The following is a 118,989-nucleotide window of genomic DNA, read 5'->3' as shown; positions in this document are numbered from 1 at the left end:
AGTGCCTGGGAGAAAACTGGATCTGCTTTTTCTACGGTTTCTTTTACTCCTCCCAGTATGCATACTTACCGATAGATATAAGTATAACTATTTAATTAATGTGTGATTTGAATGATGTGATTCTTACATGTAATCCAGTGATGGCCAAGTTATTTTGCTTGCGGTGTAGTAGAAACTAGAAACTAGAAACTGATCCCTCGAGATAGATTTATGCGTGTGAATGATTAGCTTCAACACATATTTATATGCCTTAAGAAAAAATCATGAGCTAACATTTTTAGCTTATGACCCATAAGCGTAGTTCAAAGCCGATCGATTCATACCCAAAAACACTGACACAATTTTTTACCAAAAAAAAAAAAACACTGACACAATTTTTAGCAATGAGTATTATAATGTGGCAAATTTTGAGTAAACCCAGGGACGGAACAGAGCACGTGTTGATTTCAAAATAATAACAAAAGAGGGCCAGTCCTTATTATAACATAGTATTAAAAGGTGTTTCTTCTTTTTGGAAAAAAGATTTAGCTATGAAAATAACCATAAGTGGCTAAACACAACAGAGGCACATTATGTCTTACTGAAGCCCTAATACTCTATCTCTCTATGCATAGTTCACAGTCTCTTTTTCAAGCAAATCCTAAAGTCTTTGTATGCTCTTGATTTGGCAGTGAATCCATTTGCTAACGTAGGTGTTCTGTATACCTCTTAGATTCTAAAGTCCTGGAAGCAATCATTGAATGAGACTGTGGTATAAGTTAACACACATGGGTAGGTAACCTTTGTTGTTAAAAAAATGGGTAGGTAAGCCTTATTCTTTCCAAATCTTAAACTAATTAATTTCTTACAAAATACAGATTTAATAACCAAAATTCGATCATTTCCCTAAATCATCTGAACAAAGATGATTAAACTATTTGGTATTATTTTCATAAGCAAGAGTTCAAACTATATAGTAATCTAACAAACTCCAAACAAGTTAGTAATAGTTTGCTAGAGTTTGTTGATTTGATAGCCAATATACATGTAGAGAAGTAGTAGTTGCCACTTGCAAGGGGTTGACGATAAGTGTAACAGTACTTAGGGTATTTCCAACCATATTCCAAAACCTACTCCAAACTCCATTTTGCAGTAAAATCATCTCTAACCCCACTCCAAAACCCACTCAAAAATGGAGTAATAGATATGATTACTTCAAATATGGAGTAAATCAATTCATTACTCCAAAATGGAGTTAAAATTTTTTATTTATAAAATGGTCTTCCATATTTAAATATTTTCGTTTTTAATAAAATATTATTATAAATAAATATATAAATATTATTTTACTATATATATTATAAAAATTACTGTTAATATTTCTTAATTATATAAATATCCATCTAATGAACTATTTTATGCAACAAAATATATATAATATAAAACATAAAAGACCATACATATAAAAAATAAAAGATAAGCACCATACAAAAGATATATGATATAAAACATAAAAGATCATACATATGAAAATAGACTATTTTTGCAAATAGTATAAATGAAAGATGATATTACTAATTTTTTATTAACATAAAACATAATATATTAAAAATATTCTATTTTCGAGTAGGAAATAGAGTAATACATTGGAGCAAAACTCAACTCCATTTTGGAGTTACTCTATTTTGGAGTAGAAAATAAATTAATACATTGGAGATGTTCTTCGCCGCTAACCACTCTGATAGCGACACGTTACCTTTTTTGAGTTTACCGTTGAAATAATAAAATTACTCACTTGCATCCCTCCAACATGGGGCTCTATAATCCAAGCCGTTCACCCAAAATGGCCAATCCATTTTAATATTTTTCTTTATTTGAACATTGAATGTAGAATGTAACTTGTTGTTGCTAGAAGTATAATATTGATTAATTTATTTTGGTGGAATAAGTAAAAGTTATATATATATATAAGCATTTTTATGATTTAAAATTTGTAGTAGTGTTGTCACCGTCGTGCTAATAGATTCGATCAGTTGCAATGAAATGTTTTTTTTTTTTCAAATTCATGATAAAAAGCTATTCCCTTATACCTAGGGATGTTCAATATGGCAAAACCGAACCGTATCGAACCGAACCAAACCGAAATAGATAATATGGTTTGGATTTGGTATATACCATACAAACCGAATGGATATGATTTTTAAAAAACCGTAGGATTTAGATATGGTTCGGTATATAACCAATAAAACCAAATAAACCGAATAAAACAGATAAAAAAATAGAAACATGTAAATATGTATATATTTTATAACAACGTATGAAAATCATAAGTTAATTTTTTTGCTAATAACTATTACCATATTTTTCATAGTAATAAAATAGTCCTGATTTGTAAAACACTTGAACTATAATTAAATAACAATTCATCGCAAACATGCTTTTTATTTTTTTAGTCTTCTTTTGATATTTTTGCTTTAATTTAGCATTGACTAAATTGAAATAAAGATTATAAATTTGATGATAACAATTAGTGGAAATTCTTCACAATTTTTTTAATCTATAAACGATTAGAGTTTCATGTTTAATAGAAGAAACATGACTTTGATGAACGCTAAATATGAAAGAATATAATAACTTATTTTTTGTGCTTTGTGCTTCTGTTTTATTTTTGTTTTTTATTTTTATTATCAGAATTTTGAGTTTTGATTTTAATTATAGATTTGATTATTTTATTAGATGATAGAAACATTTTTTATTTTTGTTCTTTTATTTTAAACTTATAATATTTTTTAATAATTGAATGTGTTGACAACAAGATTCTAAAATTCATATAATATGATCCCAAAATAAAGAATTATGTTTTTTGGTATAAAACCGAATAAACCGAAAACCGATGGTATATAAACCGAACCGAACCGAAGTAAATATGGATTTAGAATGGTAGTTATATTTTACTACCCGAAATACCGAAAAACCAAAAAAAAACGAACCGAAACCGAACCGATATCTGGATTGAACACCCCTACTTATACCATGCACGTTGGTTAGAACTTACTAATATACCCAGTAAATTAAATATTACCATATTGAAAGAAAAAGCTATTGTAGTAGAACACTAGATTTATTCACTATATATTTACATTTTCTCAGAAGATACACAAGTTTGGTGTACTAGCATTTAGGGAGCCGCAACGTATTTCTATACAATACCAAACACTGAACATGTGAGAAAGATAGACATAATGATAACTGATAGCATAATTAGATCTTGACAAGAAAAAAAAAAACCGTAGAAAAAGCAGATCCAGTTTTCTCCCAGGCACTACATCCGAGATTAGTCAATAACCGCTGGTCCCTTTGTAACCTCTTATGTTGACTTTCTGTTTCGGGCATCTGTTCACCTAAATCCTTCCTGTTTTTTCGAATTTCTTACCCTTCCTGGTAATATCTTTTGGATATTCGAGACTCCTGGTTTTTAACCATCGGGTTCTTCCCCCGACTCGTCGGAGGGACAGCCGGAAACGGCCTTTTCACCGCTGATTTCGCTCCTCTTCACCGACGATCATATGGACAGCTTGCAGAAAGAAGTACAGAAGGATTTGGACCGCTCTTCCTCCCATTTTGAGGATCTCTCCGACCTGTAAACAGCCGGACCTTGCGACAGTTTTACCACTCCGTGTGGTCTCAAATCTCGGCAACAATCAACCACAACAGCACCTCACCTATCTTCTCAACGATCTTCTTGACTTACGTTTACTACAGTGTGTAGTCCTCAAACATTTGTACTGCAGTCTCAAAACTCCGGTCCCAACAACATGTCACACAAATACTCAAGAGCTGAGAAAGGTAAATGGAAGGAGGACAGGCTTCCCCCTAGGAAGCCACTGGTTCGAATCCCAGAAGCAAACGTCACTGACCTCATTGAACGCCATAAGTTTACTCTCATCGGTAGAGTTACAAACCCCTCCATCCAAAAGACTAGGGCTTTGGTAGACTTCTTCCTGCAGCATTGGAATGTAGTTGGTAGGATTACTGGAAGGGAACTGGGACCTCAGCTTTTCCAATTTAGCTTTGAAACTGAGAAGGATCTGCAGGCCATACTATCCAAATCTCCCTTTCACTTCAAGCGTTGGATGATGATCCTCCAACGGTGGGAGCCCATAGTGTCTGATACTTTTCCGGCACGTATCTCCTTCTGGATCCAGGTTCATGGCATTCCCCTCCACTATTGGACGGATGGTGCTATTGAGGCAATTGGGGCAGCTCTGGGTCCGATTGAAAACAGAGAAGTGGACAAAGCAAGATTGAGAGTGCAAATCAATGGTTTAAAACCTCTAATCATGCGCATGGACATAGAACTTCCATCCAAAGAAATCGTAGAGGTGGAACTAGAATATGAGAAACTCGAGAAGCATTGCTTCCGCTGCAAGTCCCTCTCCCATGAGGAAGATGATTGTGTAATTCTGCCCCCCTCTCGAAGATTAGAGGGAGAGAGAAGACATCCCAATATCTCTCAACAAAATACTCTGGACAGAATTGAAGATGGTAAGAGAAGACAAGCGGAAAGGAAATACTCTCGGACGTATCAGAGACCTCAAACTGCTGGCGCCCGTTGGCCAAATTACAGGGGACCTGAGGAGCGGGGTCCTCATGATTCGTCTCGTGGAGTCTCTCCTCGACATAGCTCTGATAAAAGCTCTGGTTTTGAAGAAAATCGACGTCGTTACGATGACAGGAGTATACACAGGTCCCGAACTCCAATTTACTCAAGAAAATCTCCAAGCAATCGCAGCCTCCAGGAGCGGGATACTCCAAGACTATCTGAAAGAGGAGGAGAACCCCATACCAAAAACTCGAAAGAAGATAAGAGCTCGCCGTCCATTGAAGCGAGCTCAAACTCTAAAAGATCTCCACCTAAGGAGTTAGCTCTAGTGCGACGAAGCAGTTTGGCATCTCGATTGTCAGACCCTCTTACCCAGAAATCAACAAGTGGGGAAAGAGTTCCTGCGAAAGAAAGACTATCTGTACACACACAGAGAACAAGCACTCCTGATCTCAGAGACTCGCTCTCTGGATCCAAAAGACGACATGAAGATGGTGAGATACATATGGAGGAAAACGTACTCCCGGTTAACAACATTATCAACATTACTCGACCTTCGAGTTCAACAGTCTTTGAATCAGGTAGACTTGGACCTGGCGATCGCTCCCCCATCAGAACTCTCAGTGAAGACCGTATCCATGTCTCCCTACGGCTAGGATCGCTTGGGTCTGAAACAACAAGTGAAGGAACAGACATATCTGACCTCCCTGACCTATCTAAGGCTGAAGGGAAAAAGAAGCTGACTAAGCCACAAGATAGAAAACGGGTAGCTCGAAGCCCTGTACAGGGAGTAAGTTTGAAGAAAAGAAGAGTCACAAAATCAAAGGAATCACCTCGCAGGAAACTGATGATGGATGCGATAGTTGCGGGAGGCAGGGGTCTATCTGGTGTGTCGCGCTGCTCTCCAGTAACCCGTAGCTCTACATCAACCCGTATTTCTCCAGCAATATCGAAAATCATCCCACCGATGGTGAAGAAGAAGCAGGACAAGGCAAAGAAGGGGACGGATTTTCATCTTCCCCCAACATCTCTTCCTTAGCGTGCGTTAGCTGGAACTGTCAAGGAACTGGGACGCCCTTGACAGTCCAGCGTATAAAGGAGTTCCGCAAACGTCTTTCTCCGGCGGTACTCTTCCTCATGGAAACGAAAAACCAAGACGAAGCTCTCTTCAGGCTATTCCGGAATACGGAACTCACAAATCACTTCACTGTCCCTCCAATTGGTTTAGCAGGGGGGCTCTCTCTTTCTTGGAAAGAAGACATCCAGGTTGACATTCTCTTCTCTTCTGCTAACATTATAGATACTCGTATTGAGGCACATGGAACTTTTAGCTTTGTCTCCTTCATCTATGGAGCTCCGCATTCTGCGGACAGACCTGCCTTCTGGAAAACACTTATGGAGCTAGGCGAAGGAAGAGATGAATCCTGGTTGATCACCGGCGACTTCAATGATCTTCTAGACAACTCCGAGAAAGTCGGAGGCCCGGTACGTTGGGAAGGATCTTTCCTCTCCTTTAGGAACTTCGTTTCCCAAATGGGACTTTGGGATCTCAAACACTCTGGGAATCATTTGTCGTGGAGAGGGACCAGATATACCCACTTCATCCAATCCCGGCTTGATAGAGCAATGGCAAATTGCTCCTGGTTTGAAAAGTTTCCAGCCGGGCGAAGTGAATATCTTCGTTTTGAGGGATCCGATCACAGACCCATTGTGGTCCATTTTGACGTGTCTCGGAAGAGAAGGAAGGGCCTATTCCGTTTTGATCGCCGACTTGTTAACAAACCAGAGATACGTCAACTAGTGGCTGAGCATTGGACGAAGGAGCCTCTGGACTCTGTCCTGACAAAAATCGCAAAGATACGTTACAATATCATCCTCTGGTGCCGTGAACAAAACCGCAACAGCAATATTGCTATCAGGAAGGCGCAAGATGACCTCGAAGAAGCACTCTCTAGCCCCTCTCCCGACCCTGCTGGCATTGTTGCCCTTACTGCCACTTTGGAGTCAGCATACAAAGAAGAAGAACTCTATTGGCGGCAAAGGAGCAGGATCTTGTGGTTACACAGTGGGGATCGTAATACCGGTTTCTTCCACGCCTCCACTAGAGGCCGGCGAGCTTGTAACAAGATCTCGGTTTTGGAGAATAGAGATGGAAAAGCTGTTTATCGAGAAGATGAAATTGTCCAAGAAATCACAGGCTACTACTCCCAAATCTTTGAGGCTAAATTGTCGGACTCATCTTTAGTAGTCCAGGAAGGAATATCTCCTACTGTTACTGCAGAGATGAATCAGACACTTATTGCCCCCCCAACTCGAGAAGAGATCAAGGAAGCTCTCTTCTCCATTCATGCAGATAAAGCTCCCGGGCCTGACGGTTTTTCAGCTGGCTTCTACCAATCCTATTGGGACATTCTAGGAGGAGACGTGACGAAGGATATCCAAAACTTCTTTGAGACAGGAAGTCTGGAGGCCCGTCAAAATGAGACGCATGTCCGGCTTATCCCCAAGATCTTGGGAGCAAGGAGGGTAGCGGAGTATCGCCCTATTGCATTGTGCAACACGCACTATAAAATCATTGCCAAGCTTCTCACCCGTCGACTTCAGCCTCTACTACCTGGTCTGATCTCGGACTACCAGTCTGCGTTTGTCAAAGGACGTTCGATCTCCGACAACGTCCTGATAACACATGAGATTCTTCATTACCTACAACATTCAGGTGCTACGATTCGGTGTAGTATGGCAATCAAAACCGATATGAGCAAGGCGTACGATCGTATTGAATGGAGCTTCTTGCGAAACGTTCTTGAGCGTTTTGGTTTCCACAACATGTGGATTTCTTGGATAATGGAATGCGTCACCTCAGTTTCCTACTCGTACCTGGTCAACGGAGCGGCTCAAGGACGAGTAACCCCATCGCGGGGGATCCGGCAAGGCGACCCTTTGTCACCTTATCTCTTCATATTGTGTACGGAGGTCTTATCGGGATTGTGCATGAAAGCACAACAGAAAGGAGAGATTATTGGCGTTAAAGTATCTCGCAACAGCCCAGCCATTAGCCACCTCCTTTTTGCGGATGACACCATGTTCTTCACCCGAACGGATGCTAGGAGCTGTTCAGCCCTCATTTCGATCCTGCAGAGGTATGAAAAAGCTTCCGGTCAATGTATCAACTTCGACAAATCTTCTATCACCTTCTCCGCCAAGACGCCAGGAGACTCCAAGCGTCGGATCAGAGAGCAATTCCGTATTAGCAACGAAGGTGGACTTGGCAAATATTTGGGTTTACCCGAACACTTCGGGAGGAAGAAAAGGGACATCTTTGCGGCCCTTGTTGATCGAATACGCCAAAAATCCCATAGCTGGACTACCCGGTTTCTCTCGGGCGCTGGGAAAATGGTGTTGCTAAAGTCGGTGTTGGCTGCAATGCCTTCATACTCTATGTCATGTTTTAAACTGCCAAATTCCCTGGTTAAGCAACTGCAATCAATCCTTACAAGGTTCTGGTGGGACTTGTCACCTGGTATTAAGAAGATGTGTTGGGTTGCGTGGGATAAACTGACCTATCCAAAGAGTGCCGGAGGATTAGGTTTCAGGGAGATTGCGCAGTTTAACGATGCTCTGCTCGCAAAGATTTCGTGGAGAGTTCTGAAAAATCCGACGTCCCTACTGGCTCAGATCTTACTTGGAAAATACTGTAATAGGTCTGCTTTCCTGGAGACACCAGGCTCGTCTGGAATGTCACATGGATGGAGGGGGATTCTGATTGGACGAGACCTTCTCCTTAAAGGCTTGGGATGGGCGCTTGGATCAGGAGATTCAGTGGGCATTTGGAACGAACCTTGGTTGTCTACTGCTACACCGATCTCCCCAATTGGTCCTCCAACTTTTGAAAACCAATCCTGGACTGTTAGCAAGCTCATCGACCCTGTTTCAAAGGAATGGAATATTGATATTATCAGAGAAACATTACCTCATTATGAGGAGGAGATCTGCAGCTTGTTTCCAAGTTACTTCCAACTGGATGATGAATTAATGTGGCTGAATTCTGCCTCTGGTACGTATACAACTAAATCGGGTTACGCAGTTGCTAAACTTTGGAATGGAAATGCCAGCAATCAGGAATTTAACTGGCGAAAATGGGTGTGGCAAGTGCAGACAACACCCAAAATCAGACATTTTCTCTGGAAAGCAAATAGCAAGGCACTCCCTGTTGGAACGCTTCTGGAGAGCCGAGGGCTTGCAACCTCCCCTGTCTGTAAGCGGTGTGGAGCTCGTGAGACGGAACTCCATGTTTTGCTTCATTGTCCGTTCGCGGAGCGTGTGTGGGAACTAATGCCATGCCTCCATAAACCATCGGCGTCAACCATCACCTCAGTCGCACAACTTCTCCAGCACTGTGGACGAATGATATCTCTTCCACCTGTTGGACTGGGAAATACACCTCTGTATCCTTGGATCTTATGGATCCTCTGGACGAATAGAAACAAGCTAACCTTCGAGAATAGACTGTTCTCCGAAGAAAACACGATTTTAAAAGCTATCAAGGATGCTCGAGCGTGGAAGGCAGCTCAGACTTGTGTCGAAATGCCTTCTATACCACACTCTGTGGTCCCAAATTTTAGCCCCCCTGTTACTAACTCTTATACTTGGTCTTCCTTCTCGGATGCAGCTTGGACCTCTTCATCGGGTAACTGCGGGCTTGGCTGGTACCTGCGCGATGCGACGAATACGTGTACCGAAAATTCATCTTCTCACCGACGTTACGTTCCCTCAGCTCTAGTAGCAGAGGCGTTGGCGGTTAAAGCTGCATTAACAGCAGCGGTGTCTTCACATGTCAGTTGTCTCAATGTGTTCTCTGACTCGAAGGCGCTCATTCTTCTCTTGAAATCACAGGGAAAGGATGTTATCATGAAGGGGATTCTCCACGATATCAGAATCTTGGCTCTCTCCTTTGAATCTATCTCGTTTTTCTTTATTCCCCGTGTAGCAAACTCTGTCGCTGATTCTTTAGCTAAATCAGCTTTGTACTCTCTGCCTTCTCCTGTACCTGCAACTGAGTAATTTCATCTATGAAAACGTTTATTTCGATCAAAAAAAAAAAAAAATGATAACTGATAATATTCGGATCGCCGAGTGAGAAGGAGCATCATATTATAGGTGGTCACCAAGGTCTTGTCACTTTGACCGAACTATTTTTGTTTGTTTACAATTTTGTTGTTCTGTTTCCATGTATCATATATCAATATAATGAGATTAACTCGATGTGACCTATCGAGACATATATAAGGGTTTTGTATGAATATATATACGAGAACAATATTTTATTAAAAATACGGGAATTTAGAACAGAAATAAACATGGATAATTAAGAACAGAGATAAACATGTTATCATTTTTATGCATTTGATGGACACAGACGTAACTAACGTCTGCGAGATGCGGTTTCTCTCTGAGCGTTGAAGAAGACAGCCGCGACAGGGAGACCAAGATCATTCTCGATCGCAAATTCACGAGTGTTGAACTGATCCCTCGAAATAATATTGCTTGGGAACTTAACACGTCTTTGCTTCTGCCTGAACAGAACAAACACGTACCTGTGTATCCCTATGTTTGGCTTTGGCAGCTCATAGCTCACCACCTCTTTTCCTACAATTTCAGTTCAATTATCTTTAATACTTATTTGGATATATCTTTTATTGTAAGTATTTTAAACCACAAAATTCATGACGAGCCCGTACCAAATGTAGCATCTGTTGTGCCGGGGATGTTCATGACGAGCCTGTTGAAACATTTACATGCAATTATTTAGCTGTGATGGAAGACTATGACCAACTCAACTCAAGTTTATAAAAAAATAATGTAGAGAGGGTTATTAATAATTCAAATGAAATACATATGACCGAAATATGGGCTGAAAATGAAACGACAAGAATCTGAGCGTACCAATGCAGGCGTTCTTTTAGAAAGGGGTCACTAGGATTTGGAACATCAGGGTCTGTCATCACCTGTTTTGCAATTCAGTTACTATTACCATCAATGAAGAAAAGAAAAAAAAATGATAAAAGTACATAACAGCATCATACTATTTTACAAAAAGGTACAATATATAAGATTATATTGATCAGACTCTCTCTCTCTTTTTCTTCATGGAGTCAGAAAATAAATGACTTCTGAGATGAAAAGATACCGAGTGATATGTTTTGGCACAAGATATTAGAACTAAACAACCAGCAATCCTATCATTATTGATAATTTTAAAATAATTTAAACATATGTTTACATACCAGGGTGAAGAAAGATCTGAGATCACCATCATGGATCTCAACCCTAGGCTTGGAGGAGACAGCTAAAGGGAAAAGCTCATGGCCATTGGAGACTTGCTTCTTGTTGTAACTCACGTTCATTTTAATTGTTGGAGTGAAATTATCAAGAACATCTCCGACCACTCTTCCCACTATTAATGGCTCTATCACTCTAGTTCCCATATTCTCCATTTTTATTTTGTAAAGGTTTCTTTCTCTTTCTAAACACCTGTGGGTTTTAAAGTGAGCTTAGGGAAAGAGAGATATTTGTAGTGGTGTTGGATACCAAAGGCAACCAAGACATCTATTTATAGGGCTTTTGTAAGTTGGAGAGAGATCGATGTTAGGGGCCAAGCTTTCTCTATCTATCGTGGTTGTAAGATTCGGACAAATCTAAAGAACCAATAGTCATCTACTGCCAATTATGTATCTTTCATAGTAGGAAAATAAATCAGTGAGAACTAATGAGTCATTGATTTTAAGGTTTATTTTATGGTAAAAAATTTACTAAAATAAATATGATGGTCATAATCGGAACCATTTAAAGAAATATGACCATCATATTTGTTGACTGTGTTTTTAGTTTGGACTACAGGATTGACCTCACATAGTCCAAGTTTTTTTTTTTAAATGTAATATCAATAGATTTCAATAGCAATATATCTAATGTAGTTTTAAAACTTTCTAATTGGATTAATTAATATGATTTATTAGAATGATTGACAATATGGTCCAATTTACAATAAAACGAAACGAGTATTACAGGTTAACTAATGTGACTTATTTCACTAATGTCTTAGTTATCATACTCATATTTATATCATAGTGCTGAAATGGGTTATATAATGTCTAGACACCTAAATTTAACTAAAGTTTTCAGTGTATAAATATATCAGAAATATATAATAAAAGTGTTTTTAAAGTACATATTTGATCCCTTTTCCCAATCATTGTCCTTTTTCTTTCTCATTTCACGTGCTGAATGTATATAGAGATTTTTTTTTTTGAAAGATATCTTATATATATAGAGATTTCAAATAGTTTATTTTTAGATTTCAGTACGTAGACTTAAAATTTTCTGCAGTTAGCGACTCTTATTACATATACAAATTCGAACATGTCTTGATGTGTTCATTAGTGTAGAACGTAGCTTAAAAATACAATACGTCTTTTTTAGAGTTTTTTCATGGCCGGGCCTGAACGTAGCTTAAGTCATACACACACGCATTTTAAGATCGAAAGATAAAAAATGATACAACGTGCAGAAAAGATTTTGTCAATCAAAGCATATATCTTTTTTTTTTTTTTTGATAAAAGGTTTTCAAAAAGCATATATCTTTCATATGAGAAAGCAAATCGGAAACACAAAGCGATTCAACCAATACGGTGTTACCATCTAACTTATAGTGAAAGCGTATTTGTCTTTTTCTGCTGTTCTTATACGTACTTATAACTATCATCTTTTACCATTCTTTTCTTCTACCGTTAACAAACTCATGCGGTTTCATGTGACCAGTGAGATTCATTCTTAATTTTTTTTTTCTTTTTTTTCTTCCGGTAAACCTCATTCTTATGTTTTGTTTGTCAGCATATATCATTCTCATGTTAACTTCATGATTTCAAGTCAACCCATATGAACGAGACCTTTTATATATCAATAAACTCGCAAAATCGGTGTCCATTAACTTACAGGATTCTAAAAACCTTTAGTGACATCAAGAACAAAAATATCCAAGACTTTATATATCTCGCTGAATAATTAACTCGATCTCCTTTTACACGTCCATGATTTCGAAAAAAATCACTATAATATTTAAGTGGCAAAGATTAAGAAATTGTTATATTAACATTCTTATGGTACTTGATTCTTTTACAACTACGGATAAAATTATTGCCCAGAGGTCATTTCACTGTCGTAAGATGGGATTTTTTGTCATTTTGTATTAAGAATAAACCTAATTAAAACAAAAATGGTAACTTCTATGAATTTAAATACCGTTTATCATAGATCGTACAAAAGGCATATTAAAAGTAACAACCCAAAGGTTAATGAAAAATATCGATCGCAGAATTTGGAACTCCTCACTCGTGGAACGACAACGCATCGATTCTTCAAAAGAAACATCAATGGAAAACTTATTTATCGAAAATCATTTGAAGAGCCGATTCTTATAGTGTAGACTGTATTGTATGATATCTACATCACTACATGTGTAATGTACAGTATGATGATGTAATTCTATAACCTTACAAAAGTTCCACGCACATATTTGTCAATCATAAGATTCATAACCATATCATATATACAAGTCTTGTGGAATCTACAAAATCTGTAGAATGCATTATTAAAAGCTTATTAAAAAAGAAAATTTGGTATATAATTTAACATTTACACCCAAAAAAAAAAGCTTATTAAAAACATATATAAAGGCCTTATGTAATATAATTGTGCTATTATGAGCGACTTTTTAGCAGAGATTCTAAACGTTTATATATTTTTCTTAAACAGGCAAATCTTGATTGAGAATTTAACTCAGTTTGGGTAATTGAGACAAGAATAAAGGCACAAAGCAGAATGGATGACTTATTACATACGCTTGTTTATATAATCACATATGCGATTTAAAAAAATCAAATAATTCAAATCAAAACATCAATAAGACAAGTAGACAAGGTAACAGTTAGCTTAGCAAGCTAAACAAATGAGTTATGACCCCAAAACTACCAACCGAATCTTCTCAATCTCCAGGCTCTTGCCACTAACCCCTGCATGATATTTTCTGGCATTGCATTTGAACATGAACAAAAGACATTTCTGGATTCTTCGCATTGAATGATGAGAACTAGAAAATGGAATACACAAAGAGTGACAAGTAGTGATGTTACGATCAGCCACAAACCCTTGGACCTGTAGGGTATTTTTCTGCATGGAAAGTTAAAGGCCAGTACAAACTAACCCGTTTCATGTCTATGTCTAACCCCTTCCCCTGTAAGGTCTAGCTAGACGAAGTCCACCTAGCCAAAAGATTGTGATTAGGTATGATACGTTTCAGTTCAAAAGCTAGTTGAAAGCAGAGAAGAACTCGGGGAGTCGGGCAACATTTGTGTTATGGATTACAAGTAAAATGGCTTGTAGCTGTCTGTACCGGTTTTGGTTGATGAATGAATATCCGAGAGGTTTATTAAACTCGGTTAAGCAGGCCAGGGGACCAGCAGAGTGTGGATGGCATCACAGTGCCATGACATAAAACAAGTTAAAGGGGGTTATTGGAACATGAATTTATGTGGAATTTAATGATTTTAATAGTTGAGATAAGGATTTTACAAGTTAACTAGATTTAACAAATTTTATCAAATACTTTTACATAGATTTTCATTACTTGTGTATAGAATTCTATTGATTGTTATTAACTTTTAAAGTAAGAAATTAATGGTGGTAGAAAAAAAGAAAGAAAATCATTTCAATTAAGGCAATTCTTAAACAATTTTTTTTAAAAAATTTGTCACAAAAAAGATCTCAAGAAATAAAATGACCAAAAAATTAATTTCTACTTCTTACTTTATAGATATATAAATAATAAAAAAAGTTTATATAATTTCGAAATATATGTTTTAAATTTGAATTTTTGTAAGAAAAATTTGAATTATTATTTTTGAAATGTTTAATTAAAAAATACGAAAGTGCTTTTTAAAACTATTTTTACAATTTTTATTTTAAATTTTTAATATTTTTTTTCTATTTTTTTTAAGTTGTGAATTGTATTATGTTAAAATTGTGATTTGTATATTATTTCATTCTTCAATTTGAGTTTTTGTATGTGAGTGTATTTTATTACATTGATTTCAAAAATCTTATGGGTATAGATGATATTCTCAAAGTTGAGTACTATGAGTAAAAACAAAGAAAAATTATATCCCAATAACAATAGATTTTAATAGAATCTTAAAATCAATGAAAACTAAAATTTTCCAACAACAAAAGATTTTGAGTGGAATTTAAAAATCATCACTCCAATAACAATGTATTCTATTTAGATTTTAAAAATTCACGAACCAATAAGAATGGAATCTCAAAATTTAATAACTCTTCTAGAATTCTTTGCCCAATAACCTTCTAAGAACATAACCAAAGAAAACGTTTGAAACAAACAGATAAGAAGAGGCTTTGAATACCAAATAAACCATATCACTCCAGGAACTGTCTTAAAGCAACAAACCAAAGCATAATAACTAAACCGCTCACAGAAACCAAAAAGACAAATAAGTAGACATTGTTCTGTTTTCTTGTTTCCAACTTGTAGAAAAATAAAAAAAAAGGCGAATCAACGAAGTCTCCTGGCTTCTCTCTCGGACTCGAGCAAGGTGAGGATATCGCCTTCTCTCACGGGTCCCTTAACGTTTCTCATAATGTAACGATCAGAGTCTGTGAACTTCACTCGAACCTGCGTCACCTGACCCCTTGACCCAGTGCGTCCCATCACTTTCACCACCACGGCGTGCTTAATCTGAGAATCCATCCTGCCTGACTATACAAAACAACAAGTAATCAATTGGAGTATTAATCAAATTCACATTCATAAATCATTAATAATTTTGCCAATATTTTAAATAAGAAACAGTTACATAACTAGATTCCCCACTGCTGATTACGAACTGAAACAAAGCAGATTAAGAAGCGAATCTACAGTTTCATTTTACCTAACGAACATAGCAGAATTTTAATTACAGATTCAAGATAATTTAGCCGACAAATCTACTCTAAGATATTGCAATCAATACAAGCAGAAGAAGGTTGTGCATACGATGGTTCACGGAGGCGAGAGAGGTTAGCGGCGATAAGCGAAGAGTCAAAAACCCTAAAAGTTTCCAGAGAAGAGAGCACAATGTGTTATCTTCATATTTTTATAGTGTGACTTGGTTAACAAACCTCGACTCCGTCCGCATCGGTTCACTATTATGGTTCATTAATTTAAGCCGGTTCTTTGAACTAAACCAAAGTTTTACTTTTAGCCATGCTTGTTGGTCAGATTTTCTAAACCTCATGCTATTTTTGGATGTACAATTGACTCAATAGTGGCATTAGTTGATAAAATAGCATTTATTTTTTTGAGTGTAGAAGTATATTTTAGTCAATGGTATGTGTATCTATATAAAGAAGTGTTTGCTTCTTTCTAAGGCTATCCACGTAGGAATCCAGCTCAGAAAGTTGCGCATCCTCCAGCCGCCACGTGTCCGTTTTTGCTAAACGCGCCGTTTCATTAAGTCTTCAGCGTAGTGGGTTTTGTTCGGGCGTTTTTTATCTGGGCTTTGGACTGCTGAGTTTGTTCTTTATCCAGCCGGAAATAACATAAGTCATCTCTAACCTTAATGTTCTTCGAACAAGAAACAAAATTCGCATTCCCCCATCCTTCGACAGCGAGTCGATGTCGTTTCCGCTTTCGCTCACCATATGAAACGCTCCGAGTTAAGAGTTCGTGTTTAATCCCATCAATTCGTTCATCCACTACGTCGTCTTCAATGCTCTATTTTGATCTGAAAAGCGGTGATTTTACAGTATAAATATGTGTGAGATTTCTCCCTTTCAACCCATCCTACACAAGCAGTGGAGCTTCTCCATTTCACTGATTTATTGTCGTCGTATTTTCAAGCACTGGTCGTTACCGGAGTCGGTCTAGATATCTCTCCACCGCCGCTTCACTCTTAGGGGGCATTGAATCTTCCTTCTAATTCAGCCTTCTCGGAGCGAGCAGCTTGCTTATGTGATTGTTGATGAGCAGAAGTAAGGCGGAAACGTCTCCGGTGAGACTACTACTACGTGATTGGTACCTTCTAACTCCAACTCTAATCTGGAAAATGTAAAACCGAGCATGGTGAGACAGATTCATCTCAGCGTATTTCCTCCATGACTTCCAAACGAGGCTACAAGCTAAGTATCCTTATTTTCTCTCAGAAAGTTTCTTCATTTCCAAGTGTCTTTTGTTTTGATTTTGATTTTATTTTTTGTATCAGATATATATCAATGACCGAAACTTTCGAGCTCTATCATTTTTTTAACTACTCAATTAGATTTGATGTTGGTTCAAATGAACTTAATTATAGTTCTAGGTCGCTACTTTTTTCCTTATATGAACAGGGTCTTCAGTCTGCTTCACTAGATTTGGGCCGGGTTTATATAGTGAATGGAATCACTCTGTTCTAAAGTATATAGTACAAGTAGAATCTATCTGGGTTTGAGAGCCATGAGATTCTTAGTGTTCTATATTTCTCTGATTCTAGGTGGAAAACATTGTTTTGGCTCTAAAAATTCAGATTCGTGTGTCAAATTTTCATGGTACTTGACAAAATTATAACTTTTCTTACCATGAAAAGACGGAAACTTTATAACTTGTATTGTTGTTGCTTGCTTTTATGTTAATTGTATATGCTTTGTGAGCTTATAGTAGTTATACATTTACAGGTTTTTGATCTTAAAGATGTGAAACACCATGATTTTGTACGTTAAGGTTTGGCGTTTTTGAGACCTTTGCAGCGAAAGGCGATGATTGCGCAAGAGAATGCAGAGAAAAGATGCAGATCATGGTGTGTAATAATTATACATCTTTAACATTTACCAATGGGAATTGAATTAGTTGAGTTTGTAGCAATTATGATGATGATAGGTAGCAGGTGGTGATGGTACAGGTGCTCGGGTTCGCCCATCTCTCCTCCCTATTTCTCCAAATTTATATTCATAAGTAGGTGGTGATGCCAATATACTGTTGACGGAAGTTTTCAGCTGGCATAGCTCCATGTATAGTAGTGACATTCTTCCCCTCTCAAGTGTTTAATGAAAGTCTTCCACCATTGAGTTTTCTTTATAAATAAGTTTTTGATGTTGGTTATGTCTGAAAGTGATAAGGACCCAATAAGTACTCTAAGTAAGTAGGTGTATTCATATAATAGGAGAATAAACAGCATGTCATTGTTGGTTTGTTTCAAAGACGAGAATAAAAAAAGAAGTTTATAAGAAGTTTTCTTCCATGTAAAAAAAAGAATGTTATAAGAAGGAATGTCTGTAAAAAAAAATCATCCTTATTATCATCAATCACCACAAACATAATAACAAGCAACACTTCCAACAATTGTATACATGTCTTGGACAGCAGTAAAAAAGCAAATGGCATGACGTACTTCTTTAAAAGAGCAACATTTGAGTTTAGTTCCTTGACCTACACAAACAAAACAATAGTTGACATAATAAAACTCAGATTTCAGATGAAAAGGTGCAGGTATATAAATGGAATCACAGATTGTATATCTGTCGTTGAGCATCCGGTTAGTGTTGGCATTATTTCTAAGAACAAGGAGTCATAGCTTGATGCTCAACAATGACACGTATGACCAAGAACAAGTCTTATAGAATGTCCTAAGGCGCTCATGGTTACGTGAGAAATATAACACATCCCAACACCAAAATGATCTAGGACATTCAAAATCTAATTTTCTAACTGTCTAGCTACTTATAGTTTATACATATTATGATATTTATATACTAAATAAACATTAAAATATATAATCAAAACTAAATTTAAACAAAAAATCCGGGTGTAGCCCGAGCCAACGCTAGTATAATATATTTTGAGCTTGAAAATTAATTATTCACCAAAATAGCTGAAAAATTCAAAGTTATTAATTATGAACACCCTCACAATTTAGTTGCTTAGCATAATTCGTACATTGACTAATAGGTTTTTTGACCTTCTGTTTTAATTTTTTTTAAACGCTTTTCAGAATTTAGTGTTAATTTTTGGTGTTATTACAAAATTCATTTTATTAGAATTTCTATTGCAACATAAGATTAAGTGTTTTTTTTCATCAACATAAGATTAATAATGGTTTATCTTTAGGGGTTTATAGACATTTGATTCTTTTTACAAATAATACAAACAAAAAGGATATTAGAGCAATAACCTTTAGTATTCTGATATATTTTTAAGAAACACTGATTCTGATACACATATTCATAGTACGTATATATATGCATGTACAGATACTTTATTAGGCATATTTTCTGTATTCAGTCGTAAAAAAAAAAAAAAACATTGTTATGATTTTTGGATAATCAATTGTAAGTATAGTAAATTATTCTTTTCCAAATTATTTTATAGATTTAGCAGAAACATAGATATAACTGAAATACATTATTATAAAATAAAACAAAACCAACTTTTTTTTTTTTTTTTTGCTAAAACCAACTTGATAACAATAAACCAGAAACAACAAGAAAATAAAAGTTTTGCAGAGCTATCTTTGTCAAATGCTTGACTCAAATAAAATCTATGCGTTGTTTGGGAGGTTCAATCCAAACACACTGATATTTGGGATGTCTATCCCAAAACGGAATGTCTGAATCATTTGTGAGATACTTTTCTCCATCAGAAAAATAAGTTTTGATCATCGGGTGAGGTGCATTGGATAAGAGTAGCTTGTTTCTCAAACTGGTTGGAAGGTCTGATCTACATACAGATCCGCAAGAAGCCCCGAAGATTGTTGACGCTTCATCGATTTTGTCCTTCTCTTCCCAACTCCAACCTTTATTATTTCGATTTAATCTGAAAAATCGTAGCTTCTCACCACCTGTTTTTACGAAGAAGATATCTCCTTTTATCTCTACAAAGTACGTTCCAGCTGAAAGTTCGAGGCTCCTATCATATTCTGCCATGTGGTTGACCAAGGTTCGTTTGGATGGATCAAAAACCGGAATCCAATCTAACCAACCAAAACAGTGAAAGAGACCTTCCAAGAAAATAATATTGATTTTAGAAGTGAAAGGACCTCCAAAACTCTTAAAATGAGTAGTCTCCCATTTGGTTTCTCCAATCTTAAGAGTGTTGATTTCAACAACGTTGTTGTCTCTGTCGATCTTTGTCATACCAAAAACCAAACAACCTTCTGACGTGGGTGCACATGTGAAAGCCGCAGATTCGTTATAATGTTCGCAACTAGGCAGATTTATAAGCTTTCGAGTAAATGGGTTGAAGAAGAATGACTCGGATGAACCATCTTTGTGCATAAGCAACCAACCATCTTTTGCGTGATAAACCGACATGCCTATTATTTCTGGGATATATGTGAGGTATGTCATCCTCTGCATGGGATCATACCACTCACAAGGCCCTCTATGTGATGTTAAAGAGTATTTCATAAACCACGGACGACGGTTATTCATCAGAAAAGACACACTAGATTCATACCATGCCTTACAGACTGTGGATGCACGTATGGTATCTTTCACAAGGAGACGAAACATTACCAATCTCAAAAGTTCAGGAAGAAGATTCGACCAATCTTTCCTCACCCTAATGAAAGACATTAACACAAAGAAAAATGATTTGTCATTTTATGTATTATTCACAATGTCATATTTATGTTTATTTTGAAATATATGACATTAACTAAATAAAATAATGATGTAATTTTTTCACATATTTACATATGAAAAACTTAGATTTCATAACAAAATTAAAGTATAAATTACTAAATTTTAACCATGAGCATAATTTTTTTAACAATATATATATATACATTCTGTTATTTGATTTATCAAATAAAAATAAAAAACAAACCGCTTTTAATTTTAAGAGAAAATAATAAAATTTGACAGATTTTCTTATTAATATTGTAGAATAAGAAATAGAAAAACAAAAAATCATAAAAACTTACATATCTCGATTAGGTCTTTTATCTGCCATAGTGAAACAAGAAGAAGATGAAAACAAATATTTTAACTTTTATTATTTAGGAAGTGAAGTTTTTAAAACAAGGTATAGATATCTGTCATATAACAAACAGCTAACGAGTCTTATATACACATTAAGAATTCCCACATGAACTTAAGACTCGCACGCTTTCGCAGAAAAGTCAATAACTTTTTTTTGGAAATACAATAAAATTCAACATAATAATTAGTATGATAATGCAAACATAGAAATACATTAAATTTCAAATGTTATTGTATTTTGAATATTAATTATTTTTTTGCCAAATGTTAAATGGTCAACTTTTGCTTGAATTGGGTTCTTTTTTTTCGTGTGTTATTCAATCATGTATTTATTAGAATTTAAATTTAAGTAAAATTCATTGTTATTCAAATTGATGATTCTAAATTCTATTTTAAAATCTAGTGTTATTGGATATGATATTTATAAATCTAATTTAAAATATGGTGTTATTCAACGAATAATTTAAATCCAGTTTTTTAAATCTAGTGTTATTCAACTTCAAAAGATTTAGAAAATTTTTGTATTTAAAATTGATTTCAAATCATTTATAGTGGATTCTCGTGAATAAATAATTGAAATCAAAATCCAAACTACACCGTAGAGATTTTAGAATTCATTGACTAAAAACTATATTTAAATTTGAAATTTTATTTGATTAGAAAACTTGACGATTGATTTTAAATCACCTATCGAAGGTATCTATTGAAAGCTTTTGTTTGACTTAATTTTGTTAGTTGTTTTTTTCTTTTGCAATTCAAGATGCGCATATTTGAAGACTACAACAGTATTTTTATAGACCCTAAATCTAATTATTTTTTTATCAACATGACACTAACTACGTGGAAATGGATAATCAAACCAGGGAAATTGAATTAACGTAAGCCACAAGCCCACCACTGAAACTAGACTCCGATCACCACATGCAAAGCTTGTCTGGCATTTTAGGCATAAATTGGCACCTAACCAAGTTATTCTCATTACACTCCAAACGTTCTTTATGTAATCTTGATGATTTTCAAAGAAAAAAAACCCATCTTAGTCTCTAATTTTACTGAGGGAAGTTTTTTTTTTTTTTTTGTGTGGGAGACGTGATTAGAAGCAGTTAACTAACATTGATCCGTCTTCATAGCAAGCAACAATGTTGCTGCACCTTGTAATCATAAACTAGAACTCGGACCCGGACCACTTCTTCACCATCTCCCTCATTCAAACTATTTCCTTCCATCGCATGATTATGTCACAATCTGTTTGGTTTATATAAAAGTACATTTCCTGATCTTTAAACCCCTACAACTTTGCAAATAACAAAGTTGAGTTTATATTGCAACAGAAAGCAGCTAAATTAAGCAGCATAAGTTTGTTTATACATACATACACTCATTCACATTTATGTCTATATTTGCTCTAACAGTAAAGAAGATAAACTTAAGCGGCATAAGTTTGCTTCAGATACTCTATGATCTCTGCACTCTCAAACATATTTACTCCAGTGTTTGGATCTTCCAAGTAAGGCACCTGTTTTTACATAGAAAAAACAAACACATCTCAACCTCCTCTCTCTCAATGTATATATATATGTATGTATTCTCTAACCCACCTGAAAGTGACCTGCTTTCTGGAGCAATTCATGCCGTTTGGGGCTACCACGAGCACAACTGATGAAGACAACACAAAAAGACGTTACAACTTTGGTTCTGAACAAATATACAGGAACAGTAGATGGTGGGGTATCCTAAGAGTTTCTGTTGTTACCATACCTGCGTTGAATGTGTGGTAACTCCAGTTCTACGAGAACTTCGCGTACAATCTTGCAAAATGGAGAGCCCTGCAGGGCCAATTCAAAGAGAGAGATTGTTTGTTTTAATAAGATGTTGGTTTCTGAAGATGGAAGAGAAGAGAATAAGATTCAAACCTCGTATGCCCAGAATACGAGTGGCTTAGGTGGTAGTTTTGCTGGTGTGTACATGTTACCCTGCATTGGTTAAAAACTCGAGCATTTTTGTGACAAAACCGTTGCTTATACTGATACCTATACTGCATAGTATCCTTAGTAGAACTTCTTCTTACCTTTCCCATACGACCAATCATTGCAAATCCAGCTGTTATAGCCTGCAACATCGAAGTAGTCAGTATTTAATTTCTACTCTTGAATTTTGAAGCAAGGGAAAATAGTCGTCAACATGTGCAAAGAAACTAACCGTTAACGGACCAAGTGTCAGGCTTAAAGGAACTGTTCCATCTCCTAAACAAGTTTAACCAAACATAAAGATAAGAAAATACTAAAGAAAATGCAAAAGATGATATTGTCAAAAGCCATTGAGGAATGACCATATTTCTCGGACAGATACTTGATGATTCCATCTGATTCATACATGGACACTCCAGTATTTGGATCAACCTAACAATTAAAAGAAGAAGAAAAAAACTTTATTTTCTTACTGAATAAAGATGTGGCAAGACAAGAGACATGGGTTTTAAATAGAAAAATCATTTAGGTTCAGAAAAGACAAACCATGTAGGGAAACTGTTGTTTGCCACCCATCTGATTAACCTTGGGGCGAAAATTAGGACTCCCTCTGGGACAAGGATAGTATAGAATATCAAGATCCAACACTCCGACCATTTCCCTGACCTGCAAGTTGTTGCAATACAATGAAGAATAGTTCATAAAACACAGAGACACACATTTAACTAAAGAAGAAGACTCAGACCAAAGAGGAAAAGCTAAAATGAATATAAATAGAAGGAAATATACAGAAACTTGGCTAATAGTGAAACATATAAAGACAATGAAATAGAGTTTACCTTGCGACAGAAGGGGCAGCTATATTTATTCACATACCGGAAATGAAGAAAAAGTAAAAATTAAATGAAAATGGATTAAACACACACATTTTGACAATAGAGCGTAATACATTACCCTTCAAACTCGTAAATCTCAATGGGTTTCTCGGGACGAGGCCCAAGCTTTGAGCTTTCCTTTAAAGTGATCCCTGCACATAGCATCATCAAATCATTAGCCTTTTGAAAAAGAAAAAAAAAAAAAAAAAAAAGTCCAAAGCTTTTCATTAACGAGCTTAAAGTTTGTTACAACTAAACTAACTAATATGTACTCTAACAAACTATTAAACCGAAAATGCAAACCAGCTTAACATCATAATTAGATCAATAAACCGGACAATTCCAGTTCCAGAGCCCTTAAACCGGCTAATAGAAAGCAACTGTTAAAATGATTTTACCGCCAAGACGAAACGCGTACTGGTCAGGCGGAACCTCGTCCTCGGAGACGAAGGAAGCAGAGTACCCTGAGACGAAGACGCCGGTGCCGAAGCGGAAGAGCAGTCCGATTGACGCGCCGAGGATGTCGAAGAGCTTTCCGGGTTTAACGGCGAAGCGTTGCGGCTCCGGAGGCTTGAAATTGGGTGGAGCGGTGAATGCTACAGGCTCGCTGGATTTGGTGGAGACTGAGGCTGATGAATCGGAAGGTTTGGAGGAAGCTTTGACCATGACTAGGGTTCTTCGGATTGATCTGCTTCGAGATGATGAAACGGGAAGGTGAATCGGAGGCTGAGGAGGGAGGATAGTGTTCGCGAGTATCCCCGCCATCGAATTTTTTTTTTTTTTTTTTTGTTGGTTAGTTTATTTTTGTGTGTCACTCATCTCACTACGAGTTCTGATTTTGGGTAATAGATGAGATCTACATGGGCCTACTTTTGGGCCCATATCTACTTTGATCCCTAAATTATTATATTTTTTTAATATCCAAAAATTATTATATTAAATTATATAGTTAGGTCTACTTTGATCCATATATAGTTTCAATGGCATCAAACATCTCTACCTCAAATATCCAAAATTATTATATTTTTTAATGAATATAATAATTATATTCAATAAAAAAACTGTGTTTTTGTTTAAACATACACCAGCTGGTCAATGAAATAATTAAAAATATTCCCAATCTACATGGTGGATTTGGGATATGTCTCGTTCCAAACAAAGTGTGTAACCCCCTCTCCACATATGTGTGACCCTTTGCTTCGACTGCAAGCAGATGAAGCCGTATGGTTTTATCCACAAATTTGCTCAGAATACCAGCATTTTTGGTTGTTCTTCATGTTGGCTCGAGTTGTGTTCCCTCCATATACTATGAACCGCTGCTTGAAGTGAATATTTGATGAGAAACATTTCCGAAACTCCAATAGGAGGATAACTCGAAGCAGAGACCATGGTCATTATATCACTCTAATATGTAGCGAAGTCTTCCTTTAAAAGCCTTTTTACCAAAGATTATTATACTTTAAGATAATTGTATAATATTTTATTATACTTATTTATAGTTTTCTGTTTTGATATATTTGAGATGGAGATGATATTTTAAAAAATTGATGAATTTCCGAAAATTTTAGATTTCTATGTTTACATTTTCAAAAATTATGAAATTTTAATTTTGTTTATAGCTTTTGAAACTTTATAAAGATTCTTACAGTAAGATGTTTTTTTTTTTGCTAAAATTTGGAAAATACAATAAGATGTTTTAATGAAAAAAGTTTCGTCCTAAACAAAACTTTGATTTCCTGCTGCATTTCTTGCTTGCATGTATACAAGAAACTTGTTTTAGAGTAATCTAAGCGTGTTTAGGGGAACAAACGTAACTGGAATGTTCCGAGTCTTGAAGGACGAACTCGTTTAAAGAATTGAAGAAGAAAGAAAATAGTAAAAGCTTTGCTAGAAGCAAAAGCAATAAACACAATTCAAAAAGAGGTCTTTGGACGGTGCCTACCAACACAAGACCAAAACGTGCCGTAACTAGATTCGCTGGAGCGTAGCACGTGAGCCGACCAAAAGCATGCGAACTTAAGCCGAGAAATCTAAATTCCTTTTGCCTTCGTCACTTGGTGCTTTTGTCCACAGGATCACAAAAAGTGTCCTGTACTTTCCAAAAGAGAATGAAAAAGGAATCCCATCCTTCCTTCCTTCGTGAAATGTCTTTTTATTCACTAACTTCTAGTAATATTTCGTATACAACTTACCAGAACTATTCACATTGTTTTTTTTTTTGAACAAAAGGCTCACTATCACATTGTTATCTTATACGTTAAATAGCATACTGAAGTTATGTGTAAATAACTTTAATATTATGTATAATTAACTTTCATTTGCGTTAAACTATTTTCCCTTTACTTGTCTTAGCATACGATTCATAGATTGTATTTCTACTGAAAATCAGTTCTGCATGATTTATATAGAATATATGCCTAACTTCTACAACAATTACTTGACGACCTACAATAGTTACTTTGTTAGGGAAAATATTTGGTGTTAGTTTATTGCAAGGGCACCGGCTTATGGTAGATGTATCTTGTATAACTGATGTCACATGAATCAGCTAAATGTGATTAATTTAACATTTTCTATAACCGAAAATATGAAAATAATATAAGATTTCTATTTACAAGCCAAACACCCTAAATATTAATAATACAAGATCTGTAAAAAGAGTGTTGAATAGTCAAAAATGAATCAAAGCAAATCATCTGTTGATTTGGCCACTGAATGTGGACCGCTTGTGCTCTTTGAAGAAATTTTCCCAGGACATAAGCGTGGTAGCCAATTAGAGACAGTGACACCCATAGACACGCACTATTTTCTAAGTCTATGATCACTGCCTGAAAAACTAGTGCATTGCACTGAACATATGTATATATTGTCTTACATTTATTTCTCTATAACATTTAAACCTTCTCCTTGCATACGGTTTGGAAAAAAAATTCCGCATGCTGATATAACTTCTTTGCTGTTGTCCATGTTTGCTAGACATACATATACTGGAACTACTCTGTCGTTGACCTTGAAACAATACATAAATGAAAGTGAAACCACTGTGGCACAAACATTTGATTGGAACCACATATAGTTCTTATATACCCACCCATTAATTACTAATCATTTAATGGTTAACTTGTGTTGACTATTTACTTATTTACTTATCATCTTCTAGTTGCACCTTTACTTCTCAATGAGTCATTTCTACCGTACACGCACACATACAAATTATCACTTGACATCCTTTAACTATTCTGTGTTAAAAAAACAAAAAAAACTTTTAACTATTCTATATATGATGCATAGGTCATAGGTCATGGTGAAAAACAAAAAAAAAAACAATATCTAATACATAGGTCATGGTGAAAAACAAAAGTAACACCTTGCAAGACAACAATTGATCAAACAGTATAACTTGGGATCACATTGCTAAACATACTACATCAGCTGTCCTATAAAGTACCATGGTCTTGTACTCTTGAACCACTAACTCAATCTTATATTTCATAATAAAAAGAAAAAAGAAAAATCATATAGAGGAGGATACATAGAACAATGAACAAAATGCACCACCCCGACCACACCACTCCACCCACCATTTAAAAATTAAAAAGGACAAGAGGAAAGAATCAAATCAGGACCCACATGATATGGCACTAAACGTAACTTTAACGAAAATCCAAACACTCTTATATATATACAAATCTCCAAGCAAACAACAGAAAAAACAAAAGAAACAAACTAAAAGCAATAAAGAAGAAGAAGAACAAGAAGATGGGGAACTGTTTAGTAATGGAGAAGAAAGTGATAAAGATAGTGAGAAACGATGGGAAGGTACTTGAATATAGAGAACCCACAACTGTTCGTCACATCCTTACGCAATTCTCTGGTCACTCTCTCTTTGACAACAACAGTACTTGTCATCTTCTTCCCGATGCTAAGCTTTTCTGTGGTCGTGTCTACTATCTTGTCCCTACAACAATGAAAAAGAAAAAGACCAAAAAAGTAACGTTTGCGGATCCTGAGGTGGAAGAAGATGCAAGAGTACTAAGAGAAGAAGTTTTTGACACTTGTGAAAGCAACATCGATGGTGGTGACAATAAAAACGTGAGTGTTATGAGAATGAAGATCGTTGTGAGTAAGCAAGAGCTGGAGAAGCTGCTCCAAGGAGGGTCGGTTCACGAAATGGTGTACCAGACTCTTGAGAAGCAAACTTTGCTTTCTGATGATGATAATCTTGAATGTAATACAGGTTGGAGACCTATGTTAGATGGCATACCTGAAATCTGAATACTCCCACAAGAATAGAACAGATAGATCATAGATAATATATACAAAACAGTCTTGAGTTTGTTCAAGGACAGTTGTTTTTGAGGTTTTGTTGTATATAACCTTTGAAGCTATGTTATCAATAACCAATATTATATTAATGATGACAAGTTTTTTTTCTTTGTATGCACTTTGCATTTCTGTTTTAGATATCTTTGTAGCAAGAACACAAGAAGTAATCAGCAGCTAACACATACATAGAGTAAGAAAACTATTGATCTTAGACTTGTCTTATATTACGTAGATAGAGTCTGAAAGTCACCGTTTACCAGTGAAACTATAACAAATGAACAGTAAATTATTTTTAAATATAAGTACCACAAAATTCACAAAAATTTGAATAACACACGTATTTAATAGAACTAGGAGCATAGTCCCCGCGCAAGCGCGGGACCGAGTGCATTGTTATTGTGTTAAGTAGTTTGGTGTAGGGGATATTGTCGGGTGAATAAATGGTTAATGTATTGTGTAGTTTAGTGTAGGGGATGTTGTTGTTCGTTTTTTAAACATTTGTATTTTTGGCTTAACTTAGTGGTGATGAACGGAACATTCGATGTTACACAACTTCATTAGATTGATATAAGAATGAGCGGTGAATTCATATGTGTTGATACAGTTTTTTATAACGATTTTATCTATAATTAGTAGTATTAGCATATCCATGTTCAAAAGATGGTGTCATGGGATGGGTCAGGGTGAAATGAGTGAGTTGTTAGTATATTTTTGTTAAATGGTGTAAGGGAAATAATATAAAATTTGGTATTAAGAATTATGCAATTTAAAAGGGATTTTTTTTCTGGATACATGACCCGAAAAGGATATGTGTTAATCTTTTGCTTGTTGTTTTGTGTTTGCTATTTTGTTGCTAATTAATAATTTTGGTTTTGATGTATTATTTTTAAATCATGTTGATTTGAATGTAGTGGCAGCCAGTGTTATCCAGCTCCTTCATAATATATTTTTATCAATTTTTAAAATGGTTTGGCTATCCAACATGTTGGAATGTTTTTAGTTCTATTAAGTAATGAATATTTCATGAAGTTGATATACGTTTTCGTTGCTTTTGAACACCATTTAGCTTTCTTTCTAGTACGTTCTTCTTCTAATTTCCGCACAGTTACGTAACTATTCATAATGATTTATGGCTCATCTTATTGTACTGCATTAACTTTGCTTGCAACTAAACCTATTTATAGTATAAGGTCTAGGGTGCTTATGTGGTCAGTGGAGTACTAAATCTTTTGTAGGTAGTGGAAAATTATATCTAGTTTTACATAAACTTTTAACTGAGGAAGTTTGTATTTGATTGACCGGTCTTGCAAAAAGTTTTGTGAATCCGCTCAGTTGTACCATCCAGAGCCTCCGTAGGACTGTAGATAGACCCCAAGCACAAAGACGCCTTCATCTGCCATGATCATAAATTTTCGTCTAAATTCTTTATTTGAACCAATTTTTAATGTTCTTTCTAACTTTTGGTTCATTATGATTCAAATAAAAAAAACAAAATATCATGGCCAAAAACAAACGGATGCATTATGTTGTGTCTCTGATTAGAGCTTGATTTTGTTGTAATATTGAATTCATTTTTTTCTATTTTATGTAAAATAAGAAAACGGAACTGCTTGTCTAAACCAATCAAGCAATTAGTCAAATTTTTGTATATAATCTTCTTTTACAATTTTTTTTTAAACATGTGTGGATACTTTTTTACAAAAAAAAAAAAATGTAAAGTGGAGCAAATTTAAATATTGTTGTAGATGACTATACTTTTTGAAAACTAAATAATGTACATTTTAAATCTGTAAAACTAAACAAAATTTTATCCAAACTAAAAGAAAATCAAAATTATGAAATTTATGTTACTTTGAAATTAAATTTGTCGTCTCGGTTGTATATTTGTTAATTTTATGCATACAATGATAAAACCAAATTAAGTAATTCCTAAAGGATAATAAGGACAATTCAAACCAAGTGACAGAATCCGAGACACTTTATCTTACTTGGATGTGTGTGTATAATATGTGTGAATGGACGAATAAATGGGATTCAACTTTTTACCTAGTATGAGATTTGAGATTTATCTGTTATATACATGACTAAAAAAGTGTACATACAAAGATTGGCTCTCACCACTGATTCTAAGGAAGTATAAAATAGAGTAGTGGGAATTTAAAATACATACAAAGTTATTCTCATTCATACAACATGCAATGCATAGAATCCAAAAAGTATGTAGTGGGGATTTAAAATACATAATACTCGCACTCTGTCACTCCTACACATGCATTGCATTAAAAGTTTCCATCGGTTATGAAACATTCCGAAGCAGATTTCTTGATCTTGTGCCACTAAAAAGACATCCTCCTTGAAGAAGCTTGTAGGCACGCTATAAAAAGATATCTTGCAACACTGGATTTACTCCATAAAGTAGAACCAGCCATCCTAGGCACGCTTCTCTTGGTTGCCTCTTGCCACGTTTTCTTTAACTGCATAGTATGCTTCATCTTGTGTCACCCAACATCTTTTTTTCATTATCAGTGTAATCCCACACGAAGAAAGAAATTGATTCAATTCTGTCCGAACGAACAAAAAAAAACTATGATTGTTACGTACCTATTGAGTCACTGTAATTGAATCCAGAACCTCATAGTGCAGACCATTGGTCTGGTTGTAAAAATAGCCGGAAGCACTGTCAAGCATCCAATCTGTCACAACAGTATCAACACTACGTCAAATCATCTATAATTATGAATGAAAAGATTAAGAAAATTGTGAAACAAAAAGGTGAAAGAACCTGAGAGTGACTCAAAAAGAGGAAACCGTTGGGCTCAATGGTGATCATATTCTATAGAGTTTTAGGCATCAAAACTTATAATTCAGAAGTCCTCTGTTAACTGTGTTATACGACAATGGAAGAATCAGTCTCAGATGTTGCTTGGTTCAGCTAAGTTAAACAGCAAAACTTGTTGATGGGAGACATAACTGTAACAGGAGCAATCTTAAGATGATGGTGGAGAAATACTTACTGCGTAAACAATCTCTCTGGTAGCTAGAAGCATGCATTTCATACTGCAAATCAAATGCTTCGACTCGCTTTCGGAGCTCAAATATGTCTTTGTATGTGCATAGAATCTTCACAAACTCCTGGTGCGGCTTGCCATATTTTCTCTGCAACGCACTTGGTAATTGTTATATGAGTTGCCTTCATCAGAAAATCCTCACCATACCAAAATAAGATATATAATACACATCTCTTGGAATGAAAAAAATATGTATAGGCTAGACGATAGAAACCCATTTTAAGAGATGAACCTAAATTTAAGAAATTTTTTAATTTTCCAGGGGAATTTGGCTTGCAAGTACATAGATATGTGGTGGATGGATGTTTTTCTGAATTTTAGGATTAAAATTCATCTATGCCTATAATTTTACTCTGACCAAATCGCTTAAAAGGTATGTAAACTGACCTTGCTCAAACATAAGAAGTCCATTAATCACACATGACCTCTCATTTGATCACGACACATGTACTCTTTTTTTTCTTTTCTCCGTACTACTAAGCTGCACAATCATATAAATGGTGAGAGATCATTATCACAAAGCAGCAATTAAGAAAGAAATTTTCTTGATTAGCAATACCTTACGACAACCAAAATAGTTTTCTGCACAGAAACTATAACAAAACTGCAAGACTGGAGCTCATATACTTCTCAAGAAATACTCAAGTCTGTAAAAACATGAACAGCAAAGCAAAAGGTCATATAGATAACCTCATTAACCATGTGCTTCTTGGAATTAAACTGTGCAACTATGCAAGTAAGAGGATCAATGTGCTGGGTAATCACAGTCATATCAGTAAACTTATATGTATCCAATCTGAGATTCTAATTAACATATATCCCTAAAAGTACTCAATGGCAAACCTTGAGGATTCATCTTAGGCATCTGTTTCGTCCGCTCAAATTCATGATGCATCTTTGAGATGTCGTCATCTTCTGTAGAAAGCAAAACAATTTAATTTAACTGGGTGATAGACATAAAAAAAAAAAATGTGATGGGAGAGCATTCAGAAGAACTCACCATGACAGGAACAGAATAACCATCTCTGCAATGACACAAACAAATCGATCAGAATCTATCGATTATCCCTTATATATTAATTGAGGAACATTTGAAAAATTGTAACCTCAATTTTGTATTAATTAAAAAATAGTCCATCTTAGGTGTCAATCAATTAGGATGTTAGTTAAGGTGACGTGTCAGCTGCATAATCAATTGAGAAATTGGTGAGTCCATGATTAAATGCTAGAGAATGTGACCATATCCATCGATATTTAAAAAAAAGAGCTCATGTAATATAACGAAAGAAACACATAATTTAAAAACGATCAAACACTGTATAAACGAAGCGTTTCATCCCTAATAAAAAAAATTCATACAGTAAAGTTGATACTGTCTCGTGGCCACGTCTATCGAAAGTAATCTGTATGGTTCTGAAGCTTTTATTACTCTGAATAGTTTGCTAAGAAGACGTCATGAACAATAATTAGCGTAGACCATGGAACTGTCGATAGTTGGTTGCCATGGCGTCATGTATCGTGTCTAAGTCAGACGTTGGGATTAAGTGCTCATGTATCTGGTTCTAATTAAAAATACACAATCAAATGAACACGTTGGAAAGAAACCATAGAAGTTATGTCAATAGTGTTCTGTATATAACAGAGTTTTGATCAAGGTATAGCTGGTGGCCGGTTTATAATTTTAAGTAGAACCGAACCATATGTGAAATAAAACAGTCGGTATGAGTATCATTTGAATTCTCGCAAACCGGGATTTTGACATGGTTTATCGTCGAAAGTTGAATAAATTTGGCATGCACACTTCTGAATTATAAGGATATGGAAAAATAAATTGAATATGGTAAAACTTAATCCCCAAGGCTTGATTAAATATAGATTGGAGCACTTACGGAAAACTAAATATGTAATAATAATGGTATGATTTTTATGGCTTTTTTACAAAATAATAATAATAATAATGGTATGCTTTTTACTAGAAAAGATATTTTTACTTGCTAGAGGGTTCTAAAAAAATCTATGACGGCAAGTCCCTAAGTAAAATGGAAAACTTTCTCACCAAGGTAAAACATTCCATTTTTTTTAAGGGAATTTAGTTAATGTTTATTAAGTGCAATATTAGATTTTTTCTTAATCATCGACTCATTTAACCTAAAACATATTACTATAAAAAAAGATCGGTTTTCACCATTGGTTGAGCACATCATATTGCAACACTGCCAATAAGAACAAACAATCGATTCACAAAATATGTCATCTGTTACTTCTATTGTCGATTTGAAACCGTTCAAAACCAGCTGGACGATCAAGGTGAAGGTTATTCGATTGTGGAAACAAACAACTGGTGGTGGTGGTGAGACCATTGATATGGTTCTGTGCGATGTTAAGGTTTGGATGTTTTTTTTAAAAACATTTCCCATGTACTATTATAGGGGATATGCATGCATCTCTTGACATAATTCTTTCTCCGTTTTATACACAGGGAAATAAAATTCATGCTTCAGTGAAGAAGGAGTTGGTGGCTAAATACGATCCCTTCCTGAAAGAAGGACACTCAAACATGTTCATCAATTTCTCTTTGCTGCATTCTGTTGGTTCGTATAGAACAACAACGCATCCTTACCGGATTAGTTTCCTATCCAAAACCTGTGTCTTACCCAGTGAACAACTGCCGGGGGATCTTTGCGGATTCCAACCCGTGAAGTACAACGAAGTGCTTGACGGCAGTCTAAATCCGGATTATTTAATTGGTTAGTGTCTTTTATAAAAACGTACTCTTTATTGCACCACTTATTAGAGCTTACAAAATAAACCGAATCGTATATATGCAGATATAATCGGCCATATTGTTAAGGTTAGTCACATTGAACATGTTAATGTCAATGGACAGGAGACAGAGAAACTCTGTTTGGAATTGCGAAACTCCGAGTAAGTGTTTTCATTTTATTTGATCGAGACCTTCTATTTCGTTAATATAATTGTTTTTTTTTCTAATGTTATTATTTAATATTTTCTTTAATTTCAGTGATGAAAGAATTCCATTGGTGCTGTGGGGAAATGCTGCATGTGATGTTAATTATGCAATCCAGGTGCGCAGCGAGTACACAACCATATGTGTCTTGCGTTTTGGAAAAATCAACGTGTGGAATGGTAATTATAATAATGCGTTTTTGTTTACTATTAATTCATAAATTATTAGGAGCTTAAAATTAACGTATCAATTGATCGTTATAACAGGAGAACTATGTGTCAGCAATGCTTTTAATATCAGTGATATTGTATTGGATCCGGCGATGACTGAGGTTAACAATTTCCTTGCTAAGTATTCACGCTTTTTTTATGCCTCTATCAGTTAATTTATTTTTATGATATGCACATTCGGTAACAAGGAAAGTTTCAATGTCTTGGCTGATATTATATTTGATGGATTTGAATAATTAGTTTGCCAGAGGATGATCTCCCTTTAGCCATTGTGGAGTCACAGTATGAAGCTTTGGTAAACGGTTCCTCAGATGGAGATGCTTCCTTCCGCCCTACACCTAGAAAAACACTTGCGGAGGTTTTACAAACAAAACAGGTTTTTTTATTTTTTCATTACTTTGCAATATACTTTGAAAAATTTAGGCCACTAACAACTGTGTATAATGTAGGTATCGGTTGCATTTGGTTGTGCTTGATAACACAAGCAACACTAAGATTGTGTTGTTTGATAATCATGTTGCTCAACTACTCAATCAACCATTGTTACATGTTGGTGGACCATCCGATAAACTGGAGGTTGTAATCTTACGGTTGCGTCGTACATAATTTTAATGTGGAATCTCCAGTTCTGATCTTTTGTTTGCAATTTTGTAGATTGCTCAAACAGATGTCCTCCTACACGCGCTTAACACTGTAGTTGGTAAAACATACCTCTTCAAGATAGGAATTGAACGAGAGAATCTACTCAACAAACACCAATCGTACCCGGTCTTAAAGCTAATCACAGACAAGAATTTGTTTAACCGGTATCAGGACATTGGTTGTACGAATGTAAGCTAGCTTTTTTTGGTTGGTCTCATATTTTACAAAGGATTTTGTATTATTTTTTTTCATTCTATACGTTCGTTTTCTTCAGGCAGCTAAAGACACCAACATTAATAATATGGACATTCACTCTGATTCAGCAGATATGTCAGATTCTTTTGCTATGAGGCCTGCTAAACGAATAAGGGCCTTGAACAGGGACTTGGGTGAGAGCAATGGTCAGAATTCGGGATCAAACTGTTTCAGTTCCGTCATGATCAAGAAGGAGAAAGTTAGACAAAAGTGGCTAAAATTTGGTTTAGTTTCTAGAGATATTAAGGCTTTCGATTTATATAGCCGAAAATTATTTTGCGTTGTTTCAAAACCTCAATCAAATACATGTCTGGGTTATCTACATCTTACAAGGACAGATTGGAAGCAGGCAATATGAAATTTTCAGAATCAATACTCATTTCAATATCAGATCCGAAAACTATAATAACTAATTTTTTATTGGGAAATAGAGACTAACCTTAGCGCGTTCCATCTTGATCGAAGAAGCGAATTTCCTGATGTATAGATAGTCGGACAGTAAAAAGTCGAACCTTGATCTGCTGCTATCTGAGATGTTAGATAGTCTATGAAGAAATTTTGCGGAGGAATGCGAGAGAAAAAATAAAAAAACCGACAAAATGAGTGAGGAAATGATGCATCGTAGCTGGATTTACTTTAGAGGATATGATTCCGACTTTATTTTTTTGGGCTCCATTTATTAAAAATAGATGCATTTTATTTAGCTCATTATCTCAGAAAAGGCTATTGAGATCCGATCTAATAAACTCACTAAAAGGCCTTTGGCCCATCAGTCCCCTCAGTCAGTTCAATAACCATATCACATAAAAATATGCTTCATCTTGCCCATTATGGTTAAATAAAAATAACCAAGTAGAACCAAAATGTAATCTGTCGATAAAACAAACTATCAAAATATTGAATCATGTCCAGTTTAAAAAATCTCAACTTCATTGCCTGCAGGTCTTATCCTAGTAATAACTACTAAAACACACAGAAGAAAGTTTTAAAACTGACATCATCGTGAGACATAACGTCGATTGGATAAACCGGGCCGGATCCAAAACCGAGGTCGAAACCCATGAACCCAGATCCACTACATAAACCGGAGAGAACTGCCTCGTGATCTTCGAACCCCATAAAGGAAGAGAGTTGGTTAATAAAAAAATATAACCCGGGTGGGTCCCACAATATGCCACGTGGACATGCTTAGAAGAGAGCAAAAACTCTCCTATTATAATATAGATTGAAAAATATTAAATTGAATAATACTATACTTTAATTTTTATAGAAAAAAATTACAAATACTTTGTCTAATAACAATTTTTTTTAAAAAAAATTGATGACTTAGATAATTGAATAACACTAATTTAATGGGAATTTTAATTCTTTCCCATTTCAAGATTCAATTTCCTCACCAAAAAATAGGTAAAAAATAGTCTATGAAACAATAACCGGGAAATTTATAGGAGGTGTACCGACCGGTTTGAATCGGTTATGGGTTCGCTGCTCTACTTCGTGGCCTTGGGGAAAAATCCGAAAGCTAACGATTTTGAACCATACAAACATCTCTCCCATGGCGGAAACTCGAAACTCGTAACTAGAGAAGAGGAAGCTGTAACTAGAGAATGGCTTGTGTCTCGACATGCTTACTCATCTCCCCTAGGCTAACTCAATCGGAGCTCTCACCAAAAAAGCCTCTGATTCGACTCAGATCTCCCTTTCCCGGCGGAAAGCTAACGGAGAGGTCCCCGAGCAGTCGCCGGAAGTTCAACAACCGTCGAATCTCGGTGGTGAGGGCGGCGAGCATAGATAATAAGCTCAGCGGCGGCGCAATCAGACCGGGAGGATTGGTTGAGAGCGACAAGATACCGACGGATGTCCGAAAACGAGCTATGGAAGCTGTGGACGAGTGCGGCCGAAGAGTCACTGTCGGTGACGTGGCTAGCAGAGCTGGTCTGAATGTTACACAAGCTCAGAAAGCGCTTCAAGCTCTCGCCGCGGACACTGATGGGTTTCTCGAGGTACTTGATATATAAAGTTTTGATCTTTATGTGTGTTTATGATGTTTCATTCACATTGAGATAAAGCATTGATCTTTATGTGTTTTATGTTTCATGCGGCATGCCCATTGCGACAAAGCATTGATCTTTATGTGTATCATGTTTCTTCATTTAAGGTCTCAGATGAAGGTGATGTGCTTTATGTATTCCCAAGGGACTATCGGTCTAAGCTAGCTACCAAGTCGTTAAGGGTACAGATTGAACCCTTTCTTGACAAGGCAAAGGTATTGTCTTTTGCTGTAATTCAAATCGATTTGAACTTTGAATTGTTACTTATATCATCTGAGGTCTCTATCAGGGTGCTGCTGACTATCTGACTCGTGTCTCATTTGGCACTGCGCTTATTGCGTCTATTGTTATCGTCTACACAACAATTATAGTCTTGATTTCAAGCAGAAGGTGTGTGTGTGTGTGTGACTTGTTGTATTATCATTATGGACAGTGGCAGTACACTAACCTTTTTTTGGATTTGGTTTTAAAGTGAGGATGATAATCGTCAGAGGAGACGTGGGCGAGGATATGATTCTGGATTCAATTTCTATATCAATCCTATCGATTTATTTTGGTAATTTGATCTAACTCTAACCAATAGAGAGATATAATTTGATATAATGGGAAGCTTCTAGTGATGGTTCTAGTATGTTTTTTTTATGTAAGGTATTGGGATCCCAACTATTACAGAAGGCGGCGAGCTCGAGAAGATGAAGGAAAGGGAATGAATTTCATTGAATCTGTAAGCTTTCATGCTTTTTGCTATATGTTTCTTCCTAAGTTGCTGCTGAGTGTTAGTGACTTTGGATTAATTATTAATGGTTTGTTTTGTAGGTTTTCTCCTTTGTGTTTGGAGATGGAGATCCAAACCAAGGAATTGAAGAAGAGAGGTGGCAGATGGTAATGTGCAGTGCTCTAACCTACTCATGTTCTTTTTCTTCATGTGCTTGAACCTATTCAAGTCTTTAGTTCCCTTCTGTGGAAAACATCTTAGATGATGTTATTATGTTAAAATGAGATTTGAATATGAAAAGATCCATCATTCACATAATGAATTGCTAGTGATGTACTCGCTTCTTTCACCTATTTGCAGATTGGGAGGTATATAACTTCTAGAGGAGGTGTTGTTGCAGCTGACGAGCTTGCTCCATACCTTGATGTGTCATCTTCCAAGAGTGCCACGGTATGTTTTGCTTATTAATTCTTGTTGTATGTGGAGCTAATGAAAACTAACTTTATATGCTGCTAGCTGTCTTTCTGCTAGTCCCTTTGTTCTCGTTTACTTGTCAGCTTCTTAGGTTTTATTTTTAATGTTTACAGAGCGATGAATCCTACATTCTTCCTGTTCTTCTTCGGTTTGATGGTCAACCAGAGTTGGATGACGAGGTATACAAATTTTTTCTTTTTGGTTGCTTTATATATGATGCCAATGTTACTCATATTAAAAAGTATTTTCTGTTGTGTAGGGGAATATTCTGTATCGCTTTCCATCGCTGCAACGCACAGCTTCTGGATCTAGTAGAAGAAAGGAGTACGTGGGGAAATGGTTTGACTTTGTTGCAGATATGGAGAAGTTCTTCAAGGAGAAAAAATGGCAATTTAGGTTCTTATCATTCTCTCCTCCTGAAAAGTGTTTAATTGCTTTTTGTGGTTGGTTCAGTTGGTGATAATGGAATCTTGTTTCTTCACAGTAAAACTAGTTCATCCGAGAGAGCTTTGGTCGTTGGTCTAGGTGCTTTTAATCTCTTTGGTGTCATTGTTCTGAACTCTTTACTAAAGTAAGCCCCTCCTAGATTATACTCTTGTGTGTGTGTGTGTTTGATGCATACACCTCTAATGCAACCTTTTTTTTTTTTTTTGCCTTTGTTTTCAGAGAGATGGCTGTCACACCAAGTGGGTTTCTTACATTTGTTAAGAACATTTATCCACTACTTCAGGTGTAACTTCGTTTCTGTTCATATGGGTACTTCTTTTTATCAAACTGTTTCCAACTTCTATTGACTCTTGTACAAACGACCATGCAGGTATATGCAGGTTCATTCTTTGCCATCCCTTTGATTCGGTGGTTTTCAATCAAGAGAAAGAATGACCAGATAGAGAGTAGAAACAAAGCTCGGCTACAGTTTGCACGAGCACTTGAATCTCCTGATATCGCTCTCCGACGTAAGGTAGGCACTCACTCTCCAGTGGTTATATATATATATATATCTAGGGAGAATGAACTCTGAAATAAATACAGGTAAATGGGAAACTATGTAATAACGCCTTTGAAACTGATGCAATGCAGCTACTAAGTGCAAGGGATATGGCTCAGAACACAGTGATAGGGAAGGAGAGGATAGTGTATACAACAGATAAAGATATGATTGAACAAGACTATGAGGCAGAGGAATGGGAGAGACGATTCCGTGAGGTGGAAAAATCAGATTAAAAAAATGTGGAATCAGGTAATAAAGTGAGAAGAGATACAGCTTCACATTGTCTTTAGCTTGCAACTAGTAATAGTTCTATAATGAATGACGTGCATCTATTAATTTGACTATCTCAATTTTGAATTTTGATTCCAGGGAACTCACACTTGATACGCAACACAGAACTGTCTCAGTAACCCACTTGGACACTGCGGATGAGAGAAGCCATGGTACATACATATATAGACATTGTTGCTCTCTTTGAGACAGAGAAAGTCATTTGGTTTTCATAGGGTCTCTTAAGTTAAAGAACTAACACAACCATACCTGCACGCTTGGTCTTGTACTCTTGTTTATATGTTATATGGCATTCAAGAGAATTATCCCTGCTTGTTCCGGGAGTTACCAAAAAAAATATGCAGTAGAAGATTAATGTACAGTGATATGTATGTATATACAAAATTCCATTTTCTTGCTCATGAGAATATTCATTTCTCTGTCTTTTCTTTCGATGTGATTGCCATTGGAGTGAGGTTTAAGAGGTTTTAATGTATATATAAAGGACGAAATTGGTTATAAAACAAATTAGTGGGGTCGATTTAGAAAAATATTAGAAGTTGTGGGGGCAGTATAGAAACAAATTACGTGGAGGCTCCCAGGAGAAGCGTGGTGACCAAATCCTCCGTCTCTCGCCTCCTCCATCATCATCATTAGGCCTGGGCAAAATAACCGGAACCGAGAAACCGAACCGGAACCGAACCGAAATACCCGAAACCGGAACCGGACCAATACCCTCAAATATCCAAACGGTTCCTATATTTTTATATCCGAAATAACCAAACCGAACTGGAACCGAACCGAGAACCGAACGGATACCCGAATATATAAAAATATTAATTATATATACATATAACATCATTAAATATATATTTTAAATTTAAAATTCTATTAAAAGTATCTGAAAATAGTTTATGATAACTAAATTATTATAAAGTATCTAAACTACCCGAAAGTATCCGGATAGTTTTATCTGAAATATCCAAAGTAATCCAAAATATCCAATATCCAGAGTAATCCAAAATATCCAAAATTTTTATGTAAATCATCTTAATTATTTGATATTTTACCTTAAATAACCGATATTTTATCCAAATTATCCGAACTACCCGAACTATCCGAATTCGAACCGGATCCAAATGAGAACCGAACTTTTTCCGGATATTTTCCGGTTCCTACATTTACTATCCGAACCGAACCGAACCCGAAACTATCCGAACCGAACCGAACCAAAAATAGGTCAAGTACTAAATGGATCCTCTAGCCCCTATCCGAATTACCCGAAACCCAAAATACCCAAACCGAACCGATCCGATACCCGAAATGCCCAGGCCTAATCATCATCATCATCTCCAGAGAGCTTTAAAGATTTGTCTTGTATGGCGAGAAAGCTCTAAATCAGAGAGAGAGATTGTGAAAAGAAGATGTCTAGATCTCTGGTGAAGCGTTTTGTACCCTATGTGTCTGCTCGTATAAGGGAGAATCATCGGATGCTTAATTATTATTGTTCTTCCGCTTCTTCTGCTCTCAAAGAAGCTTCGTCTTCTTCTTCCCAATCTGAATCTCCTTCTCTCGAAGCTGTTCATCTCAGCGAGAATTGTATCCGGGTATGTCATCTTCTCCAATTTAACAAGTTCACAACAAAACTTCCAATGGAAATGGGAAGAAAAAAAAAAAAAGGAATATCTTTTTCGACCTTAATTGCTTGACTTGAAATAATGATATTATGAAACATGGGAGGTTCGGTTCGGTTCGGTTCTGTTCGTATGAAGTTAGATAATTTTCTTTCCAAAGATATACACATTTGGCTATGTGTTGAATTTGTGGTCATGAACATATCTGTCTGTAACGAATTAATGAAATTTCGTTAATCCGTGACTTTCTGGATAAAAACCTTATTCGGACAGACATTTAATTGTGTGTGTGTGTGTGTTTTGTCTTATTTTTTTTTTGTTTTGGTCAGAGAATAAAAGAGTTACAATCGAGTGAACCGGAGAAGAAGCTGCTTCGATTGGGTGTAGAAACTGGAGGCTGTTCTGGTTTCCAGTACGTCTTTGAGCTTGATCATAAAACCAACCCTGATGACAGGTTACTTTCCCTCATTGATTCTCCAGTATTGCACAAGCTTGTTTATTTTTTATAGCTCTTCTTAAACATTCTCAGGGTTTTCGAGAAGGGCGGTGTCAAACTGGTTGTAGATAATGTCTCCTATGACTTTGTCAAAGGCGCTACTGTTGATTACGTTGAGGAGCTCATCCGTTCTGCTTTCGTGGTAAATCCCTTGTCGAGACTTATAATCTATAGATAGCTAGCTACTACCATCTTCGACTCTTTTCTTTTTCATCACTTGCTTTTTTACCGGTAGTGGAATCATTCTTGTATGTTTGGTCTGAGTTAAATGGAGTCCATTAGCCAGTATCATATGTAACATGTCTTCCTTGTGACCTGTGTTTTTCGAACATGGAGAAGATATAATCATGTTTTGTACATATCAAAAGACGTCCATTACCATTTTCAAGATTTTCGTTTGATCTTTGATGCTTGCTCTGTGTTCAGGTAGCTGAGAACCCAGCCGCAGTGGGTGGATGCAGTTGTAAAAGCTCCTTCATGGTGAAACAGTGAATCCATTCTTCTTTTACATGACTAGAAACCATATTTGGTCTTTTGTTTATTTACTTGTACAATGTCTCACAAGTTTTTGTTATGTATCATCATCAAAAAAATATACAAAAAAAACTCTGTAGGCTTCTTCTAGCTCAACAAAATCATATGTTCAATCCTATTTTTTATATAATAATGGAATTGATTTACACAAAGACGAAAGTTGTATCTTCTCTTTATATATACACAACAGTTGATCTCTACCTGCTCTTCATAGATCTTAAATCACAAATCCAGCTGATGAAAGCGAGTCCTTGTGAGTAACTAACAGAGAAGACCGACTTAACTCCTTCAGCTTTCCCTTCTCCAACAAGAACACCCTCTGCGCCATCATCACTGTCTCCAGTCTATGTGCAATCACAATCACCTGTAAATAAATGCAAAACTTCAGAACTCTTAAAATGTTTGTTTAGAAGAGAAGAGCTGGGATGCTTTGTTGTTTACCGTATGGTCTTGCATCACACGTTCCAGAGCTTGTCTGACTAGCAACTCCGACATACTATCCAATGCTGATGTCGCTTCATCCAAAATCAGTATGGATGAGTTCTGATTAAGCGCTCTTGCTATAGCTAGTCTGCACATTTTGCCATTGTTAACAACAACACCACAAGCACCTGGATTACTAAACCCTGAAGAGCAAAAGAAAGAAGCAATCACTGAGTTTTAATCACTTTTTTCAGACCAACCTTTGCCTCTGGCCTCCGCTTAAGCTTGAACCCCTGGGGCCGATTCCTGTGTTGTATCCCTCTGGTAGGTTTCTGATAAACTCATCAGCGTTTGCAGTTTTTGCAGCGAGCTCAACTCTCTTCATGTCAATACCTGTAGTGAGATCTCTGTACCCAATGTTCTCAGCAACTGTCCCTGTAAACAGAGTCTTGTATATGTAGTAGACAAAGATAAAGCAAGTTACTACGATGAACCATTATAAACAACCTCTCAAGGATAGTATTATTGAGGAGTGGAACTTACGATGTCCTGTGAAACCAGACCAACATGCTGCCTCAAACTCTCCAGTTTGATATCCTTGATGTCCTTTTTGTCAATATAGATCGAGCCTACCAAAGTAAAAAAAAAAAACAAGAAACTCAGCTGAGATGACAAAAAAATAATTTATTTCTAAAAGATTGTGACAAGTGAAAGAAACAAGAGTTGTGTGTACCAGAGGAAGGTTCGTAAAGGCGGAGAAGCAATTTGATGAGCGTTGTCTTCCCTCCACCAGATGGACCAACAAGAGCAATAGTCTCTCCTGCTTTGATATGAAGATTCAACCCATCTAAAACAGGAAGCATCTCTTCTCCATACTTAAACGAAACATTGCACAACTCAACCTCGCCTACAACCTTTTCAAGTTGAATGGCTCCAGGTCTCTCTATCACCTAATTTTCAAAACACAACCAAATCACTTTGCATTGTGCTTTGCACATAGACCAAAAAGTACAAACCTCTAAATTGGTAGTACTACCTTCGATTTTAAGGAGGCTAAATCAAACAAACGTTCTATTGCTGGCTCTCCTTGTTTCAATTCATTATATGCTTTTCCAAGATCCTGCATCATTCTTTTAGATTCACAATCCCAATAAGACAGCTCCTTAAAAGTAATAGAAGCTTAAGCAGATGTATACCTGGACAGGCTCGATCAAGAAAGCTAAGGATGTCATAAAGGACACAATCGCCCCGGCGCTTAACGAGGAGCCTGCAAGTGTCACCGCTCCAACACAAAACACGGACAAAGATCCGAGATAGATAACTTGAACGATCTGAGGGATAAGCGACTTCATTTTCTTCTTCTTAAAACGTTCAGATAGATCAGCACTAGCAAACCTCTGGAACCTCACAGTCTCGGAAACCTCTGCGTTATTAGCCTTCACAAACAAAATCGCAGGAAGCACCTGTCGATAAACAAAAGCATCCACTTTAGTTAAGAAAAAAAAACAAACTCAAAGTTGAAGAACAGAGGAATCAGAGACTAATAATAATACTTCATTTAAGTAGGCGGAGAGCGAAGCAGAAGCAATCTGAGCTTTTCTTGATATCTTGCGAAGCCGATCACCAAGAAACGCTATGACTAGCGCAACAGATGGGATCACCTAAGAAAATCAAAACAAAGAAACTTCATAAACGCTTATGAAACAAAAAGACAATACTTAGGTACACAGTTCGAGTGACCGTTGGGATGAAACTAATATTACCTGACCATACTTACAAAACAATTAAACAATACTTACTAGAGGTCATTAGCTCAACTGAAAAGGACCCTGGCCATTGTGTCAAGGTCCTTTTCAGTTAGGGTGACTGCCAAGACGAAACTAATATTACATGTTGTGGTTTCGGAACTTGGGGATTAAAGCTTCGGCCGAACCTACTGGTAATTCAAAAATAAAATAAAATAAAAGACAATAATTTTCACTAACCATTGCAGAGACTAGTGTGAGTAGAGGACTTGCAACAACCATATGTGTAGCCATAGCAGATATCTGGAAAGCACTGGGCACAACTGTCTGCAGTTAAGAGTACTTTATAGTCAGTTAAAAAAAAAAAAGGAACTTTTTAGTAAAGTAATGTTTTTTTATTATTACACACGTTGAGTAGAGCATAGATAGTGTCGGAAACTTCAGAAGCCTCGGCGGTGATACGATACGCGATATCTCCCGACGAGATCCCACTCCCGCCTTCGAAGAACTCCAGCTCCCTCTCCAGCACTCTCCTATACGCGAAAACGCGGATCTTGTAAACGGAGTTGAGAGCAGCCTCCCAGAGATACGCTTGCTGGAGGTAGCCGGCGACGACTCTGGCGAGGAACAGAGCGGCTAGAGCGAGAGCAGAGTTTCTGAGCTTTAAGGGGGACGCGGCGTTGGCGTTGAGGCTGGAGGTGAAGGAGCCGATCCTGGGGATGATCTGAGAGAGGGAGACCACGGAGACGAAGCTGCATAGCCACCCGGCGAGGATGGTTTTGGATTCGGATTGGAGATAGGGTTTAACGTTTTCGAAGGGTTTTAGCGAGTTGATGATGGTTGTGTTGGCGCGAGTAAGGAAAACAGAGGATTTTCTGGAGCTCGGAGATGGTTGGATTGAGAGTTTGTGAAAGAGAGGTGAGCTCCGTCGGTGGCACAGTGGTGGCGGAGGAAGGAGGTAACGCGGCGTCGTTGGGCGGAGGAGAAATGGCATTTTTTTTTTCTTCTCCTACTCGAAACAGAGAGAATTAAACCAAATCAAATAAACGTTAGATTTCAGTTTGGGGTTGACAATTAACCGGGATATGGTTTACTTCGAATTTTGGTTAATTCGGTTAGCAATAGAGGGTTGTAATGGGTTTGAAACAGTATTTTTAAAACCGAACGGACCAGTAGTTAGATCATATTCAATTATGAACCGAAGATTGGATCTAATAACTGGTTCGATCATGAATCAGTTAAGTAATCGGATTGGATCTAAATGCTATTGATATTGAATTTTATAAAAATTATTAAAATTATCGAAAATATATAAACTATGATATATTTTAATTATGTATCATATTTACTAATTTTTCTGTTAAATTTTTGTATTTAAAAAATATTGAATCGTGTTTGGTTCGATCAAACTATATTAAACTGTGATCTAAATAATTATCTGGTTTCGATCCGGTTTTGAAAATATTGGTTTCAAGCCCAAAGATGCTAGCGGGCTGGCCTCTCAAATGATTTTAATAACATTTTTATATATTTTTTGTTATAAAATCCAAAAGAAAATTATGTATATGAGAAATTAATGTCATTTTGCATATTGGTTTGAATTATATTTTTATGCATTAGATATTTGAAATTAATTTAAGTTTCAATATTACAAAATCATTTTAGAGTTTGTACTAAGTGTTCTCAAAAGACTGAAACAGCTTTGTTTTAGTTGCCAAAGCCACGAGGACCAGGATTGCTTGATGCAGACTCTACAAACTTCTTTCTTGAGTCCACCTTTCTCTTCCTCCTCCTCGCGGTTCCAGGTGGAGCCTGATAAAGATTCATTCATTCACAAGAATTCATTAGACTCTGTTCACAATGTGAAAGGTGAAGAAGAAGAAGAAGAAGAAGAAACCTTTTGTTGTGCTTTCAGTGCGTCCTCGAGCGAGCTCAATGCAGGAATGGATCCTCCTTCCATTGCTCCCATCAAGTTCTTCATCTTCACTCTCATTTGGAATATTTGTGCTACAAGTTGGCTCACCTTAACAACAACAACAACCAAACACAATATTGAATCTTCTTCTTTTCTTGTCTGAGATCTGAAACTAGCTTCTGAGTGTGAGAGAGAGAGAGTTAGTTACCTGTTGTTCTGTCTTTCCCGACTCTTTAGCAACTCTTTTCCTTCTCTCTGGGGATTCAGCTAGTAACTCTGGCTTCTCCCTTTCCTCTGCCCAACGCAATCAAACGACAATAAGACAATGTTTTGTATTAAATGAAATGAGAAGAAAGAGAAACAACCAGGTGTCATGGCTTCGATCATTGCTTCCATGATGACAAGACTCTTCTCAGCTTCTCGTATCTGCGCTGGACTCACTTTCCCCATTCCCGGAATCATTCCAAGAACTCGTGTCATCGAACCCATCTTCGCAACAGCACGCGTCTGCTTTAGGAAGTCGTTGAAGTCGAACTTTGCACTCATTATCTTCTTCTGTAGATCTTCCGCATCTTCTTCACGCATCTATTATATATGAAAACACACATCAGCAAGAGCGAAAGAAAGAGAGTTTTGATTGCCTAGTAGTTGTTTTTTTACTCACAACTTCTTGTGCCTTCTCTACAAACGAGAGCACATCTCCCATTCCAAGAACTCGACCAGCCATTCTATTGGGATAGAAGGGTTCAAGATCCTCCATTCTCTCTCCACGTCCTACCAGTTTTATCGGCTTTCCAGATACCTAGTAAAGCAATTTGCACTCAATATATAACATTACAGTAAAAAAATGTATAGTAAGGAGAAGAATGAAACCTCCTTGACACTCAAAGCAGCACCACCTCTTGAATCACCGTCTAGCTTCGTCAAAATGGCTCCTGTGATTCCTATCTCTACATTGAACGTCGTCACCAATGCTGCGGTAAAAAAATACCAAAAAGTTAAAGAGTTTTTTAATACATCAGATCCTAGAAATCAAGAAACTAATACATGCACAAGTGAGTTGAGTACCTGCAGCTTCTTGTCCAGTCATGGCATCAACAACTAGCAACACTTCTGTGGGATTCAAAACTTTCTTCACGTCTTTTAATTCATCCATCATCCCTTTATCTATCTGTCACAGAGGGACAATTTCATGACTAAAGAGCATTGTGATACAGATAACTCCACAAAGAAAGAAAGAAAGATTTACCTGAAGTCTCCCTGCAGTATCCATAATAACAATATCCACATTGTTCTTTTTAGCTTCTTTTAGTCCCTCCTTAGCTATATCTGCAGGTCTTACTTCAGTCCCTGCTGTATAAACCGGCACACTAACCTGACACAAAGAAATCATCAGCAAAAAAAAAAAACATTTGTTTATGAATTTGAATATCATCACATGTTCATACACACTGCACATGGTGATTTAAAAGTTCAAATCTCAATACCTGTTCACCTAAAATGACAAGTTGATCGATGGCAGCAGGTCGGTACACATCTCCAGCAATAAGCATGCAAGTTTTTCCCTATAAAATATGATGCAATTATAATAAATGTCGGTATAATTTGACAGAGAGTAACAATCCCATCAAAATCTTCAAAAAGCATTACCTGCTTCTTTAGGTAACAAGCGAGTTTAGCACAAACGGTTGTCTTCCCAACTCCTTGGAGTCCAGCCAACAAAATTACAGTAGGACCAGACTTAGAAAACTGTAGCTCAGATACTTCTCCACCCATCAGTTTCACTAGCTCATCATGTACAATCTGCAATAAAACTCTAATGGATCACAGATCCGGAGCAAGCTTAAGACAACAGGTTCATTGCTAGTATTTACCTTGACCAACTGCTGGTCTGGTTTGACTCCTCGGATGACACCCATTCCAACGGCTTGGTCACTAACAGACTGAACAAACCTTCTAACAACTGGGAGGCTCACCTGTTAGACAAAGAAAACCGCCGTAAGCAACTAAAAGTTACTACTTTTACACTGCCTTCTCTACCTAGTGAAACAGAACCCAAAAAAAAAAAAAACTACTAACATCTGCTTCAAGTAGAGCTCTTCTGATATCCCTCATTGGCTCAGCTATATTCTCCTTTGTCAAGACCTCTGCAATGTTCATATGATCATCAATCAGCTAGTGGAAATTTTTGTACATTATTTACAACAGTTTTGCTAATATATGAACAAACTGCTTATCTTCACTAATCTTCTCACTCCTTAGCAAAAAAAAATTACATTAAAACAGAAGAAACCGTCGAACCTTCTCCTTTGAGTTTGGTCCAAGCAGCCTCGAGCCCACTAGTCAACTGACCAAACATCTCCGCCCTCACTTGGCTCCTTCTGTAACTTCTTCCATGTCCCACTGTCTTCGATTTCACCCAACTCCATATCTCCCTCTTTAACTCAACATACAAACCAACCAACACTAATTAATAACCACAAAACTGAGGAAAAAAGAAACAAGCTGGAAGACAGCAAGTACCGTGGAGGTGTTCTTAGAAGAGAGAGAAGCTGAATTGGTGATTCCGGTGAATGCTGAACGAAACGTAGCTCTGCTTGTCAGACTCCCCGTGCTAGTCTGAGTATAAGGAACTCTATTGTTCACCGAGAAACGGCTCGAAAATCGCAGAGCCTCCATAAGTAGTGAAGTGATAAGTGATCGAGGAAGCTCAAGAACTTCGTCCCACTCTTAGTTTTATCCTTTTGTTGCAAAGAATCAAACTTTGATTTGCTCCGTTTTATCCTTTCAGTGACGTGTCCGATTAACAGCCCCGTCGATGTTATTCATTTAACAAACAATACGCCGCCGTTTCTAAAACCTTTGTTATTTGATATCTAAGCAACATTGTTGCTTAGAGCAAGATAATTAGAAATTTCAAACTGTTCAGAGCTCTTAAATAAAGTTTCTAACCAGTACATTTTGATGATATAATTTTTTTTTTTTTAAATGTTAAATTTATGGACCAAAACCTAGTTTAAAGATTGCCCACTCTCACCCACGGCGACTTAACACCACCACCTTAAATACTGTTAATGATATATTGGTTTTCTTTGATTTTGGCCTTTGAGGTTGACTGTTTGTGATTTTTCAAACATTTTTTTGTTTTTGTTTTTCTAAAAATCATACTTTTACCGATCGAGATTTTGATAAAATAGATTCCCAAAAAAAAATAAAAAAACTAGATTTTATAAGTAAACTACCAACTTACAACCAAAAATCAAAAACCATGTTTTCTTGGTTTTCTTAAGAATGTACGTGTCTTACATTTTTTTTTAATTTCTTATTAAAATATTTATATATTTATGTATTTATGTATTAATATAATAAAAATTAATAAGAAAAGATTAAAGTGATACAATAAAGCTTTTTTTGAGGTTGACTGTTTGTGATTTTTCAAACAATTTTTGGTTTTTGTTTTTCTAAAAACCATACTTTTACCAATCAAGTTTTTGATAAAATAGATTCTCAAAAAAAATAGGAAAACCAGATTTTATAAGTAAACTACGTACTTACAACCAAAAATCAAAAACCATATTTTCTTGGTTTTCTTAAGAATGTACGTGAGTTTTACATTTTTTTGTATTTCTTATTAAAATATTTATATATTTATGTATTAATATAATAAAAATTAATAAGAAAATATTAAAGTGATAAAATAAAGCTTTTTCTGAGGTTGACTGTTTGTGATTTTTCAAACATTTTTTTGTTTTTTTTTCCTAAAAACCATACTTTTACTAATCAAGATTTTGATAAAATAGATTCCCAAAAAAAAAATAGGAAAACCAGATTTTATAAGTAAACTACGTACTTACAACCAAAAATCAAAAACCATATTTTCTTGGTTTTCTTAAGAATGTACGTGAGTTTTACATTTTTTTGTATTTCTTATTAAAATATTTATATATTTATGTATTAATATAATAAAAATTAATAAGAAAATATTAAAGTGATAAAATAAAGCTTTTTCTGAGGTTGACTGTTTGTGATTTTTCAAACATTTTTTTGTTTTTTTTTCTAAAAACCATACTTTTACCAATCAAGATTTTGATAAAATAGATTCCTAAAAAAAAAAATAGGAAAACCAGATTTTATAAGTAAAATACGTACTTACAACCAAAAATCAAAAACCATATTTTCTTGGTTTTCTTAAGAATGTACGTGAGTTTTACATTTTTTTGTATTTCTTATTAAAATATTTATATATTTATGTATTAATATAATAAAAATTAATAAGAAAATATTAAAGTGATAAAATAAAGCTTTTTCTGAGGTTGACTGTTTGTGATTTTTCAAACATTTTTTTGTTTTTGTTTTTCTAAAAACCATACTTTTATCAATCAAGATTTTGATAAAATAGATTCCCAAAAAAAAATAGGAAAACCAGATTTTATAAGTAAAAACTACGTACTTACAACCAAAAATCAAAAACCATATTTTCTTCTGTTTTTATGTTATAAATAATAGATTAACTCGTGGAATGAGTGTATATATTAGTGAGATATCTATACGAAGTGAACAACAAAACAACACATTACAAACTAGTTTCATTTATTTTGAACATTGCAGAGGTCTTGACAAACGAGAATATTGTTGAGCCAATGAGGGATATCAGAAGAGCTCTCCTTGAAGCAGATGTGAGTTGTGTTTGTTCTGTTTCACTAGGGTGTTTCCTGTAGAGAAGGCGATGTGAAAGTAATTTTTAGTCTAACAGGTGAGCCTCCCAGTTGTTAGAAGGTTTGTTCAATCTGTTAGTGACCAAGCCGTTGGAATGGGTGTCATTCGAGGAGTCAAACCAGACCAGCAGTTGGTCAAGGTAAATACTAGCAATTAACATGAGATACCAAAAGCATGCCTAATAAATAAGAGAAGAAGAAGAAATATAGCATTCTATTGGTTTTTGATCTCTTATTTGAGTTATCTAGTCTCTAATAAACCTAAACTCCCATAGACTGAAGCTAAAACATTGGTTTAGTTAATCTTGAGCTTTCTAGTCTCTCACTCGTTTTTTTCAACTTCTATCTAGTGTTTCCATCAGAAAAGTTTAATTTTGATGCTTCTTTAGTTGGCTATCCTCGAGCTTCATCTTCTAAAGATATCAATCTTTGCTTTTATGAATTGGGCAAAGTTTTCGAAAGGAATGAAGATTGGAGCTTTGCATGATTGTTCTTACGGTTTAGTACAATTTAAGAATAAGTGTTTTGACAAAGGTTGTATCTGAAACGTCAAGATCTTCTTGGTAAAATTCACATCCAGCGAAAAGATTGAAAATTTCAAAGGAAACATCAGTGACCTGAGAGATGAAAAATACAAATGAATGATGCTTTGGTTGCTTTGTTAAATCGGGTTTTTTTGACTCACCGGAAATCTATCAATGGCGGTTCCGGCGAAGAAACAACATGGAAGGAGATGGTTCTCTTCTGTGCAAGTTTTGTTCACTCGCTATATGCTTTTCGTATTAGTTAGTGTGTATGCCTCTAAACACATTGCTACAAGTTTTGTTTACATTAAGGGGTTTTATGGGGTTTTGTTTGTTTGTTTGACCATTGATGAACCTCTCATGGCCAGTGAACTATGGTTTAACTATTGAAAGATTGTGCCTTTGTAATGACAATTAAGTTTTTGCGTTTGCGTTTTTCATTGACTTGGTTTGTGGAAAGATTCTGATCGATTATGAATTACATATGTAACAAGTTTAATCTAACAAATCCTAAATCAATTTGAACTTTGAATTTATAGTCGACATCATGTACATTGGTTCTTAAGTTTCTGGTTGATTCAAATGATTTTGGTCACTAAGCAGAGAGAGAGAGAGAATATCATAAGCTGTGTTGATGGGTCACTAAATGATGATGACTAGGTAAGGTTGTGGAGAATGTCCACATTCTTTGAAATGTAATTACAAATGTGTGCTTCTAATTTAGAAAGAATAAAGATAATATTTATAAATGCCATGTTGTGATTCTAAGAAACAGATCATGCAATCTTAGGTACAGATAATCCTTTATGATCTCATTATTGGTTCATTGATTTTTTAATTTTTTTATTTTCGCTTGCAACCTTTTTCCTTCTTTAATTTGGAAAAGAATTTAGCTTCGCTTTGATGATGATGAGTCTTTCCTCCTTATTCTTTTTTTAGGAACGATAAAAATATTAGGTCCCAAAATATTATGTTGTGAAAGACCATCTTCCGAAATATTTTTTTGAAACAATATTTATTTGTATAGTATAGGCAAACTTCAAGTGAAAATACATTCTGAAATTATATGATCATATTAATAAATACTAACATAGGATTAGACACAACATGATTTTTGTAAGTTTATATGATATATTTGCCTGAGATGATGATTTAACTGATTGATGACAATTTATCTGAGCTGTATGAACTTTTTTAAGAGTTTATATGATATATTTACCTGACATGATAATTTATCTGAATTATATGAATTTTGTAACTATTTTTTCTCATTAAATTGAATGCAAATAAACATTAATGGATTTGATTAATAAGGTGTTAAAAAAGTGGTGGGACTCAGTGTATAACAACTCAAAAGGATTCTTATGCTCAAATGCATTATTTAAAAGCTAGTTGAACCTAGAGCTCACTCTATGTTCATATCACATATGAATCACATCACATGGCTCATCATTGTTTCAATGACGTGATAACTAAAGTTGTAATGATCTACTCAACAACGAGTTTTAGTCTATATGGACCACCATCAGCTTTAATTAATTTTTCATCCGGTAACTAGATTTGTGATAAATTGAGCTAATTATTATGGAATTTTGTAAAGTAATAGATGAAATTCATTCCTACATATTTTCTAAAGTAATAGATGTTCATACACTATATATTATAAAGGAAGAAATGTTTCTTTAAGATATAACCTTAGCAGAAAAATTGAAGTTCAATCATCTGTTCTAGAATACTTTTCTCATAACTAAAACTGGCATTATTATTTTTCTTATAATGTCATTTAGTAGATATAAACATTCATTTTGAAAAATAAACATCCTTTTCGAATTTTCAAAACTTACCCAAGTACAAAGAAATTAAACCCAATAAAATAGTTCCTGATTTAAAGAAAAAAACCCAATATATTTATTTTGCTTTCTATCAATGATTAAACTGTACTATCACTCATTGTTGTCATTATTTTTCTTTTCTCTTGAAGCAACAATATTTCACGAGTTCCATTTTATATATGTTTCATGCGATACCATAACAATAATTACATTAAAATATGATATGATCCAACTTTACATCTTTACATAATTTCTCAAGTTTTTGTAAGTATAGCTACGTTGACAAGCCACATGTTATCACAAGCCAAAAGGGGCAATAGAGAAAGAATTCATGAAAGGAATAGTTTATTTTGTAATGAAGGTGGACCAATGTCAAGTGATTGGTTATGAAGGCAAAAGAAAAAAGGGAGAGTTTGAACGAGTCAGTAATCATAGATAGTGAAAGTGACAGTTGGAAAAGGAGACAAGAGAGGATCCTATATTTAGACATCAATTAGAACTCATCTCTTCACAAGTGTCTGAATCTCCACATCATTACTTCTTTCCTCTCTTCTACAAAATTTGATTCACCAGATTGTGTTCATAGGTAAAAGGGAGATTCTGTCTTTGTGTTTCTCTGCCACATCCTATTAGACAATGCATTGTTACATCATTGTTTATTCTGCTGATGTGAACCATATTTAGGTTTTGTTCTTATGATGTTGAAACATACAATGAAATGAAACAAGATATGGATACTCATTGTGATTCTCTTCATGATCTGTTTCCAGGGAACTTCATTGTAAATGGCAAAGAGAAGGTCATGGTTCGGTTGGATAAAAAGACTATTCATCTGCGAGGCCAAACCAAAATCAGAGAAGGTTTTATTCTTTTTCTCTTGTGATACCATAAAATGTCCATGTTTCTGAATCTAAAATGGTTCTTTGTTGTTAAAAGCCAAGGAGATTGAGATGGGTGTTTAGAAGACTAAAGCTGAGACACCAGATTGCAACTCCAACACAAGAAACAAGGACTTTGAACAAAGCAACAGAGGATCAAAGAAAACACGCCATGTACGTAGCCATTGCCACGGCTGCAGCAGCCGAGGCGGCGGTTGCAGCCGCCAAGGCAGCTGCTGAGGTTGTCCGGATGGCGGAAAACTCCTTCACGTCACAACATTTTGTCAAGAAGAGTAGTGATCCTAATTTGGCAGCTATCAAGATTCAGAGTGTCTTCAGAGCTTATCTGGTTAGACACTCTACTTTGAGATTTACAACATGACTTAGTCTCTTGCAGTGGTTTTTTTTTAATATAGTCCCAACGGTCACTAGAACGGGGGACCTCTAACACAATGGTCAGTGTTTTTTCCAGTGTTTGATTTTTTGTATTGGTTACAAAACAGGCAAGGAAAGCGTTGCGGGCACTGAAGGCGCTTGTAAGGCTTCAAGCAATTGTCCGTGGCCGTGCTGTTAGGCGAAAGGTTTCTTCTAACAAAGCTTCAACATCAAGCCTCATCCAGAGGAAACACTTGTCTAAGAACAAAACTGAGATCAAAGAAGAACTCAAGATACCAAAACGTTCAATGTGTAATGGTCAGAACGGTTGGGACAGTAGCGCACTCACCAAGGAAGACATCAAAGCCATATGGTTGAGGAAGCAAGAAGGTGTAGTCAAGCGTGAGCGTATGTTAAAGTACTCCCGGTCTCATCGAGTAAGCTCTCATTCTCTTGATATAACCGGTTAGTTTCGGTTTAGAGTCTTATCTATAGTTTTATTTGCAGGAGAGAAGAAGTCCACACATGCTTCTGGAGTCATTATACACAAAGGAAATGGGGATGAGAAGCTGCCGGCTTGAACATTGGGGTGAATCCAAGTCAGAAATGGTTGTTGTCCCTACAAAAGTAAAGCTGAGAACGTTGCAGAGACAAGACTCTGGTGATGGACAAGACTCTCCGTTCTCTTTTCCAAGGAGATCATTCAGCCGTCTTGAGCAGAGTCTGTTGGAGGACGAGAGCTGGCTTCAGGGCTCCAATGGTTTCCAGCCTTACATGAGTGTGACAGAGTCTGCAAAGGAAAAGTTTAGATCACTGAGCACACCGAGGCAACGTGCAGGGGTCATGGAGTCATGGTTTGATGACAATAAGAAAGATGGGGATAAAGTATCTCTCTGGTCTTCCTTTGTCAGTGAAGAAAATAGTAAGATGAGCAGCTCTAAGAAGTCGCCTCTTGCCACAAACCAACATTTGTTGTTAAAATATTGAACATTCATGATACTTTCTCTTTTTCTTTTGATGGGTCTCACATCTCATGCTCTTTATAGATTTATATTCTTTAATTTGGGGTTTTGGGTCTGTGCTTATGTTCATTTATGTTCTTGAGGATTTGGAAGCATGTTGTTTTATCAGTGTGATTCTTTTGTTTAATTTTTAATTAAGAAATGAGACATGTTTTTAGCCAGCAGATCTTTCTTTAGGCAAAGGTGGAGCAAGAAATGGCACAGTCACAAGGACATCTCTTTACAACTTAAAAGAACACTGACTATATATGATAATGACATTTAGGTTCAGCTGTTTCTCCTTTGTAGTCTTACATACATGAACGATAGAGCCTCTCTGATCATGCTAGATATAAACAAGACATCTATTCACATTCATCAAAGCCTGAGACGACATGATGCTGATCATATAAAATGAGAAAACGCAACTCTCTCTTAACTCTACCTAGCTTGCAGGCGAACACTTCAAAAATAACAAAGACTAGGTTGAGTGCTCGGTGTGAAATAAATAGTTGATTGTTTTGTATTGATAATAGTTTAAAATTGCCTCATTTAAAAATGATATATTTTGATAAATAAAATAAAATAAAATAAAATAGTTGACACAATGACACTGCATTATTATATACACCGTAAAGTCTACACAACCAATGTTAATTTTTGGTGTTAGCTAAATTGTTTTAATTATGGGAAAAATTTAGTGAAATATGAGCTTATTTTTTATGGAGGTTTGTGCATACTAAACATATACTACAAACATAGTTTTATTTTAACAACTACCCATAAGAATTTTCCCACAACTAACCATATTATTAATTTACAAAACCATAAAGCGATTTAAAGATTGTAAGTATTCAAATAGATTGAAGATGAGCTCTTTCTAGATCTGTGGGACGTTCTTTTCTTTGTGGTTGGTAAATTGGTGTTGTGGATGAGCTCTCGACGGTGGTCGATTGAGGCTCTCAGAAGGATGGAGCTTCCGTCGTGTGTGAAGTTTCGGTCTCTTTGTGATGGGAGGTTTGGTGTTATGGAGGAGATCTCGACGTTGAGTCGATGTTCAGGCGATGAAGACTTTATGCCTGGAAGATGATGGGTTCTTTGATGTGATCTTGTCTCATGCAGAATTCGGTGGAGCGCCGGGTAGTTTCCGGCGAAGATGCTCCAGTCGGTGCAGACGGTGAAGTACTTTCTACACGTGTCTTTTTTTCTTCGTTATGTTAACACGTGGATGAGACTTCCTTTGTTGGGCCTTTGTTTTAGTTTTTGTTGTTGGGTTAGTTTGGGTTTGGGCTGCCCCTTTCGTTTTGGGCCTTTGTACTTCAAAACCTTGTTTATAATAAAAAAACAGACGGCAAAAAAAGATTGAAGAGGATGTAAAAAAATAAAAGATTCATAATTTCATGTTATAAATCTCTTAAAATAATTCTTATAACTAGAAAATCTGATTCTTGCTTAATAGTTTACTAATATTGTCTAGCATCATCATAATATATGAAATCATTACAAACACAACTGATCTAGCTACTTGGTTCAAGAAAGCTCTGTTAATCAAACAAGAACAAGACAAAACTAAAATCAATAACTTTAATTTAAAAAAGAAAGAACAGAACAAGATACAAAGAGAGAAAAAACAGCCTAAACTGGCTTAAGTTGATTTAATCCAAGAGCCAGGTTCTTGTGATGTTTGGTAGTGATCAACTAACCACCAAGCATACTGTTCTTTGGTTTAACCTCAATGGTCATACATGTTATATAGGCAATACTTGAGAACTCCAGCTCGGCCACGCCGTTTCTTCCATCCCCATCGCTTCACTACTCTCCAAACCGGTGGTTTTTTTTTTTTTTTGATCAAACCATATTTGCATTAATCTTAAATATGTTTAAGCTCCAACAGGGAGGAGGATACAAAGGGGCTATTAACAGCCAAGCAAACAACAACAATAACATAAGGGATAAAATGGCGATACAAATCATAAAAAAGAATCATATGAAATCGTATCACAACAATGTCATAAGCTTCTTCAAAAATCGCATCTAGTGTAACCCGTAGGACCACACACACTGCACCATACGCAGAAAGCATTCGATGGGAGGAAGATCCTTGCAATACCAACGAAACATGTTCATCCAATTCACTCCATATAGGAGGAAATATTAGGAAAGAAGACTGATTCAACTGAGGAACAAGCGGGAAACCATAACCCGGCACATCCATATTCCACGGCCTGAAAATGACAATGAACTTCTCTTCCACCTGCCACAAAGAAGAGAGACACATAAGCCCAACACCAACATCCGTCATGGAACCCGTACAAGAACTGCATACTGCAGACGATCGCGCCAAGGCGATATAAATGCTACTAGAGGTCGCAAAGGTAGAACCTAATGAAACTAAATCCATCGGTATATCACCAACTAAAGTCCTATACCTCAGTTCCAATGTCACCCACACAAATAACTGTCTAAAATATTCTAGATTAACAGAGTAAAAGGAGCTAAGATGACCCTGAAAAACCTTACACGAAGGAGTGATAGGGAGGTCGAAACAAGAACTGATTAAAGGCCACTCGACACACCCAAACACAAACCTGTATATCACAGGAGAAAGAAACCCGTAGGTTAATGAAGTGTCACTAGCGGACACAAGGGAACCACCACCACCACCATTCTTTGTCGCCATCCTAGATGGAGGCTTTAGAGTTGAGATATGGGTAAAAGCTTGAGTAGATGGTATGGAGAAGAGACAGCCACATACGGCTGATGAAACCCCAAATAACAAGAAGGGAAGGTCACGGCCTCGAAACGCAGGCGTCAAACTTGGGAAATCCAGATCTGGGTTTTGAGTCATCGCCAGAGGAAAGAGACTGGAAGAGGTGTTGAGGCAGCGAAGAAGAGCAACGACGGCGAATACATCTGGAGGATCTGGTGGTTCCGGCGGAGTAACGAGAGAAAGGGAAGCCAACGGGAGGAACTTGCACGGTGGTGGGTCAGGAGGAGGCCTGAACAGCGGACAGAGAGGAGCAGTCACCATCATCATCACGAGGAAAGGGGGGGAGCTGCTTCACGTGGTAGAGAGCTAGGCGGAGGTGGAGGAGCAGAAGAGATCCATCCAAGCGGCATACATCGGGACTTGGACCTGGGAGGTTTCTTCTAGGGCGAACTCTCTCTACAATAGGTGGGAGACCGGTGGTTTTTTCTCTTCTTCGACCACTGAGAAGATCACTTGTTGTTCTTTAGCTTCTTCCACTATATTATTTCCTTTCTCTTTTTCTTCCAGGTCCGATTGGCGTTAAGGTTTTGAAGGCTTCATGAGATTAGAAATTCTCTAAAGTTTTTTTTACCAATCAAGTTATTTTCAAAAATTAATCATTCTAAAATTTCTAAAGTCATTATAATTCTTCTTTTGTGTTGTTTTTCTTAAAACCAAAAATACGTTACTTTTGCAACTTGTTTTTTCTTCTTTTAATTTTTTCTCAAGAAATATTTTCTTTTTTTCTTCCCTTTGTAACTAAATCATTTACTTAAGTCTGTAACAATTTTATTAAAATTTAAGATTGACATATTAATCATTGAATTTTTTTTGATTGTTCATTTGAGATCCATATTGTACTATTTTTATAAACATATATATATTTTTAATAGTAGTATAATTTTACTTTTTAAATAAAATATATTAAATATTATTCAAAATTTCTACAATTTTTACTACCAATTTGATTTTAATAAAACTTAAACTAACATCCAAAGTTTTAATAACCAAATTCTCTACCACCATCATTCTAAAGCCAAAGCTTAAAGCGAAAGTCATTACCAATCAGACGCCTAGTATTCTTATCTCAACATTTATTTGTTATTATATATACAAACGAGGTGTTTTCTTGCACCATGTGCAGTATTAAAAAATTTAAATTTAAATTATATTTACAAACAAAATTTTATTATTATTTTACAATAGTTAGCGTTCACAATGTATAAAACAAGAAACTTATATTTTTTTAAAAAAATTTATTTTGAAATAAAAAGAAATTACTATTACATATATAAGTTAAAGAACCAAAATGAATATTAGCATTTTAAAAATTGTTTAAAAAATGGTAACTGTTATAGTAAAATTGTAAATCAAATAAAAATAGTAATATTAACCAAAAAAATATTTTTAGGCATAAAATCTAAATTGCATTTTATACTAAAATTAAATGGTAAATTAGTATTGAGACATATATATCTATTAACATCGATTTTACTATTTGATGATAATAGTAACTAACTTCCTTGCTCTCATCCGTGGCCACAGAGATTGAACCCTAATTCCCCCCCACACTCCCCCGTGTCAAAACAATGTTCGGTAAGATCTCTCTTTCTTTTCTCGAGATTGTTCGTCTGTCTTTATATATAATGATTAGATTTCATCTGATCGATCTGCAGCAGATCTAATCGTCCATCGGTCATAGAGACTCATAGTACCTAATCTAATCAGTTGAATATTCACGATCTTATTGTAATAGATTCTGTCATGGGAATCCAGTTTGATTTTTGTAATGACAAACAGTACCCACCAAGAAAGCCATCTCACTGGTGTAGTTTTTCTATTTCACAATAACTGGTTTTAATGTTTGCCATGACAAAAACTTGTTACACAGCCTACTGTATAAATAAAGCAAAAGCTTAATTCAGATTTTGCAATCCAAAGAGAGCCCCCACTGACCCCTATCAATTATGATTTAGCCAGCTAACTTGGGTTTTTCAAATTCTAATATGCACAAATCAATCTTGTAAACATTAGCAGAAGAGACAATGGAAGAGACGCATCCTCTTCTTCCAAATGAATCGCACAATAAGTGAAAAAAAAAGGATACCTTTGCATAACGACCCTCAGCTTCTTAATACAAAGCTTTCTTTGCAGATGCCATAGCTTAACAGCTTGAACAGTTCCAGCACAACATTTATGTACTTTTTGAGATCATTATGACAAAAGCAAATATGCATAAATAATAACATTCGCAATGGATATGGCAGTTCATATTTAGAGGAAACAGAACCTCAACACACAGAAGAAGAAAAAGAAACAAATAAAGAAGGCTTCTCCTTCTAGTAAAATCCCAAACAACAAAAACATAAACCAAGTTCCATCCATTTGGATCAAACATGTAACGAGACTTTAATCAGACTTCCATGGCGGGACTTTAAGACCTAATAATACTCCACTAGCTGGCTTGATATGAGGTGCTAGTGCTTGATATGCTTTTGCACGAGCTACATGCTCAAGATTTTTAATAGCTTCTCCTTGGCAAGAGCTTTCTTAGCACGAGCTTCAGCTTTTCGAGCTTCAATCTCTTTTGCACGAGCTACTTCCTTAAGACTTTTAACAGCTTCTTTCTTGGCACGAGCTTTCTTAGCACGAGCTTTCTTGACACGAGCTTCCTCGGCAAGAGCTTTCTTAAAAAGAGCTTTAAAAGCTTTTGAAGTACCGTGTTCAACATCTTTAAGCTCAATAGCTCCAAAAAGAGCTTTTGCAAGAGCTTCAATCTTAGCTTCAACTTCTTTTGAAGGATCATATAACTCAACTTCAACACTTGTGAGAGATTCAAGAGCTTCTTTATCTTGGTCAAGAGCTTCTCCTGCTTGGTCAAGAGCTTCTATCTCTTTGTAAAAATCTTCTTTCCTGGAAAGAGGAACACCATCTCCGCAAGTGCTGCTACTATCACTGCGGTTAACGCCTTGAGAGGTTCCGCCGTGCAAAAGGCTTGTCCAAAGCCAATCGAAGCTCTCAGTTGGGATACCATAAAGTTTCTCCTTCTCCTCGTCATGTTGCTGCACCAAGAGAATGTTGAAGTTGCGCTGTTTCAAAGCTTCAAGAAGATTGACAAACTCTGGTTGATCTGAGACACTATCTGAGACGATCACGATGTTAGCTGGTTCATCAACCCGACACGTTCGTGCGTCCCCTGCCCATAGAAGAGCGCTTGCAATCATGCTTTTAGTTCTGGCATATTTACAGAGCGGATCATAACCTCCGCGATCTATATATATATATATCAAAACAAAAACAAGGATTAGATTATTAGTACACATATATTCCAAAAAATTAAAACAGAACAGAAACTTACATCCAGTCTCTGTGAAGAATCTGGCCTCGTCATAGGCTTCACGCATGTCATCATCCTTGATTAAGTCATCCTCACAGAAGTAAAAGAGCTTCAAAAAACCAACTAATTTCTTGGTAGTTGCAAGAGCTTTGGTTAAGTTCCAAACCACCATATATGGATTGAAAGAATCAGCTACCGGTAAATCGAAACCGTCCCAAAAAACGACTGTGTCACCCACTGCCCCCAAAAAAAGAAAAAAAAAATGATACTAAGATGGATATCGTGACACTAATAAAGAATCTTGAGCAATAAGAGAGATCTTAGAGCATGATTATTAGGGTTTGGGGTTCTTATTTAACAACTGATTCTTAATTTTTTTTAGTTAAAAGTTAACAAGGGTTCTTATAAGAAACCCACTCTAAAACCCCCAATAATCATGTTCTTACCGATGTAATCTGGGTGAGACGAAAGATCTTTGGGGACTTTGACGGAACGATCATCTCCGGACATGGCTTCGCTGCTCGTAAAGAAAGTTTGAGATAGAAAATTAGAGTTAAAGAAGCCAGAGAATAAAAAACATCATTAAGGTTAAAGCATGATCGCTGCTACAGTGTTACTGACAATGGAAACTGTTTGAAACCATGGAACTGTTTGAAACAATAGAAACTGAACGCAAAACACGTCTAGAGAGATAGAAAGTGGAGAAGAGGAATCGTACTCTGACGTCTCTCCTGATGATGTCGAAGATGGACTTTTCTTCTTAGAATCTGAAAAAAAAATAAGAACCACAACTCCATCACATGAAACAAACAGACCATGAAATCTTAAATACCCAGAATAGCAACCAAATTGATATCAATATGTAAACAACCAAATCAGTCATTCATTCTAAGCAAGCATGAAGAAGAAGAAGAATAAGTGTAACATACCCATAAGAGCAATAAGAAGTGTTCGATTTCGGTAAACCCAGAAGATGACGATGATGATGATGATGATGAGATGAGAAGAAACACAGAAGAAGCGGTGCTTGAAGACCCAGAAGTAGGGATTGAAGTAGGGATTTCGATTTCGATTTAGGAAAGTTCGATTTTATTTCGAGAAGTCCGTCGGTGTATTGAATACTAGTATTATGGCCCATGCATGGGCAAGGTGATTGTTAAATTTTTCTTACGAAAATATAGTTGTTCAGTGAGTATGATTATAATTTAAGTTCAAGAGAATAAAAAAAATTGACTGAAAGAAAAAATATTTTAAATTTACAGTAATGAATTTGAACGACAATATGAAGAACTAAAACCTAATTATTTTTTTTAGAAATAATACAGAATCATAAATATATTTCCAAATATTATAAAAAGTTACATATTTTATAATGAATCTAAATATGTAAAAATACCATATGAGAACTTGTGTTTTAGTATGACCTGATGTAAACATATAGGTTCGTTCCACATTTGATAGGACTTTGGATCCAATGAACCCCAATTAAAGGTTTTCAAACCTGAAACGAAAGATTAACATCAAAATATACTCAAATGTTTATAGAAAAAGAACAACATAAATATAAGAATGTCAATTACATCAAAATCATGAAAATAATATTATTTGATGAATCATGTTCAGTATTCTTGATGTCTTGCACTCTCGACAATAACGTTAATACATGTTTAGCAAAACCTTTTAGATAACTACAGATATTAAATGCAAAGTCTTTTTTTTACCAAAAGAATGCAAAGTCTTTTAAGATCTTTGCTAAGAAAAATAAATTAAAAGTGAATACCTTCTATGCTTGAAGTTGTATCTCCCGAACATTGACCAGATGACACACTCGAGGGATGGTTGGAAATTATTGGCAGAACATATATTAAAGGAAAAGAGTGTAAGACATTTGATCTATCTAATTGTTAGACCTTGTGATGTCGACATCTCTTTGTTATCATTTTTATCTACAGATTTCTTACTTATGTAGAAGCAAAAGAAGTTAGAGATAGTGGGAGATTATTAAGGTGTAATGGAAAACAGTTTTGTTATGTTGACGGACAGTTACGTTTTTAACAATTAGAAGTGATATAATTTTGTAATTAACTCAGATTTTTTTTGGTTCTTTAAAAAAGATTCACCAAGTGTCAAATTTTAACTTGTTAGGTGATTTGTGATTTATTATATAAGAGATCTGAGAGAATAAATTTTTCTTAACCTTAATAGGTTTGTAAAGGGCTAGGCTAAAAAACCCATTCGGGGTTTTAGCCCAATACAATATTCCTTTTTGTTTGTAAACTGATGTATAAAACTAGTACTAGTAGTACTTAGAGCATGATTATCGCAAAATGGGTTGAAGAGTTTATTAATTTTTTTTTTGTCCCGAAAAAAAAAATTAAAAAGAAACCAATCGCGGGCCGCCACGTGTCAGTGGGGCCCGCGAACAGTACTTGAAACCAACAATAGTCGATCCTTATTAGATCACTTTTGGCATCAGTTTTATGGTGATATGTGGAGTCCGCCACTAACTTTTTCTCTAAAACCTCTGTTGGAAACCACCGATAAAGATGGTCTTAAAGCTTGATATTAGTCAAAACAATGTTTCTGCATGATTTTGATGCAAGTGACATTCTCAAGTTGTTATTTTTTTTTAATTAGCATTTTGGGTATGTATATATATATTTCTTTTCATCTGAGGTCTGAGACAAAACTTTAGATATCAATCTCTTCATGCCTCATCTGGTATTTTTTACATATTTAGATTCATTCTAAAATCTGATTGACCAAAAAAAAATCCATTATAAAATCTGCAATTTTTTTTTATCATATATTTATAATTAATTTTTGTAATAGTTTAAAATCTTAGTTTTTGATCGCCAAATTATCATCTAAATTCATTACCATATTCATGAATTGCTAATATTTAAAAAAAAAAATCTTTTATATGTATATATTTTCTTAAAACTGAATTATATTGATACACTTTGGACAATCACTCATTCCATGTCATAATAATGTTGATAATTAAAGACATGGCTGAAATTAAAACATGTTAAAAAAGTAAAAATTGGAACCTTTTTTTCGAGTTCTGATGATTAACTGACGAATTGGGTTGTTATCGTTTGTTTAAAAATGGTTGAAATTTGAATTTAATTGTACAAAAGGTTAATTGACTTTCAGTTTGTTCAATCTTGAATCTCAGTTATGCAATCGTGTGTCTCAACGTTGAATGATAAAATCTTCAAGCATAATCTTGAATCTCAGTTATGCAATCTTGCTAGCTTCTTACAGGCTTGTGCTTCTTTATCTAAAAAGGGTTTCTAGAACGCATTGTTAGATTTTATCTCATTTTAATTAATAGGTTTTCATTAAATCCAACTTTTATAGAAACATATCAGTTGGTCGAACATTTGATAGAATGCTACATGAATTAAATAAGTCATTCTATAGTATATATATGGCTAACGGGTTTTTCGGTTCGTGACCATAGATCCGGATTGGATATGAAACATTGATTATATCTTAATTCGTCTATAAACTACATATGTACTCCCACTAAAAAAGTTAAATAATTTGTAAAAAAAAAGGTTTTCTTCACATCGTTTAAATGTAGATGCATTATTAGTCCTCAATATTCAATTTTGGTCAAGGTAGTTTGTTTTTTTTGTTTCTTGAAATTTTGAAACCGTTCATTTATTTATAAAGATTAGTTTGGTTTCAGTTAGGTTATTTCGGATTTTAGTTTTGTTCAGTAGAAAAGTAAATGTAATTAGAAATTAAATGTATTTTTTTCTGGGTATATATTTGTATTTCAAAAATTCAGGTACCCATTTGGTTTTAGGTTCGATTTCAGTTTTTGGCTATAAAGATAAATGATCTACTCGGTTATTTATGAAATTTAATTAAATGTTAGTGTCGTATCATACATGTACACTATATAGAAATTCATTTTAAAATAATTTATTTAATTTGAAGAAAAAAATATAAATACAGGTCAAAATCTAGTAACTAATTGAAATTAAAAACTAAGATAAAGGTTACTTCATCACATGTTAATAATGGTTTGATCAATTAATTGGGTGACAACAAAACAATATTACCTTAGAAAGAGGCGCAAACATAGGAAGAGTGATATTATAGGTTTGATTGGTTGAAGTTGTGGTTTATGAGTTTTGCTCTAAGATTTAGAACTTTAGTTTTGACTTAAAAAAATTGTTATAGAAGTTTAAAATAAAAACTCTAGAAAAAACTTATTTCTAGAACCAACATACTTCTTTTTACATCCTTTTGGCTATAGATTCAAGTTTAAGAATTAAAACATTGTTTCAAAAAAGGCTGTAAAATTAAAGTGGGTGTCAGTTTCTACAACTCAATCAACGCCTATATAAGTAGTTTTAAGATATATCATTATAATTTAATAACTATGATTGCGTGTATAATTGTGGGTTGGCTCAACTGCACATGAACTGTTCGGCCCCAAAATTCGATAACCTTTTAATTTCTAATTAATTACTTAATTAATTAATGAGTTAGTTAAGTTCAGTGTACATATATTCACAATGATTAGCAGAATTATGATATATGTATTATATGTGGAATTGTGTTTCAAAGTTGAAGGCATATATGCATTTTAGTGGGATATATATCACATTTGGATTCAAACCTTAGATGTAATTACCCTACAGATCACATAGAGTTTGCGGAAGCTGGCGACATTGTGGTACATGTGATCAACGTCGCGTGGCCGTGAGACGAATTTATTTCTCTGGTGAATTTTTTGGAATTTCTTGAGATTACTTATAGTGAGAGGTGATCCTTTCATTTATGTCTATTTACAACCTTAGATATGCACTTTAGGCGATTTGGTTAGAATATGTTCAAGCGAAGACACACGATCTCTCATTGAGAACCAAAGATGTTCTTTGGAGATGAAAAAGTAAACCATGCTTATGTCATTACTTCAAGTAAATATAATTTATTCAAAAAGGCTTAGATGTAATTTATTTTGGTACGTTGATGGAATTGCGTTGATGTATTGTTGGTATATGTTGTGTGTTGAATGTTGTATTTGTGGATAAACCATTAAAGATGGAGTATAAATGATACAAACATAAATGTTTCAAAAAAATGATACAAGCATACTCTCGGGCATCGTCGATCTCTCTTCCTCTTTCTGTTTTTGATTTGTTAGTTTTGTTCCAAGAAACTGTAATGGGCCGGCTGATCTATGGGCCAAGACCTGTCTAAACAATTGCCCCTCTATCCCAATACATGTTTAAGGCCCATCTAATGGAAGTATTTAAGTGTTTCAAAAAAAAAAAAAAGAATGCATAACAAATGAAGGAACAGTGTATTGATATTTAGAAAACTAATACAATTGTATTTGTCCTTTCCTAAATTTTTTTGTAACACTTTTAACACTTTTTGGAAATTGCCAGTCAAATTATAGAATGACACTAAACAGGAAAAAAAAGTCTAATAAACTATACATGCAAATGTATAAGTAAACTATGATTGTGTCACTACTTTAAGTAGATATAATTTATTCATCAAAAAAGTTCATCATCCAAATGTTTGTTATTAGCTGGTAGTACTACCAAGAAATTGAATCAATACAATACTAAAAGGCAAATATAAGCCATGGGGAGGGTGTCCACGTAGGATAAAAAAATCAGTCAATCAGAGAGCCCGAAGTTACCACGTCATCTCATTTATTTTTTCATAAAAAATGAAAAAATAATGCGAAGGAATGGATCGAACCCGAGTCAGTATGACATAAATATATGGTAGTTATCACTAAGCCATTGAAACTTTCTTGGACACATATACAAGAATCACTAAGTATGTAATCACAAACTCTTATGTACAGTTACAATAATATGAATTCAACTTTCAAGGCTCCGATACTTTGCTTTGTAAAAAAAATAAGTAAGTGACTAAGCTAATATATTCTTTGAAAGTGTGAGAACATTGAAAAATATAAAAAAACATAGATTTTTGTTTTCGTGACAAAGTTAAGAATTTTGTAAAACTAAGTTTAACATATAAATTTTCGTGACAAATATGAAAAAACATAGATTTTTGTACAATTTTGACAAAACAACTCAAAACATAGTTCTCTAATGTCTTAATAAAATATTATTTAAGGATGCAATAATTAAATATATCAATTCAATAAATTTTGTAATTTATAGACAAAACAATAACACAACAAATTTTGAAATATTTGTTTAACCTATCGATTTCTTTTCATGAGAATCCAACTAAACAAGATAAAAAAAACAATTAGATTTACAAATATTTAATTACCATTTTATTCAATTTTGATTAATTTCAAATTGTAATAATGTATCCTTTTGAAGTTACAAAAAATAATATTTTTTTCTTTATTACACTAGCATTATATATAGACTCTATATACACAAATAAATATAATATAACAACATAAGCTTGCTTTCCCCGATTCATATGAAAACTTTTTAAGTTATCCACCAAAGCAAATTAATTAAATCAATCAAATTGTTAGAATACAGCAAATTAATATATAATTTTATTTTAAATTAAATTATTTAAAAAGTGTATTTTCATTAAAAATAATAATAAATAAGTAAAACTGATTTGATGGTAATTTTTATGACATATATATATATATATATATATATATCAATTCTGTGAAAGAAATAGAAGCTTAATATGGAAAAAAATCTTAAATACAAAAAACTCTAAAAATTAACAAAAAAAACTAATAAAAATTAAACTATGATATCACTTGAAAGCTTCTTAGATAATATTAATAAAATATTTAAGCGATAATTAGACAAATTTGATTTTTTTTTGCCAGGCGAAAGTTTATTATTAATTAGCATCAGTTATTTCAAGATGTTTAAGAAATGATGGACAAAAAAATAGGATGGACATAAATGATATATGAACTATGAATAGTACTTTGTAAAGCTGACTTAGATAACACATCTGCACATCTATTTCATCTATTTCCAGTCCTTTTTGATGCCTAAATTCAATTTCTTCAGAGCAGTTATTTCACAAAGAGATCGTGTGAGATATTGTTTTGATATTCAGATTTGTTTCTTGACTGTTAAGAAGATTGATAAATGTAAAAATGTCTCCTTCGAATATGATATGTTTATAACCGAGTCCCCAACATGAGACAAGTTTGTTTTAAAAGTAAATAATTTCATTTTTCTTATATTATATAATAAATATATATTATTTACTGATAATAAAAATATAGTTATTCATCTATCACAAATATCTATGAAAATATGTGAATCAAGTACAACAATCAAACAACATAATGATTTCCACAAAGAAAATTTAAAAAATATATTTATGTTATGTAGTCTTATTTTATATTTTTTAAATAATGTAATACAATATTATACATTATTTTTTATAATTGAGAAATACGTATAATATCTTATCCGCGGTTAAAAAATCTAGTTGTTATAAGAACGAAATGGAGAAGTTCTCATGAATGATTACAATATTACTGTGTATATAAACAAATACTAGATTTTGACCCGCGCTAGCGCGTGATTAATTCTCTTTTAAAATTCTACAAATTTTTTAATTACAAGAATTTTTTTATTGAGGATAATGCAGGCGCTTCAAAACAACCTGGAGGGAAAATCTAAACAGTACAAAGATCCTGCATTGACACACTTGTTCTTGATGAACAACATTCATTACATGGTTAGATCTGTGCGTAGGTGGGTTCAGTTTCGCGTTTGAATACTGATCAGGGTTTATAAAAACGCATTCAGTTGGTTTTATTGATATCATAAAATGTTTTCAGATCAGAAGCTAAGGATTTGTTAGGCGATGATTGGGTTCAAAGGCATAGGCGTGTCGTTGAGCAACATGCAAACCTATACAAAAGAACTGCTTGGACAAAGGTTCGATCTATTATATGTCTAAACTTTATACACTAAACTAGTTGTTTAAAATCTTCATAATATGGTTTAACAAGAAACTAGGGATTATATAATATATATATTTTGTAGATATTACAAACCTCGTCGGCGCAAGGGTTGACCTCATCCGGAGGAGGAGGTGTCGAGGGAGGAAACAGCAGCGGAGTTTCAAGAGGGTTATTGAAAGAGAGGTAAGCCTTCAATATATATATTAGTTATCAAAAACAATATTTATGTACTTGATAATGATCAATTTAAAAAAAATTGAAAAAAATGGAACAGGTCAAGATGTTCAATATGCAATTTGATGAGTTGCATCAGAGACAATCACAATGGACAGTTCCAGACACAGAGCTAAGAGAGTCACTAAGACTTGCTGTTGCTGAAGTATTATTGCCTGCTTACAGATCATTCCTCAAACGCTTTGGGTAAAATCCTTTTTTTTTTCTCTTACCTGCAAAAGCTTTTCAACATATTTTAGTATCTAGATGCAAACCTTAGAGAGATTTAAACTGATGATTCGTTGTAGGCCTCTGGTTGAGAGTGGGAAGAATTCTCAGAGATACATAATGTATAAGGAAAGTCTACGAACGAACCACACGGTAGAGAAAAGACAACAACCAAAGCTCATTGTGTAAGGTAAATTTCTTTCAAACTATTTTTCTTTTGTTTTATTAGTTCCCATTGTATATGGAGTGAACTATTCATGTTTGTTTGTATTTTTCTTAGTGATGAGTGTGTAAACGAGTTGTTTCTCTTTTGTATAACGTTCACGTTTTGAAATAAGCATGGCCTATTAGTTTCTTGTATTTGATAAAAAAAATGTTGTCACCAAACAGTAAACCACCTTTCAAATTGCCCATAAGGCGTCTGGCGATAACTACTGGTACAAATTTGGTCTTGGGTCATACCAAAAAAAACATAAAGAATTAGGATACTAATGCGAAGACCCTAATATCTATATATAATAGCAAACCAAGTTTTGCTGACTAATGATGTTATCTTTTTGTTATAGGAAAAAAAAACTTTTAATCCAACGGTTAGATTTATTTGTTTTTATCATCTAACGGATGTAAAGATGTTTTACTCTAAGTGACGTCACTTAAATAACTGTCATATTTGGTGTCTTTTTACGAAGAGTCTCCTCTCAAACAATACAACCCTTAAATTATGTCTCTTTGATATCTATATATCAACGTTATCCATCTTTTGCACCCATCCTTCTGTCCATTTTCCATATATCTTCTCTTTGATGCCTTCTTGCCTATGCCTGAGTAGAAGTTTCTAGCCTATGTTTGAGTATTTCTTTTTCATTTTAATGAGTGTATTTAAATAATATGTCGTGTAATTTTTGTTGTCATGTCCTTTTCGTACTATGTTTTTTTGCGTACTATGTTTTTGGAATGACAGAACAGAGTCTTTAGTAAATTTCTCATCCCAAAAAATAATGCCAGTAAAACATTATGTTCACTCTATTAATTCTCAATAAATAAATATCTGGGTTTCCAATATATTGAATCAACAATCCATATCAGATCTGAAATCTACATCATCGCCTGTTTTTTTTTATTACCGTAAATAAAAAGAATACGTGATTCACTCCATCTCTTCCCATGCAGTACCGAACAGTTTTTTTTCTTTCTGAAAATCTGTCTCTTTAAATAAAACAACAAACACTGGAATGATTTACTTCCCTAAAATAAATGAAGTAATTTTCAAAAGACAAGCACGTGTACGAAAGGAAAACGAGATGGTGATGAACTGTACAGAGAAATTCTTACATCTAAAACTGGATGAAGATGATGAAAATATAAAGGGATAGATTGATGATCAAATATGATATGTAAATAGATTAGAAACTGGAATTTCAATATATAGATGGATTATATAGTCGGCACCCAAAAGGTGTAATTGCTGAGACACCTTGAATCCTAAAGGAGCAACATGGTGTCCTTTGCAAAGAGGCGGGATGTTAAGGGGTGCGTCTTTTAGTACAGTTGATTGAGACACCTTTTGTTGAAAGAGATTTCTAAGAAGGTATCAGTTCCTTTAACCATCTTGTGTAATATTCTCTCCGTTCTTTAATGATAAACTTTCTAGAAAAAAAATTTGTTTCAGAAAGATGTATTTTTTGTGTTTTCTATGATAAAATTGCAAACTTCAAGAAAATTAATTGACTTTATTGAATTACTATTGGTTAAAAGTTATTGAAAATTGAAAATTGCAGAAAACGATATATTTATTATGGTAGTTTAATGTGTTTTTTTAATATGTGTGAAAATACTAAAAAGTCTATCATTTAAGAACGGAAGGAGTAATTAATAAGAGGAGTAACGCTCATTGTTCAAAAGAAAAAAAAAAGAGGAGTAACGCTCTTGATTTGGCATAGCTTGCGTAAATGAGATTATATTCATTTCTTAACAACCGTTGCCATCTTGGCTGATTGTGGACTGGAAAGAATAGATTAGCTAAAGAATAATAGAGTTTATCCCAAAGGTTTAAGGGTTTATCCAAAAGATTTTGATTTACGATTTAGAGTTTACGGTTTAATTGACGGTGGTAACAATATTAAAAAGTTTTTTTTAATTACTATAATTTTTTTTTCAGAAAATAATGTTACTTAGAAGTTTTTTTTTTCAAAAACATAATCTACAGTGTGAACCTAATAATAACTTAAAAGAGATGTATGAGATTGAGGAATTCTGGGTATATTTGTTTTTTTTCCTTTGCAACCGTAATGTTAAATTGAATATTGTAGATACAACTTCTAATTTCATTATTAGTTTTCAAACACTTGAATTATAGAAAAAAATGCCCAATAAAAACCAGCAATAATTAGTAATGAAATGTGGGGATTGCAGTACTTGACTGAAAATTTACTGAATTGTACACGTACTTAATTATGTTGAAAAATATATTTTAAATATGTTTTACCTTTTCATGTTTTCTTCATTTTTTAATAACAAAAAAAATCTGAGAGAAAGGACGTTCATATTATTAGATGCAACATTAGTGAAACAAAAAAGAAGAAAAACAAAATAAAATGTCAATACTCCAAAAATATTAAAGTATATTTAGAGAAATATATATATATATATATATATATATATATATAAATATTGGATATTTATTTGTATCTCTGGCATCTTAATAATAAGAGGAAGCTTTAATTATCTCATTCTCCAATCAAAATTCATGTAATCTAAAATCTGACAAGCGTTGAAATATTAATTTTCTAAAAATATATATTTAAACGATTCATTTGTGATTTTAGTATATGCTTCATAACAATCATGGTTACTCATTACATTAATATGTTCACCTTTATCTTAATTCAAGCGAATTATGAAGATATTTCTATGGTTGATGGTAAATTTCATAGTTATATTATATATACATTTATATATGTATTAGAAGGAGAGAAAGAGTGAAAATATATTGAAATAAGAATTATTTTGAGATACACCTAATCAATTGTGTGTGTGTTCTCTTCATGTTTCATAATACAAATCTATTAAAATTATGCAATTTATACAGGAAACATCTTACTAAAGACATGGAATGCAGCAAAATACAATATTTTTGTAAGTTTTTGTCACAAAATTTATAACAAACTTATCGTTCATTCACATATACTACTTTAAAAACAACATATTTCAATTTCACTTAGGGATTAATAATTTTTTATTCTATAATCTGTTAATTTTAGCATAGATTTTAGAAATAGTTTATATACTAAAAATGTTTACCTTTGTATCATCATTTTTCATTCCAAATACTTTAATATATAGTTATTTAAAAAAAAATTATATTTAAATTTCAATATCGCGGAGGTTCCTAATCCTAGTATTTTTAATAGAAAACCGACAACAATTCAAGACAATAGAGGTCGATCTACATTCATACTTTTTTTAGTAAAATAATGAGTGGTGAGATGAGTTTGTTGTTTTAATCCCATGCCTGGCTGGTAATGGCATATCTTTTTGTTAAATTTGGTAATGGCATATTCCTTTTACAAGATGCGAATTCTCCCAACATCTTTATATAGACTTTCCCATTTACATCATCTCCTTCCACGTTTTCCCAATATATTAATTTGATTTCTTTCAATGTCATCCCTACACCAATGGCATTACATTCTTTTATTCCCCTTTACACCAATAATCTATACATTTTTTTCCAATATTTCATTTTATCCTCACTTAAAAATGACTTGCAGAGTCGTATACTTTGAACTCATATACATCTCTACATATAAATGCACTGTTCATAAAGTTTTAATGTCGGTCTACTATATATAAACTACGTTAGATTTGTATTCGTTTTCATATACAATTTAGGAAAGACAATATTACTATTATCAACAGACACGCGGTACAGTAGTAATACTAAAGCTGATTAATTATTGAAGAAAAATAATATTTTAAAGAAAAAGTGAAAAGAACACTATGGCTTATGTAATGGGTGCTTTCAATCTCTCTTTTAATGTGTCTTCAAGACCATAAAAACCCTAAGACCACCTCCATTGGTGGTTCCAAGGAGGGGTTCTAAAGTGAAAAAGCAAAAAAAATAAATCAAAAATGCTAAAATCAGAGAGAACCGCTGTCTAACTAAGAGGAAGTAGAGTTGTTAGAAACCCCATACGTGTCGTTTTATTATTGGATTTTCTCTTTTGTGCCTTCTTCGTCTTCTCTTCGTCTTCTCTTCGTCTTCGTTCTTTGTTTTTTTTCTGGTCTGAGAAATCGATGGGGACAACAAATCGGGTGGGGATCATTTTCGGTGGTGTAGATGAAACGTGGTTGCTATCAAGGAGATCGCCATGGAAATTGCGACGTTGGGGATTTTCATCTCGAGGAAGATCAGTCACCCCAACGTCATCCGCTTCGTCGACATGATCGAGGTTCGTCTTCTTTTGCTCTTCTTGACATGATTGAGGATGTTGTTAGCTCGTATAAAGCTCCCATCTTTCTTGGACCAGCTTCACCACAACAGGTTTGGCTCTCAATGCTCTGTTTTCTCTCTTATGACCTTTGTCTCCTTTGCTTTCTGAGACAATTAGTGTTTGATTCTAATAAAACCCTTGAATCAATTTAAACAAGTAAAAAAGTAAGGAAACAGATATAGGAATTTGACATTTAGAACCTCCATCTCCATGTAATGACGATGTTGGTCAACTTGTTGCATGCATAAGGTTTGATCTGTTATGTTTCACTTAACCAACAGAAAGGGTCCACTTTTATTTGAGATTCTCTTTTGCTTATCATTGTGTGTTTTATTTTTATGGAGAGGGTAAAGCTGAAAGCTTTTTAACTTTGCTGCAGCTACGTAGGGAAAGGATAGCTGAAAGGATCATGGCGCTTCAAGAACTTGTACCCACTGTTAACAAGGTCTCTATCTTTCACCTTCTCTACGGCAGCGCAAGATGCTGGATTCAGATACTATGGAGGTAAGCTTGATGACATTGTGTATGTAAATAAAAGGAAAAGAGAGACTTGTGTTGGATTATGAATAGCTCGTTAGCTGTAATTGATTCACACACCCACGGGACTTGCGAAATCTATTAACATGCCCACATATAAGTTGCTTGAGTTTCTATTTAAGATCAAGCTTTTAATGATTGTGTATTGTGTTTAATGAGACAGAACATAGGTTACGTGATCATAGCTTACAGTGTGTATATTTCTTGTGTCTCTTGTGTGTTTGCAATAGCTTATAGTGTGTATATTGCTTCTGTGTGTTGTGTGTATATTCACTCAGACTCGTCTCTTGCTTTTGCAAGTGGAGCCAAGACACACATGTGACATCTAAAAAGACAGTAGCATGTGACACAAATGAACAACAATCTGATCCAATCTCAGTTCCATGTTTGTTCTTTTTCTATCACTTCTTGTCTCTGGAACTTTGTTGTCAAAACGAAACATTGTGCTTGATTATTAGTGTTTGTGAAACATAGGCCATGAACATTTGAATGTTGCAGCACCTACGATCAAAATGTTGTTTGATTGACCTTTGCTTATCTCTGTTTCTATAACATTTAAATTTGATAACTAAACTTTTTAAAAAAATTTGTTTTTAAGAACCTCAAAGGGGTTCTTCCATTGGACCTTCACAAAAGTAATTACATTAACAAGGGTTCTTAACTTCATAAAGTATACACTTAATAATTAAACTAATGGTTAGAACCCATCAAGGGTTCTAACCAATGGACATGCTCTAACAACTTCCGTTGTTGAAACTCCCTTTCGCACAACACAAAACACGCAAACTATGGCCATCCCCTAAAGAAATGAAGAAGAAAAGAATCCTCTGATTCAATCAGAAGATCTAACCATAAAAGGGTTTTAAGAGGTTCAGATTTTCTTTAGGGGATGGCCAAAAACACAAGAGTACTCACACAAAAGGTAGGAAGAAAGAAGAAGAGATCTCTTGGAGATTTTTGATTATGAGTTGTGTTTTACGTGTGGGTTAGTGCTTACATGAGGAAAAAATAAGCATTGGCCTAGGGCATCATTCTAAAACTTTTCTTATGATTATTTCATTTAGTTAGATTTTATATAAGACAACCATAAAACATAGCCTCGTTAAAAGTTCTACGGGTAAGTAAAAACAGATATTAGAATGAGAACATGGTTTCTTTAAGAAACCAAACAAGATATGAAACAATTATTTTTTTTCTGAAAAAATGGGTAAATAACAAAATAAATACTTTTTCTCTATGAATTTTAGATGACAAAAAATATTTGTAATATAACTCTATACACTAAACTACAATAACGTTTATTATATTTATTGTAGACAAATTTAACATAAAAAAAAATATTTCTCTGTCGCTTTGGGCAACTGTTAGTGCTCTCACGGCCCTGGGTGAGTGTTGTCTGAATGATGATCATCATCATAATCAATATCATTATATCGTTATGGTGATGATGTGGATTATGTGTGAATGGAATGATGAAGATTGCATGAATTCGAAGGTTGATGAAGACAAGCTTGGTTTGTCTTTTGTTATCCCTCGTATGGGCAACTTCGATCCTTTGGCAAGCTTCGGTTCCCCTCGGAATCAGCAGATTATTACTATCTTACTCTATTAAATGTCTTTGTGCTTCGTTAAGTTTGTTTCCAGTTTTGTTTTGTTTAATGTCTTTAATTACGCTGTGTGGTTGTGTTTGAATGTGATGTTGTAATCCCATGCGATGCACCACTCAGGTGTGTTCCAATGTGTGTGAGGAAAAGAATATTCGGTTTCTTATATTTTTTTATAACCGAAAGATTTATTATTAAAAAGTTTAATTATTAATCTTTTAGATTTCTTTTGGTCGGGATTAGTGAAAAAAGCTAATTGACAGTAGAAAAAGGACAAACTATAACTTGCCTTTATAATATGTTTTGAACTATGACTTTCGTGTTCAGACAAAAAAAACTATGACCCGGACAGGGAAGTCAGAAGGTTTGCAAACCTCGTCTTCGCCCCTGCTTTAGCTGCACTTGGTGCGGAAGCTTTCAACTTTGTGGGAAGTACAACACGAAAATCTTAACAAGAATCCGAAATCACGAGTAAGAAACTAAATAGCATCATCAAGCTTTTCCCTTAGAGATGGCAATGTTAGACTTGGACCGCGGGCCTGACTCGCAAAGGCTTGTAGAGGGTAGGATTGGGTCTTGTATTTGTAGGCCCACAAATTTGCGGGATACGCAGGACGGGTTGCTGCGGGATCGGGCTTCATCGAGTTGGGCCGAGTGGGTTTTGCAGGTTTTGCGGACGTCCCACGGGATCTGAAACAATTCTCTTCAGCTGATGAAAAACAAAAGAAGCAGAGAAAAATGGGGATTCAAGAGCCGATAACTCCTCCACACATCTCTCTTCTTTGATCCATCACTTATTTGATCAAGGTATTATTTTCTTCTCCCCTTCATCTTCTTTCTCATCTTTTGAGTTATGATTCATGAAAAAGTGGTCTTTTGAGTTTAGATCAAACATCTGTGTACTTACGTAAGAAAAGAAATAAGATTTGTGATTTTTTGCTCTTTACTGTCGATATAATGATTAGGGAAAGAACATGGATTCTCGGCTCTAAATCTATTATGTCGATTACATGCTATGTAGGAAACGAAGAACAAGATAATGGCTCGGTTAAAAAAAATGGAGTAGAGAAGATCCATAACAGAAGGTTCACATCGAGAAGATCCTAATTGGTTGTGTAAGTTCTTCTATGCCTTTTGTCTCATATCAAGAAGCTTCATCATTTAGGACTTGTGTTTTCAATGTTCTGTCTCTTTTCTAAAACATGTGCATGAGTTGGAAGGTCTGTTCTGTTTCTATTGGTCATTTGGTGTTCATATTTTCTTAGTGTAGTATTGATATGTTATCGTTGATATGTAGAGTAATCTGATGAGGAAGAAGCTGTCGTCTTGTTCAGTATTAAGACATGTATATGTTGTTGATTAGTCTTGTTCTGATAAGTCTTGGTAGGGACATGTATATGCTGTTTATTAATCTTGTCATTAGTATATGTTATGTCTGTTATGATGTTAAGTCTCGTCACTAAAAGAATATGTAATCAAGTTCAGTGATTCCAAATGACTCTTGTTTTGCTAGATTAAGACTCGTTACATTGCTTTACAAACAACAGCCAACAATATACATAGTACTAACCATTTACAACAACTACAACTAACAACAATAAGAAACAAAACACTATGATTGTAAACAAAGCCATTTAGAATCCAATTTGACTTACATTCACAGACCGTACTGATCATGTTCTTTTGGTTTGTGCAGACAATAAAAGATCAGACATCCCGCGGGCCGACCCGCAAATTGGGTTAGTCATTTCGGAGACCGCAGCCCGCGCGGGCCTGACCCACTTGAAAACGAACTCGCCCCGGTACGGGACGGGATGGGATGGATAAACCTGGTTGCCGTTTCTATTTGCCCTCAACCATTCCACCTTAAAAACTGCCTTGTTTCAAATCAGATATACCTTCGGAGATGATATCACATGGGTTTCTCTAGGAAAGTGTCCGGAAGGCGAAGATATCGATCGTAAAACGTTCATGTGTCTCGTCCTAAGCTCTAGGTCTTGTGATATATTGAACATGCAGTGCAGTTTCTGGATCTCTTAAAAATCAACTTAGCTATACTCGTCGTCTGCGAAGAATCAAGAATGCCAACAATCACTTCTTTCTTACTGTGTTCTCTCTGTAATTGGCTCACCATAAACTGAAGATTTTAGGTCCACCAACCCCTTCTCTTTTTCAATAAATATATGCTCCAGGGGACCAGGACGGTACTTTCAGCAAGAAATGTAAATTTAATTATTGCTTCATTATGGCTGAAAACCACTTCTTTTATATAGGCAGCAAAAGAAATAAAACGTAAACTTTACAATTTTTCCATCTTCCTTTTTTTTATTTTTCCATTTTATGCGTGTACCGCATTCAACTTAGTTTTCTCTAGGGTTTCACAGTGAGATCTGTCTTTACTACTCTTTAGCAAGTCCATGGACTATAACAAACCCGTAAATGCCTAGAACAATTAAAGGGCCTAATATGCTCAATACTAACAGTATCTGTTGCTCATTATTTACAACAAAGTTATTATTCAGCCAAGTATATGAAAAATTATTGATTTACAAAAGTGGCGGTGGCATCCCACAGACTCATCTCTGATAGCAAGATACCTCGACAAGCACATTTGTAACCGTATCGACTCTAAGCGTGGGAAAGCTCACAAGAAATATGACAAGGCAATGCAACTTTGGTTTGCAACCAGACGTTTCTTTCTAGCAAAGTAGAATAGTAGGTCTTACACATTATCAAACAAAGTCACATTCATTGTAAAAAAGTTCTTTGATTTGAGTTCAATTTAACTTACATTCAAATAGAAATATACAAAATGGCTGTGAAGAGGAGCTATTTTCTTCTCATTTCTTTGGACAGTTCCAAAAGTCATGTCTTCATTCTTTTTCTTGGCCAGAAATTTCTTTGGGAGCTTATCATTCAAAATTTCTTGCATTCATTTCGTTCTTTCTCTCTTGGCCAGAATTTTATTTCTCTTCATTTCTTCTCTTTTCATTTCTCCTCTCTTGGCCAGAAATTTCTTTGGGAGGATATCGAGTGGTGTTGATTTAAGTAGGAAGAGCCTTTCAGCTCGCTCTTGCAGCGTCCCTCCACATTTAAGTCCCCTTGACTGAAGCTCGATCTTCAATCTTTCCATCCCCAAAACCTAAAACCAACCCAAACACAAAACAAATGATCGATAAGATTGATCATCATGATAGATGGCGTATTGTTATTAGATTTTCTGAATAAGACAAAAAGACTCTTTTAAAAAAAAAAATGAATCAATAACATACCTCCACATCTTTTGCTGAACTGAAGTGATGTAATATACTTGTCCAAAGCCATATCGAGCTTACAGAACTAATTAGGTATCCCGATGCGCTCTCGGTTTCATGTTGTACTAAGAGTACATTGTAACCTCTCTCTTTCAATTCGAGAAGAGTATCCACAAACTGGGTGTAGGCAAAAGTAGTGACAAACTCCTTGTTTTCCGAAGAGAGGAATACCACCAAATTTCGTCCAGTCCCACGATTGTCAAATGCCCATATGAGAATGTCCCACATCATCTTATAAACTCTAGCAGCTTTATCCCATGCACCACGATAAACCATATTTCCCCCTGCATGCATGAATAAAAGATATCGTTGGAATCTCAGGTGAAAAATAATAAAAGAGAGATAAGTTAAAAAAAAAGCACTTCACCTAGGGAAAAGGGGGTTTCAACAGAATATTCAGACGGCAATGTCTTCCTTTTACCGTAAGTGAATACTGACATCTCACTCGAATGATCTTCATTCTCCTCAGCAATAGCATACTTGATAGTGAAATATAGTGACCGGACAGAGAAACCTTCAGGCAATGGGAAATCCGACACGTCCCAGAAGACTCCAGTGGTAGCTTTTGCAACTTCTTCCCTTATAAAAGCATTTTTCTCTTTCTCTAGAGCATTCTTCCTTTTTGCGAGAGCTCTTCTTTTTTCTGCAATAACTTCTTTCAATTTTGCAATAGCTTCTTTCTCTTCTTCACTCTCATCATCGTCATCGTCGTCATCATCATCTAGCAGGCTTTGGAAGAACACATCAAGGCTTAAGGTAGGAATATTGACCTTGTTTGCTTCATCGGATTGTACCAAGAGAACATTGTGGTTTCTGAATTCCAAAGCCTTAAGAACACCGACTAACTCGGGTTCTAGTGAGATGGTATTTGAGACTACCACCAGATTGTTATGTTCATCACCGCAACCATCTTTGTCCAATGCAAAGAAAAGAATCGCCTTAATCATCATCTTAGCCCTCTCAGATTCATCTTTTGGAACTATAAATATCAAACAAAGATCATGATACATTCCAGACATATACAAACATAAGTAAAACAAACAAAAGTAAAAGGAATTCACCTCCTTCGGGGAAGAATAATTGAGCTTCTTCAAAATTATCTTGTATTATTGGTTTCTCAGCGAAAAACCAGATTGCCAAATGACCAAGCAGTAGTTTGCTCTCAAGAGCATCTAAGACCTTTAGATGAATAAGAGAAGGGTTGATACCATGAGGGGTTTCAGGGATTGGTAAATCTCTGTAGTCCCAGAAGCACCCTGTGTAGCCTACTGCATACAAAAAAAAATAATATAATAACAACTTAGTATAGATCAATCATATGAAATCTAATCCATATATATATAGACAAAAAATCTCGATCGAGCAAGAAGCAAAGAGAAGAGAAAGAGAGAGAGAGAGAGATCTTACAGGTGGAATCTTCGGTCAGGGTTGTTTCGTACATAGCTTTGGACTGAAAGAAAGTTGGGGTTTGAGAGACTTGAAGAAAAGAAAAGAAAAGAGAAAAACAAAGTGAATATTAGGGTTACCAATGTGGACGCGGACGGGAGGTTTTTATAGCCGAGTATCTTCGTAATCTCCAATTTTATATATACTAATAAAATATAAATTTTGAAGCTTTGTAGAATGTTCACGTTAGCGTAAGATCTTTTTTTCAAGAAGAAGCATGACATTATTAATAAAAAAAACAAATAATAAATAATAAGTAGATATACAATATAAAAAATAAAAATATTATTAAAATATATAGTTTTACATTTTTTAAATAATATATACTAATTAAATAGAAATTTAGAGGCTTCAGCATAAAATCTTTTTTTCAAGAAGAAATCTAACATTATTAGTAAAAAAATAAATAATAAATAATAAGTAAATATATAATATAAGAAATAGAAATATTATTAAAATGTATAGTTTTACATTTTTTAAATAATATACAATATCAATGTTGTTTTGATAGTGTCCTCTAGTAATCGAATCTCTTTGAGGAATATGCAACAGGGATATAACCACGACCAGCATTTCTGTTTACTACTGACACTGTATACGGCTACTAATCTCAAAAAGTCCAACAATCAGGACATACTTGCAGGCTCACCCATTCCTATTAATATGTTAATTCATAATGTTTCTTAATCTGAAAGGTACGCTTTCTAAACATAAATGAGTACACTAACTATTAACAAATTAAGGTAACCAGATTTTTGTAAACTTAATTAATCTCACTATCTTTTTATCTCACTCACACCAGAATAAATAACTCCCTCTTTTGGTCCAACAACAATTAATTTATCGTGAACAAAATTTTCAAAAACTAAGAACATTCACACAATCAATATATCCAAATACAAACCCAACAAACAAACAAACCAAAAAAACTTGCAAAAAAGTATATTTCAAGCAAAAACTATATCATATTCATATTCCGCGCGGACAAACCGTTATCATAAAAGCTACTTACTGCCGAAAGAAACATCACAGTTTCGATCTTCAGATGTTTCCTTCTTCCAACAGAGAAGAAGAAGAAGAACAAGGCCAAGATAGCTGAAAGTAAGGCAAGACCTTGCAGTAATCCCAAACGAACGAAGACCCTCGTCCTTGGTACTGAACCTCTTCAACCCTCTGAGTCTTCGTGTCAAACACGCAGATGTGCGAGTCGCATCTGATGAAAACCGAGTCCGAGTTCTGGTTAAAGAACGCAAGCAGCTGCGTCTCTTTAGTCCTAGTGCTGAACCTCGCAGACTCCACCGGGTTCAACCTCCACATGGCCTTGAAATTCACCTTAAACTGAATGCTCCACTCAAGAACCTCGCCAACCTTCTCCAGCTTCCATATCTCCATCACAGACTTATTACTCCATCCGTATTGCAAACACCCGTCAGAGGATTCTCCCAGAACCTGCTCATCGTAGTTAAACGTCTTGGGAAGCTTTATCACATCGATCCTTTTCTCCTCATCTTCTGTGTCGTAGATGGCGACTTTACCTCCCGTGGTGTGCCAATACACCACACCTTTAATCACTCTCCCTGCAGTCCAGGGAGTGAGAGACACCGCCTCATTGCAAGCCAGCTCAGAGTAGCCCCACGTGGTGGTCTTAGAAGAATAAATCTCCACTCTCACCTTATTACTATGCGCCGCATAAGAAACACACTCCCCACGGACCACCTTGTAGCTAAAACCTTCAACAGGACAATCCTCGGTGATCAAAGACATACAAACCTCCTCGAAATGAACCCTATGCCTCGGGATCTTATGCTGCTTCCTCGTAACAGGATCCCACAAGTAGTAAGCTTTCGGGTGGCGTCCACAGAGAAGCACACCGGTCGAAGAGTCAATGTAGTAACCAAGCTTCTTGAGGGCTCCGGAGGTTTCCACCTCGTCGCCTAAAATGTTTTCTTTTAAAAGCTTTTCAACAAAAATGTTTCTTTGTTGTGGTATGTAATTTATCCCACGTAGTTAATGGATTATCGTGAAAGATAACTAATGAACAATGTGTGTGTGTGTGTGTGTGTGTTCCAGAGTAATTTTCTCCACGCCTACATTATTAACTACAAAGTAGCCGTTCTATATAGAAAATGAGAAACATATTTTGGGAAGCCAATAAAACTCGTCTTGAAAAGCTTCGATGCAACGTTGGAAACTGGAAGTAGTTTAATTTAAGACCTTAGATTAAATGATCTCCTTGGGAAAGAGAACGGAGAGTCTTGTCCATCACCAGAGTCTTGTCTCTGCAATGTTCTAAGCTTTACTTTTGTAGGGACAACAACCATTTCAGACTTTGATTCACCCCAATGTTCAAGCCGACAGCTTCTCATCCCCATGTCCGTTGTGTACAATGACTCCAGAAGCATGTGAGGACTTCTTCTCTCCTGTAATAAAACTATAGATAAGACTCCAAACCTAAACGAACCGGTTATATTAAGAAAGTGAGAGCTTACTCGATGAGACCGGGAGTACTTTAACATACGCTCACGCTTGACCGCACCTTCTTGCTTCCTCAACCGTATGGCTTTGATGTCTTCCTTGGTGAGTGCGCTACTGTCCCAACCATTTTGACCATTACACATTGAACGTTTTGGTATCTTGAGTTCTTCTTTGATCTCAGTTTTGGTCTTAGACAAGTGTTTCCTCTGGATGAGGCTTGATGTTGAAGCTTTGTTAGAAGAAACCTTTCTCCTAACAGCGCGGCCACGGACAATTGCTTGAAGCCTTACAAGAGCCTTCAGTGCCCGCAACGCTTTCCTCGCCTATTTTGTAACCAATACACAAAATCAAACACTGTAAGAGACCCGAGGTCATTAACTCAACTGGAAAGGACCCTGGCCATTGTGTTAGAGGTCCCCCGTTCGAGTGACCATTGGGACTATATTTTAAAAAAACACTGCAAGAGACTAAGTCATGTTGAAAATCTCAAAGTAGAGTGTCTAGCCAGCTATGCCCTTAAGGCACTCTGAATCTTGATAGCTGCCAAATTAGGATCAGTACTCTTCTTGACAAAATGTTGTGAAGTGAAGGCGTTTTCCGCCATCCGGACAACCTCAGCAGCTGCCTTGGCGGCTGCAAGCCTGCAACCGCCGCCTCAGCTGCTGCAGCTGTGGCGATGGCTACGTTCATGGCATGTTTTCTTTGATCCTCTGTTGCTTTGTTCAGTGTCCTTGTTTCTTGTGTTGGAGTTGCAATCTGATGTCTTAGCTTTAGTCTTCTAAGCACCCATCTCAATCTCCTTGGCTTTTAGCAACAAAGAACCATTTTAGATTCGGAAGCGTGGATAAGACAACTAATGGTATCACAAGAGGAAAGGAACAAAACCTTCTCTGATTTTGCTTTGGCCTCGCAGATGAATAGCCGTTTTATCCAACCGAACCATGACCTTCTCTTTGCCATTTACAATGAAGTTCCCTGGAAACAGATCATCAAGAGACTCACAATGAGTATCCATATCTTGTTTCATTTCATTGTATGTTTCAACATCATAAGAACAAAACCTAAATATGGTTCACATCAGCAGAATAAACAATGTTGTAACAATGCGTTGTCTAATAGGATGTGGCAGAGAAACACAAAGACAGAATCTCCCTTTTACCTGTGAACACAATCTGGTGAATCAAATTTTGTAGAAGAGAGGAAAGAAGTGATGATGTGGAGATTCAGACACTTGTGAAGAGATGAGTTCTAATTGATGTCTAAATATAGTATCCTCTCTTGTCTCCTTTTCCAACTGTCACTTTCACTATCTATGATTACTGACTTGTTCAAACTCTCCTTTTTTCTTTTGGCTTCATAACCAATCACTTGACATTGGTCCACCTTCATTACAAAATAAACTATTCATTTCATGAATTCTTTCTCTATTGCCACTTTTAGCTTGTGATAAAAGAACATGTGGCTTGTCAACGTAGCTATACTTACAAAAACTTGAGAAATTATGTAAAGATGTAAAGTTGGGTCATATCATATTTTAATGTAATTATTGTTATGATATGGCAATGAAACATATATAAAATGGAACTCGTGAAATATTGTTGCTTCAAGAGAAAAGAAAAATAATGACAACAATGAGTGATAGTACAGTTTAATCATTGATAGAAAGCAAAATAAATATATTGAGCTTTGAAGGTTTTTTCTTTAAATCAGGAACTATTTTATTGGGTTTAATTTCTTTGTACTTGGGGGGTAATTTTTGAAAAATTCGAAAAGGATGTTTATTTTTCAAAATGAATGTTTATATCTACTAAAATAACATTATAAGAAAAATAATAATGACAAGTTTAGGTATGAGAAAAATATTCTAGAACATATAATTGAACTTCAATTTTTCTGCTAAGGTTATATCTTAAAGAAACATTTCTTCTTTTATATCTATAGTGTATGAACATCTATTACTTTAGAAAACATGTAGGAATGAATTTCATCTATTACTTTGCAAAATTCCATAATAATTAGCTCAATTTATCACAAATCTAGTTACCGGATGAAAAAAATAATTAAAGCTGATGGTGGTCCATATAGACTAAAACTCGTTGTTGAGTAGATCATTACAACTTTAGTTATCACGTCATTGAAACAATGATGAGCCATGTGATGTGATTCATATGTGATATGAAGATAGAGTGAGCTCTAGGTTCAACTAACTTTTAAATAATGTTGATGCAAAAAAAAAAAAATGCATTTGAGTATAAGAATCCTTTTGAGTTGTTATACAGTCCCACCACTTTTTAACACCTTATTAATCAAATACATTAATATTTATTTGCATTCAATTTAATGAGAAAAAATAGTTACAAAGTTCACATAGTTCAGATAAATTATCATATCAGGTAAATATATCATATAAACTCTTAAAAAATGTTCTTACAGTTCAGATAAATTGTCATCAATCAGTTAAATCATCATCTCAGGCAATATATCTTATAAACTTACAAAAATCATGTTGTGTCTAATCCTATGTTAGTATTTATTAATATGGTCATATAATTTCATAATGTATTTTCACTTGAAGTTTACCTATACTATACAAATAAATATTAATATTCAAAAAAATATTTTGGAAGATGGTCTTTCCTAAATCAGGAGGAAAGACTCATCATCATCAAAGCGAAGCTTAATTCTTTTCCAAATTAAAGAAGGAAAAAGGTTGCAAGAAAAAAATAATAATTTAAAAATCAATGAACCAATAATGAGATCATAAAGGATTATCTGTACCTAAGATTGCATGATCTGTTTCTTAGATCACAACATGGCATTTATAAATATTATCTTTATTTTTTCAAAATTAGAAGCACGCTTTTGTAATTCCATTTCAAAGAATGTGGACATTCTCCACAACATGACCTAGTCATCATCATTTAGTGACCCATCAACACAGCTTATGGTATTATATTTCTCTACTTAGTGACCAAAATCATTTGAATCAATCAGAAACTTAAGAGCCAATGTACACATGATGTCGACTATAAATTCAAAATTCAAATTGATTTAGGAATTGTTAGATTAAACTTGTTCTATATGTAATTCATAATCGATCAGAATCTTTCCACAAACTCAAGTCAATGAAAAACGCAAACGCAAAAACTTGGTTGTCATTACAAAAGGCACAATCTTTCAATAGCTAAACAATAGTTCAATTGTCAAACAAAAAACATCAAATCCCATAAAATCCAATGGCCATAACACCAAAATGATATTAGAGAGGCCTACTGATTATTACCATACGGTACTTACTGCGGAAAGAGACATCACAGTTTCTATCTTCAGATGTTTCCTTCTTCCAACGAAGAAGAAGAAGAAGAAGAAGGCCAAGAAATGTCTTTAACATGAATATCCAATACTACCACAAATATCCAATAAAGACATCACATGGAGAGTGGTTAAAGGTGTGATTTTTTTTTTGAAAAATCGATACTACCACAAATATCCAATAAATGTCTTTAACATGATAAAGAGCTAACTACATTTTCTTCTTTAACTTCTCAATTGTTTTTTTTTCCTTCTTGCATTTTATGCCAATACCAAGCCTCGATGCTGAACTCGCAAAGTATGTAGTCCGAACATTGGGGCACTGCAACAAACACTGTGTAATCTCTGTCCACTAATCCTGCAATTGTTGATACAAGATCGGGATCTCCTGAAATGACACATATGTGAGACTTTTGCTTGTGCTTCAGCTCGTGAAAAGCTGTGTAGGTGTATATGGACATTGGTATCATTGCTTTAGGTTGATCGCTCTTTTCAGTACCTAAGAAAAAAAAATAAGAACAATGATCCTACAAAGCAAAGGGTAATACTATAAACAAAACGTACTTAGCATCACAACCATTAGTCTCACACTTGCTGAGGCTTCTACTGACGAGATGACGCAATTTGAATCCCTGAGAAGTCAGCTTACTAAACTACTCCGCAGTGAAGCACCGTAAGTCTCTGTAGCCGGTACAAATTTAGTGCACTTTGCAATCTGATTCGACTATACTATACGTGAAACACTTACATAACACGAGATTATCTACTGCTGATTACGAATTGAAACAAAGAAAATTAAGAAACGAATCTAAAGTTTTATTTTTATTTACCAAACGTAGCAGAACTCTAATTACAGTATCAAAATACATGACAATTTAGCCGACAAACATACTTTAAGATATTGCAATCAAATACAAAATAGGAAAAGCATATAGCGATGAACAAACCTGTAGAGACGACGGTTCACAAAGGTAAGAGAGCTTAGCGGCGATAAGCAAAGAGACAAAAGAAACTAAGTTTCCAGAGGAAATTGCAAAGTGTGATCTTCACATTTTTATAGGGGGGTCACAAACCTCGATTCGGTCCGCATTGGTTCACTGTTTTTTTTTTGCTGGTCCATTAATTTTAGTCGGTTCTTTGAACTAAACCAATTGTTTCTTTCGCCAACTTTTTATTATAAAGCCCAATGGCCTAATATGTTACAAATGGAAGCTAAGCATGTGTTAACAGCTGGGCCAAACCGGGAATTACGTGTTGCACAGAAGAGAACCATCTCCTTCCATGTTGCTTCTTCGCCGGAACCGCCATCGATTTGGACTTCCGGTGAGTCAAAAACGCCTGATTTAACAAAGCAACCAAAACTTCATTCCATTTGTAACAATCATGCAAAGCTCCAATCTTCATTCCTTTCGAAAACTTTGCCCAATTCATAAAAGCAAAGATTGATTTCTTTAGAAAATAAGATCGAGGATAGCCAACTAAAAAGAAATTCTAAAAAAGGTAAATTGTACAACCAAAAATATCATGAGAATACTCTTTTATTAACCAATTTACTCTTTTATTGGTTAAAAAAGAGTAGAATTTTTTAATGTAAAAATATATTTCAGTCAGTGCTAAATGATATAAACTATTTTGGTATTATATAATGTGAATTTGAAACTTGATTATTAACCAAAATAACTGAAAATTTTATTAATTATGAATACCCTCACAATCTACAGTAGTTGCTTGGCAAAATTAGTACATTGACTAATTGGATAACGTTGCTAGAGTTTATAAGATGATGTGGGACATTCTAGATGGGACCATAATCATTTGAATCAACCAGACACTTAAGAGGCAATGTACAATTGATATCGACCGTAAATTCAAAGTTAAAAACTGATTTAGGATTTGTTAGATTAAACTTGTTCTATATGTAATTCATAATCAATCGGAATCTTTCCACAAACCAAGTCAATGAAAAACACAAACGCAAAAACTTGTTGTCATTACAAAATGCACAATCTTTCAATAACTAAACAGTAATTCAATGGCCATGAGAGGCTCATCAATGGTCAAACAAAAAACATCAAGCCCATATAATCCAATGGCCATCACACAACAAAATGATATTAGAGGCTTACACACTAACTGATTATTATTATTATTATCATAAGCTACTTATTACTGCGGAAAGGGACATCACAGTTTCGATCTTCAGATGTTTCCTTCTTCCAGCAGAGAAGAAGAAGAACAAGGCCAAGATAGCTGAAAGTAAGGCAAGACCTTGCAGTAATCCCAAACGAACGAAGACCCTCGTCCTTGGTACTGAACCTCTTCAACCCTCTGAGTCTTCGTGTCAAACACGCAGATGTGCGAGTCGCATCTGATGAAAACCGAGTCCGAGTTCTGGTTAAAGAACGCAAGCAGCTGCGTCTCTTTAGTCCTAGTGCTGAACCTCGCAGACTCCACCGGGTTCAACCTCCACATGGCCTTGAAATTCACCTTAAACTGAATGCTCCACTCAAGAACCTCGCCAACCTTCTCCAGCTTCCATATCTCCATCACAGACTTATTACTCCATCCGTATTGCAAACACCCGTCAGAGGATTCTCCCAGAACCTGCTCATCGTAGTTAAACGTCTTGGGAAGCTTTATCACATCGATCCTTTTCTCCTCATCTTCTGTGTCGTAGATGGCGACTTTACCTCCCGTGGTGTGCCAATACACCACACCTTTAATCACTCTCCCTGCAGTCCAGGGAGTGAGAGACACCGCCTCATTGCAAGCCAGCTCAGAGTAGCCCCACGTGGTGGTCTTAGAAGAATAAATCTCCACTCTCACCTTATTACTATGCGCCGCATAAGAAACACACTCCCCACGGACCACCTTGTAGCTAAAACCTTCAACAGGACAATCCTCGGTGATCAAAGACATACAAACCTCCTCGAAATGAACCCTATGCCTCGGGATCTTATGCTGCTTCCTCGTAACAGGATCCCACAAGTAGTAAGCTTTCGGGTGGCGTCCACAGAGAAGCACACCGGTCGAAGAGTCAATGTAGTAACCAAGCTTCTTGAGGGCTCCGGAGGTTTCCACCTCGTCGCCTAAAATGTTTTCTTTTAAAAGCTTTTCAACAAAAATGTTTCTTTGTTGTGGTATGTAATTTATCCCACGTAGTTAATGGATTATCGTGAAAGATAACTAATGAACAATGTGTGTGTGTGTGTGTGTGTGTTCCAGAGTAATTTTCTCCACGCCTACATTATTAACTACAAAGTAGCCGTTCTATATAGAAAATGAGAAACATATTTTGGGAAGCCAATAAAACTCGTCTTGAAAAGCTTCGATGCAACGTTGGAAACTGGAAGTAGTTTAATTTAAGACCTTAGATTAAATGATCTCCTTGGGAAAGAGAACGGAGAGTCTTGTCCATCACCAGAGTCTTGTCTCTGCAATGTTCTAAGCTTTACTTTTGTAGGGACAACAACCATTTCAGACTTTGATTCACCCCAATGTTCAAGCCGACAGCTTCTCATCCCCATGTCCGTTGTGTACAATGACTCCAGAAGCATGTGAGGACTTCTTCTCTCCTGTAATAAAACTATAGATAAGACTCCAAACCTAAACGAACCGGTTATATTAAGAAAGTGAGAGCTTACTCGATGAGACCGGGAGTACTTTAACATACGCTCACGCTTGACCGCACCTTCTTGCTTCCTCAACCGTATGGCTTTGATGTCTTCCTTGGTGAGTGCGCTACTGTCCCAACCATTTTGACCATTACACATTGAACGTTTTGGTATCTTGAGTTCTTCTTTGATCTCAGTTTTGGTCTTAGACAAGTGTTTCCTCTGGATGAGGCTTGATGTTGAAGCTTTGTTAGAAGAAACCTTTCTCCTAACAGCGCGGCCACGGACAATTGCTTGAAGCCTTACAAGAGCCTTCAGTGCCCGCAACGCTTTCCTCGCCTATTTTGTAACCAATACACAAAATCAAACACTGTAAGAGACCCGAGGTCATTAACTCAACTGGAAAGGACCCTGGCCATTGTGTTAGAGGTCCCCCGTTCGAGTGACCATTGGGACTATATTTTAAAAAAACACTGCAAGAGACTAAGTCATGTTGAAAATCTCAAAGTAGAGTGTCTAGCCAGCTATGCCCTTAAGGCACTCTGAATCTTGATAGCTGCCAAATTAGGATCAGTACTCTTCTTGACAAAATGTTGTGAAGTGAAGGCGTTTTCCGCCATCCGGACAACCTCAGCAGCTGCCTTGGCGGCTGCAAGCCTGCAACCGCCGCCTCAGCTGCTGCAGCTGTGGCGATGGCTACGTTCATGGCATGTTTTCTTTGATCCTCTGTTGCTTTGTTCAGTGTCCTTGTTTCTTGTGTTGGAGTTGCAATCTGATGTCTTAGCTTTAGTCTTCTAAGCACCCATCTCAATCTCCTTGGCTTTTAGCAACAAAGAACCATTTTAGATTCGGAAGCGTGGATAAGACAACTAATGGTATCACAAGAGGAAAGGAACAAAACCTTCTCTGATTTTGCTTTGGCCTCGCAGATGAATAGCCGTTTTATCCAACCGAACCATGACCTTCTCTTTGCCATTTACAATGAAGTTCCCTGGAAACAGATCATCAAGAGACTCACAATGAGTATCCATATCTTGTTTCATTTCATTGTATGTTTCAACATCATAAGAACAAAACCTAAATATGGTTCACATCAGCAGAATAAACAATGTTGTAACAATGCGTTGTCTAATAGGATGTGGCAGAGAAACACAAAGACAGAATCTCCCTTTTACCTGTGAACACAATCTGGTGAATCAAATTTTGTAGAAGAGAGGAAAGAAGTGATGATGTGGAGATTCAGACACTTGTGAAGAGATGAGTTCTAATTGATGTCTAAATATAGTATCCTCTCTTGTCTCCTTTTCCAACTGTCACTTTCACTATCTATGATTACTGACTTGTTCAAACTCTCCTTTTTTCTTTTGGCTTCATAACCAATCACTTGACATTGGTCCACCTTCATTACAAAATAAACTATTCATTTCATGAATTCTTTCTCTATTGCCACTTTTAGCTTGTGATAAAAGAACATGTGGCTTGTCAACGTAGCTATACTTACAAAAACTTGAGAAATTATGTAAAGATGTAAAGTTGGGTCATATCATATTTTAATGTAATTATTGTTATGATATGGCAATGAAACATATATAAAATGGAACTCGTGAAATATTGTTGCTTCAAGAGAAAAGAAAAATAATGACAACAATGAGTGATAGTACAGTTTAATCATTGATAGAAAGCAAAATAAATATATTGAGCTTTGAAGGTTTTTTCTTTAAATCAGGAACTATTTTATTGGGTTTAATTTCTTTGTACTTGGGGGGTAATTTTTGAAAAATTCGAAAAGGATGTTTATTTTTCAAAATGAATGTTTATATCTACTAAAATAACATTATAAGAAAAATAATAATGACAAGTTTAGGTATGAGAAAAATATTCTAGAACATATAATTGAACTTCAATTTTTCTGCTAAGGTTATATCTTAAAGAAACATTTCTTCTTTTATATCTATAGTGTATGAACATCTATTACTTTAGAAAACATGTAGGAATGAATTTCATCTATTACTTTGCAAAATTCCATAATAATTAGCTCAATTTATCACAAATCTAGTTACCGGATGAAAAAAATAATTAAAGCTGATGGTGGTCCATATAGACTAAAACTCGTTGTTGAGTAGATCATTACAACTTTAGTTATCACGTCATTGAAACAATGATGAGCCATGTGATGTGATTCATATGTGATATGAAGATAGAGTGAGCTCTAGGTTCAACTAACTTTTAAATAATGTTGATGCAAAAAAAAAAAAAATGCATTTGAGTATAAGAATCCTTTTGAGTTGTTATACAGTCCCACCACTTTTTAACACCTTATTAATCAAATACATTAATATTTATTTGCATTCAATTTAATGAGAAAAAATAGTTACAAAGTTCACATAGTTCAGATAAATTATCATATCAGGTAAATATATCATATAAACTCTTAAAAAATGTTCTTACAGTTCAGATAAATTGTCATCAATCAGTTAAATCATCATCTCAGGCAATATATCTTATAAACTTACAAAAATCATGTTGTGTCTAATCCTATGTTAGTATTTATTAATATGGTCATATAATTTCATAATGTATTTTCACTTGAAGTTTACCTATACTATACAAATAAATATTAATATTCAAAAAAATATTTTGGAAGATGGTCTTTCCTAAATCAGGAGGAAAGACTCATCATCATCAAAGCGAAGCTTAATTCTTTTCCAAATTAAAGAAGGAAAAAGGTTGCAAGAAAAAAATAATAATTTAAAAATCAATGAACCAATAATGAGATCATAAAGGATTATCTGTACCTAAGATTGCATGATCTGTTTCTTAGATCACAACATGGCATTTATAAATATTATCTTTATTTTTTCAAAATTAGAAGCACGCTTTTGTAATTCCATTTCAAAGAATGTGGACATTCTCCACAACATGACCTAGTCATCATCATTTAGTGACCCATCAACACAGCTTATGGTATTATATTTCTCTACTTAGTGACCAAAATCATTTGAATCAATCAGAAACTTAAGAGCCAATGTACACATGATGTCGACTATAAATTCAAAGTTCAAATTGATTTAGGAATTGTTAGATTAAACTTGTTCTATATGTAATTCATAATCGATCAGAATCTTTCCACAAACTCAAGTCAATGAAAAACGCAAACGCAAAAACTTGGTTGTCATTACAAAAGGCACAATCTTTCAATAGCTAAACAATAGTTCAATGGTCAAACAAAAAACATCAAATCCCATAAAATCCAATGGCCATAACACCAAAATGATATTAGAGAGGCCTACTGATTATTACCATACGGTACTTACTGCGGAAAGAGACATCACAGTTTCGATCTTCAGATGTTTCCTTCTTCCAACGAAGAAGAAGAAGAAGAAGGCCAAGAAATGTCTTTAACATGAATATCCAATACTACCACAAATATCCAATAAAGACATCACATGGAGAGTGGTTAAAGGTGTGATTTTTTTTTTGAAAAATCGATACTACCACAAATATCCAATAAATGTCTTTAACATGATAAAGAGCTAACTACATTTTCTTCTTTAACTTCTCAATTGTTTTTTTTTTCCTTCTTGCATTTTATGCCAATACCAAGCCTCGATGCTGAACTCGCAAAGTATGTAGTCCGAACATTGGGGCACTGCAACAAACACTGTGTAATCTCTGTCCACTAATCCTGCAATTGTTGATGCAAGATCGGGATCTCCTGAAATGACACATATGTGAGACTTTTGCTTGTGCTTCAGCTCGTGAAAAGCTGTGTAGGTGTATATGGACATTGGTATCATTGCTTTAGGTTGATCGCTCTTTTCAGTACCTCAGAAAAAAAAATAAGAACAATGATCCTACAAAGCAAAGGGTAATACTATCAACAAAACGTACTTAGCATCACAACCATTAGTCTCACACTTGCTGAGGCTTCTACTGACGAGATGACGCAATTTGAATCCCTGAGAAGTCAGCTTACTAAACTACTCCGCAGTGAAGCACCGTAAGTCTCTGTAGCCGGTACAAATTTAGTGCACTTTGCAATCTGATTCGACTATACTATACGTGAAACACTTACATAACACGAGATTATCTACTGCTGATTACGAATTGAAACAAAGAAAATTAAGAAACGAATCTAAAATTTTATTTTTATTTACCAAACGTAGCAGAACTCTAATTACAGTATCAAAATACATGACAATTTAGCCGACAAACATACTTTAAGATATTGCAATCAAATACAAAATAGGAAAAGCATATAGCGATGAACAAACCTGTAGAGACGACGGTTCACAAAGGTAAGAGAGCTTAGCGGCGATAAGCAAAGAGACAAAAGAAACTAAGTTTCCAGAGGAAATTGCAAAGTGTGATCTTCACATTTTTATAGGGGGGTCACAAACCTCGATTCGGTCCGCATTGGTTCACTGTTTTTTTTTTGCTGGTCCATTAATTTTAGTCGGTTCTTTGAACTAAACCAATTGTTTCTTTGGCCAACTTTTTATTATAAAGCCCAATGGCCTAATATGTTACAAATGGAAGCTAAGCATGTGTTAACAGCTGGGCCAAACCGGGAATTACGTGTTGCACAGAAGAGAACCATCTCCTTCCATGTTGCTTCTTCGCCGGAACCGCCATCAATTTGGACTTCCGGTGAGTCAAAAACGCCTGATTTAACAAAGCAACCAAAACTTCATTCCATTTGTAACAATCATGCAAAGCTCCAATCTTCATTCCTTTCGAAAACTTTGTCCAATTCATAAAAGCAAAGATTGATTTCTTTAGAAAATAAGATCGAGGATAGCCAACTAAAAAGAAATTCTCAAAAAGGTAAATTGTACAACCAAAAATATCATGAGAATACTCTTTTATTAACCAATTTACTCTTTTATTGGTTAAAAAAGAGTAGAATTTTTTAATGTAAAAATATATTTCAGTCAGTGCTAAATGATATAAACTATTTTGGTATTATATAATGTGAATTTGAAACTTGATTATTAACCAAAATAACTGAAAATTTTATTAATTATGAATACCCTCACAATCTACAGTAGTTGCTTGGCAAAATTAGTACATTGACTAATTGGATAACGTTGCTAGAGTTTATAAGATGATGTGGGACATTCTAGATGGGACCATAATCATTTGAATCAACCAGACACTTAAGAGGCAATGTACAAGTGATATCGACCGTAAATTCAAAGTTAAAAACTGATTTAGGATTTGTTAGATTAAACTAGTTCTATATGTAATTCATAATCGATCGGAATCTTTCCACAAACCAAGTCAATGAAAAACACAAACGCAAAAACTTGTTGTCATTACAAAATGCACAATCTTTTAATAACTAAACAGTAATTCAATGGCCATGAGAGGCTCATCAATGGTCAAACAAAAAACATCAAAGCCCATATAATCCAATGGCCATAACACAACAAAATGATATTAGAGGCTTACACACGAACTGATTATTATTATTATTATCATAAGCTACTTATTACTGCGGAAAGGGACATCACAGTTTGGATCTTCAGATGTTTCCTTCTTCCAGCAGAGAAGAAGAAGAACAAGGCCAAGATAGCTGAAAGTAAGGCAAGACCTTGCAGTAATCCCAAACGAACGAAGACCCTCGTCCTTGGTACTGAACCTCTTCAACCCTCTGAGTCTTCGTGTCAAACACGCAGATGTGCGAGTCGCATCTGATGAAAACCGAGTCCGAGTTCTGGTTAAAGAATGCAAGCAGCTGCGTCTCTTTAGTCCTAGTGCTGAACCTCGCAGACTCCACCGGGTTCAACCTCCACATGGCCTTGAAATTCACCTTAAACTGAATGCTCCACTCAAGAACCTCGCCAACCTTCTCCAGCTTCCATATCTCCATCACAGACTTATTACTCCATCCGTACTGCAGACACCCATCAGAGGATTCTCCCAGAACCTGCTCATCGTAGTTAAACGTCTTGGGAAGCTTTATCACATCGATCTTTTTCTCCTCATCTTCTGTGTCGTAGATGGCAACTTTACCTCCCGTGGCGTGCCAATACACCACACCTTTAATCACTCTCCCTGCAGTCCAAGGAGTGAGAGACACCGCCTCATTGCAAACCAGCTCAGAGTAGCTCCACGTGGTGGTCTTAGAAGAATAAATCTCGACTCTCACCTTATTACTATGCGCCGCATAAGAAACACACTCCCCACGCACCACCTTGTAGCTAAACCCCTCAACAGGACAATCCTCGGTGATCAAAGACATACAAACCTCCTCGAAATGAACCCTATGCCTCGGGATCTTATGCTGCTTCCTCGTAACAGGATCCCACAAGTAGTAAGCTTTCGGGTGGCGTCCACAGAGAAGCACACCGTTGGAAGAGTCAATGTAGTAACCAAGCTTCTTGAGGGCTCCGGAGGTTTCCACCTCGTCGCCTAAACTGCTGGTAGAGAGCAAGGGCATGGAGGATTCGGAGCGAGGGCGGCGGACACGCTCCACGTGCTTCTTGCCGACGTAGGAGGTGTTGGAGATGAAGAAGCCGATGAGGTGGAAGTTCGGTTTCCATCTGGCGAGGTAGGCGTGGCGGAAGAAAGGGCTGGAGATGATTTGGAGCCAGCGCTTAGAGACGAGGATGAGCTTGTATGTCTCCTCGGGTGGTAAGAGGAGGAGGATCTCGGAGAGAGTGTCGAACGTGTTGAGAACCTCGTGAACGCTGGGGTTAGACTCCATTCCCAATCTTGTTTTCGCCCTGACAGAACAAGACATTGAAAAAGACTGTTCCTTTGATCATCAGTAACAATAAACACAGGTCAAAAAGAAAAAAAAAAGTAACAATGAAGATTCGATAAGGTGCAGAGAAACCCCTAAATCAATTTCAACAAACCCTAGAGTGAAATCGGCATGCAAACTTTAGCAAAAGAATCGATTTTTTCGTTTACCCAACAAAAAGGAAGAGTGGAATCGTCAAAAACGCTAATCGCGAAGTTACATTTGAATGATTAACAAAGGATTCCGAAGAGTGAGAGAGAGAGAGAGGGAGAGACCTTGAGGGAAGACGTAGTGTGGAGAAGAAAGCTTTGTAAGACGACTACCTCGCAGTGACATGATGTCGACATGTATAGAAGGACCCGGACTCGCATCCAGACCCGGATCAGGATCCATTGAGCTTTCGCTTTAACCGGGATTTAGTGAGGCTTGATTCCGTTTCGGTTTAGCTCATTTGGGAGAGAAGAGAATAATACTAAACCCAAATTGTGTATTTACCATTCGGTTAGGTTAGGTAGCTTTGTTTTTTTGACATCCCGGTTAATTTAGGTTAGGATTGGCTCTGTTTATATTTGCAGTAAACATTAGAGTAAAAACTCTATAAACTAATAATTTTAAGACTATAGTATTTTATTAATTTATAGAGTTATATATTTATACAATTTTTTTTATATTTCTATTTTAAAAATATAGCGTAATAAAATAACAAAATATTTGATTAAATTTTGAAATGCAACTTTAATATGGTTTTATCATATGATTTGTTGTATATAAAATGGTTTTTAGATATAGTTTATTAAATATAATCAAAATATATTAAAATATTAATAATTCTATTATGAATATAAAACAAACTGTAACTTATATAATATTTATATACATATAAATTATTAATTTATGAGTTTAATGAGCCATATATTTACCTACATTTTAAAATTTTTTTTTTATTTTATCGATTTGCATCATATTTCGAGTGTTAATTTATTAATTTACCGTGCTTATTAATTTATCGAATATTAATTAATAAAGCTTATGTATTTTATACTCATTGAAATAAATAATTACACGTTGTTATCATCGTATTAATCAACTGAAAGGAAAATACAAATTATCAAACTAGAAGAAAACACTCTTGCTTGATTAAGCTCCACCACACTTTAACTGTGGAAGAATCTTGTAGTTCAAGAACTTAGACATGAATCTATACGCCTTCTGAGTCAAATGCACTCCGTCCCAGCTTATAAACTTGTCTGGATTCTGACAAACCGGCACTCCCACAGCTCCGCACTGTCTCATTCCATCGTAGTTATAACCTCCACCGACACCACAACACGACTTCAAAGCTACACTCTTGTCGAATCCCACAGAACCGCGCAGAACATACTGAAACGCGTTGTAGTAATCTCCGTAGACGATAACCACACCAGGAAACTCCTTTTGCAAAGAAGATATAGCTTCTTGGAGTTGGTTGTTGTGATCCATGGCGAACTCGTTAAGACGAATCAAGCATCCCTTGTCGTCGTAAGCTTTTGGATCGTTGACAGGGAAAGACGTCAAGTAAATCGGGAAACATCCGACGGGGAAGTTTCCCGGTACGACCACGTTAACCGCACCGGCTCGGATCACGTCTCTAGCCGCGGCTGCGATGGCTCCGACCACGTGAGGTATGTAGCTTCTGATCTCTTCCGTTGACTTGCCTTGGAAGAAACCGTAGTTGTAGTCGTTTCCTCCTATCTCACCCATCATGATGAGAGACTGCTTCAAACAAGATGGGCTGTGACACGTGGAACGTAGATGAGACTTGAACCAAGAGAGCTGAGTTGAGAGAGGAGTGTTCGTTGCCGGTACGTGGAGGTTTCTTGAGGTGAAGAAAGAGCTGTTTAAGGCGGTGCTTCCGGCGACGGCGAAGTTAACTCCGTTACTGAAAGAAGACGGTTGCGTGGTGTTTACGTTGAGGTATGGGTTGAGGAGCGGGAGTTGAAGCCTGCGTGCCAAGTAATCTATCATAAGCTGGCCGTTAGAGCAACGACCGGTGGCTTGTTGGAAGTATGTTTGACCGTATGGGAAGCTAGCGGCGTGGGATTTGGCTCCGGTAGGACCGTTGCGGATTAGGTTCCCGGTGTCGGCTATGGAGTCTCCGAATTGGTAGATGGAGTTGATCAGACATGGATCTGTTGCGTGGACGAGGGACACGAAGAAGAGAAGAACAAGAAGCGATAATGCTTTGGTTGTTGTTGTCGACATTGTTGGAGAAGGATGAGAGTTTTGGTGTTGATGTGTGTTGGTATTTATAGGAGACTATAGAGTAAAGAGAGGTACTTATTTCCTTTTTTTAGTAGATACTATCTAGAGTTTCCTTTTTTCTTTTAGACTTTCCTTTTCTGTTATCAAATAATTTGTCCAAATAAAGAAGAATATAGATTGATCAAAAAAACAAAGAAGAATATAGATTTCATTACTCTGAAATAAAACAAACAAATGATCTAATGAGATATAAAAAAAAATCTATAAAACCATAGGCAAAAGAAGACTCTTCAGGATAGCGATAGGTAGGGGTGGGCATGGAGCGGATATCCGGAATTTTAAGGATATCCGTGATCCGATTCGCTCCACACGAATAATCGATTTTTCGATTTGATTCAATCCGCAAGCTTCCGGATATTCGGGGTTACGGATATCCGAAAAATAAGTACATTTTACCGGATATCCGATTCGATCCGTCGATCCGGTAAAAAATAATAAAAAAATTATTTTTTAAAAAAAAATTAAAAAGAGGAAAATATTAATATAAAATAATAATATTCCACTAAAAATATATTAAAACTACATACTTTTAGAATTTAATAACCAAATAATTAATGTAGTGGATAAAAATAGTAAAAATTTATATAGAGATATAAAGTTATATATAATTTTTTATATAAATGTACATGCATATGTATATCACGGATCAGATCGGATATACGTTTTAAAAAAAATAGTATTCGTGATTTGATTTGTTTTTAACGGATATTGAATTTTAGTATTTGCTTTGATTTGTAAAACTACGGCTATCCAGATTTTTTTGATCGAATCGAAACGAAACGAATAACGGATCGAATCAAAATTTTACGGATATTTTGTCCACCCTATCTTTAGGTAGTTGTATTCACATGCTATTTTTTTTTTTTTTGGGAACTCATGTATTCACATTTACATGTACTTAATGGTCAAAGTGTCAAACCGACTCTAACATCCAACAATTTTCTTCAAGTCTGTTTCCTTTTTCTAAGATTTAATTTAGTCTTTTCAAGGTTCTGGAAATTATCAAATTAAGTTCACCAAAAAAGGAAATTATCAAATTAGTAGTATAAACACAATTAGACACAAATGAATTTGCTCAATCTCAACAAGAGAAGCGATAACTGTGGCATTTAATATATATACTCATATTTATACAAGACAGTATATAATTATTATATACAAGTATTTCGTTATTAATAAAGATTTTTTATTAATAGAAGCAACTAGAATGAAGAAAAATGAATGAAGATTCCGTTTCAGAAAAGGAAAGTCTTTTATTATTCCGACGAAAAGGAAATCTCACAAACATTAGAAAATAAATCACCTGAAAATTCAAAATAAACAAGAAAGGAAATTGCTTTGATAAGTCTGAAGGTTTCGATCTTCTTTCATATTGAGATCATTCGACCCTCCTCTCTTCTTATACAATCTCTCTGTTTCCTCTTCGGCAAAAAAACTCAGAACAGAACAAAAAAATCACACCTTTCTCTCTTCTTTGTTTGTGGGTTCGTTCATTCTTTCTGAAAAAATTCGATCTTTGTCGGGTCATAATGAGCAATTGGAGAAGACAAAAGCCCAGAAACAACAACAACAACAATTATAATCATCATCATCATCAACAACGAGGGACGACGATGACTCAATCGCCAAAGCCGCCTCTTGGTATGCTCTGTTTTCTCTCTCTCTCTCTGTTCTTTCTTCCCTTTAAGTCATCTTCAATTTCGCGAAATAGTGATTAACCTCTTCAGATTTTCTCGATTAGGGTTGCGCTGTTGTCTTGATTAGGGTTTGTGTTTGTTCATCAATTTCGATTTTATGTACTTAATGTTAGTGGAATTAGAGAATCTCAGAGCATAATTGACTTCATCTCTGTTAGGTTTTTGTCTTTGTTTCAAGCCTTAATTGATGAATGTGAACAAGATTGTGAACAGTAGTTTAACTTTTAAAAGAAAAGTCATTTTTTTTGGAGAATGATTTGAGAACAGAGTTGTTGTTAACTCTCTGTTTCTTGTGTGTTTGTCTGCAGCTAACTGCAAACAGTCTGTTCCTGCGTGGGAGAAGGACTTCTGCGCTAAGGTTGGTTCAGTACCATGGTCCAAAGTCCTAGAAGCGAAGCGGTTTATGCATCTGTACGAGAGAGTGGTCCAATGGGACGATTCAGCTGGTGAAGACGCATTCAACAAGGCTAAGTCTCATTACTGGGCAGAGATAAATGGAGTTTCTTGTGACTTGCCTTTGCCTGATCCTGACGTCTACATTGATGATGTTGACTGGGACGCTCAAGTTGACAATGAGCTGGTTCTTGACCTTGAACGTGGTGGTCCAGACCCGAGAACGAGAGAGGGAGAAGAGCATGTGGTGATTCTTGATGCTTTGTTTTCGTCTGGACAGTATAGTGGACAAGGCTGGGGAACAGGATGGGGTGACGCTGAGGGGGTTAATGTCGGTAAACCGGAGAACTCATGGGATGATCAGCATTGCGATGGTTGGAATCAGGATTCTTGGGGCAGAAAGGAGGAACCAGTAGGTTGGGATCATGAGGACAAGAACAATAACAGCTTCAGAAGAGAAACTTGGGAGTATAAGAACAGAAACAGCTTCAACTACAAGAAGGTTGGGAACTGGAACGGTAATGATCATCATCATCAAGGAAGAGAGTGGAGAAAGAGAGGAGCAGTGCCACGTGAAGGAGAGCAGGTGGATGATTGTCGATGGAGAAATGGGAGAGGGAGAAGCAGAGGTGGGTTTCAGCAACATTCAAATGGTTGGGGGTGGACTGAAACCTTCTGAGTAAATCAGAGTGTCTGTTGATAAATATTTTTGCGAGGAGTGAATCAACATAGTTTTCGGTTTATTAACTATATAGTGAGCGTATGTGTAGAAGTTAAGAATCATTCATATTGATGTTTGTTCTAAACATTTTTGAGAGTCACTTTAAATATGCATATTATAGATTAACTATATACTAAAAGTTTATTTATGTTTTAATGATGGGAGTTCAGAATCTACGACATGTTTATGGTTTTCAGTTCTTTTATATTACACAAAACGCTTGGGGGTGATGATCGGGATAAATCTACCAAATTCATGCTCTCATGCCTCAGTTTTTTTGTCATCTTCTGGAACCTTTGGAGAGAAACAGAGAGTCTCCTGAATATTCCTCCAGATAATATATCTGGTATACTTCCGGGGAGCTTGAGGAGATTGTACCTGAAACACTATTGGATCAGAAGAAACTCCAAACTACCAAGAATCTTAACCCAAAATATATAGTACAGGAAAAAATATTTTTTTTCGGACGGCGTATATATATGTAACAACGTGGAAAACATACTTGGGTGAATCGTGTGAAAGATGTCGTCCACCATTAGAGCTAAGAACATAACAAGGAAGACTGTTCCTTTGTTTCTCTCTTTCCCCATATAGAAAGCATTAACTTCTCTGTTTTGTGATAAGAGAGTGAAAGTCTATGATGTGCAGATATAAATAGGGGTAATATCCGATATGGTGACCTCATAGACAAGTTGGGATGGTATTCTCTTATTCTTTTCTTAAACATCAAATATCATTTATTTAATTGCTTCTTTTTATTAAGGGAAAATTAGGTTCCTTTGTCTTTTCTTGATTCATTAACAATACAACTTTTCTAAAAGCGTCATGAACGAAAATTAACATTTACGCGTCAATGCTGCTAATTACACGTGAAAAATTTGTAAGCAACATTCAAGTCATCGTTGTCTTAAAATTGATATTCTAAAAGCCTTTTGAGAATTATTTTAACGTTTTCAAAAAGATTGTAGATAAACTTTGAAGAAATTACTTCAAGTTGTCTGTATAACATATCACAAATTAATGACGCATGATGTGAGAATAGTGCATGCATGCGTTAAGGATATATATTTTCCAGAAATATTCATGAATCTATTATCTTATTGAGTAATTAGAAAGTTCAATCTTAGAATATTAGAATTGGTTACTTTCTTGAAAAGTACTCTTGTTATTTTTATTTTTGTGTTTGTATAATCCGAATATTTTATATCATTTTGAAGTTAACCAATACACTAATAGCTTAGTGTGTTTTTTGTCATTCATCTTAACGAATCTGTATGCTTCTAAAATGGATGGTCAAATCGCTTGTTTGATTTCCTTGATTAGTTTAATTGGGATTATCTATCTATGATAAGTAAAGATTGAATTATTTTAAGTCTCCCTCTTTCACCAACTTGTACACGCTACCAGATTCCAAATTAGCAAATCGAATGCGACGAAAAAATTTAATAGTATATAGTAGATACCAATACGATGGCCATCAAATAATATCCAAGTAGCTGAGTGCTAGGCTATGATTAGCCACTTTGAAATGAATCTAATAATATTTTAATATTTTTTTATAAAAGCATTAAATTCATACATATAAAGAAATGCAAGTTTTTGTTCACAAAAGTTGGAAACACGAGACATTTGGATTGACATATGACCTAAAGAAGCAATTTGTGAAGTGTCCTCAACTTGAGCCACTTATTGAATATGTATATGATTCCATTTTCTTTCTCTCGTTCATTGGTGTTTAGTTCTTCCCACTCATCAGCCGATAATGGTCTCAATGTTATTGTCACATTATGATAATCATGATCTATAATTATAAACAATATTGACCACTTCATATATAAATAAAGTAGTTTCCATAGTTCGTCCAATTTGTAACATATAATTTGTGGCAGAGATTTTTATTTACGACAAAAGTGTATTTGACCTAATCAGAACAACAATGTAAAAAGATTCTTGAAAACGTTTTGGCAAAAGCAGAGCAAGTAGTTGATCTCTACTTGCTCTTGATCGTATTTCAAACGGCTGCAGGATCCAAGGAAAAAACTCAACGGAGAAGAGGAAGACGTCTTGATCTCTGGATACCACGAACCAGAGAACACGTGGAAAAATTAGAAGATTGGGCCTTAGGTGGAGTTGAAAGAAAGAAGACCCAATTCCAAATTTGTTGATCAAGCCCATATGTTTGACGGTTGTGTTTAAGTAAATCCTTTACAATAAAAAGGAAAAGTGTGTTAGACCTAATTACATACGTGACTAGGAAGTTGTTTTGGTATAAATAGACATGCCCATATACAAAGTTTGAGCCAGAGTAGACTTAGAGCAGAATTGATATAGGGAGAGAGAGAGTTAGCAATTACGGCAAGAATCATGGGCAAGGGCAAGAATCACAAATGGAAACCTTCCCAGGCTACTCTTCTAGCCAATGAAGAGAAGGGGCTTTTTAATGAGGCATTAGTGAAAGCCAAATATTTGGCTGGGAAGGTACTTCATCCAAACTATGAGCTGAACGAACGCCAAAAGGGAAAAGGCTTCTTAGCTTTTCTTGATTTTGAGAACACGTTCTATGATGTTGACGATAAATACGAATTTTATCCTCTCAAAAATCTAATGGAGAAAGCCCTTAAGAAGCTTGATGCGGAATACTCCCTTGAGGAATATAGAAAAATTTAGCCATCATCAGTTCGCCAATCTTTGCAAAAATGGATCCATCATCAAGCACATTCCGGAACGAACCGTTTACTGTACCAATTGCAGACCAGAAGGTTGAAATGTCTAAGTCCCAATGAACCTATCCCGTGTTGTGCCCTTATATGCTGAATAGCTTCCCATCTTTAGACAAATGAGGCCTGAGAGAACCAATCTCCACATTATGTTCCGACATGTAGACAGAACCTTTCTGTTCTACTTCTTTTACTGATAGAGTATCTTCCTCAACAGGTTTCACTGGGGGTTCACTACCGAATTCAAACCCAAACCTTAGTGAACCCTGAAAGGTCTCTGGATTCATCACATCCACCTTCTTAACTTGTCTAGTTTGGTCTCCTCTGCATTAGCACTGATCTCATGAGAGCTCTCATATATAGCTTGAGCTGGAAAAATAAGAAGCCAATTCATCTAAACAGCCTTCTTTAACATGACTTGGCTCTACAGGGGAATCTTTAGAGGGCTCATCTTTAGTTGGAGTGTTCTTTAAAGTGAAATGGCATCTATGGCAGAGAATTTCCCTTGCAATGGGATCATAGAAGCCATCTACTTCATCATACGCATTTGTATCTTCCTTCTTATTCTTCAAGGAATCTTTACTCCTTAGCGCCAGTTTAGCTCCTCCACCACCACGTGGAATGGTTCTGGCTAACTTAGCCACTCTCTTGCCATTAACTACAGTGGAAGTGGGTGTATTAGCATACAACAACTTCACTTTTCTAACTGACTTCAGTCCAACCACTGTCTTATGCGTTTAGAAAGAGAAGCACAAACCTGTAAGAAACTAGCAACTGTTTTTTTTTCCAACAGTTTAAACTCCTCTTCCAGTTTGGACTGAGCTTTGGCCAGCAAGCTATTTGCATGGTTAAGGACTCCATTACTATTCTTAAAGCTTTTGTTGCTGCTAAAATAACGAATATAACTTTTCTGAGTTGAGCTATTGCTTCCAAATAACTTTCCAGGTCCTCATGTTGGCATGTTGCCCCTTGAGTACTTTAGTCTCTGCCTAGAAATGAATTGAGATCATAATAAAAAATCGATTACAAGTCCAAAAAAATAGCAAGCTAAACCTTAATATCCATGGGTCAATATAATGAGGTAGACATGTAAAGTTAGAAGTAGTAATATTCAGTTAGAGCATGATTAATCTCCGTCTCTTAGTCGGGGTTCTTAACTCATGATTTGACTTTTTTTTTACACTTTTCGGCTAAGAGACGGTTCTTATATCTCTTATTTAAGAGACGGCTCTTAGTTTTTCTTAGTTAAAATCTAAAAAAAGCTAAGAACCATCTCTTATCCGAAGATAAGAACCCTAGTTAAGAGACTGAGGTTAATCATGGTTTTAGGTTTCTAAAAATCGAAAATCCATACAAAAACCTCTCACAAACCAATTAATAAAATTTTAACTCGCTTCGGAGATTACAGTCTACAAAAGCTATTTGTATTGAACTATACAGTAGAATCTCTATAAATTAATATTCGATAAATTAATAATCTCTTTAAATTAATAAATTTTACCGGTCCCAATTTGGGCCGGTTCAAAATTTGATACAAATCGATAAAATAATAAGATAATATTTTTTTAGGAAATTCTATGTAAATATATGACCTCATTAAAATTATAAATTAATAATTTATATGTATACATATTTTATATAAGTAAGAACATATTATTATATTGTTTGTTTTATATTCACAATGGAATTATCTTTATATTTCCTTAACACTTAATATATTTTTGATGAGATTTAGTAATATTATATGTAAAATATATATTACATACATCAAATAATATAACAAAAATCATATAAATGTCAAATTTTAAAAAATAACATCTAATGTCTATACACTAAAATCAAATATATTTTTTTCTTAGAATAAATATATTTTAAAATAAGAAATCTAAATAAGAAAAATTTTGTAAATTAATATCTCTATAAATTAATAAAAATTCAAAGTCCCAACATTATTAATTTATAGAGGTTTTACTGTACTTAGTAAATACATAAGGTATCATTTGAGTGAGTGAGAGACTTACTATACAAGAAGCTAAACACAAATTCAATCTCTGCTCAATCTCAAGATAAATCAATCTATATAGGGAAATCCTAATTACAAACGAACTAGGTTAAGATCTGCGCCATGCGCGAGATGAACATTATATATATATATATATATATAAATTATTTTATGTATTATATATTTTTGAACATATTATGAAAAAATAAACATATATTGAATAATTAAAAATATCAGTAACTATTACTTATATAATTAAATTGGTGTGAACATATAAATAAATTTTATTAATCCAAAAAATATATTTTCTATTTGATATGATATATAATTAAATTTAAATGATATTAACATATATAATATATTTTAATATTAATATCTATCAGATGATGCTTTCTAATCATATGTTTTTTTATCATTTGTATCTGTTATAGCAAAAACTTTAAATTACTGATAACAAAATTTTCATTGTGAGATTAATAGTTTAAGTAATTTATAATATTTAAAAAAGTTATTTTGTAAAGATTTTTTCAAATTTTTTTTATCAAAAACTTTTTTTTCAAAGTAAAATCTAAAATTAAAATATTTTTATATTTTTATATGGCATATAGATAAAATGATATATATATATTATATCTCTTAATCTTAATACTTATTAAATGAGACTTTAGACTTATAAGATTTTGTAATCATTTGTATCATGTCATAACAAAAATTTTAAATCATGGATCACAAAATTGAATGTGAAATTTTTATCACTTTTAGTAATTTATACTCGTTTTAAAAAATTCAAATATAGCATATAAGAAAATCTAAACTTTTATTATATGGTTAATATGATTGTTTAATTTATTTTAATAGTTTAAAAATTTAGAAAATATAATATAAGATACAGCTATTTGTATCAAATCTTTATTATTCAAAATCATTGATTGTGATATATATTTTAGCCATATTAGGTAATTCCGTAATTTTATTTAAAGAAATAATGAAACACATTAATAATGTATTTATAGTTAATTTAATAAAAAGCTTACTATATATTTAGATGAACCAATATATTTTTCTAAAGATTATAAAAATCATCTATTGATGACACGTGGCTACAAAAAAATCGGTAATACTTCACAATTAATATACAATAGATTATATAGATACTAACTTTAACTCTCCCCGACTTTCTTTGACTTTGTAGCATTCATTTCCATAACTTGAAAGCCAAAAAGACCATCTCCACCTGTAAAGTGTGCGTCAAAATGAAACCACAGAGATACGAGGCAATTGTACATATATATACATATGTATCAACATTACGCCCATTGAAGCATCTGCACCCGAAGATGCAACACTACATGAATTACTGCCAATAGGACCAGTGTCCGCGCCAACACTGCTGATATTTTTTATTACCCTGATAGAAAAGGCCTGAGAATAGAAACCATTCACCTTATAGCTGTCTAAATCCAAGGACCAGCCACATGACAACACCACATACCGATTCAACGGAGCACTACTACAAGTACTCTGAATCTTAAATCACTGGACTAACCAGAATAAAATTGCAATTTTTATAGAAACAAAGACAACAAAGGTTCCAAATCTCTTAGACCATCATCATATGTTAGTACATGATTCAACTGTGCATTAAAAAAATATTGTCATATTTTTGATTTTTTTTTTAAATCTATGTGTTAACCCTTACGAAACTATTGAGTTTTCAGTAAATGCTTTATATACTGAAGCATATAATCTTTAGTGTTGTTTTAAATTTTTAACTACATTCTACATTTGTATTAATGTATGTTAAACTATATTTCATGTTATATGGAAATTTTTAAATTTTTTTATCAATTAATTTAGTAAAACTTCGTAATACTCCCTAAATCGGTGAAATAACCACTCTAAAATCGCTATTTTCTTGAAAAACGGAGACAACAAAGGCTCCAAACCTCTTTGAACATCATCATATGTTAGCGTAGGATGCAACTATCCATTAAAAAATACTGTCATATTTTTAAAAAAATTCTCTAAATCTATGTATAAATCGCTACGAATATATTGAGTTTTATGTTAAACACACTATATACTAAAGCCTATACGTTTTAGTGTTGTTTTAAAATTTCTAACCACATTCTACATTTGTATTAATGTATGTTAAACTCTCTTTCATTGTGCATGGGAATCGTTCTAATTTTTTATCAATTAATTTAGTAAAACTTCAGAATACTCCTTAAATCGTTGGAGTAGCCAATATAAAATCACTATTTTCTAGAGAAACATAGACAACAAAGGTTCCAAGCCTCTTTGACCATCATATGTTAGTTTAAGATTCAACTATGCATTAAAACAATATTTTTATATTTTTGAATTTTTTTCAAATTCTATGTATCCCCTACGAAAATATTGAGTTTTACGTTAAATGCTCTATATACTGAAGCCTAAACTTTTTAGTGTTGTTAAAAAATTTCTAACCACATTATACATTTTTATTAATGTATGTTAAACTCTCTTTCATGATATATGTGAATCGTTATAATTTGTTTTATCAATTAATTTAGTAAAACGTCATAATACTCCCTAAATCGGTGGAATAACCACTATAAAATTGCTATTTTCTTGAAAAGCGGATAATACAAAGGCTCCAAACCCTCTTTGAACATCATCGTATGTTAGTTCAGGATGCAACTATGCATTAAAATAATATTTTCATACTTTTTGAATTTTTCTCAAAATCTATGTGTTAACCCGTACGAAAATATTGAGTTTTCGGTAAATGCTTTATATACTGAATCTTACAATCTTTAGTGTTGTTTAAATGTTTTTAACCAAATTACATTTGTATTAATGTTTGCTAAACTTTCTTTCATGGTACATTAGCATCGTTCAAATTTTTATAATAAATTAATTTTAGTAAAACTTCATATACTCCCTAAATTAGTGGACTAACCATTATAAAATCGATATTCTCTAGCGAAATTGAGACAACAAAAGTTCTAAAAATCTTTGACCATTATCATATATTAGTACATACATGATTCAATTATGCATTAAAACAATGTTGTTATATTTTTTGAATTTTTCTCATAATCTATGTGTTAACCCCTATGAAAATTTTGAGTTTTACGTTAAAAGCTCTATATACTGAAGCCTAAACTTTTTAGTGTTGTTTGAAAATTTCTAACCACATTAAACATTTGTATTAATATATGTTAAACTCTATTTCATGGTATATGAGAATCATTATATTTTTTTATCAATTTATTTAGTAAAACTTCATAATACTCCATAAATCAGTAGAATAACCACTATAAATTGCTATTTTCTTGAAAAACGGAGACACCAAAGGCTCCAAACCCTCTTTGAACATCATCATATGTTAGTGCATGATGCAACTATGCATTAGAACAATATTTTCATATTTTTTGAAATTTTCTCCTACAAAAATATTGAGTTTTCGGTAAATGTTTTATATACTGAAGCATATAATCTTTAGTGTTCATTAAAATTCTTTAACCACATTCTACATTTTTATTAATGTTTGTTAAACTATCTTTCATGGTACATGAGCATCGTTCAAATTTGTTTGATAAATTAATTTAGTAAAACTTCATATAGTCCCTAAATTAAAGGACTAAAGTTTATAAAATCGCTATTCTCTAAAGAAATGGAGTTAACAAAGGTTCCAAACCTCTTTCATCATCATCATATATTAGTACATGATTTAACTATGCATTAAAAAATATTGTTATATTTTTTGAATTTTTCTCAGAATCTATGTGTTAACCCCTACGAAAATATTGAGTTTTACGTTAAATGCTCTATATACTGAAGCCTAAACGTTTTAGTGTTGTTTGAAAATTTACAACCACATTCAACATTTGTGTTAATGTATGTTAAACTCTCTTTCATGGTATATGAAATCGTTATAATTTTTTTTATCAATTAATTCAGTAAAACTTATAATACTCTCTAAATCGGTGGAATAACCACTATAAAATTGTTATTTTCTTGAAAAACGGAGAATACAAAGGCTCCAAACCCTCTTTGAACATCATCATATGTTAATGCATGATGAAACTATGCATTAAAACAATATTTTTTGAAATTTTTGAATTTTTTTCAAAATCTATGTGTTAAAAAAATATTGAGTTTTCGGTAAATGCTTTATATACTGATACTAGGGCTTTTACACATTGGACCCACTCTTAAACACATCTTTTCACTATAACCGCCTCCCATCCCCAGCTACAATAAACCCTAATTTCCCTTTCTTTCTCCCAAGTCTCAAACCCTAAGTTTCCCTTTCTTTTTTTTTGGATTAATGTGTACTATAATCTAATCTCTGGATTTATAGTGGGCGGAGATGATGATGCTCTCTCTAAATCTTTTAGAGCTAAAAGGATGATTGCGGACCTTCTTTTCTGGGCACTGGACAAGCGCAATTGTCGCAATGATGAACCAGCAAATTTGTTGATAGTCTCAAACAACATCTCAGATCAACCGGAATTGGTCAATGTTCTTAAAGCTTTGGAACTGGACGGCTTCAACATTCTCTGGTACAATCTGATGAGAAAGAGAGAAAACTGATGATATACCAACTGAAGGTTTCGATTGGCTTTGGAGAAGCATCTTGGAAGTAGGAGGAAGTCATGTTGGCCACCAAAGCGGAAGCTCTCAATTCAATGATATTTGCAGCATTTGTGGAAACGTGTTCTGACTTTGGCGGCGATACTTGCAGCATTTGTGCAAAAGAGGAAGAAGCCCTTGACCAAGAGGAACAAGTCTTGCAAAAGAGGAACAGTTATTGGACGACATAGACTTGAAGATAGCATCTTTGAAGCTGGTTATGAGATAGCTATTCATCGCAAGGAAGTTCTCTGAAAGAGAAAAAAGCTAGGCGTAAGTAGTTGGATAATAGATGATCCTAGGCCTGGGCAAAATAGCCGGAACCGAAGAACCGAACCGGAACCGAACCGAAATACCCGAAACCGGAACCGACTAATACCCTCCAATACTCGAACGGTTCCTATATTTTTATATCCGAAATAACCGAACCGAGAACCGAAGGGTACCCGAAATATATAAAATATAATTATATATACATATAACATACACTAAATATATTTTTAATTTAAAATTCTATTAAAAATATCTGAAAATAGTTGAGGATAACTAAATTATTATAAAGTATCCAAACTACCCGAAAGTATCCAAAACTATCCGGATAGTTTTATCCGAAATATCTAAAGTAATCTGAAATATCCAAATTTTTTATCTAAATCATCCTAATTATTTTATATTTACCCTAAGTAACCGATATTTTATCCAAATTATCCGAACTACTCGAACTATCCGAACCCGAACCGGATCCAAATGAGACCCGAACTTTTTCCGGATATTTTCCGGTTCCTACATTTACTATCCGAACCGAACCGAACCCGAAACTATCCGAACCGAACCGAACCGAAATAGGTCAAGTACTAAATGGATCCTCTAGCCCCTATCCGAACTACCCGAACCCGAAATACCCGAACCGAACCGAACCGATACCCGAAATGCCGCGGCCTAGATGATCCTAAAGTTTGCCTTTGGTTTTTGCTTGACTTTGTTCAGATAAACTGTGTTTTGACGTTTATAAATTATTTTGTGGTGATCTAAAATACTGTAAGAAATCAACAGTTTCTTGGTAAATTTTTGTGTTTCAAGTGTCCCTGTTTGATTCAAATGGAGGAACTGATAATATAGCAACTCTATTCACACACGTACAACAAGATCATCAGTGACCTCTCACGAGCATATCACCTCTCTCACGAACGTAACACATATCACCTCTCTCACGAACGTAAGATCTCTCACCAAATCCTTAAATTAGTGGACTAAAAATTATAAAATCGTTATTCTCTAGAGAAATAGAGACAACAAAGGTTTCAAACCTCTTTGACCATCATCATATATTAGTACATGATTCAACTATGCATTAAAACAATATTATTATATTTTTGTAATTTTGTTCAAAATCTATGTGTTAACCTACGAAAATATTGAGTTTTCGGTAAATGTTTATATACTGATACATAGGGCTTTTACACATTGGACCCACTCTTAAACACATCTTTTCACTATAACCGCCTCCCATCCCCAGCTACAATAAACCCTAAGTTTCCCTTTCTTTTCTCCCAAGTCTCAAACCCTAAGTTTCCCTTTCTTTTTTTTTTTGGATTAATGTGTACTATAATCTAATCTCTGGATTTATAGTGGGCGGAGATGATGATGCTCTCTCTAAATCTTTTAGAGCTAAAAGGATGATTGCGGACCTTCTTTTCTGGGCACTGGACAAGCGCAATTGTCGCAATGATGAACCAGCAAATTTGTTGATAGTCTCAAACAACATCTCAGATCAACCGGAATTGGTCAATGTTCTTAAAGCTTTGGAACTGGACGGCTTCAACATTCTCTTGGTACAATCTGATGAGAAAGAAGAGAAACCTGATGATATACCAACTGAAGGTTTCCAATGGCTTTGGAGAAGCATCTTGGAAGTAGGAGGAAGTCATGTTGGCCACCAAAGCGGAAGCTCTCAATTCAATGATATTTGCAGCATTTGTGGAAACGATGTTCCTGACTTTGGCGGCGATACTTGCAGCATTTGTGCAAAAGAGGAAGAAGCCCTTGACCAAGAGGAACAAGTCTTGCAAAAGAGGAACAAGTTATTGGACGACATAGACTTGAAGATAGCATCTTTGAAGCTGGTTATGAGATAGCTATTCATCGCAAGGAAGTTTCTGAAAGAGAAAAAGCTAGGCGTAAGTAGTTGGATAATAGATGATCCTAGGCCTGGGCAAAATAGCCGGAACCGAAGAACCGAACCGGAACCGAACCGAAATACCCGAAACCGGAACCGGACTAATACCCTCAAATACTCGAACGGTTCCTATATTTTTATATCCGAAATAACCGAACCGAGAACCGAACGGGTACCCGAATATATAAAAATATTAATTATATATACATATAACATCACTAAATATATATTTTTAATTTAAAATTCTATTAAAAATATCTGAAAATAGTTGAGGATAACTAAATTATTATAAAGTATCCAAACTACCCGAAAGTATCCAAAACTATCCGGATAGTTTTATCCGAAATATCTAAAGTAATCTGAAATATCCAAATTTTTTATCTAAATCATCCTAATTATTTTATATTTTACCCTAAGTAACCGATATTTTATCCAAATTATCCGAACTACTCGAACTATCCGAACCCGAACCGGATCCAAATGAGACCCGAACTTTTTCCGGATATTTTCCGGTTCCTACATTTACTATCCGAACCGAACCGAACCCGAAACTATCCGAACCGAACCGAACCGAAAATAGGTCAAGTACTAAATGGATCCTCTAGCCCCTATCCGAACTACCCGAAACCCGAAATACCCGAACCGAACCGAACCGATACCCGAAATGCCGAGGCCTAGATGATCCTAAAGTTTGCCTTTGTGTTTTTGCTTTGACTTTGTTCAGATAAAACTGTGTTTTGACGTTTATAAATTATTTTGTGGTGATCTAAAATACTGTAAGAAATCAACAGTTTTCTTGGTAAATTTTTGTGTTTCAAGTGTCCCTGTTTGATTCAAATGGATGGAACTGATAATATAGCAACTCTATTCACACACGTACAACAAGATCATCAGTGACCTCTCACGAGCATATCACCTCTCTCACGAACGTAACCACATATCACCTCTCTCACGAACGTAAGATCTCTCACCAAATCCTTAAATTAGTGGACTAAAAATTATAAAATCGTTATTCTCTAGAGAAATAGAGACAACAAAGGTTTCAAACCTCTTTGACCATCATCATATATTAGTACATGATTCAACTATGCATTAAAACAATATTATTATATTTTTGTAATTTTGTTCAAAATCTATGTGTTAACCTACGAAAATATTGAGTTTTCGGTAAATGTTTTATATACTGATACATAGGGCTTTTACACATTGGACCCACTCTTAAACACATCTTTTCACTATAACCGCCTCCCATCCCCAGCTACAATAAACCCTAAGTTTCCCTTTCTTTTCTCCCAAGTCTCAAACCCTAAGTTTCCCTTTCTTTTTTTTTGGATTAATGTGTACTATAATCTAATCTCTGGATTTATAGTGGGCGGAGATGATGATGCTCTCTCTAAATCTTTTAGAGCTAAAAGGATGATTGCGGACCTTCTTTTCTGGGCACTGGACAAGCGCAATTGTCGCAATGATGAACCAGCAAATTTGTTGATAGTCTCAAACAACATCTCAGATCAACCGGAATTGGTCAATGTTCTTAAAGCTTTGGAACTGGACGGCTTCAACATTCTCTTGGTACAATCTGATGAGAAAGAAGAGAAACCTGATGATATACCAACTGAAGGTTTCCAATGGCTTTGGAGAAGCATCTTGGAAGTAGGAGGAAGTCATGTTGGCCACCAAAGCGGAAGCTCTCAATTCAATGATATTTGCAGCATTTGTGGAAACGATGTTCCTGACTTTGGCGGCGATACTTGCAGCATTTGTGCAAAAGAGGAAGAAGCCCTTGACCAAGAGGAACAAGTCTTGCAAAAGAGGAACAAGTTATTGGACGACATAGACTTGAAGATAGCATCTTTGAAGCTGGTTATGAGATAGCTATTCATCGCAAGGAAGTTTCTGAAAGAGAAAAAGCTAGGCGTAAGTAGTTGGATAATAGATGATCCTAGGCCTGGGCAAAATAGCCGGAACCGAAGAACCGAACCGGAACCGAACCGAAATACCCGAAACCGGAACCGGACTAATACCCTCAAATACTCGAACGGTTCCTATATTTTTATATCCGAAATAACCGAACCGAGAACCGAACGGGTACCCGAATATATAAAAATATTAATTATATATACATATAACATCACTAAATATATATTTTTAATTTAAAATTCTATTAAAAATATCTGAAAATAGTTGAGGATAACTAAATTATTATAAAGTATCCAAACTACCCGAAAGTATCCAAAACTATCCGGATAGTTTTATCCGAAATATCTAAAGTAATCTGAAATATCCAAATTTTTTATCTAAATCATCCTAATTATTTTATATTTTACCCTAAGTAACCGATATTTTATCCAAATTATCCGAACTACTCGAACTATCCGAACCCGAACCGGATCCAAATGAGACCCGAACTTTTTCCGGATATTTTCCGGTTCCTACATTTACTATCCGAACCGAACCGAACCCGAAACTATCCGAACCGAACCGAACCGAAAATAGGTCAAGTACTAAATGGATCCTCTAGCCCCTATCCGAACTACCCGAAACCCGAAATACCCGAACCGAACCGAACCGATACCCGAAATGCCGAGGCCTAGATGATCCTAAAGTTTGCCTTTGTGTTTTTGCTTTGACTTTGTTCAGATAAAACTGTGTTTTGACGTTTATAAATTATTTTGTGGTGATCTAAAATACTGTAAGAAATCAACAGTTTTCTTGGTAAATTTTTGTGTTTCAAGTGTCCCTGTTTGATTCAAATGGATGGAACTGATAATATAGCAACTCTATTCACACACGTACAACAAGATCATCAGTGACCTCTCACGAGCATATCACCTCTCTCACGAACGTAACCACATATCACCTCTCTCACGAACGTAAGATCTCTCACCAAATCCTTAAATTAGTGGACTAAAAATTATAAAATCGTTATTCTCTAGAGAAATAGAGACAACAAAGGTTTCAAACCTCTTTGACCATCATCATATATTAGTACATGATTCAACTATGCATTAAAACAATATTATTATATTTTTGTAATTTTGTTCAAAATCTATGTGTTAACCTACGAAAATATTGAGTTTTCGGTAAATGTTTTATATACTGATACATAGGGCTTTTACACATTGGACCCACTCTTAAACACATCTTTTCACTATAACCGCCTCCCATCCCCAGCTACAATAAACCCTAAGTTTCCCTTTCTTTTCTCCCAAGTCTCAAACCCTAAGTTTCCCTTTCTTTTTTTTTGGATTAATGTGTACTATAATCTAATCTCTGGATTTATAGTGGGCGGAGATGATGATGCTCTCTCTAAATCTTTTAGAGCTAAAAGGATGATTGCGGACCTTCTTTTCTGGGCACTGGACAAGCGCAATTGTCGCAATGATGAACCAGCAAATTTGTTGATAGTCTCAAACAACATCTCAGATCAACCGGAATTGGTCAATGTTCTTAAAGCTTTGGAACTGGACGGCTTCAACATTCTCTTGGTACAATCTGATGAGAAAGAAGAGAAACCTGATGATATACCAACTGAAGGTTTCCAATGGCTTTGGAGAAGCATCTTGGAAGTAGGAGGAAGTCATGTTGGCCACCAAAGCGGAAGCTCTCAATTCAATGATATTTGCAGCATTTGTGGAAACGATGTTCCTGACTTTGGCGGCGATACTTGCAGCATTTGTGCAAAAGAGGAAGAAGCCCTTGACCAAGAGGAACAAGTCTTGCAAAAGAGGAACAAGTTATTGGACGACATAGACTTGAAGATAGCATCTTTGAAGCTGGTTATGAGATAGCTATTCATCGCAAGGAAGTTTCTGAAAGAGAAAAAGCTAGGCGTAAGTAGTTGGATAATAGATGATCCTAGGCCTGGGCAAAATAGCCGGAACCGAAGAACCGAACCGGAACCGAACCGAAATACCCGAAACCGGAACCGGACTAATACCCTCAAATACTCGAACGGTTCCTATATTTTTATATCCGAAATAACCGAACCGAGAACCGAACGGGTACCCGAATATATAAAAATATTAATTATATATACATATAACATCACTAAATATATATTTTTAATTTAAAATTCTATTAAAAATATCTGAAAATAGTTGAGGATAACTAAATTATTATAAAGTATCCAAACTACCCGAAAGTATCCAAAACTATCCGGATAGTTTTATCCGAAATATCTAAAGTAATCTGAAATATCCAAATTTTTTATCTAAATCATCCTAATTATTTTATATTTTACCCTAAGTAACCGATATTTTATCCAAATTATCCGAACTACTCGAACTATCCGAACCCGAACCGGATCCAAATGAGACCCGAACTTTTTCCGGATATTTTCCGGTTCCTACATTTACTATCCGAACCGAACCGAACCCGAAACTATCCGAACCGAACCGAACCGAAAATAGGTCAAGTACTAAATGGATCCTCTAGCCCCTATCCGAACTACCCGAAACCCGAAATACCCGAACCGAACCGAACCGATACCCGAAATGCCGAGGCCTAGATGATCCTAAAGTTTGCCTTTGTGTTTTTGCTTTGACTTTGTTCAGATAAAACTGTGTTTTGACGTTTATAAATTATTTTGTGGTGATCTAAAATACTGTAAGAAATCAACAGTTTTCTTGGTAAATTTTTGTGTTTCAAGTGTCCCTGTTTGATTCAAATGGATGGAACTGATAATATAGCAACTCTATTCACACACGTACAACAAGATCATCAGTGACCTCTCACGAGCATATCACCTCTCTCACGAACGTAACCACATATCACCTCTCTCACGAACGTAAGATCTCTCACCAAATCCTTAAATT

The 118,989-nt window shown here is 35.0% G+C and overlaps 18 protein-coding genes, 3 long non-coding RNA genes and 3 pseudogenes across 30 annotated transcripts; 8 read left to right on the top strand and 16 right to left on the bottom strand.

Moving 5' to 3' along the window:
- Positions 1-9,886: 9,886 nt before the first annotated feature.
- Positions 9,887-11,517, bottom strand: LOC106433851 (protein TERMINAL FLOWER 1). Its single transcript, XM_013874678.3, has 4 exons — positions 10,867-11,517; positions 10,526-10,587; positions 10,321-10,361; positions 9,887-10,228 (listed from the first exon to the last, which is right to left on the bottom strand). Exons 1-4 carry the CDS (start codon positions 11,074-11,076, stop codon positions 10,005-10,007), a joined length of 537 nt encoding a protein of 178 aa, XP_013730132.1. The 5' UTR covers positions 11,077-11,517; the 3' UTR covers positions 9,887-10,004.
- Positions 11,518-15,054: 3,537 nt separating this feature from the next.
- Positions 15,055-16,020, bottom strand: LOC106433845 (40S ribosomal protein S28-1). 2 transcript variants are annotated; one of them, XR_007328543.1, is made up of 2 exons: positions 15,687-16,020; positions 15,055-15,410 (listed from the first exon to the last, which is right to left on the bottom strand). XR_007328543.1 is itself a non-coding variant. In XM_013874674.3 (2 exons), exon 2 carries the CDS (start codon positions 15,399-15,401, stop codon positions 15,207-15,209), a length of 195 nt encoding a protein of 64 aa, XP_013730128.1. In that variant the 5' UTR covers positions 15,402-15,406; positions 15,687-15,782; the 3' UTR covers positions 15,055-15,206. The 2 variants fall into 2 exon arrangements, 1 of the variants encoding a protein (XP_013730128.1); XM_013874674.3 differs by having other exon boundaries at positions 15,055-15,406; positions 15,687-15,782.
- A 3,067-nt stretch (positions 16,021-19,087) lies between these two features.
- LOC106433842 (F-box protein At4g00893-like) lies at positions 19,088-20,408 on the bottom strand. The gene has a single exon (XM_013874672.3). The coding sequence runs from the start codon at positions 20,234-20,236 to the stop codon at positions 19,190-19,192; it is 1,047 nt and encodes a 348-aa protein (XP_013730126.3). The 5' UTR covers positions 20,237-20,408; the 3' UTR covers positions 19,088-19,189.
- A 1,539-nt stretch (positions 20,409-21,947) lies between these two features.
- Positions 21,948-24,310, bottom strand: BNACNNG10640D. The gene is made up of 11 exons (XM_013874688.3): positions 23,885-24,310; positions 23,566-23,638; positions 23,451-23,469; positions 23,158-23,277; positions 22,974-23,043; positions 22,844-22,887; positions 22,713-22,754; positions 22,558-22,617; positions 22,403-22,470; positions 22,243-22,300; positions 21,948-22,160 (listed from the first exon to the last, which is right to left on the bottom strand). Exons 1-11 carry the CDS (start codon positions 24,249-24,251, stop codon positions 22,071-22,073), a joined length of 1,011 nt encoding a protein of 336 aa, XP_013730142.1. The 5' UTR covers positions 24,252-24,310; the 3' UTR covers positions 21,948-22,070.
- Positions 24,311-25,690: 1,380 nt separating this feature from the next.
- BNACNNG64930D lies at positions 25,691-27,920 on the top strand. Its single transcript, XM_013874677.3, has one exon. The coding sequence runs from the start codon at positions 27,246-27,248 to the stop codon at positions 27,759-27,761; it is 516 nt and encodes a 171-aa protein (XP_013730131.1). The 5' UTR covers positions 25,691-27,245; the 3' UTR covers positions 27,762-27,920.
- Positions 27,921-29,665: 1,745 nt separating this feature from the next.
- LOC125592856 lies at positions 29,666-31,815 on the bottom strand. The gene is made up of 7 exons (XR_007328542.1): positions 31,724-31,815; positions 31,440-31,527; positions 31,268-31,361; positions 30,827-30,968; positions 30,595-30,694; positions 30,414-30,505; positions 29,666-30,321 (listed from the first exon to the last, which is right to left on the bottom strand). It is a non-coding gene; the product is annotated as an uncharacterized LOC125592856 (long non-coding RNA).
- A 4,670-nt stretch (positions 31,816-36,485) lies between these two features.
- Positions 36,486-39,898, top strand: LOC106433865 (uncharacterized protein At5g03900, chloroplastic). Of its 2 annotated transcripts, none has more exons than XM_048768364.1 (14): positions 36,486-36,978; positions 37,134-37,241; positions 37,316-37,416; positions 37,499-37,582; positions 37,675-37,750; positions 37,843-37,908; positions 38,102-38,191; positions 38,329-38,394; positions 38,475-38,611; positions 38,700-38,786; positions 38,882-38,945; positions 39,033-39,176; positions 39,248-39,455; positions 39,576-39,898. In XM_048768364.1, the coding sequence occupies exons 1-13, from the start codon at positions 36,583-36,585 to the stop codon at positions 39,437-39,439; spliced, it is 1,611 nt and encodes a 536-aa protein (XP_048624321.1). In that variant the 5' UTR covers positions 36,486-36,582; the 3' UTR covers positions 39,440-39,455; positions 39,576-39,898. The 2 variants fall into 2 exon arrangements, with proteins under 2 accessions (XP_048624321.1, XP_048624322.1); XM_048768365.1 differs by having other exon boundaries at positions 36,487-36,978; positions 39,296-39,455.
- Positions 39,899-40,801: 903 nt separating this feature from the next.
- LOC106433864 (iron-sulfur assembly protein IscA-like 2, mitochondrial) lies at positions 40,802-42,273 on the top strand. Its single transcript, XM_013874699.3, has 4 exons — positions 40,802-41,083; positions 41,440-41,564; positions 41,640-41,748; positions 42,033-42,273. Exons 1-4 carry the CDS (start codon positions 40,901-40,903, stop codon positions 42,096-42,098), a joined length of 483 nt encoding a protein of 160 aa, XP_013730153.1. The 5' UTR covers positions 40,802-40,900; the 3' UTR covers positions 42,099-42,273.
- Positions 42,117-45,354, bottom strand: LOC106433863 (ABC transporter B family member 29, chloroplastic). The gene is made up of 10 exons (XM_013874698.3): positions 44,718-45,354; positions 44,549-44,635; positions 44,117-44,224; positions 43,760-44,026; positions 43,600-43,683; positions 43,297-43,513; positions 43,107-43,192; positions 42,824-43,011; positions 42,582-42,711; positions 42,117-42,504 (listed from the first exon to the last, which is right to left on the bottom strand). Exons 1-10 carry the CDS (start codon positions 45,300-45,302, stop codon positions 42,358-42,360), a joined length of 1,899 nt encoding a protein of 632 aa, XP_013730152.1. The 5' UTR covers positions 45,303-45,354; the 3' UTR covers positions 42,117-42,357.
- Positions 45,355-45,899: 545 nt separating this feature from the next.
- Positions 45,900-49,123, bottom strand: LOC106433860 (signal recognition particle 54 kDa protein, chloroplastic). The gene is made up of 14 exons (XM_013874689.3): positions 48,747-49,123; positions 48,525-48,660; positions 48,303-48,370; positions 48,098-48,199; positions 47,874-48,026; positions 47,711-47,788; positions 47,473-47,598; positions 47,292-47,394; positions 47,097-47,197; positions 46,888-47,025; positions 46,589-46,808; positions 46,432-46,517; positions 46,206-46,331; positions 45,900-46,120 (listed from the first exon to the last, which is right to left on the bottom strand). The coding sequence occupies exons 1-14, from the start codon at positions 48,900-48,902 to the stop codon at positions 46,016-46,018; spliced, it is 1,698 nt and encodes a 565-aa protein (XP_013730143.1). The 5' UTR covers positions 48,903-49,123; the 3' UTR covers positions 45,900-46,015.
- Positions 49,124-53,789: 4,666 nt separating this feature from the next.
- LOC106433853 (protein IQ-DOMAIN 12-like) lies at positions 53,790-57,011 on the top strand. Of its 2 annotated transcripts, none has more exons than XM_013874681.3 (5): positions 53,790-53,880; positions 54,065-54,154; positions 54,231-54,521; positions 54,676-54,984; positions 55,055-57,011. In XM_013874681.3, the coding sequence occupies exons 2-5, from the start codon at positions 54,080-54,082 to the stop codon at positions 55,532-55,534; spliced, it is 1,155 nt and encodes a 384-aa protein (XP_013730135.1). In that variant the 5' UTR covers positions 53,790-53,880; positions 54,065-54,079; the 3' UTR covers positions 55,535-57,011. The 2 variants fall into 2 exon arrangements, with proteins under 2 accessions (XP_013730135.1, XP_022567764.1); XM_022712043.2 differs by having other exon boundaries at positions 53,851-53,978.
- A 3,503-nt stretch (positions 57,012-60,514) lies between these two features.
- On the bottom strand, positions 60,515-63,061 carry LOC106433847. The gene is made up of 5 exons (XM_013874676.3): positions 62,564-63,061; positions 62,353-62,401; positions 62,081-62,151; positions 61,656-61,871; positions 60,515-61,568 (listed from the first exon to the last, which is right to left on the bottom strand). Exons 1-5 carry the CDS (start codon positions 62,565-62,567, stop codon positions 60,802-60,804), a joined length of 1,107 nt encoding a protein of 368 aa, XP_013730130.1. The 5' UTR covers positions 62,568-63,061; the 3' UTR covers positions 60,515-60,801.
- Positions 63,062-69,214: 6,153 nt separating this feature from the next.
- LOC111211138 lies at positions 69,215-71,058 on the top strand. Its single transcript, XR_007328541.1, has 3 exons — positions 69,215-69,529; positions 69,638-69,975; positions 70,077-71,058. It is a non-coding gene; the product is annotated as an uncharacterized LOC111211138 (long non-coding RNA).
- Positions 71,059-73,255: 2,197 nt separating this feature from the next.
- On the top strand, positions 73,256-75,518 carry LOC111213822. Of its 4 annotated transcripts, XM_048768361.1 has the most exons (4): positions 73,256-74,447; positions 74,526-74,539; positions 74,869-74,993; positions 75,305-75,518. In XM_048768361.1, the coding sequence occupies exons 1-4, from the start codon at positions 74,336-74,338 to the stop codon at positions 75,498-75,500; spliced, it is 447 nt and encodes a 148-aa protein (XP_048624318.1). In that variant the 5' UTR covers positions 73,256-74,335; the 3' UTR covers positions 75,501-75,518. The 4 variants fall into 4 exon arrangements, with proteins under 4 accessions (XP_048624318.1, XP_048624319.1, XP_048624317.1 ...); XM_048768362.1 differs by lacking the exon at positions 74,526-74,539 and having other exon boundaries at positions 73,580-74,447; XM_048768360.1 differs by having other exon boundaries at positions 73,648-74,539.
- Positions 75,519-76,229: 711 nt separating this feature from the next.
- LOC111213823 lies at positions 76,230-76,853 on the top strand (annotated as a pseudogene).
- A 1,473-nt stretch (positions 76,854-78,326) lies between these two features.
- Positions 78,327-82,126, bottom strand: LOC111213821. Its single transcript, XM_022715659.2, has 5 exons — positions 81,352-82,126; positions 81,006-81,212; positions 80,312-80,923; positions 79,903-80,228; positions 78,327-79,772 (listed from the first exon to the last, which is right to left on the bottom strand). Exons 1-5 carry the CDS (start codon positions 81,383-81,385, stop codon positions 79,563-79,565), a joined length of 1,389 nt encoding a protein of 462 aa, XP_022571380.1. The 5' UTR covers positions 81,386-82,126; the 3' UTR covers positions 78,327-79,562.
- Positions 82,127-82,317: 191 nt separating this feature from the next.
- LOC125592807 (F-box protein At5g03970-like) lies at positions 82,318-83,397 on the bottom strand (the record flags this gene model as incomplete). Its single annotated transcript, XM_048768225.1, has 1 exon — positions 82,318-83,397. A coding segment is annotated over one exon (966 nt), but the record flags the coding sequence as incomplete, so codon positions are not given.
- A 90-nt stretch (positions 83,398-83,487) lies between these two features.
- On the bottom strand, positions 83,488-85,691 carry LOC106433862 (annotated as a pseudogene).
- Positions 85,692-89,142: 3,451 nt separating this feature from the next.
- LOC125592806 (F-box protein At5g03970-like) lies at positions 89,143-90,339 on the bottom strand (the record flags this gene model as incomplete). Its single annotated transcript, XM_048768224.1, has 1 exon — positions 89,143-90,339. A coding segment is annotated over one exon (963 nt), but the record flags the coding sequence as incomplete, so codon positions are not given.
- Positions 90,340-90,429: 90 nt separating this feature from the next.
- On the bottom strand, positions 90,430-92,633 carry LOC125592855 (annotated as a pseudogene).
- A 3,445-nt stretch (positions 92,634-96,078) lies between these two features.
- On the bottom strand, positions 96,079-97,992 carry LOC106433861 (F-box protein At5g03970). Of its 4 annotated transcripts, none has more exons than XM_013874690.3 (2): positions 97,818-97,992; positions 96,079-97,548 (listed from the first exon to the last, which is right to left on the bottom strand). In XM_013874690.3, exons 1-2 carry the CDS (start codon positions 97,911-97,913, stop codon positions 96,319-96,321), a joined length of 1,326 nt encoding a protein of 441 aa, XP_013730144.3. In that variant the 5' UTR covers positions 97,914-97,992; the 3' UTR covers positions 96,079-96,318. The 4 variants fall into 4 exon arrangements, with proteins under 4 accessions (XP_013730144.3, XP_013730150.2, XP_013730148.2 ...); XM_013874696.3 differs by having other exon boundaries at positions 96,079-97,522; positions 97,818-97,915; XM_013874694.3 differs by having other exon boundaries at positions 97,713-97,849.
- Positions 97,993-98,593: 601 nt separating this feature from the next.
- LOC106433844 (GDSL esterase/lipase At5g03980) lies at positions 98,594-99,787 on the bottom strand. Its single transcript, XM_048768359.1, is given in 3 exon segments — positions 98,594-99,465; positions 99,467-99,523; positions 99,628-99,787. Coding segments are annotated over 3 exon segments (999 nt in total). The 5' UTR covers positions 99,784-99,787; the 3' UTR covers positions 98,594-98,679.
- A 1,301-nt stretch (positions 99,788-101,088) lies between these two features.
- On the top strand, positions 101,089-102,828 carry LOC106433835. The gene is made up of 2 exons (XM_013874667.3): positions 101,089-101,484; positions 101,849-102,828. Exons 1-2 carry the CDS (start codon positions 101,373-101,375, stop codon positions 102,610-102,612), a joined length of 876 nt encoding a protein of 291 aa, XP_013730121.1. The 5' UTR covers positions 101,089-101,372; the 3' UTR covers positions 102,613-102,828.
- On the bottom strand, positions 102,777-103,458 carry LOC106433836. Its single transcript, XR_001286649.3, has 2 exons — positions 103,157-103,458; positions 102,777-103,032 (listed from the first exon to the last, which is right to left on the bottom strand). It is a non-coding gene; the product is annotated as an uncharacterized LOC106433836 (long non-coding RNA).
- Positions 103,459-118,989: the final 15,531 nt, after the last annotated feature.

Source organism: Brassica napus, chromosome C9, assembly GCF_020379485.1.
Source record: "Brassica napus cultivar Da-Ae chromosome C9, Da-Ae, whole genome shotgun sequence".
NCBI lineage: Eukaryota > Viridiplantae > Streptophyta > Magnoliopsida > Brassicales > Brassicaceae > Brassica > Brassica napus.
Note: the sequence above shows the minus strand (reverse complement) of the source record. Positions and strands in the feature narration are given on the sequence as shown.

Coding starts and splice junctions, on each gene's coding strand:
- LOC106433851 (XM_013874678.3), bottom strand. CDS start 11,076: ATGGAGAATATGGGAACTAGAGTGATAGAGCCATTAATAGTGGGAAGA. Junction 10,588..10,866: donor TCAGATCTTTCTTCACCCTG/GTATGTAAACAT, acceptor ATTGCAAAACAG/GTGATGACAGACCCTGATGT. Junction 10,229..10,320: donor CACAACAGATGCTACATTTG/GTACGGGCTCGT, acceptor CTGAAATTGTAG/GAAAAGAGGTGGTGAGCTAT.
- LOC106433845 (XM_013874674.3), bottom strand. CDS start 15,401: ATGGATTCTCAGATTAAGCACGCCGTGGTGGTGAAAGTGATGGGACGC.
- LOC106433842 (XM_013874672.3), bottom strand. CDS start 20,236: ATGTCTTTCATTAGGGTGAGGAAAGATTGGTCGAATCTTCTTCCTGAA.
- BNACNNG10640D (XM_013874688.3), bottom strand. CDS start 24,251: ATGGCGGGGATACTCGCGAACACTATCCTCCCTCCTCAGCCTCCGATT. Junction 23,044..23,157: donor AACAACAGTTTCCCTACATG/GTTTGTCTTTTC, acceptor TTTAATTGTTAG/GTTGATCCAAATACTGGAGT. Junction 22,618..22,712: donor TGATTGGTCGTATGGGAAAG/GTAAGAAGAAGT, acceptor TAACCAATGCAG/GGTAACATGTACACACCAGC.
- BNACNNG64930D (XM_013874677.3), top strand. CDS start 27,246: ATGGGGAACTGTTTAGTAATGGAGAAGAAAGTGATAAAGATAGTGAGA.
- LOC106433865 (XM_048768364.1), top strand. CDS start 36,583: ATGGCTTGTGTCTCGACATGCTTACTCATCTCCCCTAGGCTAACTCAA. Junction 37,583..37,674: donor AATCCTATCGATTTATTTTG/GTAATTTGATCT, acceptor TTTTTATGTAAG/GTATTGGGATCCCAACTATT. Junction 38,787..38,881: donor GTTCTGAACTCTTTACTAAA/GTAAGCCCCTCC, acceptor CTTTGTTTTCAG/AGAGATGGCTGTCACACCAA.
- LOC106433864 (XM_013874699.3), top strand. CDS start 40,901: ATGTCTAGATCTCTGGTGAAGCGTTTTGTACCCTATGTGTCTGCTCGT. Junction 41,084..41,439: donor TCAGCGAGAATTGTATCCGG/GTATGTCATCTT, acceptor TGTTTTGGTCAG/AGAATAAAAGAGTTACAATC. Junction 41,749..42,032: donor TCATCCGTTCTGCTTTCGTG/GTAAATCCCTTG, acceptor CTCTGTGTTCAG/GTAGCTGAGAACCCAGCCGC.
- LOC106433863 (XM_013874698.3), bottom strand. CDS start 45,302: ATGCCATTTCTCCTCCGCCCAACGACGCCGCGTTACCTCCTTCCTCCG. Junction 44,225..44,548: donor TCACACTAGTCTCTGCAATG/GTTAGTGAAAAT, acceptor TGATTTTCTTAG/GTGATCCCATCTGTTGCGCT. Junction 43,514..43,599: donor TAGCCTCCTTAAAATCGAAG/GTAGTACTACCA, acceptor TTTGAAAATTAG/GTGATAGAGAGACCTGGAGC.
- LOC106433860 (XM_013874689.3), bottom strand. CDS start 48,902: ATGGAGGCTCTGCGATTTTCGAGCCGTTTCTCGGTGAACAATAGAGTT. Junction 47,395..47,472: donor ATACTGCAGGGAGACTTCAG/GTAAATCTTTCT, acceptor CCTCTGTGACAG/ATAGATAAAGGGATGATGGA. Junction 46,121..46,205: donor CACTGAAAGCACAACAAAAG/GTTTCTTCTTCT, acceptor AATCTTTATCAG/GCTCCACCTGGAACCGCGAG.
- LOC106433853 (XM_013874681.3), top strand. CDS start 54,080: ATGGCAAAGAGAAGGTCATGGTTCGGTTGGATAAAAAGACTATTCATC. Junction 54,522..54,675: donor GTGTCTTCAGAGCTTATCTG/GTTAGACACTCT, acceptor GTTACAAAACAG/GCAAGGAAAGCGTTGCGGGC. Junction 54,985..55,054: donor AGTACTCCCGGTCTCATCGA/GTAAGCTCTCAT, acceptor TTTTATTTGCAG/GAGAGAAGAAGTCCACACAT.
- LOC106433847 (XM_013874676.3), bottom strand. Junction 62,152..62,352: donor TCATCAGGAGAGACGTCAGA/GTACGATTCCTC, acceptor CTTTACGAGCAG/CGAAGCCATGTCCGGAGATG. Junction 61,569..61,655: donor ATTCTTCACAGAGACTGGAT/GTAAGTTTCTGT, acceptor ATATATATATAG/ATCGCGGAGGTTATGATCCG.
- LOC111213822 (XM_048768360.1), top strand. CDS start 74,336: ATGAAACGTGGTTGCTATCAAGGAGATCGCCATGGAAATTGCGACGTT. Junction 74,540..74,868: donor GACCAGCTTCACCACAACAG/GTTTGGCTCTCA, acceptor ACTTTGCTGCAG/CTACGTAGGGAAAGGATAGC. Junction 74,994..75,304: donor TGGATTCAGATACTATGGAG/GTAAGCTTGATG, acceptor ATATTCACTCAG/ACTCGTCTCTTGCTTTTGCA.
- LOC111213821 (XM_022715659.2), bottom strand. CDS start 81,385: ATGTACGAAACAACCCTGACCGAAGATTCCACCT. Junction 81,213..81,351: donor CCTGACCGAAGATTCCACCT/GTAAGATCTCTC, acceptor TTTTGTATGCAG/TAGGCTACACAGGGTGCTTC. Junction 79,773..79,902: donor GTTCAGCAAAAGATGTGGAG/GTATGTTATTGA, acceptor GGTTGGTTTTAG/GTTTTGGGGATGGAAAGATT.
- LOC106433861 (XM_013874690.3), bottom strand. CDS start 97,913: ATGCGAGTCCGGGTCCTTCTATACATGTCGACATCATGTCACTGCGAG. Junction 97,549..97,817: donor ACACTACGTCTTCCCTCAAG/GTCTCTCCCTCT, acceptor TCAAAGGAACAG/TCTTTTTCAATGTCTTGTTC.
- LOC106433835 (XM_013874667.3), top strand. CDS start 101,373: ATGAGCAATTGGAGAAGACAAAAGCCCAGAAACAACAACAACAACAAT. Junction 101,485..101,848: donor ATCGCCAAAGCCGCCTCTTG/GTATGCTCTGTT, acceptor GTTTGTCTGCAG/CTAACTGCAAACAGTCTGTT.